Source organism: Canis lupus, chromosome 19, assembly GCF_011100685.1.
Source record: "Canis lupus familiaris isolate Mischka breed German Shepherd chromosome 19, alternate assembly UU_Cfam_GSD_1.0, whole genome shotgun sequence".
Classification (NCBI taxonomy): Eukaryota; Metazoa; Chordata; class Mammalia; order Carnivora; family Canidae; genus Canis; species Canis lupus.
In genome coordinates, this window is record NC_049240.1 from 33,442,715 (window position 1) to 33,586,893 (window position 144,179).

The 144,179-nt window shown below is 42.2% G+C and overlaps 1 protein-coding gene and 1 pseudogene across 1 annotated transcript; one reads left to right on the forward strand and one right to left on the reverse strand.

The window, feature by feature from the left end:
- Positions 1-384: 384 nt before the first annotated feature.
- Positions 385-16,426, reverse strand: DDX18 (DEAD-box helicase 18). Its single transcript, XM_038564991.1, has 14 exons — positions 16,269-16,426; positions 14,100-14,384; positions 12,143-12,283; positions 10,594-10,729; positions 10,142-10,242; positions 9,826-10,025; positions 9,620-9,734; positions 8,031-8,170; positions 6,604-6,765; positions 6,142-6,294; positions 5,342-5,455; positions 3,837-3,893; positions 3,298-3,475; positions 385-2,201 (listed from the first exon to the last, which is right to left on the reverse strand). Exons 1-14 carry the CDS (start codon positions 16,351-16,353, stop codon positions 2,059-2,061), a joined length of 2,010 nt encoding a protein of 669 aa, XP_038420919.1. The 5' UTR covers positions 16,354-16,426; the 3' UTR covers positions 385-2,058.
- A 756-nt stretch (positions 16,427-17,182) lies between these two features.
- Positions 17,183-72,820, forward strand: LOC100685568 (annotated as a pseudogene).
- Positions 72,821-144,179: the final 71,359 nt, after the last annotated feature.

Below are 144,179 nucleotides of genomic sequence, written 5' to 3' on the forward strand. Positions count from 1 at the left end.
CAAATGAGCATTGCATTACACATGGTGCTGCCCTGACTGTATCTGATTCTAGTCAGTGGATTCCTCACATGTAAATCCTGGCCAGACTGGTCAAGGCTGGCTTTCTGGAGGTCCCTAGTCTGGACCATCCTGCCAGCAGAACCTCCTGACTCAGTAAGTACCTGAAATAAAAACCATTATTATAGAAAAAACAATCTTTCAACCTTTTTTTAATGTACTTATCTCATAAAATCTTCGTAGACTGCCTTACACTGGATGTCACCCATGGCAGGACAAACAGGAGCATGAAACATGCTAAGACAGGAAACTCCCTCTGTGATGAGCAGGTACCTAGAACCTTGGTCTAGGCAGACCAAGTAAGGGTTAACAAGACACCGTAATAAATGAAATATAAAATCGATGTAATTAATTTAATGACAGGAAAATTGACACATTATGAAATAAGCGGTTTACAAGTAGGGGCTAGAGGATGACTTCAGTTCTGATAGAAAATTTAAAAGTATATATACAAAACACCAGATGGCTATGTACGAAAATATTCAGTTTTTACTCCTGCTCTTTGATTAAAAGCAAGATTTCCCTTTGTTTTTGTGTATTTTTTGAGAAATAATTTCTTCTGAAACAAAAAAAGAGAACAAGTTCCTGGATATCTTAGATGAAGAATTGTTAAATGCCAGGAGTCCAGCAGTCAAATCCTGAACCCCAGGACAGATCCAGCCAGGGGAACAGTGGTCAAGCCCAGACACAGAGTATCACTTTTTTTTTTTAATACTGGGATGCTATTTTTGTCAGGCTGTTTCCGTCCTCCATATTCAATGTTCTCAGTGTACTAACATTTAACAGGAAACTATGAATATTAATTGGCACAACAAAATGATGCTAGCAACTTTGGTTTCAAATTGATCAAAATGTAATAACCATTTTATAATTATAAAATGCACTGGAAATAACACAAGACACATCAAACACTCCAGAAATCAAGAGTTCCTACAGGAAAAACTCCACGTGATGAAACCCCCAACTTTGCTGCTCTTTCTGAACTCTGTTCCTTTCCAATTTTCATCATAAACCTATTTTTGTTTCATAGACATAAGAGGGGCCCTTTTTCTCAAAACGATGCTTTGCCTGAGTACTCTGCAGAATTGGAAGGGTTCACCAAAATTCAAACCACTTGAAACAAAGTTGACTGAACTGTGTTATCACTCTGTGCCTTTATCAAAAAGGTTTGCTAAGTTATTAAATGGAGAAGAGCAGAGTATTACACCTATATTGGTATAAATGAGGCTCGAAAATCGGATTCCCACTGTTCCCAATAAATGTTAGAATGCCAAAGGTGCTTTTATTCAAGTAACAATGACAGCCCACATTTCTTGCTCTTAAAAAAGGGGAGAGAGGCCCATTGCTTTAAAATCTGGCATATATAAAAACGAATGCCAACTTTAATATAAGGTGCTTCCTAGCCACAGTAGCATTATCAGGGGAGGTCAAGAACTATGGTTAAGGTCCAAGAATCAACCAAATCCAAAAAAACCTGAGTCAATCTTCTTAATCACCACCCCTAGCATCTGTTCAGTGCACCAGGTTACTGCCTTCTAAGGTTGAACTGGGCGATGGACGTTAAGGAGGGCACATGATGCAACAAGCACTGTGTTACACAAGACTGATGAATCACTGACTCTACCTCCGAATAATAGGCTATATGTTAACTGATTTTGAATAAAAAATAAAAATAAAAAAATAAAACCCCCTAAAAAAACAAACAAACCAAACAATCATGACTAATTTGGAGATGAAAGATTTAAAATACTCTCTCATCACAACAAAAGCCAAAAGGCCTCTTGCTTTGCCCTTGAGCAACCTAGAGAAACTGAACTCTGTTTTACACCCCCCAAATAAGAGAAGTATTTCCTGGAAGTATCCATGTCCAGTGCTGCAACATTAATTCATACTGCTGTTTCACCAGTCCCAATCCTGAAGCCACAACAATTCCTTAGTTAGAAAAAGGGAAAAAAATCCATCTCGGGACAAAGCTATTCAAGATGCAAGGAAGGTGTGTCTTTAGTGGGAGAACTGCCGGCTGTCAGAGGACTTCCTGCTAATGTGTTTGAAGATTTTGGACTTCTCAACTTTCTTGGCTTTCTGGTATCCGAAGCCGCCACCACCTCCTCTCTTTTTAAGTTTGCCGTCGTTGCTGTTCACATCTGAAGGGAAGGTTAAGGAAATCAAGCAACATGAAGACAATGAACTCCCATCTTCTAATATCCACACATAGAACAAACCAGCACATTCACTGCTGTTCCTCTACCACAACCCCTCCCCGCACCACGAAAACATAACCATAAACCTACGTGACACATCTCCAGGAAGTCTACAGTGGTCATGTGACCATGGACAAAAACGAGCAGGTATGACTTTTAAGCCCAATGGAACAGTCATACTGTTTTCTCTGCACAAAGAAACTGAAGACACTTATTATAAGAAGTTGAGACCTAAACCATCAAGTCTATAGAAACACATTTAAAACCACCCTCAGTGTCAAAACAAGTGACTTTCAGCTCTGTTCTGAACGGATTCAGGAATGCTTAGCTACTGGAGGAGTTGCTCTTCCTTCCTCATGATTCAAGAAGTATTCATCACAACAGGCATTTACCCACTGCCTATGATGAGGATGGTGACCCCCTAGTCTCGTCCATTTGGGAGTCAATGTCATGGTGCTAACTTAAGGCCAAACTTTCACTGTTTGTTTTCTTGGTGGAAAACGTGAAGATAAAGTATAGATTAGCAATTGCAACAGCAGCAACTGGAACTGTTTCCTTTGCCTTTTACCCTGAGTAGCATGTAAGTGTTATTTTCTTTTGCTAGTCTTGCAACTTCCTTGTATGAAATCCTTCAATGGCTCTGACAGGATAAAAATTAAGGTCCCACCATTTCTTTTCAGCTCCAGGGCATGCTTCTCTCCACGACTTCATACAGGGAAGCGGCACGACCACTTGAGCCCTGCATGCAACTATACCCCTCTGTGCTTCTCTCTGGAAAGCACAACTCTCTGGCTCTCACCATCTGCCTTTGTTTTCAAAGGCTTTAACCACAGGCTGTCTTGTTTCTGTAATCTCCATTGTGACAGTTCATCCCCACTCGCCATGTGCTAGCACTGACAAGCACATAATGATCAGAATGAATTTCAGGGCTTCCAGACCTCAGCCAGAGTGGACACCAAACCAAACGCTAAGCCCAAATGCCCCTCTGTCAACTGTCTCTCAGTTCCTGGGTGAGTTCCTAACAACAAAAAAAGGATACTCAGATCAACAAAAGGAGGCACCTTGAAACCAAACGACAGAGCAACTTGAGGCAAATTTAAGTTATTAACATTGAAGATCTGTTTCAGAGAATGGGAATCATATGCTCGAATGTAGGACTTATATGCCTCCTGCGCTGACTTATGAAGGAAGTAGTTCTTTTCAATCAATTTTTCAAGCTGAAATGAAGAAGACACTGGTTTCAATAAAATACAAAACAAACTTCATATATATTAGAATAAAACCAACCTGTAAAAAAAATTTGTCCCAATACACTTGATCCAAGTTTTCTAATACTTATAAAATCAGGGCACAGTAAGAATAATGACAAAGTTCTTGTAAGGTATAAACAGAAATAAGGTAGGGAACACAGGAACCCGGTAAACAGCATAGCAAGAACCCTAAAAGATCACACAGTCCAAACCTGGTTTATGAAAGGGGAAAGTCAGAGGACAATGATTACCAACTGAGGCTACTTCTTCCTCACAAACTTTTTTTTTTTTTTAAACAAAAACACACAAACAAAAATACCAAACATACCTGAGACTGAATGTCAGAAATCTTGGACCAGGAAAATTCAAATTCACTTAATGGAACCTAGAAAACAAAAGCATGGAGATTAGTAAGCCAGGATGGATCAATATCAGGCATGTAGATGATCGAGCAATAACAAGCATCCCGTGCCATGAAGAACCAGGACAGCCAGGCATGTACAACTCCCTCAGGACAGACAGCTGCTCCTCTGGTCTCCCGAAGCCAAAGGAAAGCTTTCCTACCTCTGCTACCTTCACATGCATTGTGCTGAGGAACCTTCCTGAAAGGAAAGGTGAGGAACTGGACAGGGAAAGTGAATAAACAAAGCCCTTTTCTCTACAGAAGGACCTCTATGGATCTAACATGAGGCAGCACGATGCTTCCAGTCAGAAGGACCACTAGCCCCTCCCTCTGTGTCGAGAGCTGTTTTAGGACCATGTAGCCCCGTGACTGGGGTCTGTGATACCAGAGCTCATGAAGACCACATACTCCTACAAGAAGGATCTCTCACCAGTCATCACCTATAACTGTAAAAATGCCAGACCTTGGAGAGGTGCTGGAAAAATAGCCACCAAGTTCTGGACACCACCCTCAGGGCCTGTCTTGCAGAGAAGACAGGTAGGGGGTAAGACGACAGCTGGATGAGCACTTGCGGTGTGGGAACACAAACCACAGGAGATCAGTGATGGCATCCCACAAGACAGCACAGCTCACTCAAACAGAAGCATCCTAAAGATCCAGAAAAAGGCATTCTAGGGACAAGATGAAAAGGCCATTTCAGGGAATTGCACATACCTACAAGGTGGAAGAAAATCCACCTGGTAATACAGTGGCAAGGGAGGCCAAAGCAGGGGAGAGTGTCAAGAGAAGGCTTGATGGGTGTGCACAAGATCGGAGGTCAGAGCCAGATGAGGGTGGGCTGGGGATCAGGGTGAGTGGAGATGAAATAGAGGAAAAAAAACCAAAACCTTTCCAAAACAGAAGGAAGAAAGGCAATCATCAGCAGCAATGACAAAGGGAGAAGAAGGAAAGTGGGTTTTAGGGTTGAAGGTTTTTTTTTTTTTTTTACTGGGAGACTTGAGATGGTAATGGGAGAGACAGAGGTAAAACAGAGTCAGTGAGAAGGGTATAGGAGGAGGAGGAGAAAGAGGCAGGAGTGAATGGAGTCATCATGAAAACAAGGCTGTAGCAAGGGAGGGCAGGTGGAAGTGACCAGGTGTGAAGATGCTTAGGAGAGGCAGAGGTGTTTTCAAACAGGGCCGGGGAAAGGGACAGCGCCTGGGGACGCTGGGACACAGTGCCTGACAAGAGGTCAAGGGCTGTTCATGTGAGGCCAGACCCGCACTGAATCTCCCTTGCCCAACCTAACTGCTTTGTTCCCATAGCACCGCAGTGACTCCCAATACCTCAGACCCATCCTGAAATGGTGCTTAAAGCCATTGGCCTTGGCACACAATTCCTATCAAGAGGCATTGGTTCCCACTTAAAATTTTCCAAACCAAGATCTTTACCTTGGATTGCTTCAGGTAACGAAGGAAACCCAACTCTTCAGGGCGTAAGATGAGCAAGGCGTGACCTCTTCCGTTTAGGCCTCTGGCTGTTCTTCCCACACGATGAATATATTCCTTTGATGGAGAGAGAAAACCTGAATTAATACATTAAGTTCCATGGGAACCTGCCTTTCTAGGACCTGCATGGTGGCGAACAGAAGCGTGTCAGCACATCTGGATTAGATGGTGCTCCTCCCACAGGGCGGTGCCACACACACCATGGCCACGTCCCCGGCGTCTGCATGTGCCATGACCAAAGAGGTAACAGCGCAATGACGGAGGCCCAATAGTCACTGGACCTGATCTTCACATTAACTCTGTGATCTAATGACTACTAAGTGTGCTTCATCTTCAAAATAACATTTTCAACGTGTTTTCCTGCTAGCTGACAATTTATGTAACCTATTGCTTGTTGAAAATATTTAGTAAAATTTATTTTACTACATAGGCACAGAATCTTACCTATTTCTGGAAGCAGATTTTATTTTCTTCTAACACCTACTGCTCTTAATAGACCATTCCAAGCAAGCACATGACATTCCTAACTCCAACCTCACTGAGGCCTCTCAAATCTTACATGTTCCTTTTGGGTCCTGCAAAAGCCCTAAATATCATCAGCACCAGAGAAATACCACGGTCAGTGCAGAGTAAAACATGACCTGAATGACTATGGGATACACCTTGGAGTATGAAATACGGGAGGTCTCAGGGAAACCAGAAAGCTCATTCCTTAATGTAGAGCCACTGCGGATGCCAGTTACCTTGGGGTCATCTGGAGGGTCATACTGAACAATCCAGTCAACTTCAGGAATATCCAGCCCTCTAGCTGCCACGTCTGTACACAACAATATCCCCGAATCAGCATTGCAGAACTGGAAGAATGTGGTTGTACGCTTATTTTGCTTCTGCCTTCCCTAGAATCAAATCAAAGCATCCATTAGAGCTGGAAACTTGAGGTCCTTTCTAGGAGGTCTAATTGTACAAGAACCCCCAGCTACGGAGTTGTTAACCTGCTTCATTTCAATTTCACTCTCTGGCCTGTATCTTATTTCCTTAAGTCGGTGGTATGTCTTACCCCTTTGTGGTCCCTACCCTTTCATACCCGGCAAAGCTCCCTCCACATGGGATCATTCCACATTTAGAGGGCGATACCACAAACCCCACAATCTATACGACTGGGTAAGTGTTAACTGTGTTTTACTAAACTCATGATGATCACTTACATGAATGGCCAAGACAGGCAAATCGATGTAGTTCAGCAACTCATAGTGGTATTTCACGGACTTACAGGATGAAAAGAAGACCATCAGCTTCTTCTTCCGGTTCTTCTTAAGGAATGTAAAGAGCAGAAGGAACCTCTTTTCTGAGGGACAAACAACATATCCCTAGAAGTGGTTCAAGTAAATAGATAAAAAAATAATCAGACATTTTCAGGTTCATAAACCAATGTAATTTGGAGAGCACAAATAAACATTCCATATACACCATCGTGCCTTACCTCTACCAAAATTACTGTCTTTATTAAAACAAAGCATAAACTGACACTCATTTTAGCTCTTCTGGTTCCTTTTATTGGGTGCAAACACTGGATATCAATAATTTTTGTATTTCTGAGATTATAGACTTCTGGTTACCAGTTTGTGCAGCCATAATAAAGTAACACCTACTCGTTGGAACCATCAAAGCATAAGCAATGCTTCATTTTTATAAAGGTCCTTAATAGCAAGATCTCAAATAACTACAGCAAAAGTGCACTGTCCTAAACAAGATAACAAAGCTGAGTGAATACATCTTTTAAAATATACAACCAACAAAAAGTTTTTAAATGAGATAGTTATTTGAAATAGTTTTTCTTTTTTCTTTTTCTTTTTAATTTCTATTTATTTATGATAGTCACACAGAGAGAGAGAGAGGCAGAGACACAGGCAGAGGGAGAAGCAGGCTCCATGCACCGGGAGCCCGACGTGGGATTCGATCCCGGGTCTCCAGGATCGCGCCCTGGGCCAAAGGCAGGCGCCAAACCGCTGCGCCACCCAGGGATCCCTGAAATAGTTTTTCATCAGAAGACTCAAAGTTCTGTTTTTAGTCTACCTAATTTGGATCTCAATGCCACCTCATTTCCAACTTTTCACAGTAGTGTGCCTGAAACCAGCCTCTCCATCTGCTAACTCACCTTGTATCTTAGAGTAGAAGATCACTAAATAACACACTTTTTTTTTAAAAAAGAAAAGGATTTTATTTATTCATGAGACACACACAGAGAGAGGCAGACATAGGCAGAGGGAGAAGCAGGCTCCTCCTGGAGTGCCTGATGTGGTATTTGATTCCACTACCCTGGGATCACAACCTGAGCCAAAGGCAGATGCTGAACCACTGAGCCATCCAGGCATCCCAATACGCTTCTTTTCTTAACTGCATTTACAATCTGTAGTGATTAATGTCTTCTTGCGGCAAACAGTATTAAGAGGCAGAATAAAGAGAGCTGACCAAACTATTCAAAGTTCAAGATTCATGATGCCAGTGAGACAATAACCCAATTCACTGTATCTGAATTAAAAGTTCATTAATTCATCTGCTTTTTGGATGATCAAAACAACTGCAAATACACACCAAAAATGATCCTTAAATGTAAGATCTTGATGAAAAGTACCTGCTCAAGACCATCCACTGTCGCATTAGCTTTATCGTCATCAACACCAACATACAATGGCTCCTTTTTCAAAGAAATCCTTGCTAAGTCTTCAACTTTTCGAGTTTGTGTGGCAGAAAAGAGCATGGTTTGCCTGCGTGCTGAAACAGATACATATAAAAATAACTCAACTATTTCAGGGAATCTTTAGCATCACCTTACAACTAGAAATACGGAGTAGAACTATCAGGAATGGGACAGGTGATATCACTACATATTAAGAAGGGAGTATCACGAACAATTTTATGACTATAAATGTAACAACTTAGATAAAATGGAAAATTTCCTTGAAAGACAAATGGCTAAAGCCCACTTGAGATTAAATAGAAATCCTGAATAGCTTTGTATCTATTACGGAACTCGTAGTTAAAAATGTTACATAAAGAAAAATCCAGCTCCAAAGACTTCAATTGGTGAATTCCATCAAAGATTTAAGTAGAAAATATTACCAATTCTGCACAATCTCTCCAGGATTTGAAGAGTTACTTCCCAACTCATTCTTTGACACCAGCCATTACCCTGATACCAAACCCAATAATGATTTGTGACACAATCTTTTAAACAAAACTTTTAAACAAAATTTTAGCAAAGCTGAATATAGCACATAGAATAATGAATCACGATCAAGTGGGGTTTACTTCAAGTGTTTAATATTTAAAAGTTAACCGATATAAGTTACTATATTAACAGATTTAAAATTTAAAGGAAAAAACATCTAATTTAGTAGGGTAAAAGCATTTGATAGATTTAACATCTGATTGTGATGTTACTGTCCTGTTTTATGCTGTTATTGCAATTTCATTTCTAATGGTTTGGAAGCCATTTTGTAATGAATAAATGTACACATCGTACGGTACCTGTAGCATGCCATTCAGGATTAATAAAAGCAATGTAATATATGCAAATAAAAACAAAAAAACTCAGAACATCAGGAACAGAAGGGATCATTCTCATTCTCCATCTGGTAAAGGGTAGCTACAAAAAAAAAATCTATAGCTAACACGATAATACTTAATGGTGAAAGAATGTTTTCTCTACTGATAGGGGTGACCGGTTTCACAGGTGTAAACATGTCAAAACTTAAATTGTATATTTAAAACATGTACAGACATTTGCAATATCAATTATACTTCAATAAAGCATGAAAAAACCATATAATAAATGGAATCATGACCTTATTATAAACAGTTCATAATGCTGCAAGTACGGTAACGAAGGTATGGACAACTCAAACACAATACAGAAGGCAACACCTTTATGGCTACCTAGGAGATGTCAGATTGGGTGAAAAAAGGGAAAAGGGGTAGTGGGGGCAGACGGGAGTCGACCTATGTTAGAACTGTCTGACTTGCATTATAACCTCTAAAGTAGCAAAACCACTGCAAGAAGTTACTGATAAGTTGTATTGCAAACTCTCTCCAGGGATGACTGGCACAACCACTTCACTTGGCTCTATTAAAATTACAGTATTAACAGTTTTCATAGACGAACAACCCTCATCCATTTCCAACAACTACTCTGCAAACCACATGCAGATATTACCTACTTACTTGGCAGAAGTTTAATAATTTGTTTTAATTCCTCTTCAAACCCAACATCCAAGATACGATCAGCCTCATCAATAACCAGACACTGTAGATTTTTATACATAAACCCTGGGGTATTCTAACAAGACAAAAGCAAAAACTGATTAGCTGTCAGGTTTAGGTTTCACACAGACAATGAGACAGGGTACCCCATACTAGTGTTGGCTTGCCTGCATGTGGTCCAGGAGACGGCCTGGGGTGGCCACAATGATGTTGATCCCGTTACCAAGTTTCTGTGCTTCAGCAGATCTGTTGCTGCCACCCATTATTAACCCGTATGTGTGAACATGGTACATCATTAGCTCTTTAAGAACACCAAAAGTCTGCATGGCCAGTTCCCTAGTAGGTGAGAGAATAAGAACTCCTGTTCCTAAAAGGCAAAAAATGACAGATGGTATAAGTTCCGCTGTTATCACCAGGAGTCCTCAATAGCTACAATAAACTTCTAGTGAGATACTGGCAAAAACAATCAGATCAGAGACTCACCATTCCTAGGCATGAACTTTAACTTGACAATGAGTTCGACTGCAGGGATGAGAAATGCCAGCGTTTTGCCACTGCCTGTTTTTGCAGCCGCTAGGAGATCCCTAAATATTAAAAATGGAAAGGAATAGACCGTCTCCTTACTCAACAAGCATTTACTCAATATCTACTATGTACTATCACATTTTAGACATCAAGACTAGAAAACGAGTAAGAAAAAGTCCCTAGCTTCTTTATCACTGAAATCAATCACAGAGATTAAATACCTAAATACAGAAATAAGAATTGTGTTATGAAACAGAAACACTTTTCTTCAAACATCAGTAACTTAATGCCTTTAATGAAGCATAAATACTTTTGTTGTTGCAAAACAGAATATGTTCCCAATTTCTTCTAAACGACTAGTGCTAAAAATAGGCACTAATGACCAAACATCAATGATAATCTAATCATACCTGCCTTCCAGAAGTGGTCTGATACTTTTATGCTGAATTTCAGTCATGTTTGTAAAACCCATTTCTTTTATTGCCTTCAGAGTGTTCTCATTAACAAGACTAGAAAGAGAAGCAAATGAAGTATCCTCAAAAGCTCCTAAATAAAAGAAGGTTTATCGTTAGCAAATTTATCTTCTAAGTTAATGCTGCTATAGTTATGTAAAATAGTTCTGCTGTTTGCAAACATCACTGGGTGGGAATCAAACTTAGTAAAACTTTTTCCAGTAAGGAGGACTAAACCCCAACCATTTCTATACAATACTAAGATAAAGATCCTTTTTTGAAGTTTCTCCACTGCTGACGGCCGTGTAAAGTCTAGAACCTATCTTGTAACAAAATAGTAAAGGATGGAGAGGAGGTATAATAAAGGGGCTTGTATGAAATGAAAATACCAAGCATGGGGGTGGTTCAGAGAGATATTAAATATTTAGGAAATCTGAAATACAAATGGAAAGCATCCAGTATAGTAGAAACTGAGTATGAAGTCAACCACAAGTTAATCTCACTCCAAAAAAAAAAACAACTAAGAAGGTCAGATATAGCCACACACCATTAGACTGAACCCACATGTCAAATGTGCACGATTCTTGAGCAGGGGAAGATACCAAAATCATCTGGGGTAGCCCCCACCCCACACATGCTCTGCTGATTGTCCACCTTGGCCTGAATAATTCTTTGTTGTGAGAGGCTGTCCATGCATTATCAGGTGTTCTGCAGCCTCCCTGACCTCTACCCACTAAATGATAGTGGCCTGCCCTCAGTTCTAAGAACCAAACATGTTGAAAGTCACCCTTCAAGACTTGTCTGGGACAGAGGAGGTTTATGGGATGCAGGACATCAGATGCAAAAACCAGTCAAGTTCTGGGTAAACTGGGATGACATGGTCACCCCTCCTGGAAGTAAAATTGCCCTGGTTGAGAACTGCTGCCATAACCTTTGAATTTTGATTAAATAAGCCTGGGGTTATCAGGCCTCAGTATTTTAACAACAACAACAACAACAACAACAACAAAAAACCCAAACTGAAAAACCCAAGGAATTCTTACACATTTCTGGTTTGGATCAAATGATTTTGCCCAAACTTTTGACCTTATAAAGAAACAGAGGCCAAAGGAAGTTACCCTGGCCAAAATCCCTTAATAATGTGATTTTCATCCTTCCTTACTAGTAACTGGGCCAGCATTACTTAAACCTCAGATCTCTAGACTTGTGCCAACGATCTTCCTACTACAAAATGGAATGATCTTTAGAAAACAATAAACCAAAGGACTAGAGGACCCGAGAAGCTGTTGGTGTGCTTATCAAAATATTTAGTGCTAAGAATGCATAAAAGGAAAAAAGAAATAACAAGAACTAAGGCACACTAAGTAGATAAAGCAGCAGCTAGATAAAAAAAAAAAAATTGCATATAATTGTTCTAGGTAAATTAAAAATCACAACTGAAACTTCAAACTAGAATCCAGAAGGCATGACATATTTAAGGTTTCTGTGGAAAACTTTCTCAAGTTACCTGTCAGTCCCAGGGGTAGGCTGGGCACTTCACTGTCCTCTTCCTCATCATCTGGCTTCTCCCCATTGTTTTCTGTCTCTTCAGGAGCCTGGGTCCCTTCTTCAGAGTCCCCTTTGTCTTCAGTTTTTGATTTTTTGGTATCTTTGGTTTTAAAGGACACCCCCCCCCCATTTTTTTGTTAAAATATAATATCAAATGGATCACAAAATAAAAAGATCTGTAATGCAAAGAGGCATGTTTTCAAAAGCTTAACACATTCTGGTTTCAAGATGTGAAGAATGTCTTTTTCATGACTAAAAATTTAATTACATGTAATTAATGTACATGTAATCTATAGGGGGGACATGGAGATTCACCAACAAACTCTATTTTTTAGGCCTATTGTAGCATCTTAAGTGACCAAGACATTTTTGGAAAGTTGAAACAATTTAAATATACTAACTACATCAAATTCTATGTATTTCACAGAGGGGAAAAAAGGGCTATGATTAATGGTTTTTCAAACTCTTAAAAGGCACTAATTTGTCCTACTATTCCATTAAATATAAATCTTTCATGAAAGCTAGCTGTGGTATAAAGATGAGCAGAAATCCCAAAGGCTCTTCACGTTACTAGAGAGACCTCAGTGCAAGTGCAACAATTCCCTTAGCTGGGTGACTGGCAGCTCCCGGAAACTAAGTGGGGAGAGGAGGCAGGGGGAAGGCCTCCTGACGTTTCACTTCTACACACAGCTTTCCTAACAGGGCCCTAAACTACTCTTCCAGCCTTACCTCCCATCAACTCTTCAATGTTCCACTCGGGATCAAATGCGTTAACTATCATGCAGGGCTTTTATAAATTCATGGTAGCTAGTTATACTAGTTAGAACAGAACTGACCTGGACCAGAACTCAGGACTCTGTGGCTCAGGACTGGCCTCTTCCTTGCATCTGACTACTCTCCTTCTGGGAAATGGTCAATCTACAGGCAGCATGAGGATGGCTAGGCATGTTTGGAAAAATCCAAAGCTCCTCCTTTCTAAATGGAATCTTAATTTCAGTTAAGTTAGATGAATACGAAGTTCTAACCCAGACATTGACAAACTTTTTCTATAGAAGTCCAGAGTAAACATTATAGGTTTTGCAGGCCATATGGCTTGCCCTAATAAAGACCAAGTAAACAAATAGGCACTGTAGTGTTCTAATAAAGCTTTATTTCCAAAAGTAGGCAGCGGGCTGATAGTTTGACACCTGTTATAGTCCCCCTTGAAATCTCTGCTTGTTCACATCTCAATTAAAAGGCCTATCCTTCATATAAGCTTATCCAAATCTAACTATCTTCCAAAAGAAGCTGGCCTCCTCCTATCCTGGCTATCCTACTCACTTAGAAACTAGCATTCCATTTATACAGAAGTACTCGCTCTTTTTATATACACGTTGCAGTTGCATATCCAAATTATTACTAAGTCTCCTTTCAAGAGGAGAATTTATGGTAGGAAAAAAAAAAAACTGGGAGTAAAAAAAAAGGGGGGTGGTAAGTAAAAATAATCATTAATGCAAAGTCCTCTGAAATAAAGGCCCGAGAAGGAAAGAAATGTACCAGCCCAGATGTCTTCAGTGTAATGCCACATTTGATTGAAAATAGGTAATAAACCTAAAATACTGTGCCATAATATGGTCTGTTTAAAAACCTAGCCAATTGTCAAAAAGAGCAAATTTCTAGAATTCAAAGGAGGCTTTTATTGAAGCATGAGGTTTCCTTCAGTCATTAGGAAATACAAAAGGACACATTTCTCAGTGTCTTATATAAATGTTACATCCCAGCCCTCACCCTACTTCTTTTTGCTACTAGGTTATTTTCTGGTATCCCAGTGAGTATAAGGATTCTTGCATGTTGTTATGAATAAATTATAACAGAAAGATGGTGACACTGTGAAAACTGTTTCAATGCCTGAAGTTCAAAGAAACTGAAGTACTTACCAGGCCCAGCATCATCCACCATTTTTCTCTTTCTCTTCTTCTTTTTTTTTGATTCTGAATTGGGAGGCTGTGTTTCTGCTTCTCCATTGACTATTATGGTAGATTTCTTTTTTTTCTTTCTAATTTGTACAGTTTCCACTGTTTTTTTAGCTACCTCTCCATTCTGGGCTTCTGACGAGCCCATGTTCACAGACTGTTTTAGAGATTTTTTAACCTTCCCACCTCCCACTGTTTCTTCAGACACATCTCCATTTTGTGTTTCTGATAAGCTCACATCCGAGGCCCCTGTTTAAAAACAGAAAACACATTGTGACAAAGGGAAGGTTTGCTTAAAACGCTGGAATCTCAGGTTAGAAACTTCATGGTGTCTGTGACTGAAATGATTTAGCTTTTAATTCCCTTTCATGTACATTATTAAAACCACTTAAGTTTATGGCATTCTTCTACCAAATTAAGTAAGTTTCCTTTAACGAAAAATGCTGGAAAAGGAAATGCTACATCGATTCAACTTCAAAAAACTGTGTCTCTGTCCTTATGGAGTTAAGAATCTGAGACAGCTGGGCAGCCCCGGTGGCGCAGTGGTTTAGTGCCACCTGCAGCCCAGGGCGTGATCCTGGAGACCCTGGATCGAGTCCCACATCGGGCTCCCTGCACGGAGCCTGCTTCTCCCTCTGCCTGTGTCTCTGCCTCTCTCTCTCTCTCTCTATGAATAAATAAATAAATAATCTTTAAAAAAAAAATCTGAGACAGCAAAATTTCAGTGAAGTTAAACATCTGAATGGATGGGGCCAGGGATCCCTGGGTGGCGCAGCGGTTTGGCGCCTGCCTTTGGCCCAGGGCGCGATCCTGGAGACCCGGGATCAAATCCCACATCAGGCTCCCGGTGCATGGAGCCTGCTTCTCCCTCTGCCTATGTCTCTGCCTCTCTCTCTCTCTCTCTCTGTGACTATCATAAATAAATAAAAATTAAAAAAAAAAATGAATGGATGGGGCCAGACAACGGCAGCTACAAATACACATGTTAATATCAGGTATTTGATAAATACATGGCTCACGGATAGATTAGAAAAGACTGTCATCTATTCACACAACTGCTGCTTCTCCTATAATTTCGAAACACTCAACCTTAACTTTCCTCTGCAGCAGTGAATTGAAAATTCACTTATCGGTCCCCGTATTTACCTTATATATATATGCCTAAGGATGTCTTTTAAAAAGTTTCCGTTTATATAGGATAAAAAGTAACAACACTTCTTAAAATTTCAATTGTTACCTTTAAGTATCAAGAAATAGCAGTGCTGCACTACTGATAGGCATCAGAAACACACACGCGCACGCGCGCACACACACACACACACACCATTTCTAAAACCCACAACCTGTCCTCTTCAGGTTTCCTTTCAAGCAACTCATCTGTGCTGAAATCCAAGTAGGGTAAGGAATTATGCCTCCCAACACTGCCCTCGGGGGCTGAGGTTACACGGGATCCAAAAGCGGTAACTTCAAGATCTCTGGCTCCCTGTTAGGAACGGAGGGCTGCAAGTGAGGCAGCTAAGCAAGGGGACCGACAGGTAAGTAAGTCTTTATGAAGGATGCAAACACCTGGAGGCGGCTGAGGCATTCATAACCTAAAGTTGGGTGCAATGGAATCGAGGGCACGCGCTGGACACGTGCAGGGGGCACTGCAGAGCTGCAAACAGGATACACTCCAGGCCTCGAGAGAGGATGGACGAGGGGAGGGGAAGCCAATCCCACCAAGCAGCCAAGGAGTTTCCTTTGAAGCAACGCAGACATTAACCAGATGATCTGAAAGAAGGTGCGCGCAGATGAGCAAGTTCCACGTGTCTGATTGGAAATGGGCCTAGGGGGTGGGGCGGGCGAGGCGACGCGAGGAAGCCAGAAGGAGGCAGGCGCAGGAAAAGCTGCTGGGGCTGGAAGCCCGGCTGGAGGCCCGCTTAGAGACCCCAGGCGTCGCGCTCCTGCTCCGACTCTGTGCGGAGCAACGGAGGCTCGGGAGCGCGGGCCGACCCGGGGCGCCCCCCGCGGCGAGCGGCCCCGCGCGGGACCCCAGGAGGCGCGCCAGGCCCACGCGGCCCGAGGAGAGCGGCCCAGGGGCGGGCTCCGCGCAGCCGCCGGCCCCAGGCCCCCGGGTCCTCGCAGCGCACTCACCCCGGAGCTTCAGGTTTCGCTGGCGCAACTTGAGATTCCGTTTCTCTATCTTCTTGCGCAGGAGTTTCATGGGTAGATGGGACATGGTGCCGGCCGGGCGCCCTCACTGCGGCGCCACCCCTCGGCTACCGGGTTGACGTCACTTCCGCCCGACTCGCACGTGCGGCGGCAACCGGAAGTACGTCACGGCCCCCCCCCTAGGAGGTTGCCGCGAGAAAAGGATGCGTCTGGGCGGAAATGCGTCCGGGGCCCCTGGCGCCCGCAGTCTTGAGCGCCCTCTGGAGGAGCGGAGGCCCGACCGCGGTTGACGCTGTGTCCCGGGGCTGCACCTGTAGGGCCCCTGCAGGTCCCGGGGCTGGGAGCTTCCCCGGAGGAGGCTGAAGAAACGAGGACGAGCAGGAGGCCTCCGGGAGTCTCCGGGCATGTGTGCTTCCCCCTTTGTATCCTGCACTGCTGGAAACTAGGAAACAATCTAATGTCGGGGCAGCCCGGGTGCTCCGCGGTGGGCGCCGCCTGCAGCCCGGGCCGTGACCCCGGAGACCCGGATCGAGTCCCACGTCGGGCTCCCCGCAGGGAGCCTGCTTCTCCCCCTGCCTGCGGCTCTGCCTCTCTCTGTGTGTCTCTCATGAAGAAATAAATAAAAATCTTAAAAAACCCCCTAAATTTCGTGTATTTGTTGGGAAAGCAGATTCTGAAGCTAAGTGATGCTAAGAGTCCTTTGAAGCAGGGTTGGGAGGACATTGGGAAGCGGGGTCTCCGCACGCCCTGCTCCAATTCCTGGAGCACCAGCAGCTCTTGACTTTCGGCAGTGGCAGCTGGTCAGTTGCACCCCCCCCCCCCCTCCGCGCCCCCAGCACAGTCTTCCACTTTGGGCTGAAATCGAGCTAATGTAAGCTCTGCTAGCTACACCGATAATGGGGCTGTTAGATGGCCAGTTTCGCTCTGCCAGGTAATGGCAATTCTTTGGAAACAAGTCGTGTGACCTTGTGGCTTTTGGGTTTATAAACCCGTGCTCCCTCCTGGCAGCTCAAGAGTCCAGCACTTTTAACAGTGAGTTTCTAAGACCAGGCCTCACAGACAAGTTGATATCATTAGATCAGATCTCAGAAAGCCTCTGCCAGGGTTTGGGGAGGTGGAAATTGATCACGTGCCTCTGACATGCCTCTTGTCTGGGACTCTAGGGCCTGTCTTAGCATCTACGCAGTGTATGCTGAGCTCTTTGAAATCTCTTGCCCGGGATTCCCCATCCCAGACGTCTCCTTTCCCAGAACATAGTCATTCATCAGTTGTTCACTCATTTAGCAATTCTTAAGCGAGGAGAATGTGACAGGTGTGTGCTCGTTTCTGGGAATGGAACGGTGGGTAAGATGCACGTGGAATTTACAGAGTTGGCATGTGGAGAGGAGAGAAAATTAAGCTGTGGCAAACCATGCAGCGATGAGGGAAGCCCATGGCAGCTCAGCACTCTCATGTGGGGATGGGGATAGGGACTCAGTCTTTCATTCCATACCCTCTGTGCATATGCACTGTGCTAGCAGCGGGCAGAGCGGGGAATTGAAGATGCTGCCTTTATTTAAATATTATTCGAACACTTAAATTTAATATGGATCATGCCTCAGCCATCCCGTTCTTTCAGTTTTGTTTTGTCACTTGTGAGACCCCTTGGCCCTCTGATTTCAGGGCTGACCTCCTGAACCCAAGACCCTCCTAGAAGCTTGTGCTTGACTTTTTAGAAACTCACTAATGAACTGCTGACACGGAAAAAGGAACATCCGAGGATGAGGCCAGCACAGTTGAATCAGAAGTTAATCTGAAGTGATTAACTCAGTTAATCCACAGTTAATCTCAGCTTCAGTATGATGTGAAATTCCCCTCCGAACATCATCCCAAGCCCTAAAGAAAGGAGCCTCCTTTCCCTTGCTCAGGGAGTCATGCTTTGGAAATTATGGGAGAAATAAAGTGACCTTGTGAGGCAATCACCTGGTGATTTCTGTCTATAGCTCACCAAGGAGCGGACCCGCTTTGGTTCAGTAACGATTTCAGGTTTTAAGCCTTAGACAAGAGTTTATATAATAAACAGCAGATTCGTGTATGATTTTTTTTCATTTAAATAATTTAAAAAAGCCTCACTCCAGGGAACCTGGACGGCTCAGCCAGACTCTTGATTTCAGCTTAGGTCATGATCTGGGGGTTGTGGGATCAAGCCCCAGCTCAGGCTTTGCTATGGGTGTGGAGCCTGCTTGAGATTCTCTCTCCCTCTCCCTTTGCTCCCACTCCCTCTTTCTCTCTCTTCCTCCTTCTCTAAAACAACAACAAAAGACTTCACTGGGAAAAGAAAACAGTCTATTTCACAAACTCCTTAGAATTTGAAAAAGAAGTAACTGACTCACTCTCTCTAACCACTGCATGAAGACTTTTGAAGCGATTTTTCTGGGAACTTTCAAACACTAGTTGCTACAAGCCAACCACTCTAGTGTATAGGAACTTAAAAAGTGCTATATTATATAAATAAGTGGGGTGTTGCTCCCCTCATGTGGCTTGACTCTGGTTCTCTGGATTTTACTAAGCAATGGCAGGTGCTTAAGAAATGTCTTAATGAATGGTTGTGAAAGGGAGGGATGATTTCAGGGAGCACTGCCACAATTCTCTAAGGCATTAATGGTGCAGAGCTTCTAGAAGGTGGAGAGGGTACAGAAGTACATTATAGAAACCTTTCTCACAAGAAATATATTCATTTATGACTTTAAAAAAAACCCAATGCTGTGCCAGGTGCTACTTTGGGCTCCCAAGGTCAGGCAGTGAAAAAGACGGGCAAGCTTTTTGTTTTCAGGGAGCTTACTGCCTAGAGAGGGAGATTAATATGAATCAGATAAACAAGTGAGTCAACAAGGTAACTTACATGGGGCTAAAAGCTGGGAAGACATTAAAACAAGATGATGTAGTATAATAGAGAGAGATGGATAGGGGTCGGGCAGCATGCTGCTCAGTGTTAGAGGTATTTCTGTGGAAACAGCTTAGCAAAGACCTGGGGTCAGAGAAAAGACTGGAGAAGACAGCTTTACATGTTATTAAGTAACAATACAGGACCACAGAAAAAGTGTGGTGGGGTGGGAGTGGGGAGTCCTCTCTCTGCAGGGTCCTCCAGTCTGACCACTAGTGATTGAATCATAGACTGACCCTGGCTTCTCCGTATGTTGTGGAGATAAGGCTTCAGAATTGGGATTTTAAAAAAGATTTTATTTTATTTATTCATGAGAGACACACAGAGAGAGGCAGAGACATAGGTAGAGGGAGAAGCAGGCTTTCCACAGGGAGCCTGATGTGGAACTCGATCCCAGAACCCCAGGATCCCAAGGCAGATGCTCAACCACTGAGCCACCAGGTGCCCTGAGATTAGTTTTTAATACATTTTTATTTTATTTATTGTAGATTTACAAAAACATTGCAAAAAATACTACCCTCCACCCAGTTTGTCCTAATTTCAACAACTCAGATAGTGATGAGACAGTGGTCAAAATTAAGACATTGACTCTGATAAATTGCTATTAACACTAAACTAGTTTCTATGAGCTAAACTTTATTCAGATAATACCAGTTTCTCCACTAATGTCCTTTTTATGTTCTAGGATCCTAATTAAGATACTATATTGCACGCAGAGAATTTTCTGAAATAAAATTTTGACTGTTTCGTGAACAATCCATATGGAGGTTCTTCAAATGAAGAACAATCCATATGAAGAAGCTGGAAAGTCCACATCGTAGTTCTCAACATGTTATTTTTTACTGCTTCATGATTATAAAATAATACATGTACTGTTTAAGATATCCCCTCTCTCCATGTTAATTCACTCCATTTCCCAGAGTAGTGTTGGGATTCACATAACAGTCCCTTTGTAGTAATGTTAACAACCACCAAGTTAACTTATTTCTATAAACATTTTTGGAAAGTGATTACTTTTGGAGAGTAAATTTAGGAAAGCAGCTGCCATGCCCCACCCTTCTACCTACCTATTTTACTACAGTGAAAACTGCAAAATATCTGACTCTTCATTGACTGATTTTTTTCACCGACTGATTTTATACAATTTATCAAATTATCTGCCCATATTCCACCTTTTGTCTTTTCTCAGCTAATCTTGCCTTCTTGAAAACAGGACTGTTATTTCATTCACCTGGAATGAATTCATCTGGGACCACCCAGACAGAGAACTTTCCTTTCATTCACTCATTCTTTTAAACAAATATCTGTTAATCAGTGATGATCGGCCAGTAATTGGCTAGGAGCTAGCAATATAAAATCAAATTAGCCAAAGCTCCCACCCTTAAAATAGTCACACTTTTGGTGGAAGTTGAAAATTTCCAAGTTAGACTTCCAATGTCCAGCAGAGTACTTGGAGTTAGATAGGTCCCCATTAAATGTTTGACACCTGTTTGGAGAAGACCTGTGACAGAAATGGAGAGAATAGTGGTGAGATGATGAATCAGGTGGCCATTGTAATGGTTCGGTAGGGACATTATGAAGATCATGGGGTGAGAACAGAATACGTTTAGGTCTGTTTTCTGAGGGACGTCTGGGTGGCTCAGTGGTTGAGCGACTGCCTTCAGCTCAGTGCATGATCCTGGAGTTCTGGGATCGAGTCCTACATCAGGCTCCCTGCATGAAGCCTGCTTCTCCCTTTGCCTAAGTCTTGGCCTCTCTCCTTCTGTGTCTCTCATGAATAAATAAATAAAATCTTTAAAAAAAGAGATATGTTTTCTGAGAGAACTGACATAACTGGGTGGCCAAATTGGATGTGGGTGTGAAGAGAGAGGAAGGAACGGGGGATGCTTCTGAAATCTCCAGCTTGGGATGTGTCGTATAAAATACAAGAAGAAGAAAACCATTTTGGAGGATGGCGGTGGGGAGGATCAAGGTGAAAGAGAAAATGAAGTTAGTACGGAATATTTCCTTTGAGAAGAATTACATAAAATAGAAGATCCACAAGTACCCCTTGAATGAGTGAAGAACGTGGGAATGTATCACTACGTGAGTAATTGTGGGCAGATGGAAAGATGGACCAAAGGGCGGATAATGCATACCATTCTGAGTCTGTGATGCCAGTTGCCTGGCAGTTTTGGCACCTGGAGTAGGTAAGGGCAGACCAAGACTCAGTGGCATAGGAAATGGGTCCTGAGCATGCATCTAATTTGGTGGGGATGGTAAAACAGGTGTAGGGTACGGTTGATCCTATAGTCAGCAAGGGAATAGATTCATTTGAGGTTTTGGAGGAGATTGGGTAAGGAGTAGTGAAGATAAGGAAATGTGGCCCTAAAACATAAGGAACATAAGGCCCTAAAATAAGAGGCAGCAGTTAGGGAGTAATTTGATAATTTATGACAATATAGCTTCTTGAGAAGGGTGCAGTGGTGGCGGGTGATTCAAGTTATGCTTTTGGAGAACTTATTTGTCTGGGGTGTTCAGGCAGACTTGGGTAAACAGCTGGTGGCTGTTCGTTCACAGTATACTGGGGACAAAGTGATGGGACCTCACCATGCTTGCTTCCTGCCTCCACGTGGTCTCTGGCTTGAGTCACCCTCCCCCCCCTTCCCTGCCTTCGCTCAGTCTTGTCCAGCTGCCAGTCCCCTTCTCATCATCCCTCCCCCCAAGACTCAGCTTCAGTGCAGCCCCCTCTGGGGAGCTCCTCCAAACTCCTGGGCCAAGGCTGCTCACTTCCCCTCCGGGGCTGCCTGTGTGTTGTGGGCAATGTCTACTGATGCTCCTTTTTCACTAAATGGTGATGTGTTCTCTTAAATATCTTTCTTTTTTTCATACACTATGAGATACTTACAGACAGACATGTCTTTGGTTTCCAGAATTCTGTCCAGCACATAGTAGGTAGTCAGTACATTAATTTCAATTCTGTTCAATAGATTCATGACAGAAAGATCAAGGGAATATTTGGAGGATAAAACTGGTAAGCCTTGGGCAGCCCGGGTGGCTTAGCGGTTTAGTGCTGCCTTCAGCCCAGGGCCTGATCCTGGAGACCCAGGATCGAGCTCCATGTCAGGCTCCTGCATGGAGCCTGCTTCTCCCTCTGCCTGTGTCTCTGCCTCTCTCTGTGTCTCTCATGAATAAATAAATACAATCCTAAAAAAAAAAACAAAACAAAACTGGTAAGACTTACTGATTAATTAAAGGAAGATGAGCTGTAATCATAGAATTCCTGTATTTGTTGAGGGTACAGTGGGGATGGTGGGGTGTTTGGGAATGGCAGATTTGGTCTGGAACACCGATATATATATATATATATATATATATGAATATATAACTGTAACTATATATAATGTGTAAATATACTTAACATATACTATATGTAATTTAGTATACATAAACATAATATGCAATAATACATCATGTGTAAATCATATATACCTTTCCCCACACACATTTACTTTGGAAACCATAGAATGCTAAATGTTTTGATTCCAAGGGAAAAATTAAATTTAGCGGTTAAGGGTTCAGTTTTGGAATAAGACAGATATAAGCTTGAATCTCAGCTCTTCCATTTACTGCTTATCCTAATTTGGGCAAATATTTATCCTTTTAGAGCTTTAGTTTCTTTATCTGTAGAAGACATGTAGTAATAACAATTATCCTATGGAGTTGTGTGAGGGGTCAATGAGGTTTTTATATGCTAAGCACATTTAGCTTGATATTTAGCTTTTAGTAAGTGACAACTGTCATTACTATTCATCCACTTGTGGCAGAATTAACGCACAGTTAGCTAGGAATAGGGAGAGCCAGTTAAAACCTCGGACTGTGGGGAAGCCCTTGAGCTGAGCACTAGAATTTCTACCAAGGCAAGAAAATGAGGTACACGAGAAATGCATCTCTCATACATTCATGCAATCACTTCTGAGTAAGCTTAATTAAACTTGCACCTATATCATGGAAGCATCTCATGACAGAATTTCTATATTTCATACAAGAAATTTGAGTTGAAATACTAACCACATTCCTGTAACTAATTGGAAGGAATATATATAAGCCAGGATCAACCTTCTGCATCAAAGGAAAGAGAATGTGTTAGCCTTGGGTCTAGGGTTGTGATTCTTGAGATGAGATTTCTTGAAGCCCTATGCTGTCTATCCGTTTTTAGAAGACAGAAAGGAAATGGTTATCAAAGCCAAAAGGAGTATCTTCATATGCCTTAATTGACTATTATTCTGAAAATATGAAAGTTATGAGCAGCTGGTTTGGATTTCCAGCCTGTGACAGACAGCAGCCTGCCTGCTGCAAACTTCCAGGGGTTTCTTTGGGGCTTATGTAAAGATGTGCAAGGACTAACTCATCCTATTTGCCAGGATGTCTGATTTGTATTCTCAAGTAAGGGATGTGGAGGCCTGATCTGGAACAGGAAAGGCAGAGATACTGTGTCTGGAAGGATCCATGGAGTGTTAGGGCTGGAAAGAATCTTGGGGTATCAGTCTCGCAGGGAAGAGGCTCAGGAGGGAATCACAAAGGTCTTTCTTGTGGGGATGGGGCATGGAGAAGATGCAGGTGGGGACCCTCTGACACAAGTATCAGAGTTATGATTGCAGGGAACTCTGGTATGTTTGTGTGTGTTCTACACACAGTAAAACAGGTATCACTTACCTAGTTTTAGACAAGGAAATATTTCCACTAAAACAAAGAGGCCCAGTGCCTTCAGTTTTATGAAGGGAGAACGAAGTCCAGGAATGGTGGGATCCCTTGTGTTGTTCTGTGACGCCTGAGCCTGATATGAGCCTGCACCTTCAGGGTAAAATATTTTTAAGACAGAAAGAAACAACAAGGTACATTTCCTTTAGATAATTTAAAGCAACAATCCCTTTAACCTTTACAAGTTATTTTTTAATCACTAGCCATGAAAAATATGAACTAGGATACACCAACAGAAATACTGATGATGGCTCAGTGGCAAGTCTGGCCCAGGATTCAGGCACAAATCCAAATAGATACAACTTTTTCCTTTGAAATTATAATTTTTATTGCTGATCTCATCTGTCGTAGAGGCATTAATTGCTCCTCTCTGTCCAGTACAGATGAGATATATTTTACATCAGGAATTTATTAATGGTGTTAATAGATTGTATGTTTTATATCAAGTATTCATTAATGAGATGAGGATATTCATAATTAGCCATTAAGTTAGCTTCAAACTTGAGTGATCCAGCCTAGGATTTTAAAAATGTGTTTCACATTGTGGAGTTGGGGTAGTTTTAAGATACATCTTGAAATTATTTCTATATTAATTGATTATTTCTTTTTTCCTCAGACACCAAATCAGCCTGTAACTGGCTTGACTGAGGGATCTCGGGTTCTTTGGGTATAAACATTGTAGAGTTTGACTTTTTTAACTCTTATCATGTGGTGTCAGATTTCTCTACCAGCTGTGTGGTGGAGTCCCTAAACAATATTTCAGTTTGATTTTATAGCTTTTCTGTCATCTTTACTCATTAAAAAAATCTAGCCTATTGAACATGTCAATCTCTCACTGAATTAAAATCTCTGCCCTCTGCTCTACATACAGCAAGCTAGGCATTCCTCTCCAAAGACTTCAAGGAGACACTTGAGACATTTGTCTGCCCACGTCCATCTTCTGTCCTCTTCCGTGGGTTCTGCAGTGAGGGTAAGGGAGAGGAAAAAAATGTAGAGACTGACTTATTTTCTTGATTTTCCAAGGTGAGTTGGTTCTCTTTTTCTTTGTTGGTTGGATAAGATTTCTTCTTAGGCAGAGAGCCACCTATGGATGGTGGGAGGTTACTCTCCCTATTTTTCTAGTCACCACTGCCCCCCATCTAGCTCCTTATCTGAAGATTTGTACAGGTGGAAGCCCCAGCAGATTCCACAGAAAAGGAACTCAATTTTAAGAAGTTCCCATAGGCATTGGTGGTCCTCTGATTAACCAGTACCTTCTAATTGACCTCTGGATGGCAGCCTTGGTGTATCTTCATGTCATACCTGTGCCTTATTGTTCCATCAACATCTCCAGCAAGTCTACAGCATCTATGTCATCTATGTTTGTGGGCCTTTTAGCACCTGCAATGGTTCATTTTCCTCCAAGTTTCTCAGAGAAAGCATTGCAATGGAGCTAAAGTTACAAATAAAATCAATGGTTAATTTCTTTAGCCTCTTTAAAACTCTTCTCAACTTAATATTACCAAGTGTTATACTAAGTGCTTCATTATCATGGGTTTAGTTTTGCAAATAGCTATCTATTAATTTGGAAGTGTAAGACATCCTGGAGCAAGAGTACAGGTGTAGACAAAGGAAGGCCTAAACTATGAACATGGTAGGCTAGCTCAGGGTATATCTAGGTAGCTGTATTGGTAATGTTTCTCCCCTTTATCTTGAGGAATTCACTTCTACAGCTATGAAACAAGAATGTCTGTTTAATCTCCTCTGCCTTTTCGTTCGGTTTGCCTTGTGTCTGTGTAAGAGGAATGATCGACTGGTATCCCCAATACCTACAAGTCTTGGAGTCAGACTATATCAACTTGGGGCGGGTCACATAAATTTTTATGCTTGTTTCCTTATGTATAAAGTGAGGATGATGTTAGTCACTATCAAATTGCATTGTTGAGAGAATAAAATGAATAAATACATGTCAAGTGCTTAGAATAGTCTTGTCATGTAGAAAAAACCCTGCATATCATGTCAGTAGGTGTCCTCTAGTTTGCTATTTTGTGTCTGAAAAGAAAGCCTTGTGCAAAATGAAAGCAGCCAGAGAGCTCATAAAAATGTGCTTATTGGGTGCTGGGTTCTCAGTGCCAAAAGAACAGATCTTATTATATTTGTCTTCCAACATGCAGCATGGTGCCTAGCATATGTGCCTGGCACATAGTTAGTACTCAGTAGGAAATGACTGAATGAGTGAATCTGTTCTCAGTCCTTAGTTCCTCTCACATCCTCTTTGGTACATACTTGTAAGTCCCTTGGCTTGAAATTGTCCAAGGTGGGGAAAGAAGGAGCACTCTCAGAGGTGCAGATTTAAGCCATTAAGTACCAAGGACCTGTTCTTCCAAGATCACCTCTCCAGACTTTGCCCGGTACTTTGAAACCTTCGAAGAGTCTTGTTAAGAACCTCCTTCCATGTTTTTCTACTTGAAGTAATATTAGCAGTGCAGATTTTTCTCTTTGCTGTCAAGGCTAGCAAGTAGGGTCAACTGCATAATGAGTAGATTAATCAAAACTTCAGATGCTGCCTCTAGCTCATAACTTACAGACTGACAGGTTCATATTCCTTAAAAATCATAATTTTCCCAAGGGAGCAGTGCTCTTCTATAATAAGCTATTCTTTTTTTTTGTTTTCTAAAAAACATGAAATTTCTCAATGAAAGGAATACGATCTCTTTCCCATCAACAGAATGCACTTCAATGCTAACAATTCAGCTAAAAAATGTTTAAAGAAGTCTTGATGAAAGACTGATTCATACACATACACACGCACAAAGAAAAGAATGGGTTAAGCCTATAGACCTAGCTCACTGTCTTCAGTTCAGGAAATAACTTATGACCAAGGAGTCATGCAAAAGTGCAACTTGCTATTAAGTCATTATGGTTGTGGGTTTAAAGTTTGTAGTTCACAGTCTGGACCTTCACCAATGTTTGCACTAATATAGCATGGTTGTTCAGGTTCCGCATTGAGGTCCTGAGATTTTGTATTTTTGTAACTGAAACAATATATTAAGCAATAGTATTTTTAACATGGAATGGGATAAATACATCCTTTAAAAGTTCATGTGGCTCACAGCCTGGTTATGGACCTTCTCAGAAGCTAAGTACTAAAAAGTTATGGAGATAATAGTTATTCAGGTCTTCCTTGACTTTCGATGGAGTTAGAGCCTAATAAACTTGTCTTGAGTTGAAAACATCTAAGTTGAATGTGAATTTACAACCTCACCTACGACACATTGTGGCTCAGCCTCATCTACTCTACACACGCTCATAACATTGGCAGGAGCCTACAACTGGGCAATATCATCTAACACAAAGCCTATTGTATAAAATAGGGTTTAACATCTCATGCAACTTACCTACTGTATTGAAAGTGAGAAACAAGATGGTTGTCAGTGGTTGTCAATGTATTGGTTATTTGCTTTTGTGATTGCCTGGCTGCCCTGCCCAGCATCACAAGAGAGCATTGTCCCCAGCATGTACCTAGCCTGGGAAAACATCCAAATTCAAAACTCAAAATACGGTTTCTGTTGAATGCATATCACTTTCACACCGTCATAAAGTAAAAAAGCCAATAAGTTAAACCATTGTAAGTTGGGGACCATGTGTATATAATAAAAATAAAAAAAGTATTGTGACATTTATGATGAAAAACGTCTCTGATTTCAGTTTTAATCCCAGTGGTAACCTCTTTTAACTTTCTAAGCTCTTTCTTCATGTAGATATCATTATTCTAAGTAATTGGGAGATTGCTATATCTTAACTTTAGGATTTTAGGCTTTTTGACTTTACATAAGTATAGGAGTCTCTTGGGGAGCCTGGGTGGCTCAGTCTATTAGGTATCAGACTCGATCTCAGCTCAGGTCTTGATCTCAGTGCTATGAGTTCAAACGCCGGGTTGGGCTCCACACCGAGTATGGAGCCTACTTAAAAAAAAGGAATAGGAGACCTTTTCTGTTGAAGAGGGTCTCCCCTTATTCCTTCTTGATACTGATTGCTATTCTTAATTATTAACTCATGTTTACTTCATTATACACATGCAAATATTATAATGACAGAAGCATGTGGCTTTTAAAAAAATCTTTCTCAGTGATTTAATTGTCTTGTTTTTCACTAAATTATTTATTTATTTATTTATTTTTCACCTATATTAAGTTTTAAAAAGATGTCATAATATGAACATTTCCTCACCATAGAATTGTCTTTTTTTTTTCCCCCACAGAGCCATGTTTTTGAGAAGTCTCTATTCTACTGCTTCGATCTTGTTTGTTTGTTTTTTGGACCTGTTACCTGGTGTCAAAATTTTCAATAAATTGGGGCAGATTTACACAGCTTGATGAATATTTGCTTCTAAATTGTAAGATATATTGGGAGGAAAGACACATATATCACTTATAATGAGAACACTCTTAGGATATGATACTAAAAAGTAGTTATCTTTTTTTCTCATGTGCAACTTGTGCTACAGCAAGCCCTCACTTTGCTCCTCTTGAATCCAGCAGAGTTTTTAGCTATAAAATGGATTTTGTAACTTGAAACAGCCTAGTCATCATTTCTGGTCCTGATAGCCACATGTAAAACAAAGCAACAGTGATCTGAAACATTTCCAGGAGTCTAATTGTCCTGGCCACTCACCTTATTTTGTGAATAACCTGAAGGCAGTAAATTGACTCTTTTGTTGCCTCTTTCCGATTATTTTTTTATGACAAACTTGTATTCTGTTCCTTTCACCATTACTGGAGGGCTTATTACAAACTGTGTGATTTGGATCTTACTCTGTAAATGTGAGTATACGCTGAACTTGGTAGTTCTTTTTTCTAAAGAAATATTTTATTTATGAGAGAGAGAGAGAGAGAGAGAGAGAGAGAATAAGCTGGAGGTGGGGGCAGAGGGAGAAGGAGAAGCAGACTGCCCACTGAGCAAGGAGCTGGACACTGGGTCATCCCAGGACGCTGAGATCATGACCTGAGCCAAGTCAGATGCTTAACCAACTGAGCCACCCAGGTGCCCCTAAACTTGGTAGTTCTTAAAGAAAAAGGAAATGTATTAAATTCAACAGATGTTATGGACTGAATATTTGTGCCCCTTCCACCCCCCCAAATTCATATGTTGAAACTCTCCCCCACAATGTGATGGTATTAGGAAGTAGCCTTTGGGAGGTAGGAGGGATTAGATGAGGTCAATAGGGTGGAGCCCCTATGAATAGAGTCAGTGCCCTTATAACTATCTGAACTTGCATGTCCTCTTTCTCCTCATCATGTGAGGATACAACCAGATGTCTGCCATCTACAATAGGAATAGGGTCTTCATCATGCTAGTACCTGATATTGGACTTCCAGCCTGCAGAACTGTGAGAAATTTCTGGTATTTATAGCTACCCAGTCTCTGGTAATTTTGTTATAGTGGCTGGAACTGACTAAGACAACAGGAGAGATCCATATGACCTCTCTAATCAAGCTAATGTTCTGTGTTACGTCCAGACTCCTGTTCTGCTTCTTTTGTCACTAGTGTGGAGCCATGCATGAAGCTGTCTGCTTTTCTAGCACACAGCACCAGAGGAATCGTGTTAATTCATTCACTCAGCAGAACTGATTGAGTGCCCAGTGCCAGCATGCAGTGCTGGCACTAGGGACACAATGATGGAAAAAAATGCAGATTCTGTCACTGTTCTCCTGGTGCCCCTAGTCTATGAAGGGGCCAGACATTAACTGAGTGTTTACATGTGGATGTGTCATTACAAAGGAAAAGCAGGGCTCTGCCAGGGCATATGGTATGTGTCAGAGCTAAAGGTAGAGGCTGCTATAATCTGCCTCCCCTGGGGGCAGTACTGCCACCCAGGAGGAACTTTGGAAATCCATAGGAGCACTTTTGTTTGCCCCTATAAATGATTGGAGGCATTTAATGAGAGAGGAACAGGGTGTTGGACATACTACAGCTCACAGGACACTTCTCTCTACCAACTATTGTCTTAGTTTAACATGACCTTCAAATGTCTTTCTGGATACTTATATATTTAATCATCTGAGTTTGGAATTGAAGTCCACTTTACATAGAAATACTAAGTATTTTTGCATGACTTTAATGTTCATAGAATTTTCTAAGAATGTAACTTTGGTGTAAGTGGAGGGAAGATTGCACTTTATTTTGTTTGCAACTTTAATAAGAGTTGCTTATTATTTTGGAAAATCACTTTGCTGGTGGCAGAGCTGCAGATGGTATTTGAGTCATCAACACAACAAATCTGTGTTGGTCTGCATTTGGAGTTCTTTCATTCTATATATGGAATCATAGGCAAACATGTGATTACTTTATTGGATCTTTTTATGTGGCCATGACTAATCATTTATACGTTGAAATAGAGATTACTTTTTATTTTAAATTACTTTCCTTTAATTTCTGCTTTACATTATGCTTTGGATACTACACTGTTCTAGAAATTATATTTATATGGTGGTCATATGATTTGTAAATTTAATTTTAAGATACTAAAGGAGACATTACAAAATATTTGTTGTAAAAAGTGTTGGGTCTCATGAGGTCGAGAAGTACAAGTATATGACAACTTTTCAGGACAGGTAACACCTCACCTGAAGGCTGAATGATGAGTCCAGTTTAACTAGGCAAAAGGTGAGGGGAGGCATTGTGTCGGGCATCATGGTAAGGTATCCTTGGAGAATGGAGGCAGGACAATTCAACATTCGAAAGAAATTCATGTGGCTGGTGCTCAGAGTGAGACCGGGTAGCATGAGGTGAGGATGGTAAGGTGAGTGGAAGTTGGTGCTTTCTAAGCCTTATAAACCAAGTTAAGTTAGATTTTTGGTTTTAATTCTAAAGTCAATCAAAAGCCATTGAAGGGCAGAGAATAATATCATATTTTCACTAAAAAAAAAAAAAAAAAGCTAAAAAACTGTGGTGTGGAGAAAAAAAATTAGAGGGGGTGGGATGCAGGATGAATGTGAGGGAGTGATGGTCCAGGTGAAGGATGACTATATTCTGGGTTGGGGTGTAGGTGGCAGCTATGAGATATTTAGGAGATAAAGTGGATAAACTTTGGAATGAACTGTTTGTTTGTTAAAGGCACCACATTAGAGGATGGTATCCATGATGAATCACAGGATCTTGGCCTGGGCAAGTGGGAGGTGACACCATTCACTGAGCCATGGAACCTTGGAAGAGGAAGAGGACCTGGTTTGAGTAGGGTCAAGATCACAAGCCTGGACTTGGAATGTGGAAATGGTGATGCCATTGAGACCACGAGGTGGAGATGTTGAGTAGCCAATTGGAGGTTAGAAGAAGCTGACAGAAAAGTCTGGCCAGAGCTAGAAACTTGGGGTCATTTGTGTAGTCTAGTGGGGAGTTTTGGCTGTAATTGTATACAATGGGAATGTAATGTAAAATGAGAAAGTGTCCGGGATAGAGCCTTGAGGAGCTTTCAACATGTAGTATAGGAGGGTAATTCTTACAGTATGGTCCCCAGATCAATAGTCACAGCATTGCTTGGGAACTTGTTATTTAAAATAAATGAATGAGGTGTGCCTGGGTGGCTCAGTTGGTTAAACTACTGCCTTGGGCTCAGGTCGTGATCCCAGCAAGCTCCCAGCTCAGCAGGAAACTTTACTTCTTCCTCTCTCTGCTGCTGCTCCTGCTTGTGCTTTCGCCGTCAAATAAATAAATGAAACCTTTAAAAAGATGAATGAATGAATGAATGAATGAATGAATAATCTCACTAATTTTAGAACTCCAAAGTTACTCTGTGCAGTTTAGCTTATATAATTTCTGTGAGCATGAGATTTAAAAATTTATAATTGGCTGTAACCCAACATATTAAGTAGTGGGTAAGTTTATTGGCTATGTTACAATCTTGCAATCTTGCATGTAATTACAAGAGGGAGAAATAACAGAAGAGGGAAACGTGGGTGTAGAAAGTCACCCTTTAGAGTCTGGCCTCAGCCACAAGCAGGCACAGGAGCAGTCTGACTGCAGTGGCCAGAGTCCCTGGAAATAGTGTGATGTTTCTCAGCCTTGGCTATCCTTAAACATTTCATGGGGAGTTTTTTTGTTTGTTTGTTTGTTTTTACAGAATATTGATGTCTGGGTCTAACTCCAGGCCAAGTAAATCAGAATCCCTGGAAGAGTGGGTTCCTCATTTTAAAAACACTCCCTAGTTGATTATAATGTTCAGTCAAGTTAAGCATCTTTGAGCATGTTCTTCGGTGAATTCAGGTTCTACTAATTGGGCTGTCCACCTTTCAGGTAGATTTAGAAGAATGGTTTATTAGATCAATCTCATGTGTCTAGGCAGAATATTCCAAGTTTAATAGGCCACCAAGAAGCTCCTGTTTTGGGTTGTAGTTCCTAGTAAAACTCAGTTATGTATGCTTTTCTATTTTGTTAAATCCACCACTTTTAGCAACATATTGGCAATTAAAATATTTAAGCCAACTGTAATGCATTTGCCAGCACTGAGAATAAGTAAATAAATAGATTTCATGCAGACTTAGGAATTTGTACTGTTTGGCACTAACCACAGTGTTGTACAATATGCTTTTGAATGAAATTATCTGAAGCGGGAGACAGGGAGGTTTATTTGTGTCAAGGCATTAGATGTTCATTTTTTTAAGTTGCAGGGAATTGAGAGGTAAGAAAACTTAAAAAAAAAAAGATTTTATTTATTTATTCATGAGAGACAGAGAGAGAGAGAGAGAAAGAGGCAGAGATCCAGGCAGAGAGAGAAGCAGACTCCATGTAGGGAGCTCAACACAGGACTTGATCCTGGGACTCCAGGATCACACCCTGAGTCAAAGGCAGAATGCTCAACTGCTGAGCCACCCAGGCGTCCCAAGAAAACTTTTTTTTTTAGAAGAATATGTAGAGAGAAATTGAATAGACAAATGTACACACTGAAAATGCTAAGAATCATGCAGAGGAGTTATCGGTTTATAGAACCTGGTCTTGAGTCCTGGCTGCTCCTTTGATTCACGGTCATTTTTATCTGATGGTCAAGATCTAAAAATCACCACCAGGGGGCCCCTAAAGCATTTTTATCTGATTTCAAGGACGGAAGTGTCTTTCTGTGAGCACAGCTGATAAAATACCCCCAGTGCAAATTGGAGGGGTGCCTTGGTCCTTATTTAAAGTTTGGCTTTCTCCCATGGACATTTTCATCCAGAATGGAGCAGCAGCTGCAGAATGGCTTTGATATAGTCTGAATTTTATAAAAATTTTATTGTAATGTTGAATAATCTTTTATGCCTTGACTTCTTTTTGATGAGCTAAGGTTTTGTGTAAATTTGATATTCGTTGTGGTAAGGAAAAAAAAAAGGTACATTTCTTTTTAAATTAAAGGCAAGAAAGTTAACTTTATTTTCTCTACCTTTTTACTGAGCTAGAATAACTAGGTATTTGCAAGGTCCATGCTGAGTGTGTGGTGGGTTTTCTTAACATCCCATTCTTTGTACCAGATCTGTCCTGAATTTTCCTTTAGATCTTCTATTTCAAACCCGGAATTATTTTCAAATGAATAGTTAATTGTGGCACCTACAAGGCAACTATTGCTCAAGGGAATATTTGTAGCCGTAAGATATTTTTATTAATCCGGGCAATTCATTTAAATTTTTGAAGAAGTATTTCTCATATTCAGATGGATACTAACAGATTATGAATCAATTTCAAATTGTTATTGTTTTTATTTAAATTATCTCTTTTAAGGATTCATACTACTTAAAATGAGATACAGGTAGTAAGACTGTTATTTTGAAGAAGTGGAAGATCATCAGCTTATTCTGCTTACATTTTAAATTGCTTTCTCTGGGTTTAACATTATTTATCTGAAGTATGATTATCCTAGGTATTAGACTTTTATAGTTTTATTGAAAGCTACACTGAATTCAAAATTGAAGTTGTACCAAATACGAATTTTTAATAATACGTGAATATATCCTAGAAAGATTGAATACATATAGGACTGACTCAGAAAGTTCTCTGACCCTGTATTCAGTGATAAGCAGAGGAGCACTTGGCTGGAATTAGCAGGAGAGATTTAAGCATCATAACCCTGGTGAGTAGATATACCTTTTAGGATACTGCCCACAATCCAGATTTTATATATATGTGAAATCACATACTACATTCAGTTCTGTAAAACTTTTGGTTTCCCCAGACTCCATGGTTTCTTTATAGACAGAATGTTTTTGTGATGTGAAATAAACTTGAAGTTTAATTTGAAGGATGCTTAAGGCCCCTGGAGGATTTAAGTCAGAATTAAATTATTTAACTGGCTTTGTTTCTGTAACTGGTCCTTGGGTGTAAATGAGTCTGGGCACCTCCATGGTTTATCTGTGCTTTGTCTATGCATATGCCTTAGCTTTATATTTTCTTCACCAGCACTTATGGATACATATTTTATATAAGTTTAAGTTGAAACACATAGGAGTCAATCCAAATGTTTGCATTTGAAAGTTACTAGTAGATATGGTTTTTAGACTCAGAGACTTTCTTTACCTATCTAGGGGTTGCTTAGCTTCTAATATACATTTGGCAACCAGGAAATTAGAAAAATGTGTTTGGTTTTCAAAATAGATGCACTTGAGATGCAGAACGTAAAGCCTATGTCCTTTATTCAAGAAAGTGCTATTCATGTCCTGCTTGTTTCTGGACTCTTGATTTAGCCACATTCCTGTGAAGGCTGGTAAATTTGATTTTTCAATCTTCAGAAACCAGAGATGTTGGGGGTGGATGGGTGGAGGAGAGAGAAGATTCTGGGGGCCACAGTGATCAGCCACAAGAGGTGACTGCTGATGTTGAGAAGGACACATAGAACTCATTCAAATTAAAAAAAGCAGTAATTTTGGAACATAATTCAGGATTATTGAGATGGAGCTATCTTTTATCTCTTACTAGCCTTTGAAAGTGTTTCTGTATGGCACTGATATTTTCTAATGATGACTCTGTTGTTAGGGTTTTTTGTGTCCCAGGGATGCTGAGTGGGTGGGACTCGGCTGTATCCCCATCTCTCATTTCAACTCTTCTTTTTATCTATGTTATATGTTAGCATTTTATAAAAGGGCTTATCAGCTAAAATGTATATTTGAAAACCAACATTTTTGAGTACAGTTGGGTTCCATAATAAGCCTGAATCATAAAGAAAAGTTTAAATTATTCTTGCATTCTTTGTGTAAAAGACAGGGAAAGATACAAAATATGTCAGAAATATTAGTATTAAAATGGTGAAAATAAACGTTTTGTCATGATAGGCTCTAAATAACTATATGCTGAATGGATGAATTACAGAATGCAAAGAGAAACTCAGTGCATCAGAAAACTTGCCTTCCCTCACATCACTGAGTAAATAAAGCATTACTAAATGTGACTCCTTTGTTGAATTTTGTTGTGTTTATAGATACGCGGGTTCAGTCTTGTAAGAACAACTCAAATAGAGAAGTGACAACATTTGGCAAGGCACTTGTCGAAAGTGCCTTCAAGTATCATCATGCAATCTTTGAAACATCTTTAAGAAATATATCATCAAAGTAGTTGGAGCAAAAGTTGATGATCTATTCTTTTACAAATGTAGAAATTGAGACTAAAATCAGCTCTGGAGGCAAGTATTTTGTCTATATAATTAATTTTTTTCAATTTTGTTAGTTAACACACAGAGAAATATTGGTTTTCGGAATAGAATTTAGTGATTCATCTCTTACATACCACATCCAGCACTTATAGCAGTTAAAGTGCCCTCTTTAATACTCATCATCTGTAATTAATATATTTAATTAAAGAAAAGTGTGCTTATTTTTTAAAGGTATTTAATTTAATTGCTATTTTGTGCATTGAAGGTCTTTGCCAAAAATGAGGCAGAGCTAAACATAGAATCTTATATATATATATGACATATATAGTTGAGATTATAAAATATAGTATGTTTGTATATACATAAATATAACATATTTATATATGCATATAATATTATATATTATATATATATAAAATGGAAATGTGCAGCTCAGTGATTTATTACAGGGGTTGGCAAACTTTTTGTGTAAGAGGCCAGATGGTAAATGTATTAGGCTTTGTGGGCCATGTGGTCTCTGTCACAATTACCATTGTTACTGTAAAAACAGACACAGACAATATGTAAACTTATGTGTCCTGTGTTTCAATAAAGCTTTATTTACAAAAAACAGGTGGTAGAATTGGGATCTGAGTGTCCCTGGGGCAGAGAGGGAAACTGACCATGATGGCCACCTCCCACCTCCCTGCCCACCAGGCTCCTTGGGCCTATCTCCAGCCAACCACAACTGGGAGCAAAACCTGCCTACCACCAAGGATGGCCCACTCCAATAAAATGTGGCAGGGGTGGGGGGCATGGCATGGAAGGGAACAAGAATTTTTTCTCATTAGAGAAGTTCTTGTCTAGATAATATGCTCAGTTTTGTCTCTTGACCAAAAAGCCTAAAAAACTTACTATCTAGTCATCTACAGGAGAAGTTTGCCAATTTCTGTTCTACTTTCTCACCAATACTTGGGTGTTGCCAGTCTTTTTAATTTATTCTGATGGGTCTGTACTTATATTGCATTGTGATTTAGATGTGTATTTCTCTAGTTTCTAAAGACATTGGGCTCTTCATCATGCTGTCTGGCCATTTGAATATCATCTAAGGAGTGTCTTCAGGTCTCTTGCCCATTTTTCTTTTGGGCTTTTTCTTATTGATATGTAAGAGTTCTTTATATATTCTGGGGATGAGCCTTTGTCAGTTATGTGTTACAGGTTTCTTTTTCTGCTGAGTGATCTGTTCTTTTACCTCACGGTATTGTTTGATGAACATAAGCTCTACGTTTTTATTTCCCCATCTTTTCCTTTATAGTTATGCTGTGTTCAGGAAGTCTTCCCTTCCCTTGATCACACAAATATTCCCCTAAATTGGCTCTCTCTCAGATTTCAGTGAGAATCATTTGGAGGGCTTCTCAGGGCACAGGTGACCAGGCTCCACTGCCAAATTTTCTGACCCAGGAGGTCTGGGGGTGTTAGTTGGGGGAAGCTGGAGAATTTGCATTTCTAACAGTTCCTAGGTCCTGCTGGTCTGGGGACTACACTTTAAGGGCCAGTGGTCCAGAAGTTTTGTCGCTTTGCCTTTCATATTTATATTTTTATCCACTAGTAATAATGACATGAGGGTCAATTTTCATTGCTTTGCTATGGAAATCCAAGTACCATTTGTTGAAAAGACTCTTCTCTCCACTGCTCTGTAAACCAAATGTCTATATGTGTGTGAATCTTTCCAGTCTATTCCACTGGTCTCTTTGCCTACTTTGGGCTAGTAGTGCACTGTCTTCATTACTGTAGCACTACCATAATCCTACTATCTAGTGGAGCAACCTCATACCTTTCTTCCTTCAATATGCGTTTATGACCAGCTTGTCAATTCATATGCACACATCCTATCAGAGTTTGGATTAGAAGTGCATTGGATCTGTAAATCATTTTGGAAGAATTGACATATTAACAATGTTGAATCTTCTAAACCCAGTGCTTCTCAGTCTACGCCCCCCATACGCCCCCTAAAGAATCTTTCTTAGACTTTTCCCCCTAAATAGCCCCCACTCTCCCGAAATTTTAATGCCACAGATATACTGTATATCTGTGCCTTACACATAAAAACAGATTTTTGTATCCCCCCCCAAAACCACTTTTTATCCCTTTTGAGGGAGATTTCATCCCCACTGTAACTGTGAATCCCAACCATAGTGTAGCCTTCCATTTATTTAGATATTCTTTTATTTATCTTAATGATGTTTTATTTTTTTCTGCACAGTAGTCATAAACATCTATTTGTGGGTTAATACCTAGGTCATTAGTATTTTGGAACTTAGGGTTCATATCCTTTTGGATTGGCTGTGAAGCTCCCATGCAGGCTCAGGGAAACAGGTATAGTCACTGCTGTGCAGGGCACCCTGGCCTCTTGACTCTACACCCAAGGGCTTGCCACGTGGCTGCCCTATCTCATCAAGTCCTGATTTGTAGGATCCATTTTTCTAGACATCCTTGAGGGGCGCCTGGGTTGCTCAGTTGGTTGTGTCCAACTCTTGATTTCGGGCAGGTCATGATCTCAGGGTCTTGAGCTCAAGCTCCGAGTTGGCCCCATGCTGGGCATGGAGCCTGCTTAAGGTTCTTTCTCTCAAAAAAAAAAAAAAAAAAAAGATTCTTTCTCTCCCTCTTTTTCTGTCCTCCTCCCTCCTCAATCTCTCTCTTAAAAAAAAAAAAAAGACATATGCTTGAAAGTTCTCGTGTAATTCCAAACCCATTTGTCATTTGTGGCTATAAAATAAGATAATTTATTTGGCTTTAAGTGTAGAACAGACATTTGGAAAGAAGGGCCACGTCTTGGAACACGTTCATAATTAAAGGCATAAACAACAGTAATTATTTTTCTCCTGGTTTACGAGAACAATGAGAAGATGCATCAGTAGATGGCGCTGTTTCTCAATAATAGAGAAAGCCCTAACCTGGTGGAGTAGGTTTGAGAAAAACATTTTTCTGCTAAACTGGAATTAAGAATAATATAAATAACACTAGCAAAAGTTCTTTGGAGTCCTTTGTGATCTACTTCTCTGGTGAGTTTAATTGAAGTCAATGAAAAAGCTTACGCTGTCCAACACCCCACCCTCTTACCTTTGGTGGGCCCAGGCTCTAACTGTGTCTTTCCTCAGACCAGGCTGAAGGAAATGACAGCACAGCGTACAGTTGGTGTGGCCAGGATAGTGTCACCCAGACGGAAGCCCCAGGTGCCCTCCTGTGTGTGGTCCTGTGCTCTGCACAGAGGGCAGCTCTGATTTTCATTGTGAGACCATCTGTGTGGGAACTTCTCCCACATTCTTGTTATTTGATCTTGGCAAACCATTTGATCTCTCTGACCTCAGTTTTGTTGCCTGAAAACCGGAGAGATTATCTACATGACACAGGGTGTTGTGAGATTAAATGAGGCAATGCCTGTATAGCATTTAGCCTGGCGCGGAGCAGTGACAATGTGCCATTGTGATTAGTCTGTGCTCCCTGGAGCTTTGAAAGTGGCATAGAAAGTAGAGCTCATGGGCTGTAAGTAGTGACTGTCGTGTGCCTGGGGGATGAACATCATCAAACTGGGCTACTTGCAATGCTCTTGGGTTTGAACTCTGCAGCTCGGCATATGGCCTTTTGTAGCAGAACCCAGATCACTTTGCTTCCTGGCTTCCCTGGGGAGCTTGCAAAAAATAGCAATGCCCAGCCCTAGAGATTCTGTTTTAATTGGTCTGGGGGGAGTCAAGTCCAAGGAGACCCTAGGGGGCAGTTGTGTTGAGACCTCCTGTCTACAGCATGCCATCCTTACACGGTGTCACCTGCAGAGGTGAGACTAGGTCTCAGGCTTCTGGTGTGGTTGCAGGTTAGTATCTGAGCATCTGTGGAATATGAGAGCCGATCCTTTCCTCCTGGGTGTGGTGCAGGTCACTGACAGCTATCTATAATAGCCAATCCTGACTGGGCCCAGGTGTGATTAAAATATAAGGGACATGTTTCCCCCTCAGAGTATTTCCTGAAATAGAGAAATAAAGACAGATTCAAGAACAAATTATGGACAGCATCATGAGATACTGTATTTTTTCACCTTCTTCCTGTTTGTCTGCATTTGTGCCTGTTTGTATGTCTGTGTGTAGGCCTGTCTGTTCTCTTTCATCTTGTCTGCTTCTGTTCATTCTGCTTCTGTGTTTCTCTATCTGTATGTCTCTCTACTCTATGCCTGTCTAAATCTTTTTCTATTAGTCTCTGTCTTGCTTTGTTTGTGTCTGTCTCTCTTGACTCCTTTGTTTTTGTGGGGCCTGATTTATATACCCCAAGGTCACCAAGTGTATTAGTTGGGTATCCAGAGAAAAAGAAATAATAGATCATATCTATCTATCTATCTATCTATCTATCTATCTATCTATCTATCTACCTACCTATTTATCCAATCAATCATACATAAAAGGGAATTATTACAAGGAGTTGGCTCACATGATTGTGGAAGCTGACAAGTCCCAACATCTATAATTGGCAAACTGGAGACCCAGGAGAACTTATGGTATAAGTTCTAGTTTTGTCCAAGTCCAAGGCGAGGAGGAAACTGATGCCTTGGTTCAAACCAGTCAGGCAGAGACCAATTCTTCAACTTTTTGTTCTATTCAGACCTTCAATGCATTGTATGGCCCACCCAAACTGGGGTGGGCGATCTGCCTTACTCAGTCTACTGATTCAAATGTTAATCTCTTCCAGAAAAACTCCCATAGACACACCCAGAATGATGTTTGACCAGATACCTGGGCATCCTGTGGTCCAGTCAAGCTGACATGTAAAGTTAACCATCACACCTTAGAAGTTCCTATGTCTATCATCCTTGAACTTCTGGATCACAGAAATCTTAAACTGGCTAATGAAGGCTTTCAGGGAGGTCCTTGTGTTCTCCCACCCTTATGTCTATAGTACATCCAGTGATATTACATGCAGGGCTATTACATGCAGTAGTATTACGTGCAGCGACTTCGCATGCAGTAGTCAGGTAGATATTTCCTTCCTAGGCCTTTTCTAGGTTATGACCATGTATAAGACCATTGAATTTGTGATCTCTTTTCTCTCTATTCTAATATATCATTACACAACTAGGTTAAACATGGCTTCTTTCTGTCACTATTTATTAATATCATTTGGATTTTGAGAAAATCAAAACAGAGTTCCAACTTCCAGCTAAAAGAACTCAGCAGTCTAACTATGCAACTACTTGATTGCCCCCCGGTCCTCTGTCTTGAGGAAAAAGCTCACTCACCTCAAGCTCCTTCCTTACTGGAATTTTGTCCGACATCCCCTGACGGTTCAATTCTTTATCAGCCAGGACACACACCACTGGGCTGCTCTGGGTGTAAATGGTCTTCTGGAAATAGCTTAGAGTTTGAAAATATTGGTTTGTCAGGACATAAATTTTATGATTTTTAAACAAAACTTAAAAGGTTTTAAAACAAATTGCTCTACCCGACAGGAAGACAAGAAAAGGCAGGTTTATAACTATATAATAGGAATATAATATCCTGAGCTAAAGACTATGTAATTATGCTGGTATTTTGCATCCTTTTTTGAAAATCTCTGTGGCAAATTATTTCAATTTCCCTGTTTTTATATGGGACACTTAAATGTTTCCAATAGTTTTATATCTTGGAGAGAGTAGGGCAAGAAGCAGTCTCAAATATTTAACACTTTAAAAAATATGTAGTAGTCTCTGTGCTCTTGCTGCCTGGCAGACTGGAGGTGGAGTTGAGGGTTCTGGGAAGAGAGATGAGGGGCAGAGCTGGCTGGGGAGAAAGTTAGAGAAGGTGAAGCATAGACAAGGATGTCCCTGGGGTTTTCTCCCTCAGGATATCAGCAGCCACCTCTTGGCAGCGCTGGTCAATACTTAAACTTATCTCAGAAAATCCTCCACTCTCTGGGAGCAAGTTCAGAATCAATCGGGGCCATTCCCAATCAATCCAGTGGTATATACAGGTCAGCAATGGGGCCTGGGATACACTGTGGCTGTCAACTGTGCTGGATTTCTTGAAGCCTCCCAGGCTAATTTAGAGGCAGATTGTTTTTCATACTTCAAAGGAATTCAGCTTTTAAAGTAAAAGTTGAAGGAGGAGGCAAGGAAGGTCCCCTAACATTCAATGTGTTCAGGTTGGCTGAGCACAGATCAGGAATTTGGTTAGTGGCACTAAAGAAATATGGATGAGAGGACCAACAAAGGGTGTGTCGTGAAGAAATGACTGCTTGATTTGCTTTGAGGAAACCTGTGTAGGAGGCCCCTAGGGATAAACTGCTTGACTAGCCGTGGGCCAGGATGTATTTGCTTTTTCAGAGTTGCTGTGGGCCAAAAGTTATCAGAACCTGATCTATGGTCGGATCATTTCTATAGGCCCCCAGCACTCTCTGAAGCCTTGTCTTATCACCATGCCATTCCTGGCTCCTCTTCAGTGATGGCACCTACAGTTCCTCCTGTACATTCTTCTGCCCTCTTCAAAACCAGAGTCTGTAGGCAGAGAGACTTGTAGGGGAAATCCACCATCTTAGCCTTCTGGGCTGCATTTGCTGGCTGCCATCTCTCTCTCAATCCAACTATAAGCTCCTCATCAGCAGGGTGACAAAGAGGCTCTCCTTGACCAAACCGGTCAGCCTCGTCTGAGCTGTCTTCTTGACTAGGCCCTGACCTTGAGCCCTGCCTTTACCCCATTTAGTCCAGTTTGGGAAGAATCATGCCAGACCAGTTGGGTGGAAACCTCCTACCCTCCATGTCAAATTAGATTCCTCATCCTCACAGCGTCAGGGTCTTGTCATCCTGTCCTGATTTCAGCAAGAATCCTGTTGAATCGGTCTAGCAAGAATTCTCTTTTCTGCCTGATGGTTTTTGATTTTTCTCTTAGAGCAAAAGTTTGAAAACTTTGTTTTTTTTTTTTTCTTAAATTTGTTTTTGTGTTTATTCAACTATAGTTAGCCTACGGTGTTCTATTAGTTTCAGGTGTACAATAGAGTGATTCAACAAATCTCTACATTACTCAGTGTTCATCAGGATAAGTGTACTCTTAATCCCCTTCATCTGTTTTACCCATCCCTCCCACTGGAGACCAGCAGTTTGTTTTCATAATTAACAGTTTTTTGTTTGTCTTTTTTTCTTTGCTTGTTTGTTTTGTTTCTTAAATTCCACATGTGAATGAAATTATATGGTATATAGTATCTGATTTATTTCACTTAGCATCATACCCTTTGGGTCTGTCCATGTTGTTGCAAATGGCAAGGTCTCATTCTTTTTAATGGCTGTACAATATTCCATCATGTGTATATATATATATATATATATATATATATATATACACACACACACACACACACACACACACACATATATATATATATGTTGGAATATATATACATATATATTTTTAAAATATTTTATTTTTATTTATTTATTCATGAAATACACATAGAGAGAGGCAGAAACATAGGCAGAAGGAGAAGCAGACTCCTAGCAGGGAGCCTTATGTGGGACTAGATTCCAGGACCCTGGGATCATGCCCTGAGCTGAAGGCAGATGCTCAACTGCTAAGCCACCCAGGCACCCTGAGGATAATATTCCTTTTTTTTTTTTTTGATAGAGTAGTTCTGAGAAGCTAACATGACAATATGAGATGTCAGGCACTTCATATTTGTCCAATAAATGATTACCATTGTTATTATTATTAGTAACAAAAATGGCAAGATGACTACCTAGTCTGGGGCATGTTAAGAAGGGTATAATTCCTTGTAGAATTTGTCCACTTGTTCTAAGCCTTTTCCATTCTGTTATGGACTGAATTGTGTCCCCCAACCATTGAAGCCTTAACCCTCAATGTGATTACTTTTGGAGATAAAGCCTTTATGGCGGTAATTAAGGTTAAATGAATTCATTAGGTTGGGGCCTAATCTGACAGGAATGGTGCCCTTATAAGAAGAGGAAGAGACATGGGAGATCTCTCTCTCCCCACACTCCCACAGAGGAAAGGCCATGTGAGGACATAGCTTCTATCAACAAACCAAGAAGAAAGGTCTTACCAGAAACCAACTTTGGCACCTTGATCTTGGTTCCAGAACTATGAGAAAATAAATACCACTGAGTGGGTAGTATTTGCTAAGTCAGCAGAACTGACTGAGACACATTTCAAGGCCCACAGCTTGTCATTGAGCTCGGTATTGTATAAAGCCCTCCTCCTCTCTCACACTGTAATTCCCTTCCCCCCAATCCTTGTGTTCTTACTCATTCCGTCTGAGTTGTTATCAATTCAAGCCGTTATTTCCAAATTTTGGCTCTTTAAAGACTATGATTATCTTCTCATCAAACTGTCTTCCACATAAAAATTGGTATTCAATATTTTGAGTTTACAATTTTATGTGACTAAGGCACTAATTCATTTTGTAAACAGGCTTAGGGTGGTTGGGAGAATAACAGAGAAATGATACAGACTTGGAAGACTTCCTGGAGGAGCTCTACCATGTGTTAAGAAGGGAGGAGAGTTTCACTATTTTGACCAAAGAAAAGGTGGAAGGCTGCATTTTTTTGAGGCTCTAAGCCCATTAATGTTTGTAATTCAACTCTTAAAGGAGTAAATCCCCTTCTATGACACCATTTGGATAAGCAGATATTCCAGTTACGTGTTGCCTAATAAACCACCACATGATTTAATGGCTTAAAATAACAATGAGGATTTATTTTGTCCATGAATCTGAAGTCTGGCCAAGGCTTGGCAGGGACAGCATGTCTCTGTTTTATATGATGAAAGCTAGGGCAGATCTACCGGGAGCTGGAGGAATGACGTTCAAGATGGCTCATTCACATGGTTGGTGAGTCTAGTTACTCAAGCAGACTCTGGGTCAGGACCTCAATTTCCTTCCATATGGACCTCCCACAGGCTGCTTGGGCTTCCTCCCAGCATGGTAGCTGGGTTCTAAGAATGAGGTCTTAGGAGACAGAAGAAAGTGGAAGCTTCCAGTTGTTAAGGACTGAACCTAGAAATTAGCACGGCATCACTTTTGCCTTATAATCCATCAGTCAAGTTGTCATGAAGCCCAGATTATAGGGAAGTGTCTCTAGGCTCCACCTCTTAATGAGAGGCATGTCAAAGAATTTTGAGTCCATGTTTTAAATCTGGCACAGCGGATGGTATACATCAAAAGTTCTCAAACCCTAGCTATATTTTACAGATATTTTGAAGTTAAAAATAAAACACCAATGCTTGTGACCACCTCAAGAGATCCTGGTTTGACTAAATAGTGAGAGGCCTACATAGGTCTTTAAAAAATTTCTGGGTGATTCTGACAGGCAAACTGGTCTCTGGGCCAAAGTTCCTATTTCCTAGGATTGGCAAAGATGGGCCATGAGTCTCAACATGAGAATGAGTCTCCTCCTGTCATCCAGAGCCCAGGAAGAAGGATATACAGCTCAAGAAGTTGACTCAAGAGTTGTCCCAACACCACTGCCTACCAGGTAAATTACTTCCAAATGAGTGTAAAGGAAAAACTTTTGAGTAAATGGACCTGCCATTGTCATACACGCTTTTTTTTTTCACATTATGTTTTACCTGCAGTTTGTAAATATTACAAACAAAAATCAATAATGCTGCCATATTGCCATAATCTAATTTGTCTTTTCTGATTGTGTGAAGCATGAGTAGGCATTTGACATCACATTGCCAGACCTCAGAGAGTGATGTTAAACATTTATAGTGCATTTAATCATCTGTCAGAAATGTTTAAAGGCATAATGTCTCATTAATAATTATTAAACCATTGAGTCGCACAGAAGGAGATGTTTCCCTCCTTACTTACATAATGACCGGTAACCACTAAAATGTAGGTCATTTGTGATGCACAGCCAGCACCTCTGATAGTGGAAATCTGCTTGAGGAAATTAATAAAAAATCTTATTAAGAGATAGGCTTTTAGAATGGAAGAAAACATGCATACGGATTGCTCACAATATATTCAGCCAGGGCAAAGTAGATGCTCCCTCCCGATTCAGAGTCAGGTTGAAATTCAGCCAGGTAATTGCTAGGAATGAAGAGATGTGAAAGGAAATGATCTTATTTGCTTTCAGAGGTTAGATAACTCATTTCAAAATGCCCAGCTTTGGGCTTTTATTCATAAGTATATGTATCATTTTATGAATAAAAGAGATACATAGTTTAGATTTGGAATGAGGCTGGGATGGAAGGTACAATCTGAAATTTTTAGGGCTTGCATTTTATTTCCAATGCTGTTTTTGAGGATTTTTTTATTTTATAAGAACTTTTAATATCAAGCAATGCCATTTTAGCTTCATATAACATAAGAATTGAATTACAGCTGTTGTAGATCCCACCCCATCACTCCATACATAGCCTAGAGAATTTAAAGTGTTAGCCCTCAGAAAATTTGCAAGTTGTATTTGTCTTTACAGCAGCTGTTGTGATATCGACTCTTCTTGTTTTTCATTTTTAACCTTAAAGTTTCTTCATTCTGAGTGAAAGGGAAGCTTCACAATCTGTACAGGTGAAATGTACATGCAATCGCATGTACATGATTGCATGATACAATCAACCAAGGTGGTGGGTCAAGGTTGTATGGAATAGTTATGGATGTCCCAGGCACTCAGTTTTGCTCTGGTGTGACATTCTGTGCTGCCAGCATTCTTTCAGTCAAGCTTTGGAGTCTTTCACACCTGGCTCCTTCCTATGCTTGGGCTAGTCTTTGGCACAGGTATTACATACACAACATTTGTCTTTGTTGCTCATCCTTCCAGTCCTGAGTCAATAATTAGTAACCACATCCTTTCCTGCCAGTTGTCCTTCTGTGCAGTTATTAAACATAGCATTGCCCATTGATCTTAGAACCGCTGTGGGTTGAAGCCCTTTTAGTTGCAACTCATGGGGAAAATAATCAGAACACTTGTTTGTGTCATCACATCTCACTAAGGTTTTGGGAAGGAGGACTACATTTCAAATGCCTGTCAAAATTTGATAAGATGGGATTTCATGTTAATGTGCCTGAACCAATTAACAAATTTATGCCCTTCCCTTGTCCATAAATGATTTAAAGCACTTACAAGAATACATTCAATTTTTCAAAACTCCATAAAGACATGTAGGTGAGAAATGAGAAGAGAAATTACTGGTGGAGATAGAAAAAGGAGCCAGGAAAGAAGCCAAAGCAAAAATGCAGACCATACAATCTGTTACTCTTGTAGCAGATGGGCCTCAAATTGCTCTGTAAGTATTCTAGAAACTAAATGAAAAGGGATATTTGATTGGTTATACTACTGAGTTCATGAGATTAAAAACAAACCCATCCGTAAGGAGTGCATCATTCATTTCGATGCCATGGTAAGAATAACATTCCTTCTGGGATTCTTCCCGATGAGAACACTGTGTAATGCAACAGTACTCTCAGCTTCCTCTGTGTAGATATTTGGGGCTCCCTTGGAGTGCCTCTCATTATGTTTCTCAATGTAGACTGATGGTGTCACACCATAGCCCAAGTCAGTGGAAGCTTTTCAATGGGAGGCAGTAGAGAGGGAAAGGGGTCAGAGACTTTGTTAGCTAACAGATTTCTGCTGGTCTTACTTAAATCAGGAGTGGACTTTAGAATATCTGGATGGAAGGATAAAAAGGATAGATTTCATATATCCTCCAAAACAATTTTTTTCCTCTAAGTTGAGCTTTGGATAAGTACCCAAAGGCAGCAGCATGTTTAATGTTATACTTCCAGGTGAATGCTTAGGGTGTATGCCTTTAGTGTCGCCAGTTAAGTGTGGAACCCAGATGCCCTAACTGCCTGGCTGGAGTAAGGCTGATATGCCCTGTGAAATTGAGGGGCTGGGACGGCATTTCCCTGAATCAACCTCCATTTGGATCTGTTAGGAGGTGAGCTGTGTACGAGGGCAGAGGGCTGAGTTGTATTTTACTGTCTCTGAGCAGTTTTGCAATTACTGTCTCAGGAACATGAGAATCAAAGATGAGCTGACAAATAATAGTCAGGGTGAGTCAATGCCAAAGGCAGAAGGAGTGAAGAGGTAAGGTGGCTGATCTGTGCAGATTGCCAGTTACACCTAAATGGAGCTTTCTGAGAAAGCAATGGGTTCACTTGTCCTTTAATTCATGCAGTGCATACTGCGTGAGTACTGGTAAGCACCGTGCTGGGTGCTGGGCATTCTGATAAAAAAAAAAAAAAAAAAAAAAAAAAGCAATGGCTTAATTGTTTCTTTCCATTTTTTCTGTTCTCATCTTCCACAGAGAGATCGATGTTCCTATGCCTCCCACCAGAGGTTCTGGAGCTCACAATTTGTCTTCCAGCTTCTCAACACCAATGACCTTCAGAAAACAGAGGGTCAAGCCTACTCCTCTGTGTTCTGATAATGACAGAGGTTCTGGTGTCAAGAAGAGCATTGCTTTCATTTTTTCATTCTTACATCAAGTAATAAGATGATGGTTAGGAATTACTGTCAGCAACACAGATATGAGAGGGTCATTCTAGCTTCCTTGCTAGAATAATTGTTGGGAAGCCATAGTTTTATGCTGAGTGATTTTGAGACCTAATTACTGAATCTGAATGGCTATGTTTTAAATGTCAGTAATAGTAGAAAAAGATCCTTTATTCTTAAGGGCCAGCAGGGAATGAGCAGTACAAAATGTTCTCATTAAAATTTCCCTTCTCTTTTTAAAATAGAGGATCAAAGACTTCCCAGAGTTCCCATCATTTAAAAGAGATGTATACATATATGAGGAATGACACATAAGAAGACTCAGATCTTTACCACGGCACACAGAGTCCGCAGAATAAGAGAAAATTCAAGCTGGAAGGCAACGTCTAGCTCAACCTCCTCATTTTGCAGATGAGGAAACTGTCCTAGAATGGGGCATCACTTATAAATGTCATAAGGTTAATGGCAGAGCAAGTATTGAGTTCAGTGCTCCTCTTTCTGAGTTTAGTGGCCTGTCAATAGTGTTTAGTACATACCAATTGTCTCATTCTTCCTTGCTCCCAGAATATTTACTTGATGGTTGTCATAAAGTCCCTAGCCCCAGGGGCATAGAATGGTGATTGTCATGGTAAGCATGTTCCCCTTTGCCAGCCCATATGCTCTGGAATATGATATGTAAGAAGAGGAGCTTTTCTAGTGCGCTTTGGAACAGTTCTGCCTCCTGGGGAGGAGGGAGGCACTTGAGAACAGAGACCTTGGGCTAATCCTCCCTTTACTTTGTCCTATGGACACTGTCATGGAGGACACAAGGCTTCTAGCCATGACAACTCACCTTTTGATTGTAAGAAGAGTTGGTTGCCATTTCCTTGAAGTTGACAGAGTGGAAAGATGAGATCAGTCTCATCCCTGTAGATATTATCGATCTTCTGAGCAAGCCTGTGGCTGATTACACCTTCCCATTAGATTAGCAGAACTCTTCTTTGATTTAAATCAGGCAGGAGGGACGCCTGGGTGGCTCAGCAGTTTGGCTCCTGACTTCGGCCCAGGGTGTGATCCTGGAGACCCCGGATCAACTCCCATGTCAGGCTCCCTGCATGGAGCCTGCTTCTCTCTCTGCCTGTGTCTTTGCCTCTCTCTCTGTATCTCTCATGAATAAATAAATACAATCTTAAAAAACAAAACAAAACAAAAACAACAGCCAGGAGTAATGCCTGGTATGTTCTTTTTTTTAATTTTATTTTTTTATTCATGAGAGAGAGAGAGAGAGAGAGAGAGAGAGACAGGCAGAGGGAGAAGCAGGCTCCATGCAGGGAGCCTGCTCCCGCTCCCAGGTCTCCAGGATCACGCCCTGGGCTGAAGGCGGTGCTAAACAGCTGAGCCACTTGGGCTGCCCTCATGCCTGGTATGCTCAAGAATAAATGAGGGGCCAGTGTGCTTGGAGACTAGTGAAAATAGAAGATGAGGTTAGGAGGTAAGGGGAGACCAAATCAGGCAGGATTTTGTAACATGGTAAGAGCTTAGCTTTTACTCTGTGAATGAGAAGCCATTGGAGAGTGAGCAGAAGCATGATGTGTTCTGACTCGTGTAACTAACTGAACCACTGTGGCTGATATGTTGAGAATAGACTGTAGAAGGTCAAAAATAGAATCAGGTAGATCTGTTGAGACCCTATTGACATAATCCAGGGGAGAGATGGTTGGTAGCTTAGACTAGGAGAGTGGTGCTAAAAGAGGAGAGAAGGCATCAGGTTCTGGAGATATTCTAGAAGTAAAGAAATTTTCTTTCCTTCCTTTCTTTTCCTTTCTTTTCCTTTCCTTTCCTTTCCTTTCCTTTCCTTTCCTTTCCTTTCCTTTCCTTTCCTTTCCTTTCCTTTCCTTTCCTTTCCTTTCCTTTCCTTTCCTTTCCTTTCCTTTCCTTTCCTTTCCTTCCCTTCCCTTTCCTTTCCTTTCCTTTCCAAGAAAGGCAGACTGCTACATGCAGCATCTCATTTGGATGAGTATGGAGTCTTGGAAACTCCACTACCCTGTGTTTTCCTATGAATGGATTTTGAGAGCTTGTTTGCAGGCTCCAGAGGGGAGCATAACTTCCCCTTGACTGAGGAAGGGTCCTCCTTTATCAAGGAAGGTTGTCCTCTTTTATCAACAGTGCAGCTTTAAAAGGGATGCACATGGAATGGTGAGGAAGGAAAGGGGCACCTGCTTAGACATACAGATCAGCCCAGTCAACCCTGGAGATCAATGGGGTGACAGATATTGCTGCCAGCTTACCTTCACATCCAGAACATTTCTTGACATAAGAGGATATATCTCTATCAATTGCTTAATTCCTCATTTTATCTGTCTATATATCTATGAGAGAAAGGGGAGTATCTAGAATGACTACTAGATTTTTGGCCTAAGCAATGGGAGGATGAAGATGCCACATATGAGGTGGGGAAGAATAGTTTCAGGAGGAGCAGTTTCACGAAGCAATTAGGAGTTCTGGACACATTAAGTTTGAGGTACCTATTCTACTTATCAGTAGAGATGTTAAGTTGGCTGTCAAATCTTAAAGTGGAGTTCAGGGGAGAAGTCATGATAGAGATTTAAGTTTGGGAATTTTTATTACACTGGTTGTGTTTAAAGTCATAGCACTGGACATGATCTGCAGGGGGATGAAGATAGATAGGAAAGAGGAGAGACCCAGAAACTGAACTCTGTAGTAATCTAACATTTGAAGGTAAAGTGAACCTGGAGACTGAGAATGAGCACCCAGGAAGGTAAGAGGAAACACAAGAGAGAGGGTGATCCTGGAGGCCAAATGAAAACTATTCAAGGAGGAATGAGTAACTAACTGTGCCAATAAATTCAGATCAAGTTGGCTCAAATCCATTCCATAATATAAAGACAAGCCCAGGGTTTCCTCCTCCTCCTCATTCTTCATTTCTCCTCACCCTTCTTATTTTTCTTCTTCTTTAGAATGATAGAGAGACATGGTGATGGTGGGGGGAGGGAGTGGCAGAGGAAGAGTGAGAGAGAATCCTAAGCAGGCTCCACGAGTGCAGCCTGATGTGGGGCTTGATCTCATGACCCTGAGATCATGACCTGAGCTGAATTCAAGAGTTAGATGCCCAAACAACTGAGCCAGTTTCCATTAGAAGGAAACCCAAGCACCTCTGGATTTCCTTCTAATATTCTCCAATTGTCTTGGATGGGGGGAGATGCTTGCATTTCTCCAAGATGGATGCCTCTGACTTCAAGGTCTGTTTGTGTAGAGTTCTTAATCTCTACTTGGCATTTTGACTCCTCTGTGCACTGCCCGATTTGCTACCACACCACTATACTGGAGATCAATCTACCCTCCCCTTCTCACTATCTTTAGGCTATGTTCAGTAGACTGGTAGATTTAGGGATACCTAGGATTGGTAACATCACAGGGCAGCACAACATACAATGGAATTCATAACTGGGATAGGCTAGGTTATGCTGTGGTAACAACTCTAAACAGCAATGGCTTAAACCAACAAGTGTAACTCATCAAATGGGCATATAGGATTTGTTTAAGCCACTTCATATGTTTTATATTTTTCAAAATATATATGTACATTTTGCCAGAAAGATAAGTACAGACAAATATGGGTTCTACATAGCAATATGAATTCAGAAGTGTTTAGGAATGACATTTAAAAAAATTTTTTTAATTAATTTATGATAGTCACAGAGGGGGGGGGTAGAGACATAGGCAGAAGGAGAAGCAGGCTCCATGCACCGGGAGCCCGATGTGGGATTCGATCCCGGGTCTCCAGGATCGCGCCCTGGGCCAAAGGCAGGCGCCAAACCGCTGTGCCACCCAGGGATCCCCTAGGAATGACATTATATTGACACCTGCAACTTTGAAATGTATCCAAAAATAAAATGGACTGATGAATGGATAGAGGGATGAAAGAATGGATGGAAATGAGACAAAGCAAATATTGCAAAATGTTAATTGTAGGATCTAGGTGGTGGCTACAAAGATGTTCACCATAAAATTCTTTCGATTTCTGAATGTTTGAGAATTTCCATAAAGGAATGTTGGGAAAGCAACTATAGCTCATTATACTCCATCAAGGGTCAGCAGGGGGTTCTGCTCATCATGGAAACTCAGGGTCCTAGGCTGGAGTAGTCCCTGTCTCAAATGTTTTGGATCACAATGGGAGAGGGGAAGAGAACTCTAGAGGCAATGAAATGTACTGAATAGGAAGGGATTCATGTCTTTTTAGAGAGAACTAGTCATATGGCTCCACTCAATTGCAGAGTCTGGGAAGTACACCTCAACTGTGTGCCCAGAAATGGAAATACTGGAAACAGTGGATGATTATCACTAATGACTTCTGCATGAATGGCTAGATGTCCTTGTTCTTTAAAGCAACTTGGTCATTTCCACCTTTGGAGAGTTGTCACTGACAGCATTTTCTATCCAAATTCTGCCTCTTGCTGTGTTTGTAGGGGCCTCATTTTCCACTTCTACCTAGCATACTTCTTATACTCTTGTTAATTTCTTTTTTTAAGTAGTTTTCCTATGAAAAAATATATTAATTTATTTCAATTCAATTCAATTAACATACAATGTATTATTAGTTTCAGAGGTAGAGTTCAGTGATTCATCAGTCTTATATAACACCCAGTGCTCATTACATCACAGGGCCTCCTTAGTGCCCATCACCCAGTTACCCCATCCCCCATCCACCTCCCCTCCAGCAACCCTCAGTTTGTTTCTTATGATTAAGAGTCTCTTATGGTTTCTCATTAATTTCTTGTATAAAACAATGAATTCTCAGGGTGCCTCAGTGGCTTAGTCAGGTAAGCATCTGCCTTTGGTTCAGGTCATGGTTTCAGGGTCCTCGGATCAACTTTAGGTTAGGCTCCCCGCTCAGCGGGGGGTCTGCTTCTCCCTCTCCCTCTGCCCCTCCCCTTGCTTGTACTCTCTCTCTTTCATAAATAATAAAAATAAATATATATATTTTTAAAATTCACAAGGTCACAAACAGTGAACTCTGTAGTTTCAGTTCTTCCGGGCTATGCCTACTGGCCTTCAAGTCCCTATCAAAAAGGTCCATGAAACCTGATTTGCTTATTTAATTTTCCCTGAGAGGAATTTTATGGTTATTTTCAAAGTAATCACCACCTCCCCTGCTTCCCTGCTGCATCATGTTGCCCATAGCTGGGAAAAACTGGCTGTGGATCCTACTTCTGTAATGTGTGACCACAGTCTGTGGCAAGTTGACATAACACTCAAGAGCCTGAAGTCTTCAGACACATTTTCTGGGTTAGGTTCTGTCTTCCCCAGTTCCTGGCCTCTGACTTGCGCACATTGCTTCTCTATTCATCGAAATCCTCATCTTTAAAATGGGGGTGCTAATAATATTCCCCTGGGGTTGTTATGAGAATGAAATGAGTTAATCCACTAAAGTGTTTATCTTGCTAAGTAGCAGCTATTATGCTTACTAGCAGTAAGTAACCTTAGGCAGACTATCGAACTTTTCAGAACTGTTTTGTTCTTTCTACATATAATAAAACTCCTGATGACCCTAGCCACTTCATCAAACTCCTTCTTTGTTAATTTTTTTTTTCTGTTCATGCACTGCTGGGAGAGTTACACGTGCAATACATACCAGGATTCTGTTCAGATTGCAATTGCCCCAGAAGGCAATTGCCCAGCATTTGCATAGCTCATTGTTGAGGCAGACTGCTGCTTGATAAAGACTTGATAATGAGGAAGATTATAAGCATTGGGCTTAGGATCTCCCTTTCTCCAAATGCCTTCTGGATTCAATCTGAAATCAGGAACAACTAAAATGTTTGAAAGTTTTAAAAAGGTGACAATTACACAGTCAAGGAGACCATTAAAGAGACTTATATTGAATTCTGATACACTTTTCCTTCTGCCTTTCCTTCCTCTACCTCTAACACATCAGTCTATGCAGGCACTATGCTAGGCTCTAAGGGTAAAGTGGTAAACAAAATAAAATTATTGTGGCTCCCATGGGGCTTATAACTAATGGAAATGCAGACAAGCAGTCAAGTAACTGTAGCCCAGCTTAGCTGGATCAGAGTAGAATGAGTGGAAGTTATCGAGTTTATCACCCCGAAAATGTTGTTTATTATAAACTTCCCTAACCATATCATACCCATCTTAAGTAACAGACATATTTTTTTTCCTGTTCTTTTTTTTTTTTTTTTTCAGTTTCAGAGGAAGAATTTAGTGATTCAGTTGCATAGAGCACTTGGTGCCCATTCCATCAAGTACCCTCCTGAATGGCCATCACTCAATTATCCCTTGTTTTCACCCACCTCCCCTCCAGCAACCCTCAGTTTCCTAGAGTTCAGCATCCCTTATGGCTATTTTAGAACAGGTAACCTTGTACAATATGCAGGATATTGTTACAGATACTTTATATCCATCCATTTATATTTTTCTATAGCCTCTTTGGGAGGTGTTTACTTAATTATTTCTCCATCTCTCCATCCGTGCATCTATCCATCCTTCCAAACTTATTGAATACCTCATACATTTTATCGAGGCACTGCACTAAAAATTGAGTATAATGATATATGGTTCTAGACCAAGAAAACCTTGCTATCAAATAGGAAATTATAATAGATAAACGCATAGTTATTTTATAGGTGTATAAATGTAGGTGTGGTATGATGTAGGTGTGGGCTTCTCAGGGGAGAGAGTGTTTCTGGTTATTTATTTATTTATTTTTAAGATTTTATTTAATTATTTATGAGACAGAGAGAGAGAGAGGCAGAGACATAGGCAGAGGGAGAAGCAGGCTCTCTGCGAGGAGCCTGATATGGGACTCGATCCCAGGCCCCGGGATCACAACCTGTGACAAAGGCAGACACTCAACCATGGAACCACCCAGGTGTTCCCTGGTTATTTGTTGTTATGTAACAATTCATTCTAAACTTAGCAGCTTAAAATAAGAAGAGTCATATGTTATCAGTAATGGTTTCTGAGCGTCAGAAATTCAGGAGCAATTTGGTGGGGCAGTTCTGGGTCAGAGTCTCTATGAGGTTGCGATCAGGTGGTGGCTGGGGCCAGCGACATTGCAAAGGCTTATTCACTCATGTGTCTGTCACCTGTGCTGAGAAGACACAGCAGTTGGGGGCTGGAGCAGCTGGGGTGGTTGGTGACCTTTGGACGTCTTTCTCCGTCGGTTTGGTTTCTCCACATAGTCTCCCCTGCTTGGTGGCTTCTTGGTAAGTGGACTTCTTATGTGATGGCTCAGGGCTCTGAAGGTGTATCTCCAAAGAGGGCACAAAACATAATTTTTCACTGTTGTCATCTTTTATAAGGTAAGACTTGACTCTAGGCTTTCATGCATTCTATTTGTGGAAACTGTCACAAAGCCTTGCTCAAGGTCAAGGGAAGGGGAAGTAGATTCCACCTCTTGATGGAGGAGGAGGAACAGGGGAGCAGGCTACTGGAAGAGCATGCGAGACTACAGATACTGCTGTAGTCAATTTAGAATCTGTCCACTGCTGCAAATACTTTTCTTAATGGGAAGGTGTGCAGGAGCAGTGCCAAGGTGTGGTGATGCTTGGACATGGTTTAAGGATGAGTAGGAGTCGGCAATCTGGATTAGGTAGGCAGGGCATGTTTATTATTTCCATTTTGTAAATGGGGAAACTGACATATAGGAGTTGATAATACACCTAAGATCATGAACATTCCTAATGGAAATGCTGGACGTGGTTTCTAGTCTCCTGAACCTCAGTGTGGTTCTCAAGATAGCCAAGAGAGTGTCACCCATGCATGGGACATTTCCTCACCCCAGCTCCAGGAGGTAGATTCTCCAGGAGTCAGAAGTGAGGGCTTTTGTTTACCAGAAGGCTATTATATATGAGCCTTATATATTATATATATATATTATATATGAGCTCTTTGCTTCTTAAATCTATTATTTAATTAACAAAGACTACTTAACACAAATTCCCAGATACTGGAGATTCTAGGAAGTATGCTTGAATTTAAGGAGGAAAGAAAAAAACCTTTACTCCACAGAGTTAATTCCTTAAGGAGTTACTGAGTGAATTGATGAATTGAGCTGGTAACTTATTGCTTCTCCTCCCCCCCCCCCCACCCCGCCCCACCTGTTTCCTGTAAACTTTTGGAGATGATTGGATGAGGAGAGTACTCTCCTTAGGGATCTTCAGGTCAAAAAGTGTTTACTGAGAATGCAGCGCCAGAAACTGCATTATAGGTTGAGAGAAAAAGTGCACATGCCAGAGAATTTCCTTCCCCAAAGCTTACACATAGTTAGTCTGAGGGTCAAGCAGGAACCTCTGTGTATATAATGTGCATGCACTGCTCTGCTGGTATTGAACGGGGGCCGGGGGGAAGGGCTGTCCTGTAGGATGGGAAGGCAAGCAGGGTGAGGAGGGATGTGCAGACATTCCCCAGGCATAGGCTGGTGGGAAACAGGCAGAATAAAACATAATCTTTTGGGATTTCATGCAATCCAGGATTAACTGGACTGGTAAGAATAGTGAATAAAATTAATTTGCTCTCCTTCTGGCCTAGTAGATTCCACTTGCCCACATTAGTAGGTTTCCTTAGCCAGTGTCTCCCTGCACCTTTATGGATCCGATATAGGACTAATCTATTTTCTCATTTGCTTCAAAAGAGGAAAAATATTATAAATCTATAAAAAGAGCATTAAAGCATGGGCTGCATTTCAATACTTGTTTAGTTTGAAGAGCTGAAGTTGTACTTTATCAATATTAACCTCTCAAGTTGGTTTGGGTTTGGGATGCATGGAGTCCTCAGTTTTGTAGGGCTTGCTTTAATTATTCCAGGGAAAATGTAACTACACTTGTAAAAATTTTATTTTGTCTTTTGTTTTTGCTGTGTTAAAATAATGACATAAAATTTGCCATCTTAACCATTTTTTAGGTGTACAGTTCAGTAGCATCGAATGCATTCACATTGTTGTGCACCTGTCACCACCATCTATGCCCAGAACTTTTTTTTGTCTTGGAAAACTGAAACTCGATACCTATTAAGCAAGGACTCCTCATGCCCCCACCTCTCCAGCCTCTGGCAAACACTATTATACTTTCTGACTTTATGATTTTTAGAAAAGATTTTATTGATTTGTTCATGAGAGACACAGAGAGACAGGCAGAGACATAGGCAGAGGGAGAAGCAGGCTCCCTGTGGGGAGCCCAATGCAGGACTTGATCCCAGGACCCTGGGATCACACCCTGAACCAAAGGCAGAACTCAACCACTGAGCCACCCAGGTGCCCCTGACTTTATGATTTTTAACTACCCCAAATACCTTGAAGTAAGTGGAATCACACAGTATTTGTCTTTCTGTGGCTGGCTTGTTTTCCTCAGTATAATATCTTCAAGATTCATTCATGTTGTGGCACATGCAGAATTCCTTTCCTTTATTTTTTTTTAACAGATTTTATTTATTTATTCATGAGAGAGACAGAGAGAGAGAGGCAGAGGCACAGGCAGAGGGAGAAGCAGAGGGAGAAGCAGGCTCCATGCAGGGAGCCTGATGTGGGACTTGATCCTGGGTCTCCAGGATCATGCCCTGGGCTGAAGGCGGCGCTAAACCGCTGAACCACCCGGGCTGCCCAATTCCCTTCCTTTTTAGGGCTGGATAATATTCCACCGTATGTATATATGACATTTTCCTTATTCATTCATCTGTCTGCTCTTGGGCTAGCATCCATGTTTTAGCTCCCGTGAATAATGCTGCTATGAATATGGGTGTACAAATCTCTCTTTGAGAGACTGCTTTTAGTTCTTTGGAGTATATTTGGAACAACGGAACTGCTGGATCATGTGACAATTCCATTTTTAATTTTTTGAGGGAACCTCCATACTGTTTTCCATAGTGACTATTTCATTTTACATCAACTATACTTTTTAAGTGTGTTTTTTATTTGCAGTCTCCTCTTTAAACTGGAAGGCTGCGTCTGGCTTTCACAGGAACTTCTCAGTTTCCAACAAACGTGATCTGTGGCCACTGGGGACAGCAGGCTCCCCTGAGCATCCCCTGCAGCCATCACCACTGGAGCCTCCTCGCTGGGTTAAAGGTTCCACATCTCTCTATCTCCTGGGATGCTTTCTCAGATAATTCTCAGAGGTCTGCCTGTGTTGGGTCCTTAAATGTGCCTGGGTCATCACCACATGTCATGGCAAGACTGTTACATCAGAAAAAAAAGCTAGTCACAACTTAAATGCCCGACAATGGGGGAATGTCTACATAAGTCACACTGCACTGCCAGGCTACTGAATGCATTGCTATGGTTAGGATGAATGAGGTAGCTCTGGGTGCTCTATCAGAGAAAGATCTCCAAGATGCACTGTTGAGTAAAAAAAGAGCAAGGTTCAGAGCAATACATGACATCATTTCTGTGAGAGTTGCTCCCACGAAACAGTGCTATGTATTTTCATGGGTACACATATGTGAATGTAAATGCAAGAAGCTCTAGAAAGAGACATGCCAAAGGGTAGCAGCAGTTATCTGTTTAGAAGACAGGATGGGGCATGGTGGTCTAGTAGGACTTTGACTTTATCTATAATAGTTGAGAGTTCTTGTTGCTTATGTTTTTTATTGTTTATAAGGAAGAGACCATACTCAGGTGTTACCTATGGGATTTAAAAACTAAAGAGAAGCCAGGTAGAGGTGACTCTTCTAGGTGCTGATTCTGGGCTACAGGGAGATGGATGCTATAGGGATATTACATTAATTCAACAAGGAGGCCTTTTGTCTGAGGTGGCTCTGAAGCCATGGCAACATGCGTAAGCAAACCCAAATCTAAGCCCATAAGTGCCTCAAGGTTATGAAATCAAAACACTAAGGACAACCAATCACAAACAGCCAAGGAGGCTCTCAGCTATAGTCAACCACATAGTTTGCTTGCTTGCTTTCTGCCTCTTCTCTCTAGAAGTCTTTCCCCTGGCTCCTGTCCATTGAACACTCCTAACTGTCTGCTTTGGCACTGCCTGATTCAAATTGATTTTTGCTCAAATGAACTCTTAACATTTTCAACATGCCTTGGTTTATCTTTAACAGGAGAAAGGCCAGGGCTGGCTTACATACTAGTTCTGCTGCTCAGAACTGTGTTGATTTAGCGGGTCACTTACCTTCCCAGCCCCATAACAACACCTTGGAAGGTTATTAGGAGAATTATGTGTAATAATTGATAAAAATCACCGGACTCTTCTTAGTGTTCTTGAATTTTGGTCCCTGACTTCAGGGCCTCAGCCTAACTACTGGCTTTGAACTTTTCAGGGTTAGACACCCACTTAGAGTCTGCTGTTGTACTTTTGTTTCCAATTCCTGTCCAGGTACCCAACATTCCACTTGGAGGGTTAGTGACTTCCCTGGGGTGGAGGGTGCTCACTGTTTGCACTCCTTGTCATTTGCATTCTCATCCAATTAACACAAAAAGGACCGTTTTCAATTCCTAGCACATTCTGGGCCTTTATTCTCCTCTGGCAGTTCTCCTCCAGAAATTCTTCTTTGTGTGGGAAGTGGGCATTTGTAAATCAGTGGGAGTTTTGCCTGAAAGCAAACAGCAAAAGGAGAGCCCGCAGTGCCTGTGGATTTATTGGGATCTGGTACAAAGAAGGTAGGCTCTTGGTGGTGAGTTGGCCACTTTGGCTTCCTGCAAGAGCAGGGCTGCTGCCTCCCTCTGTGAGAGAGGAAACACTCCCAAGTTATTACATTTACAGGTCAGTGGAGGACTTGCAAGCTTTAGTTTCTTCCTTTATACATATTTTTGTTGTTTTACAAAATTATGTGCCTTTTGAGCTCTCCAGGGTGACGAAAAACATGGCTTTTAATTCCTTTTGTTCTCCCCCCAAGAACACACTGCCAAGCAAGAGATTTGCTGCATGCTTATTGGTTTACAGAGTATGTGTGAGACCCAAATTTCTTGTAGTCCTTCTTTCTTGTTGCTAACATGAAGAATGTGGATTTCTCATTGTTGATTCAGATGAGACTTTGTTGTAGATGTCCTTGGTGAAATGAACACTCAAGCCCAAGGAGGTGTCCGTATTTCTGGAAGGATTGGCTCCACCTATAAATGGTCCAACAGCTACAGAATGATGGAGGTTTAGAGAATTTGGTCTCTTTGCCCACTTTTTCTTCCTGGTCCTCTCACTTTTTTGCTAGAAACTTCTGTAGTAAGAGTCTTCCCTGGGAGTGGTTGCAGCAAAATGCAAAATTGTCTAGAAAGGGGAGCTGATCAAGTCAGGGATCCTCAAATGGTTTTTGTGTCCTACTAACCCCCAAAATATTCTTAAAAAAAAAGCACGCCTAAGAGATATGACATTAACTACATCCTATCAGATATTGACAATATAAATCAGCACAGTAAAAGTTTGAGATGTTCTCAAGTAAATAAAGTCATTGACATTTTTCAAGCAGTGTAAACTCTTTCATCATCTCGAGGAACCAGTGTTCTCAGAACATACCGTTAGGGTATTTTGAGTTGTCTGTGACACTTAGCAACAACCTCATGGAATTTGGTTGTTGCTTTTCCCAGCTACCCAAGCTGGGTGAGATCCTGGGACCAGAGGAAGGAAAGTATGAAGAAAGTAGCAAAACCTGGAGTCTGCTCCAGGGGCGTGGGTATTCAGTGACATCTAAAGGGCATAGAGAGCCCTGGTTAATTGATTAGCAAGAAGAAGACTTCATACAATTACGTTTTTTATGTATTGGCTCCAATTGTATTAATTTTAAGAAAACTTATGTTCAGCCATTGTCAACTATTAAGCTGTTTCAGTGGTTTTTGTTGTTTTTCTTTTCCTTTGTTTTCTTTTTCTTTTTCTTTTTTTAAGCAAGCTGTGGATCCTTATATGACTTATATGGAGTAAATCCTAAATGGGATTATGTAGTAAACTAAATGTTTTCTTCCTCCCATCTCTCCCTCCTTCCCTCCTCTATTTTCTTTTTTCTCTCTTTCTAATTTTTTTTCTTCTCTCCTTTCCCTCCACTGTCCCACCTTCTTTCTTTTCTGCTTCCTTAAAAGGCTCAGTCCCTTTGCCATTTTAGATTCCCATTTGACTCCTTTGGAAGATTTCTCAACTAACCGGTTTTAATAGTCTATACATTTCTGAACTTCACTCTTGGAACTTATGCTTAGCTCCTTTAAAGCTTCATTGGTTGGCACTTAACAAAATAAAGCAGAGTCTGTAGCAGTAACAACTAGGAGAGTAAGTCCCAGCATCAAATAGACCTCAAGTCCAAACTCTGGCTCTGCTGTGGGGGATACTGCAGCCTGGCTTATCCAATCTCTATTCCAGCCTCCTGTTGTTCATCTAACTCTGTTAGGAAAGCTGTAGATGCTAAGAGCCCGAGCATCTGGGATTGCTCACATGATATTATTCTGGTAAATAAGTTATTACTTAAATATATGGTGGGAGTAATGGGGGAGAGAACATGGAATGCCAGGTGCCTTACTGTTTTTCATTAGAGCTCTTTCTTCTATCTCTATGGGTGCCCCAGTACAGAATTTGTGATCTTTTTTAATTGAAATGTTGCTGAAACCTTACTCCCCAAATAGAATTTAGTCTAAGTTGAGGTCTGCCTATGTCTCTCAACAAGTCCTTGGGACTGAGGGTTCGGAGGCTCTTTGGAAGATCATGTTCTCAGCCGTCTGTCTAGAGATATGCACTGTCTGCTTCCATGTTGGGGTGGGCCAGGACTGAGCATGGCATGGAGAACAGAGTTCCAGAGCAGGTTAGCTGAGCTGGGGAGGCAGTAACAGCTGGAGTTGTGTATTATCAGGATCAGTGTTAGGATAATGAAGGTTATACCTGGAGAAACAGGTGAGGTTTCAACTCTGAAGACTATGATGATGATGATGATGATGATGGAGAATTGTGAGTTCAGCACACCTGAGAATAAAGACAGAGTGGGCCAGGAAGCAATTGTCTAAGTGGTGACTGCGCATGGCACTCTGGTTGTGACATGGCCCTTGTGAGCTGTGTGGAGTGTGAACAATGCACTACCTCACAGGTAGACAATTGCCTGATTCTGATAACCTTGTTTCATTGAGGTGGATTGTTACCATGGGGGCATCCACCAAAAGATTTTCCCTGTAGGTCTCAGTTCGCTGATAGCAAAAAGATGTATTGTCCGTTCTCCTTGACTATTTCCTGGGATTCTTTTCTCCAGCTCTGTGGAAGTTGGCATGATGGAATGTACCTTGGCTTCACCATACACCCCCCCTCCAGGCATTTGAATGATCTTTTTATCATCCCAGTTCTCAGAGCGTGGCTCCTTAGCCCTCTGCCAAAGATCACTCAGTGAATGAAGCCAAGTGTGATGGTTTTAGAGCTTTGTTGACTCCTAGTTTTGGAACAATTGCCTGAGCACAATGTATAGAGTGTTTTTCTTGTCACTGGGCCATGGAGACAGCTTGTCCCTGGCTTCAGTGAAAAGCCGGCATTGGAGGGTTGATGACTGGCTTCTGTGGTCTTTTCTCCCAGTATGGGAAGGTCCTACATACTATTAAAGATTAAGAGAAAAGGTGCTCCATTTCCCCTGCCCACCTATTCTGGAGGCCTATCGTCTGCATTCTACATAAACGTACCTCAAAGAAGACTGTTTGATGCATAATTCAAATTTAGAAACAGGCACTGTGTGAAAGCCATATAGAATGCATACATTCTCTAAACAGGTTAGAATATTTAGCATCCGGGGATCCCTGGGTGGCTCTGGTTTAGCGCCTGCCTTCAGCCCAGAGCTTGATCCTGGAGTCCCGGGATCGAGTCCCACATTGGGCTCCCTGCATGGAGCCTGCTTCTCCCTCTGCCTGTGTCTCTGCCTCTCTCTCTGTGCATCTGTCATGAATAAATAAATAAAATCTTAAAAAAAAAGAATATTTAGCATCCTTATCCTTTTATGCTGGGTTTTCTTTTGGATCCTACTTTTTTCAAGTTTGCTCTCTGCTTTCAGAGCCTCCAATGAAAGTTGTAAATAAGGCTTGTAGGTTGTGTGGGTTGTGCACTGCAGAAAGACATCTCCTCTAAGGGCTCTAATATACTGTATACATCATGACTTCTTGTACTTACTATAAGAAAATCTGGCAGATGGCAATATGAGTTTTGTTCTAACAAATATGGAAAATTTTCTGACGACACATGATGTGTTTTGAGGAAGGGGTACATTTTCTTTATTTGTATGAGGGTCCCAGAGAAGCTGGCTTCAGGAAACTTGAAAGAGGTTTCTTCCCCTTGCTTCATTATATGAAGGTGGCCAATTGTCTGTGTGGCTCCACCTAGATATTATCTGGGAGCTAGAAGCTCATCCAACAGATGGGGAGAGGAATTAATAGGAATTGAGGCAGGCACTGGCTTGTGGCCCTCTTGTTCCTTAGAAATTCCAGTGGCTACCCTGGAGTGGGCAGTGGTCTCCACGAGACGTGGAAGCCCAAGGCCTGCCTTTCTATAGCACTCTGGATGGAACGGTGGCTGTACGAAGCCAAGGGAGAATGGATCTGCTTAGAAGTCTTGGCAATAGATTCCAAGGCCCACTTGGTACAGGTCAGGGACATCCCACCTCCTAAACAGGTCTTGCTAACTTGGACACTGAGTATCTTAGCAGCAACTGCTAGGGATGTGATGACATAGATCGTCAAATTTTCTGGTCTATGTAAGCCATTCCTCTCTTCCTAGGACTTCTGAATTTGCATGATGGTAAGGGTCTCACCAAATTAAATTGAACATAAAAATAAAGCAAGGTGACTTTCCTTGTACTCAAGTCGAATGGAGCATGTTTATATACTCTACACCTGACCATGGATGACATAGTTAACTGATAATCACACTATTTCTAAAGCAGGCCTCTAGTGCCATCGTTGGAAATAAGTATGACTTAGGTAAAGATGTCTTTAGCATTTTGTCTCTTTCTTTAAAGAGCTTCATCCACTTCACCTCAGAAACCCAGCATATATCTAGTGCACGTTTGCCAGGCACCCCATTCTCCATGCCTCAGTTCTGTCCCTATCTAAGCATATGTGACACATCTACCCCTTCCAAATTTACCCTTTGGTAACAAATCAGGGGTGACACATTAACGACTTACAGTGAATTAGTAAGTTACCCTGCTGTCAAAGACGAAAATAAGCCAGAGACCCAATTAGCTGAGGCCATTTATTCATAAGCTTGCAGCTACAAGGAGATGGTCCGCTGTCACTTCCCTTTCAGCAGGGGTTTGAAGGAGCTGGGAAGGTTTCATAGAATAAAAATTGTCCTGAAGATCATCTCTGCTGAGCATTCCATACGGGTAGGTTTCTGATTGGTCTTTAAGTATATTTGGTAGTCTTTAATTAATTCCCAATGTGTTTTTCCATGACTGCTAAATTTTCAGGTTGGGCAGAATTGGAAAGGCTTCTCTGCCTTTTCAGGGCTAGCTTAAGATATTTCTTAACTCCAGAGGGCAGAGTGGGATATCTGGACCTGGCAGAGACCAGGAAGGATTTCTTTCCTTTGTGAAAGAATGTGCTAGTCTTACTTCCAAGAATGCAAGTCCTCAAGAAATAGTTTCTTGTGGGGGTGCCTGGGTGGTTCAGTTGATTAAGCAAATGACTCTTGATTTTGGCTCAGGTCATGATTTCAGGGTTGTGTGATTGAACCCTGCAACGGGCTCCATGCTGGGCGTGGAGCCTGCTTAAGATCCTCCCCCTCCTCTGCCACTAAGACAGTGGCTTAATCTCCAAGGAAAAAGAGATAGTTTCTCATTTGTGGGACTCCATTCCTCCTCCTTTCTTATTTCAACAGCACAGAAACAGCAACAATCACAAAAGAAAAGAAGACTTGTGTTACTGAGTACTTACTAAGTACAGACTCTACAAGGTAAGTGGAATTCCCATTAAAAAAAAAAAAAGAAACTGATGCTCAGAGAGGTTGGGTGAGCTAACCAAGGCCCTTTAGCTATTCAGCTTATAAGAATCAGATTTGAGACCAGGGCCTGTTTGGTTCTGATACTGTGATCTCTCAACCATATCATCTCCTTATTGGGTAAGACTGAGGAGGGTAGTGACAGCAGCCATTCAGACTTTCAGGCAGGACTGGAGGGGGACCAGTCTTGGGTAAGGAACACTACTGGCATCATCTAGCTCAAACCTCCTGTTTGGGCCAAGCTTTAACAAGCTCACGTGTAGCTCCAGCTTTGCACGGGAAACTGTCTACTCTGAAGTCCAGCACCTTTCAGTTTCAGGGGTAGTCGCATTAGGGAAAATGGCCAAGGAGGAGGTGGAGGTAGCAAGAGGACTGTAGGTAGGGTCTGGAAGGGACAAGCAGACAGTGGCAACCCAACTGTTACTAAGCGCATTTGCTACTAACATCTGCCACCAAAACCTTACATCTTTAGACAGAGGGTAGAAAAGAAATATGTTATTAAACTCTCAAAAGGCAAAAGAAAATGCAGCAGAGATGAGTATTTAAGTTCTAGATATTTTCTCCCTTAATATACAATTGTGTGCTCTTCTTCCGAAATTTTCAGCTCAGTCACATGACTCCACACACTCCTTTTATGGACTTACTGCCTCAGTAATTTGACATTAAGGCATGATGATAGGGCACGGTGTCGAAACAGCCTCCACGGAGTGAGGAGAAGTGATAGCAACCATCCAAGAGGAGATAATGTTCTCTTTAAGTGACTGTCTGATGGGACTTTATTGTATTTTGTGGTGCATCATAAAAACCTCTCCTTCTGTCACTTTCACATCTTTAGGGACCTGATACCCTTGGATCCCAGGTGTGAAGGCCTTACCTAAAGCTCCCTTCCCCATGCCCTTGGGCATGCATACTTGGCAGGGAGGAAGATGTAGACCTTGGGGGATATTTCCAGGACCTCGCTGGCTTCCCATTCACCACCAGGATGATTCCATCTGCAAATGGGGTATATTATTAGTACTTGAAAGCCATCCAAGGAAACTGGTTTTAGTTACAGCTTTGGAAGGGGCCCCTCTGGGTGTAACAAGGGAACTGGAATCAGATGTTGTCAGGGGAGGCATTGATGAGTTAGAAGTTTCTGACACCCCCACCCAGATGCCTAATGAATGCAGATGGGAGACAGGAGACCCATAAACAGATGTTTCTGTTGTTTGTGAATTTTATTGTGGAGGAGAAAAAAGGTTACCATGTAAATCAGAGCAGAAAGCCACTATGAATTACTCATTACTTTTTAACTGCCAACAATTAATGTCCCTTTCCCAAATAGTGTTTTGCTCTGTCTTTATTACTTAGAAACTTGTACTTTCATTCCCCAGAGCTGCTAAGTCACACTGGAAAGATGTAGATGGTATTTCTTCTAGAAGCATGAGGACTGCCAAACTTCTGCATGTGAGCCATATTTTAAAGAGTGTTAACAGTGTACTGAGCCAGGAACCTCCATGTTTCTTGGGCCACCTGTGAAAGGTGATGCAGAAAGGAGGAGCCATCAAGAACTATCTAATGGTTCCCAACCTAGAAACCCAAACTCTTCTTGTGCTGCAAACTACTTAGAGCAGTTTGGTATTTACCAGATGTCCCTTGAGGTCCCCTGACCACTGAGATATAAATGAAGCTGCTTCTGATCCCATGCCAAATTCAGTAGGAAGTCTGAGTCATTCCCAATCTCTCCAGGGTTTCTGGGAAGGGGTGGCTTATATTTCTGCTGAGGGAGTGGCTTGTATTTCTGCTGGTCACACCTCTCGCTGTGAGCCTCTGTTCTAAGTCACTCAGTTCAGAGAGCGCTGCTGTCCCGACATGCTGTCGTGTTTCAAAATGCATCATCTGAGCTACAGTATCAGTCTCTGCGCTTGCTTTATCACCTCTTTCCTGCATCCCCACCACAAGGCCTCTGCATGGTGCTGACTTTCATGAAGACTTGGCAGATAGAAAGGACTGATAAAATATATAAAATACATAAAAATGCAAACAACCTAAAATTGAACAATATTCTTTGTAAGCCCTTCACCATCTTTACCAACCCAAGTTCCAGCTTCCTACATGTTGCTCAGTGGTACTTCTCACTCCTTCTTCTGGTTTCACTCTGTTTATTTTCCTTCCCTCTTCTACTTCTATCCCCTTCCCATTAAGGAACAGCAATAAAAAGCTCAAAGCACTCAGATCACCTCCAGGTCTCCTTGCACATCCAAGGTCTCACAAAAGTGTTTTGTGGCTTAGTGGACCATGACAATGGCCTCTGCCTTTCCCCCTCCCTAGCAGTGTCTGCTGAAAGGGAAAAGAAGCAGTGGAGAGATTTTAGCTCTCACTGAAGTGGTTTATGACACTCCTCCCAGCCCCCTCCTTTGAAGGCAGAAGCCTGTGGAGCCAATTTTGGGTTTAGTCATTCTCCCTTTTCATTACTAGTGTTTCACTGCATTACAGGTCTTATATAGTCCAGCTAAGCGGACTTATGTTCAAAAATGTGTCCATTACTGTGAATCTCAAGTATTCTTCCTCGGCCAACAATTTGGGAACTTGTTGGAGATGCAAATTTCCAGGCCCCACTCTAGACCTACTGAGTCAGAGACTCTGGGGGTGGGATGCAGCAGTCTGATTTAACATGCCCTCCAGCTGATTCAATATACCCTCAAATTTGAGAACTGCTGAGCTAACAGATGGGCCTAAAAGACATCTGGGCAGAGAACACCGACCACAAATGCCAACAAATCAGTAACTAATTAAAGTACATCAAGATACTACATTCTTCCAACAGGGTTGGTGGTTGTGGAGGGGCTGAGAGCCTTGTGGGTTGTACCAAGTGAGGCCAAAGAGGAGAGTTAATGGAAGTTAACATTTACTGGGAACTGACTACGTGTGGGCACTGCTCTAAATTGTTACATGGTGGTTCACTATTCCCCCTCAATAATCTTGTGATGTAAGTATTATTATCATCCTCATCTTATAGATGGGGAAGGTGAACCACAGGAGACAGCTAGCTTGATTAAAGACATACAGCCAGGAAGGGAGAGTGCCCACACTAGAGCTTTGGTGTCTCCAGTCCCTTCCCTCTTCTGTTGCCACTTCACAATACCATTTTCTTTGCACCTATCTTTTTTGAAAGGACAATTTTAACCTCCTGCTTAGCCTCTTCCCATTGGTAGTGGAAGAAATGCATTAAAAAGGCTGTTGGCTACTCTGCTTAAAAAGAAAGGGAACCAAGACAACAGAGTCATTTCAATGGCTCTCTTTTCTTATTTGTAGGGAAAAGAACTTTGAGAGGCAGTATACTACTATAGGGAAATATAAACTTTGAAATCAGATGGATATGGGCTTAAAGCACTACTCACTGCTGGCTGAGTCTGCGGGCAAGTTACTTACCTCATCTGTAAGATGAATATGATAATACACATCTCAGGGTGGTTGTGTGAACCCCCAAAGCCTACATATGCAAAGCTCCAATGAAAAACCTAAGAATGTGAGCCCCTTGCTTGCCTTTTCCTTTCTCCTGCATAGAATGATTTCCATGGAAAAGTAGAGTTTAGGAATAGATTATAATTTTATGGAGTATCCCTAGATATAAACAAATAAAAATGGAATGTTTCTAAATTTTTTCTTCTTCTGCAAGGGGATTTCAAAGCTTCTGATTGTTGATACAGTGGTAAAATCCACTGGTGTTTTTTAAAGATTTTATTTATTTGAGAGAGAGAAAGAGAGCACAAGAACAAGCACAAAAGGTGGTAGGGGGCAGAGGGAGAGGGACACATAGGCTCCCCACTGAGCAGAGAGCCCAAGATGGAGGCTTCATCCTAAGATTCCAAAATCACAACCCAAGCCGGAGGCTGATGCTCAACTGCCTGAGTCACCCAGGCACTCCTAAAAGCCACTGGTCTTGAGCATAGGTTATTAGGAAGCAGGGGGAGCTACTTACCTATATCCTGGGTATGTGGGCTGCTGTTTATCTCCATGACTGATATATGGAATTGCTCTCGGGATCATCTGGATTCTGGGTAAAATCTTCCCCAGAAGACCAAAAATTTCCTGTTCCTCTGGGGCTTCCTTACCGTCTTACTTAGAATCTGTGCCTTCTAAACATGGCAAGACCTCTTAGCAGCAATGAGCAGGGACAAGTATTCTTGAGATGAAAGTGTGAAGGAGATAAATGCACCATGGAATGTTTAATTTTCTTCAATAACCTCACTTCCAAATCCCTCCTGACCTTAAAATGATTAAGATAATAAAAAAGCTTTGTCATTTCGTTGACCTACCATTGGCCCTCATAAAAAAGTCATCATGAACTTCAAATGTTAGTGTGTAGTACTAATATCATTTTAACTTTCCATATTCCTTACTTTCTCTAGTAATTATGTTCCTTCAAGTAATTTTTTTCTCAGTGACTATCCATGGTACATTTTATGCAATTCCAAAGTTTCAAAGAAACTTTTCGCTGGCCTGAAAGATGATTATATGGTTATGGAAAAGGTGTGTGACTTTTATGCCCAACATAAATGTTCTTTTTGTGTGTGTGTGTGTGTGTGTGTGTGTGGCAAGTGTGCCCTGATCCTCCATTGTCAGCCCATGTGCTTTGAGGAAATGCGACCACTCTGGATGACAGCATGTATCACATGATGTAAGCTAGTCAGTCAGTGCATTCTTTCTGGCTGTCATGACTAGTTCAGGAATAGGTCCAAGATCCAAGTCAGGTCTATTGGGTTCAGTAAGGCCCTCCTCAAAGATTGCATGTACAGTATTATGGGAAACAAAATCTCTCTCTTTCTTTGTACTTCATATCATATCAATGGGAATATAGGATGCTGGGCCTGATCCTGAGGATCTTGAGGATAAAGCCATCAAAGAGAACACTGAGTTGAAAGCTGATTTCTGATGGTATTATCAGCTATCTTAGTCTGCTTGGGCTGCTATAACAAATTACCCTAGACTAGGTGGCTTAAACAACACACATTTATTTCTCATAGCTCTGGAGGCTGAGAAGTCAAAGATCAAAGTGCTGGCAGATCCAGTGTCTGATGAGAAATTGCTTCATGGCTTGTAGACGATCATATTATTGTATCTGTACCTGTTAGAGAGCAGAGAGGGAGCAAACTCTCTCCTGACTTTCACAAGAGCACTGATCCTCCTTAGGTTTCCACTCTCATGTCCTCAGTAAATCCTAATTACCCCCCAACGGTCCTGCCTCTTTTACCAACATATTAGAGCACAGGGTTTTGTTTTATTTTATTTTATTTTATTTTATTTTATTTTATTTTATTAAAGATTTTATTTATTTAGTCATGAGAGACACCGAGAGAGGGGCAGAGACACAGGCAGAGGAGAAGCAGGCTCCCTGCAGGAAGCCCAATGTAGGACTTGATCCCAGGACCTCGGGATCATCACAACCTGAGCCAAAAGCAGACGCTCAACCCCTGAGCCACCCAGGTGTCCTGAGCATAGGGTTTCAACACATTTAACATTTATGGGGGTAACAGAATTTGTGGCGGAGTGGGCAAATAACTGAGGCTCTCCAGGCGCCCGATGCTCGCACCCCGTCGAGGCGCAAGCAGTGCAAACCCCAGCACATCAACTCGGAGGAGGACCCGGGCGAGCAGCCCCCGCAGCCCCCGCCCCGGAGTTTGCAGATGCGGCCGCAGCGGCGCGGGCAGCGGGGGAGCCGGGGGCTCCAATGAACCACCCCGGGACCGGCAGTGAAGCCAACAGGGATGGAGTGACTGCAGAGAGGACTCGTCGGGTGGAGGCTCGCATCTGTGAGCAATGCTGGGCAGAGTTCTTCAGCTTCTCGGAGTTCTTAGAACATAAGAAAAATTGCACTAAACCCCAGCGGTGCTCACCAGGAGCGACAGCGAGGGGCCGGCGGCCGCGCTCAGCACCCCCCGCCCCCCCCCCCCCCCCCCCCCCCCCCCCCCCCGCCCGCCCCCAGCACAGCCCAGGCGCTGCGGAGGGTCCCGGAGAGGGCGGCGGCGGCTCGGGAGCTGAAGGAGAAGCCGGGCGCCCAGTCTGTCGTGTACCTGAAGGCGGAGACCGCTCTGCCGACCGAGTCCCAGGCCATAAGCTACTTACCCAAAGGCAAAGTGGCCAACACCAAGGTCACCCTGGTGCACCAAGGTGCGGGTGAGCCGCGCAGCGCCCAGCGCCAGCAGCCCCGGTGGGGCCTGGAGCAGATCCTGCGCCGCAGCAGCAGCTGCAGCAGACCCAGCTCGCCCAGCACATCGGCGCGCAGGGGAGCACGTGGGCCTCGCACGCCCTCCACTCGGGGGCGCGGCTGCCGACACCCTCAAGACCCTGGGCAGCCGCAGGTCCCAGCGGTTTCCGCGGCCGTGGCCCTGCTCAGCCAGAAAGCCGGCAGCCAGGGCCTGTCTCTGGACGCCCTGAAACCAGCCCAGCTGCCTCACCAAACACCCCTTCCACCGCCAGCTCCCGGGGCGGGCGCCCTTCGCCCTGGAGCCCGAGGGGACCAGGGTGCTTGCTGCCCAATGTCATGTCGCGCCTTCCCGGTGCTTTGCTACCTCAGGCCCCAGGCTCTGTGCTCTTCCAGAGCCCTTTCTCCACCTGAGAAAGGGTGGCGTTAGACCCGTCCAGGAAAGGGAAGGGGAAGCCACCCAACATGTCCCCGGTGGAGGCCAAACCCAAAGACGAGGCCGTCCTCTGCAAGCACAAGTGTAAGTACTGTAGCAAGGGTTTTGGGACCCATAGCTCCCTGTAGATCCACCTCCGCTCCCATACCGGAGAGAGACCCTTCTGTGCTCTGTCTGTGGCCACCGGTTCACCACCAAGGGCAACCTCAAGGTGCACTTTCATGACATCCCCAGGTGAAGGCCAACCCCCAGCTCTTTGCCGAGTTGCACGGCAAAATGACGGCAGGCAATGGCTTTCCCTGCACTCTCTGTACCCGTCCCCATACATGAATCGAGTCTCTCTTTAGACAGCAGACAGCAAACCTGTCCTTTTTTTTTTTTTTTTTTTTGGTTTTATTTTTAAATATTTTATTTATTTATTCATGGGACACAAAGAGAAAGAGAGAGAGGCAGAGACACAGGCAGAGGGAGAAGCAGGCTCCATGCAGGGAGCCCGACCTGGGACTCGATCCTGGGTCTCCAGGATCACGCCCTGGGCTGAAGGCGGTGCTAAACCGCTGCGCCACCGGGGCTGCCCGCAAACCTGTCCTTGTAAGAGGGACCCCCGTCTAGGGCTACCTCAGAATCTCTCTTCAGGGACTAACCTCAAGGACCTCCTGGGCACCCGCTGCCCAACCACCTGCAGCCTGGGCCTTCCCCTGAAAGTGAGGACGGATCCCTACTGTCTGCGGGGGGGGGGGGGGGGGGGGGCGGCAAACCACACTTCCCCAAGGGTTGGTGGCTTCCAAGAGAGGGGGACCCCCGAGCCAGGGTCACAGACCCTAAAATTAAAGCGGCTGGTGGAGAACATGGACAAGGCCACCACCGACCCCAACAAATGTCTCACTTGTCACCGGGTCTTGAGCTGCCAGAGCTCCCTCAAGATGCATTACCGCCCCCGTGGGGGGAAGCTGGCCAGCGAGGACAGCAGGGCTCTGCTAGGAGCTGATGGCAGGAGAGTCCCTGAGATGTTTCCAGAGGAAATCCTGGCCCCTGCGGTGACCATGGACCCTGTGGTGTGGACCCAGTACACCACCGTGCTCAACGGAGGTCTGGCCATGAAGACCATGAGCTCTCTGTGATCCAGAGTGGGGGGAGTCCTACCCTCCCAGTCAGCCTGGGGGCCAGCTCCACTGTGAACACCGCCACTATGTCCGAGATGAATGGCCCCCAGCCTGCCATCAGTGCTGAAGTGGAAAAACCAGGTGCTGCCCACAGCGTCCCCAAACACCAATTCCCTCACTTCCTCAAAGAAAATAAGATTGCAGTCAGCTAAGCTCTTTGTCCAGGGAGAAATGCAGGCAGAATGACCTCTAGAACTCTACTTTTCTTTTCTTTTCTTTTTTTCCTTGTTAAAAGAACCCATCTCCTGTTTTGCTTACTGATGTGCAAATGATGTTTACAGTTGTGATCACAACCTCAGGCGAGTCCTACAATCAGATGTTGATGTTGTTAATACTGCTTTGCAAAAAAAAAAAAAAAAAAATTGAAAAAATTGAAAAAATAAAAAAAATTAAAAAAGAGAAAAGAAATTGAAAAAAGAAAATTGAAAAAGAAAAAAAAACCCTAAAATATATACAGACTAGAATTTTTTTTCTTTAATTTTGGAAAGAAGCGGGTCTTGCAAAGTAGCTTTGTTACTTGCAACAAACTGTATACATAAAACCTTTGTACAACCGAGAGTAACTATTTCCAAAGACCATCCTCCTATTTCAAGTTGGAACTTACTGAACTACAATGGACAAGACAACTGTTAGCCTAATTGAGGAATTGGGGGAGGGGATACTGTATACTTCCCTGGTGACTGTATGCAGGTAGGTGGACGAGATCTGGCATCTGTTTAGGGACCTGTTTTGTATGACCCCCCCCCCCCCCCCAATCCCTGTACCCATCCTTCCTTTTTCTTTTTTTTTCCCCCTCAATGTACTTTTTTTTTTTAATTTAAACTAAGGTTGTAGAATTACAAAATTCTTCATTCAGCCTTGGGACCTTAGGTAGCATACCCTCAAATGGACTGGTTTAGTCCTTAGGGAGTCAATGTGTGTTGCTGCTTATTAGAGTTCATTAGGAGCCCCAAGTGTGCCAATGTACTCCCTACGCTTTCCAGATGCCTCCTTCCTGAGCCACCAGGAGGGCTAGGCACCTAAGCAGGGACCCTCAGGTGACTTAATTAGGTTCGCCAGTGCCTACTTGAAAAAGACCTGGGTTTTCCTTCTTGAAGAAACTCACGGAAAGGGCATATTTCTTATAGGTTCACATACTACTTTGTACAAAAAAATGTCCTTTGGTGCAGCTTATGCCAAGTTAGTATGAAGATTGTTCTTGAGTATTGCATGAAGGCTACGATGTTCGAACCGGCAAGTCATGGGTGTGAAAGCTTTAATTTATCTACCTCATTTATTTTTTTATTTTTGTAGCCATAATGTCTGTTTTCCTATGTTATGACCGCCGAAGTGTTCTGACGCCCTGTCTTAAACCTGAGTTGATGTGTGGTGGGAGCAGCTGGACGTTGGAGATAATTTTCATGATTCTTTTTTTTTTTTTTTACCCCCCCGCCCCCTTTTTGTATATGTAATGATGAAACACGCTCTGATGGTTGAATAAGGAAGGAGAAAGAAAGACCTTAATTTCCGAGTGGAGAATCTCCTTCTTTGTGGAAAAGTAGATCAAGACTGTTAACAAAAGTTGGTCTGTGTTATTTCAACTGACTTTAGGATCCAAAATTTTTTTTTGCCACATTGTGCCTTTCCTTCTGGAATTGTAAGTTGAGAACACAATGCTAGTACCTGTTTACACTGTAAAGTGGATATTGTTACAGAGAACACACCAGAGCCCTTCTCCCTGTTAAGCAAATCATGCCCATGTGAATGTTTGATCTGTGGAGAGAAACCCCTGTAAGTTTTTACCTGCTGATGCTGTCTGTCTTGTTGGAGAATAAATTTTGGATGTTTCTTTCTCCCCCCGCCAAAAAAAAGAAAACATTTATGGGGGTAACAGTTATTCAGTCCATGATACTGGAGCTCTGTGCTACACCCCCAAATTAACTTAATTTTACCTATAGACTTTTCAGCATAAATAAACAATAACTTTTTTTCTTTTGCTTTTTCTTTTCTTAAACTGGCTGGGTTAAATCATCTACAATTTGCAGCTGCTCATAGTACCGACTCACACTATTATTTATTAACATTAGAAAGCAACCATATACAATATGTAAATGAATGGGCATGGCTTGTTCCAGTAAAACTTTACTTACACAAATGTGTGGTTGGCACACAGGCTGTAGTTTATCAACCACTGATCTAATTGAATCCTTCTCATCCAACCAATGAGGAACCAAGGCCTTCTATAGAAGTCAAGTGGCCTGCCAACAGTGGACCATTCAGTTCCCGGTCAACTGAGAAAAGACACTTACCTTCTGACTTTCCTAGTATACCATGTTGTTAGCCCTTAATAGAGTCTGGCTTGACATAAGTTTGAGGTTAAATGAGCTTCAGAATAATGCAACAGCCTGACTTGAATTCTTGAAATGTCTGCCCATGAGACTGGATGAGATAAAACCTGAACTATGTTTAGTTAGTGTGAAACAGTCAGACCAGACCAGAGCTGGATCATCTCTGCTCACCAGAGAGGTTTTTATTCTTGTTCTTTACAGTTTGTTTTTGAAATTTTTATTGTTTTTTCAGTTTTCTGAGGTATAATTACAAATGAAGTTGTCGTATATTTGAAATATACAATGTGATGGCTTGGTATACATGTACATTGTAAAAAAATTCCCACCATCAAGTTAATTCATGCAATACCTCTGGTATTCGCTATGTGTGTGCGTGTGTGTGTATGTGTATGAACATTTAAGCTCTACTCTCTTAGTAAATTTCAGTGTACAATACAGTATTACCAACCGTAGTCATCATGTTATACATTAGATCTTTAGAACTTATTCATTTTATAACTGAATATTTGTACCCTATAGCCAGCCTCTCTCTACTTCCCCCACTCTCCAGCCCCTGGCAACTACCATTCTATTCTGTTTCTATGCATTCAACTTTGTTAATTTGTCTTCATGTTTAAGTGATACCATGCAGAAATCTCTTTCTCTGTATATCTCTGTCATATTTTACATACCATAATGCTCTCTAGGTTCATGCATGTTGTTGCAAATAGCAGGATTTTCTTCTTTTTAAAAATGAATTAGTATTCAGTATATATACACACATATACATATGTATTATATATATATATATACACACACACACTTTCTTTTTTTCACATTTTCTTTATCCATTCATCTACTGATGGACATTTAGGTTGTTTCTATACTTTGGCTATTGTGAATAATACTGCAATAAACATGGGAGTACAGATGTCTCTTCTAGACACTGATTTCAGGGGCAGCTGGGTGGTTCAGTAGGTTAAGCATCTGACTCTTCCTTTTAGCTCCGGTCATGATCTCAGTGTTGTGAGATCAATCCCTGCATTGGGCTGGGCTCTATGCTAGGTGTGGAGCCTGCTTGAGATTCTCTCTCTCCCTCCCCCTCTGACCTTCCTCATATGTGTGCACTCCCTCTTTCTCTCTCTTATTAAAAAAAAAGAAAAAGGATAGTGATTTCATTTTCTTTTAAAGAACCCAGAAGTGGGATCACTGGATCATATGGTACTTCCACTTTTAATTTCCTGAGGAACATCCATACTGTTTTCCGTAGAAGCGTACCAGTTTACATTCCCACCAACAGTGCTCAAAAGGTCTCTTTTCTTCACATCCTTGCCAGCTTTGTTATCTGTTGTCTTTTTGACAATAGACATCCTAACAGATGTTAAGTGATATTTCATTGTGGCTTTGATTTGTCCTTCCCTGATGATTAATGGTGGTGAGCACTTTTTCCATGTGCTTGTTGGAAATTCATGTATCTTCTTTGGAAAAATGTCTATTCAGTTCCTTCGCCCATTTTTAAATTGGGTTATTTGGATTTTTGCTATTGAGTTATGTGAGCTCCTTGTATATTTCAGATACTAAACCCTGATTGGATAGGTGGTTTGCAAATATCTTCTGTTCAGTAGGTTGCTTTTTCATTTTGTAAATGGTTTCCTTTGCTGAGCAGAAGCTTTTTAGTGTGATGTAGTCCCACTTGTTTATTTATACTTTTGTTGCCTTTGCTTTTGGTGTCAAATCCAAAAAACAATTGCCAAGACCTATGTTAAGGAGTTTACCCCTCATGTTTTCTTCTAGGAGTTTTATGGTTTCAGGTCCAATGTTCAAGTGTTTAATCCATTTTGAATTGATTTTTGTGTACAGTAAAAGATAGAGGTCCAGTTTCATCCATTTGCATGTGGATATCTGATTTTCTCAACACTATTTATTGAACACTTGCACATGTTTAAGAACTGCTTCTTTGTTTGCTATAGTCCTTTGGAACTCATGAATGCAAATCCCACTGGCTATTAGGTTAGGTGATTTGGGGGACTATCCCTTGAATAGCAGCCATACAAGTTGGGGCACTAGATGCATGAGCAGTCTCCTTCCAGGGTGATACTGGTGACTTGATTTTATTGTTGGAGTGAACTAGGAGATACTGGTGACTTGATTTTATTATTGGAGTGCACTAGAGGCAGAAGGTAGGAGAAATGTCCATCAGCTCCAGAGGATTGAAGATAGCACCTAGCCACATGCTAATTAAAAGCTGAGCCCTCAAGCAGCAGTTTATATACATTCAAACGTTTATATACATTCAAACCTCTTCTAGGAAAGACTGCTAGATGGGTGTTTTTGCCTTTTTCCTCTGCGCTAGGCTCTGGGGATAGGTACGGTGAGTGCTCACGTGTTTGCCTGTTAACAACCACTTCTCCTCTATTACATTCTTGGGGGACTTATGTATGCAAGCTCTGTTGGCTCTCTGAGTAGAATCCAGTAGATCTGGGGTTCTGTCCCTTGTGTGGCAGATGCAAAAGCTGGGACACTAGATATGAGCTCAAACACTTTAGTTATCAGGAAGAAGCTAGTTGGACAGTGGGTGTTTCCTTCCTACTGTGTAGTGCTGTGCTGAGGGTGTGGCTTATGGAGGGGGTGTGTCTCAGCCTTTCCTACTTGGTTTTAGGTGGGTATTTTCTCATTTGTTCAATGTGTAGGAGCAACTCAGCTAGTTTCTGGAATTCTCTGAGAGGGCACTGCTGTGTAGCTGCACATTTGGTGCATCTGTAAGAAGAAGGAAATTCAAGAGCCTCTGTGGCTTAGGGTTCCCGGAGAAGTTTATAGGAAAAGGTAGAGTTTTTTAAAGGTCAGATTAGACTTCAAGCATTTTCTGAGGTAAAGTTATTTTCATATGGTTAGAGTAATTTGAATCTCTTTGTCAACTTTGTATTGCTGAATGATAGAGGGAGGGCCACCATCTAGCTCATTGTTTCCATGCATTTACACGTTTTAATGTCTATTTTTCTCCCAAATCTTCTCTTCTAATTCCCATTTTTTGTTCTCTTTGATTTTGGACTCAGAGTTCACATTTTCCATGAAATCTTTCATTGGTGATCTAGTTGATTTTTTGGTCAATTGTCTCTGATTAGGTGTCGGCCTGGGGTTAACATAAGAATTTGCACCTATTGACATGTTCTTTTGTATTATTTCCTTCATGGGTGGGTAAGTGCTTACTTGCAGGAAGGATCTCTTTATCCCAAACCAAAATCATGTTGGCTTCTATTTCTCCCCTAGATCCAGGTTCTAGTTATGGTTAGTGGGTCTGTAAAGTGTGTATGATAACCCATGGGTTCTTGGTGTGCATATGAAAGTGACACAATACTGAATGTGAAGTGATGACTGGGGAACCTGCCATTACACTATGTCCGGTAGGAGTGGGAGGATATCAGATGGTGCCACACTGGAATTACTGTGGTCTTCAGCATCAGAACATCAGCTTTATGATGGATTCCAAATAGAAAGTACCTGTCTCATCACCACAGCCTGTGGAGAAGCTCACAATTCAGACAAAATGCAGCTTCCAAGAAAAGTAAAGATCATATAGTTTAGAAAGCCAGAGAACTGCAATATTGTACAGCTATTTCTGTGATGAGCAAACAAGCAAGGGAGGCTGCCAAATGTTTGCAGATGTATAAGATGAAAGTAATTTTGAACATTACGGAGCAAATGCTGAGAGTGCTTCATGATTCCTCAAAAGGAACTAGAGCAAGAAGTCAATCCCTATACAGAGGGTATAGGTGGGTCGATGTGGGTGGGATTCACAAAAGGATCCGTAGGACCTGAAAGAATATAATCCAGATCAGAATTGTCCCTTTAGTCACATTGGTGCTTTTTAAATATTTGGCAAATAATTATTATTGATTGAGTACTCTCTCCCTAACTCATTACGAGTTTCTTGGGAAGAATGAAATGGAGATGAGTATCAGAACCCATTCTTCTTTGTGATCTATTAGATATTTGAGTGTATAGTAAATTGTATTTGTTTTCACCATAGAGTGTTGGGTCAGTTACTCAACAAATTCTTTTATAGTCTTTGTAATATTATTTATCAATGAGATCTCTAGGCATTATATATGCAGCTATATCGAGGTGCCTTGATTAGGTGGCCTGTACCTGATTTTTTATACTCATGATTTTGGTGTCCAGTCTGCAGATAAGCAAGCTTCCTACAGGAATCTGTCTTAACAAGGCTTATTCCTGCCTAGGCTTGGTGCACATTATACTAGCACATGAACAAACCACTATCTTGACAAATATTTTCATGACTTTCTATGGAGAAAGTCCTGTTGACAATCTTTACTGCTAAAGAGTTGTATCCTGTGTCTATGGAAGGCTTGAGGAAAATTCTGGCCCCATCATTCCCTAAATAACACCATCCAGTTCTTTACTTTTCAAAAAAGCTTCCTTTTTTTCCAGCTGGTTTTGAGAAAGTGAGATCCGCTTCTGCTATGAATTTAGTTCTTGCTGTGCATTAATGCAGATTATGAATTTCCCCAGTAGGCTGAGCCTGAGTAAGGCATAGTTTTTATATCCTTCACTCCTTTCCAAGCTGTTAGGATCCTCACGGTGGAGGTACACACTCCACGTCTTCCAGATGCCGCCAATCACCATTGTGGCACCACCTCCAAGGTCACCTTCTTTGGAAAGGACACCTTTTGAAGGACCAACATTAACTGAGTAGCTATGATGTGCCATACACTGTAGAGTCTCTGCATTTGGTATTCAAGCAAGCCCATGAGGTAGGCATCATTGAATCTAATTTTTTAGAAAAAGGAAACTGAGGCTCAGAAATTTTGAATAACTAGTTCAACTCAGTCTGATTCCCAACTCTTTATTTCTTCTGGTATACCTAGGAGCTCTCTTCTTTACCCTGTTCCCTTTATACATAGTAAAATTTGCCCCAAGCTCTGACCAGTTATGTTCCATCCTCCAAGGCCCTAGTGCTGGGTGTTAGTGCTAAGGTTTTTGCTAAGATGTTGACACCTGACTTTATCTTTCTCAGGCATATTTGCTTTTTAAGAGTTCACCCAAGCAAAAAATATTTGCTAATACTTAATGTTTAAATATTTATAAAGAGAGTCCATGTAACGTAGCTGTTAAGTGTGGGCTCTGTGGTGCCAAACTGGATTTAAGTCCTCACTAGTTGTGTAACTTGGCCAAGTTGCTTAAACCCTATGCTTCATTTTAACAATATGATGATTGTGAGAATTAAACAATTAAAGTTACATCAAGATTTTAGAGGAGTGCCTGGCACATAGTAAGTGCTCAAATTCTTCTTTTTAAAAAAGATTTATTTATTTATTCTAAGAGGGGGTGGAGGTAGAGTAAGAGAGTCTTTAAGCAGACTCCCCACTGAGTGGGAAGCCCAAGGCGGGGCTCACCCCAGGACCCTGAGGTGACGACCTACCCCAAAATCAAGAGTTGGAAGCTTAACTGACTGAACCACCCAGGCGCCCCACTCAAAATATTCTTAAGAAACAGGGAGTGGCCCAGCAGGCACATACTCTGTGCCAGGTATAGAGGATCCCCAGAGTCACATGGGCTCAACTCAGCTGTCTAACAATATTACTTAGGCTATTTCAGAAATGAATTTTTGGGTAATAACAGAACTGTAATGAAATAGCTGAAGTGGACTGAGCATTTATTATATGCCAGACTCTAAGCTCAGGGCTTTACTCGGATCATCTCAAATAATCTGCAACAGCTCCAGGAGGAGCCATGATCTCCGTTTTATGAGGAGAACGTCTGAAGGGCAGAGCTGGGATCTGACCCCACTAACCAGTCTGACTGCAGAATCTGCCTGTTGTGAATGTCCACTCCTTACTGGGATGCTTACCTTGATGTTAGTTTGATGTGGTCTCTCACGTCTCTCTGTTAGAATCCCTCAGCCTCCCCTGTGTGCCATAGCTTTATTTCCCACATGAGTTCACACAGTGATGTATTGCTAACTAGAAATAGACCTTTTCTTTTTTTTTTTTTTTAAACCAGTGGGGTCTATATTTAAGAGCTTTGTGCAGATAAGCTGTGAGACACCGGCTGAGGCTGCTGTTTGCAGAAGAGATACAGAGGGAGGAGGGAGGAGGAATTTGGCCAAATGTGAATATTTATATTTTTCCAGATAATTAACTATGGCAGCTTGTAAGTGAAATATTTGCCAGTGCTCATGAACATTACCCAGTGTAATGTTATCTTTTGATTAAACAACATATGTTCCCTAATAATGCATATGTAAGAAGGATAAAGAGAAAGGTGCCAAGATACTTGGAATTCTGGATTTCTTAGATTTGATGGATGTCAGCCAGATTTGTACACAGTTCAGGACTTTCCAGGGAGAAAGGGAGACTATGGTTCTGTTGATTACGTATTGTTCTTTTTCTCATCCACCTACAAACAATATTGTCAGTGTGATAATGTGAGTAATACTACATGCAAAGGGCACTGGATTAAGTCTGGTAGAGGGAAAGAAAATGAGCTATTTCATGAATTAGGCTTCAGTTTAATTTCTCACTGAAACTCATTTTCTAGGTCAATGGGTCTCAAACTTTAGCTGCATCAGCATTACCAGGTGGTCTTAAAATAGATTTCTGGGCTCCAGCAGAGTCTCTGCTTCAGTAGACCTTGGGTAGGGACTGAGGATCTTCATTTCTAGCAAGCTCCCAGTTGTTGCTGGTGCTACTGGTCTGGGGATCACACTTTGAGAACCACCGACCAAGGTTGAGTTTCAGATTACATGGAGCATGCTGATTGACAAGAGGTCCCACTGTGATATTCAAGGTGCATTTATTCTAACATACTCTGTGAGATTCAAGTCACACACATTTCCATTTACTGAGGTACCAGGGGTTTGGTGAAATGGTACCTGGCATAAAATCAAATTGTGGCTAGCCCAAATTGTAAACTAGACTCTAATTATAAACTTTTTTTGTATATTTTTTTTATTGAAGTTCAATTTGCCAACATATGGTATAACACCCAGTGCTCATCGCATCAAATGCCCCTCTCAGTACCCGTCACCCAGTCACCCCATCCCCCTGCCCACCTTCCCTTCTACCACCCCTTGTTCGTTTCCCAGAGTTAGGAGTCTCTCATGTTCTGTCTCCCTCTGATATTTCCCACTCATTTTCTGTCCTTTCCCCTATAATCCCCTTCACTATTTTTTATATTCCCCATATGAATGAAACCATATAATGTTTGACTTACTTCATATTACTCTCCAGTTCCATCCATATTGAAGCAAAAGGTGGGTATCTGTCATTTCTAATGGCTGGGTAATATTGCATTGTATATACAGACCACATCTTCTTAAAAATCTTCTGCACAGCAAAAGAAACAGTCAACAAAACTAAAGACAACCTACAGAATGGGAGAAGATATTTTTGCAAATGACATATCAGAAAGAAGGCTAGTAGCCAAGATCTATAAAGAACTTATTAAACTCAATAGCAAAGAAACAAACAATCTAATCATGAAATGGGCAAAAGATTTGAAGAGAAATTTCACCAAAGTAGACATACACATGGCCAACAAGCACATGAGAAAATGCTCTGCATCACTTGCCATCAGGGAAATACAAATCAAAACCACAATGAGATACCACCTCACACCAGTGAGAATGGGGAAAATTAACAAGACAGGAAACAACAAATGTTGGAGAGGATGCGGAGAAAAGGGAACCCTCTTGCACTGTTGGTGGGAATGTGAACTGGTGCAGCCACTCTGGAAAACTGTGTGGAGGTTCCTCAAAGAGTTAAACATAGAGCGGCAGCTCTATGCCCCTGCCATTGCACTGATAGGGATTTACCCCAAAGATACAGATGCAATGAAGCACCAGGACACCTGCACCCCAATGTTCATAGCAGCAATGTCCACAATAGCCAAACTGTGGAAGGAGTCTCGGTGTCCATCTAATTCTAAACTTCTAAGCTGTTTTTCTTGCTATCTGTCAACAGATCTTTTTTTTTTTTTTTTATTGGTGTTCAATTTACTAACATACAGAATAACCCCCAGTGCCCGTCACCCATTCACTCCCACCCCCCGCCCTCCTCCCCTTCCAACACCCCTAGTTCGTTTCCCAGAGTTAGCAGTCTTTACGTTCTGTCTCCCTTTCTGATATTTCCCACACATTTCTTCCCCCTTCCCTTATATTCCCTTTCACTATTATTTATATTCCCCAAATGAATGAGAACATATAATGTTTGTCCTTCTCCGACTGGCTTACTTCACTCAGCATGATACCCTCCAGTTCCATCCACGTTGAAGCAAATGGTGGGTATTTGTCATTTCTAATAGCTGAGTAATATTCCATTGTATACATAAACCACATCTTCTTTATCCATTCATCTTTCGTTGGACACCGAGGCTCCTTCCACAGTTTGGCTATCGTGGCCATTGCTGCTATAAACATCGGGGTGCAGGTGTCCCGGCGTTTCACTGCATCTGTATCTTTGGGGTAAATCCCCAGCAGTGCAATTGCTGGGTCGTAGGGCAGGTCTATTTTTAACTCTTTGAGGAACCTCCACACAGTTTTCCAGAGTGGCTGCACCAGTTCACATTCCCACCAACAGTGTATGAGGGTTCCCTTTTCTCCACATCCTCTCCAACATTTGTTGTTTCCTGCCTTGTTAATTTTCCCCATTCTCACTGGTGTGAGGTGGTATCTCATTGTGGTTTTGATTTGTATTTCCCTGATGGCAAGTGATGCAGAGCATTTTCTCATGTGCATGTTGGCCATGTCTATGTCTTCCTCTGTGAGATTTCTGTTCATGTCTTTTGCCCATTTCATGATTGGATTGTTTGTTTCTTTGGTGTTGAGTTTAATAAGTTCTTTATAGATCTTGGAAACTAGCCCTTTATCTGATATGTCATTTGCAAATATATTCTCCCATTCTGTAGGTTGTCTTTGAGTTTTGTTGACTGTATCCTTTGCTGTGCAAAAGCTTCTTATCTTGATTAAGTCCCAATAGTTCATTTTTGCTTTTGTTTCTTTTGCCTTCGTGGATGTATCTTGCAAGAAGTTACTATGGCCGAGTTCAAAAAGGGTGTTGCCTGTGTTCTTCTCTAGGATTTTGATGGAATCTTGTCTCACATTTAGATCTTTCATCCATTTTGAGTTTATCTTTGTGTATGGTGCAAGAGAGTGGTCTAGTTTCATTCTTCTGCATGTGGATGTCCAATTTTCCCAGCACCATTTATTGAAGAGACTGTCTTTCTTCCAATGGATAGTCTTTCCTCCTTTATCGAATATTAGTTGCCCATAAAGTTCAGGGTCCACTTCTGGATTCTCTATTCTGTTCCACTGATCTATGTGTCTGTTTTTGTGCCAGTACCACACTGTCTTGATGACCACAGCTTTGTAGTACAACCTGAAATCTGGCATTGTGATGCCCCCAGATATGGTTTTCTTTTTTAAAATTCCCCTGGCTATTCAGGGTCTTTTCTGATTCCACACAAATCTTAAAATAATTTGTTCTAACTCTCTGAAGAAAGTCCATGGTATTTTGATAGGGATTGCATTAAACGTGTATATTGCCCTGGGTAACATTGACATTTTCACAATATTAATTCTGCCAATCCATGAGCATGGAATATTTTTCCATCTCTTTGTGTCTTCCTCAATTTCTTTCAGAAGTGTTCTATAGTTTTGAGGGTATAGATCCTTTACATCTTTGGTTAGGTTTATTCCTAGGTATCTTATGCTTTTGGGTGCAATTGTAAATGGGATTGACTCCTTAATTTCTCTTTCTTCAGTCTCATTGTTAGTGTATAGAAATGCCACTGACTTCTGGGCATTGATTTTGTATCCTGCCACGCTACCGAATTGCTGTATGAGTTCTAGCAATCTTGGGGTGGAGACTTTTGGGTTTTCTATGTAGAGTATCATGTCATCGGCGAAGAGGGAGAGTTTGACTTCTTCTTTGCCAATTTGAATGCCTTTAATGTCTTTTTGTTGTCTGATTGCTGAGGCTAGGACTTCCAGTACTATGTTGAATAGCAGTGGTGAGAGTGGACATCCCTGTCTTGTTCCTGATCTTAGGGGAAAGGCTCCCAGTGCTTCCCCATTGAGAATGATATTTGCTGTGGGCTTTTCATAGATGGCTTTTAAGATGTCGAGGAATGTTCCCTCTATCCCTACACTCTGAAGAGTTTTGATCAGGAATGGATGCTGTATTTTGTCAAATGCTTTCTCTGCATCCAATGAGAGGATCATATGGTTCTTGGTTTTTCTCTTGCTGATATGATGAATCACATTGATTGTTTTACGGGTGTTGAACCAGCCTTGTGTCCCAGGGATAAATCCTACTTGGTCATGGTGAATAATTTTTTTAATGTACTGTTGGATCCTATTGGCCAGTATCTTGTTGAGAATTTTTGCATCCATGTTCATCAGGGATATTGGTCTGTAATTCTCCTTTTTGGTGGGGTCTTTGTCTGGTTTTGGAATTAAGGTGATGCTGGCCTCATAGAACGAATTTGGAAGTACTCCATCACTTTCTATCTTTCCAAACAGCTTTAGGAGAATAGGTATGATTTCTTCTTTAAACGTTTGATAGAATTCCCCTGGGAAGCCATCTGGCCCTGGACTCTTGTGTCTTGGGAGGTTTTTGATGACTGCTTCAATTTCCTCCCTGGTTATTGGCCTGTTCAGGTTTTCTATTTCTTCCTGTTCCAGTTTTGGTAGTTTGTGGCTTTCCAGGAATGCGTCCATTTCTTCTAGATTGCCTAATTTATTGGCGTATAGCTGTTCATAATATGTTTTTAAAATCGTTTGTATTTCCTTGGTGTTGGTAGTGATCTCTCCTTTCTCATTCATGATTTTATTAATTTGGGTCTTCTCTCTCTTCTTTTTAATAAGGCTGGCTAATGGTTTATCTATCTTGTTAATTCTTTCAAAGAACCAACTCCTGGTTCTGTTGATCTGTTCCACAGTTCTTCTGGTCTCGATTTCGTTGAGTTCTGCTCGAATCTTTATTAACTCCCTTCTTCTCTTGGGTGTAGGATCTATTTGCTGTTTTTTCTCTAGCTCCTTTATGTGTAAGGTTAGCTTTTGTATTTGAGTTCTTTCCAGTTTTTGAATGGATGCTTGTATTGCGATGTATTTCCCCCTTAGGACTGCTTTTGCTGCATCCCAAAGATTTTGAACGGTTTATCTTCATTCTCATTAGTTTCCATGAATCTTTTTAATTCTTCCTTAATTTCCTGGTTGACCCTTTTATCTTTTAGCAGGATGGTCCTTAACCTCCACGTGTTTGAGGTCCTTCCAAACTTCTTGTTGTGATTTAGTTCTAATTTCAAGGCATTATGGTCTGAGAATATGCAGGGGACAGTCCCAATCTTTTGGTATCGGTTCAGACCCGATTTGTGACCCAATATGTGGTCTATTCTGGAGAAAGTTCCATGTGCGCTTGAGAAGAATGTGTATTCAGTTGAGTTTGGATGTAAAGTTCTATAGATATCTGTGAAATCCATCTGGTCCAGTGTATCATTTAAAGCTCTCGTTTCTTTGGAGATGTTGTGCTTAGAAGACCTATCGAGTATAGAAAGAGCTAGATTGAAGTCACCAAGTATAAGTGTATTATTATCTAAGTATTTCTTCACTTTGGTTAATAATTGATTTATATATTTGGCAGCTCCCACATTCGGGGCATATATATTGAGGATTGTTAAGTCCTCTTGTTGAATAGATCCTTTAAGTATGAGATAGTGTCCCTCTTCATCTCTCACTACAGTCTTTGGGGTAAATTTTAGTTTATCTGATATAAGGATGGCTACCCCTGCTTTCTTTTGAGGACCATTCGAATGGTAAATGGTTCTCCAACCTTTTATTTTCAGGCTGTAGGTGTCCTTCTGTCTAAAATGAGTCTCTTGTAGACAGCAAATAGATGGGTCCTGCTTTTTTATCCAGTCTGACACCCTGCACCTTTTGATGGGGTCATTAAGCCCCTTCATGTTCAGAGTTACTATTGACAGATATGAGTTTAGTGTCATCATGATATCTATTCAGTCCTTGTTTTTGTGGATTGTTCCACTGAACTTCTTCTTAAAGGGGAATTTTAAGAGTCCCCCTTAAAATTTCTTGCAGAGCTGGTTTGGAGGTCACATATTCTTTCAGTTGCTGCCTGTCTTGGAAGCTCTTTATCTCTCCTTCCATTTTGAATGAGAGCCTTGCTGGATAAAGTATTCTTGGTTGCATGTTCTTCTCATTTAGGACCCTGAATATATCCTGCCAGCCCTTTCTGGCCTGCCAGGTCTCTGTGGAGACGTCTGCTGTTACCCTAATATTCCTCCCCATAAAAGTCAGGGATTTCTTGTCTCTTGCTGCTTTAAGGTTCTTCTCTTTATCTTTGGAATTTGCAAGCTTCACTATTAAATGTCGAGGTGTTGAACGGTTTTTATTGATTTTAGGGGGGGATCTCTCTATTTCCTGGATCTGAATGCCTGTTTCCCTTCCCAGATTAGGAAAGTTTTCAGCTAGAATTTGTTCAAATACATATTCTGGCCCTCTGTCCCTTTCGGCGCCCTCGGGAACACCAATTAAACGTAGGTTTTTCTTTCTCAGGCTGTCGTTTATTTCCCTTAATCTATCCTCATGGTCTTTTAATTGTTTGTCTCTTTTTTCCTCAGTTTCCCTCTTTGCTATCAACTTGTCTTCTAGGTCACTCACTCGTTCTTCCACCTCGTTAACCCTCGTCGTTAGGACTTCTAGTTTGGATTGCATCTCATTCAATTGATTTTTAATTTCTGCCTGATTAGCTCTAAATTCTGCAGTCATGAAGTCTCTTGAGTCCTTTATACTTTTTTCTAGAGCCACCAGTAGCTGTATAATAGTGCTTCTGAATTGGCTTTCTGACATTGAATTGTAATCCAGATTTTGTAACTCTGTGGGAGAGAGGACTGTTTCTGATTCTTTCTTTTGAGGTGAGGTTTTCCTTCTAGTCATTTTGCTCAGTGCAGAGTGGCCAAAAGCAAGTTGTATTGGGAAAAAGAGAAAAAGAGAGGAGAGAAAGAAGGAAAGAAAAGAGAAAGAGAAAAAAAAGGGAAGAAAAAAAACGAAAAAAAAGAAAGAAAAAAAAAAGAAGAAAAAGAGAAAGAAAAAGAAAGGAGAAAAAAGGGGGTGGAGGAAGGAAACAAATCAAAAAGCAAAACAAACAAACAAAAAAACAAAACAAAACAAAACAAAAAGAACCACGGGGCAGTATCTTTTGATTCTGTGTACTTTTAAGCCCCTTGGCTTCTCCTGGAAGTTGTCCGTCTAGCTGGTGTTCTGGGGGAGGGGCCTGTTGTGCTGATTTTCAGGTGTTAGCAGTTGGGGGAGCTGCTGTGCCCCTGCCTGGTGCAGGGCTCGGTGGGGGTTGTTTACCCCGTGAGGCCGCAGGAGGAACAGCCCCAGTGGCGGGGCAGCTCTGGAAACCTGGATTCAGCTCCGGCAGGAACTCCGTCTGCAGGGCCTGGAGGCTCCCGGGCGGGGCCGCTGATCTGCTCAGCTCGGGGCAGGAGCGTCCTCGCTGTCCTGGGCCCTCCCGGCCTCTGCCTGTCCCGGGGGAGGCGGGATCCTGGGCTGTGTCCCGGCGCCCTGTGCTCCGGCGCCTGCGCTGTTGGATTCGCGCTCCCGGGCCGCGCAGCCCCCTCCGCGGAGCCGCCGCCCGAGCCCCTCCGAGCTGCTCCTGGAACCGCGCAGCCCCCTCCGCACGGAGCCTCTTCCTCTGCCCGAGCCCCTCCGAGCTGCTCCCGGGGCCGCGCAGCCCCCTCCGCGGAGCCGCCGCCCGAGCCCCCCGAGCTGCTCCGGGTTCCGCCGTGCGCGCTGCAGCCCTTAGGGAGCTCGGCGCACTCTCCTGGGCGCGGAGTTGCTGTTACTGTCCCCGGGAGCCCGAGGGCATCCCCGCCCTCCTGGGTCCTGCTCCACCTCCCTGGAGCCCCTTTCCCCCGGGAAGGTCGGTGCAGCTCCTGCTCCTCCGGGACGGGGCTCTCCTGTCCTGGGGACACTCGCCCCGGCCTCAGCCCGGCTCCTCGCGGGCCCCTCCCCCTTGGAGGCCTTTGTTTCTTTACTTCTTTTTCCCCGTCTTCCTACCTTGATAGAAGCGCGAACTCTTCTCACTGTTGCATTCCAGCTGGTCTCTCTTTAATTCTCAGGCCGAATTCATAGATTTTCAGGATGATTGGAAGGTTTTCTAGGTAATTTGGTGGAGACAGGTGATTTGGGGACCCTGCTCTTCCGTCATCTTGCTCCTCCCCCCTCAACAGATCTTTAGAAATGCAATTACAAGAAAACAGTATAAATGGCAAAGTGCCCATCTGCAGGCATCACTGTGCTCAATGGGCACTAGTCTCTGGTTGGTCCACTGGTTGGTGCCACTATTTTTCTTGGCACTTTCTCCCTTCCGGTAGGCTTAAGTTCTTAGGACATGCACTTCAGAAGGATGAGAACTTTGTATGATATTTTGGGTTACTTTGAGTGGTATTAATATCCCAGTGCAGATACAAATATTGGATGATATCTAACTGAAACCAAACCAAATATGAAACTCTGGCAACCAGATTGTCTATATCATGGCTATTGCATGGTGTCCCATGATAAATATTATCTGTAGACTAGGAAGACTCAGACCCCAAGTTTAAATAAGTGTTAGAAGTAGAGCATGTCAGATCCAGCACAGTCAGAAAAAGAACCCCCTAAAAAAAGAACCCCCTAGAATTCAGGGACTCCTCTTTTTTTTAATAAAATAATTTTTTATTGGTGTTCAATTTACCAACATACAGAATAACACCCAGTGCTCATCCCCTCAAGTGTCCCCCTCAGTGCCCGTCACCCACTCACCCCCACCCCCCGCCCTCCTCCCCTTCCACCACCCCTAGTTCGTTTCCCAGAGTTAGGAGTCTTTATGTTCTGTCTCTTAGGGACTCCTCTTATTTCAATCTCAGATGAGTGATTCAGCCATTCTCTTGGGTTCTTGCATTCTGTCATGACCTTGGTACACATTTTCTCGTTACCATAAAGAATATGTTAACTTTAATCAGCAGGTGAATTGTCCAGGTTGTTGGATTCTGAAGTGAGGATTTTGAACAGCCATGGGACAACATGAGGACACTGAGGTAGATAATTAATAAATCTGTCCAGGCCAGATGTTATCCACCAGGGACATTTGGCAGGGTCTGGAGATATTTTTGGTTATTACAACTGGGGAATTGCTACTGGTATCTGGTATACCAGATAGAGGCCAGAGAGGCTGTGAAATATCCCACAATGCCCAGGACAGCCCCTCACAATGAATTATCCAGCTCCAAATGGCCATTGGGCCAAGGTTGAGGAAATCCTGGCCTGGGGGGTGAGGAGAGAGCTGAGACATCCTCAGTTCATGTGATTCCTTGAAGAGGGTAAGTGGTTCTAACCTGTGATATCTCAGGTACCAGCCAAAGGATCTGAGAGGGCCATACAGTGACTCAGGAGTAGCTGGGACTGTCAGGCCAGCCAGGATGAGGGCATGGACAGATAGGAGGGTCCGCTTGAGGCCTCTTGGGAAGCAAGGCTATACAGGTCACATCCATCAGCGTGAAATCCAGTGCCTGTGAGAACATGGCATTCACTCCAAGTCTGAGAAACAAATAGGCCCATTCCTGTTATCCTCATGTGGGACTGTGGAAGTCATTAGATGGCATTTTGAAGGGAGAATGATGATTTCTTTCCCTTCAAACACAACACTCAGTTAATTTATTCCGACTGGATGTGGAGCGAGCCAGTGCTGGACAGTGTGTGGAAATACATGCCTATACCTCATTATCTCTGATGGGAGTTTCAAAGGAGCTCTCAGATTTAGTGTCCTGTTTGGTCTGACTTGTATAACACCTGTCAGTAGGCTGCTTTCCTGCTATGTCATTAATATTTAAATAATACGATTTAAAGGTCAAGCTGTGCCTGCGGCAATATTAAAATACATCATTTAGTTTTTCTAGATGGTAATGCAAAGGACTAGGAGCAAAAGCTTGCAGGAGGCAGTGAAAAGGTAATAGCCCTACTACCTAGCAGACAGAATCAGCCACATATATTTTCATTATATTAATATAATTAATAAATTAAGGAGGCTGCTTTTTCAAAAACAAAATCTGGACCAGAAATTTACATTGTTGGGTTGAATTGTTACAAAGCCCAACTAAAGGGTGTGGGTTCTACCTAGACTAACCCTGAGTGAATAGGAGAGGACGGGGGACTTGCCTTCCCTTTGCTGTCTCTCTTCTGAGGCTTCCATTTCCCTCATCTCAATGGTCTATCAGGTCTCCTCGGAAATGCCTTAGTGGGATCTCTCCACCCATATCTGCCTGCTGTGCACTCATTCTCAGCAGAGGGAGCTAGTCTCCACCATTGCTACTTTGGGAAGGAGCTCATTAACAAATTTACAATGTTCATCGAGAAGTAGTGGTAAACATCTGCCAGTTCTGGGCCACTCAGCATCCACCTGCCAGCCCCTCCTTCTATCTGATGTTGGCTTGACAATAAATCCAGGTGCCTGGCTCCCACCATGGGGAACAGGAACCTGAATTTGTTCCTCTCCATTTGAGATTTAGTAGGTACGATAAATTGACCTCAGTGGCCTCACATTGAGTAAAATGTTCCTGCTTTTTGGAGCTCTGCAGCTTTCTTGGTCCTCTCTGTGACCAGCCCAGGTTCCTTGGACCCTGAGCTTCCTGATGCTATCCTCCCAAGAACTTCCTTTTGCACAATGAAAAAGAACTTTGGTGAGACTTTACCCATTATATGAGAGTTTTGTCTGAAGGCCAACACTGAGAATCGATACTTGACAAACACTCCACAAAGCCACACTAGTTTTGTGAGCTTGAGCCCTTGCACAACTTCTTGCCTTGATAAGAATGGCTGTATTGGCTTCCTGTTGCTGCTGTACCACGTTAGCACAAACCTGGTAGCTTAAGACAATACAAATGTGTTATTTTAAGTCAAAAGTCCAAAATAAGTCTTTCTGGGCCAAAGTCAAGGTGTAGGCCAGCAGTGTTCTTTCCTAAGGTTCTAAAAGAGAATCTGTTTATGCTTCTGCATTCTGCCCGGCTTCCTTGGGTTACGCCCCTTTCCATCTTCAAAGCCAGCAACCACATTACTACAACCTCTGCTTTTGTCATCACGTCACATGTGACTCTGGCTTTCCCCTTTCACTCATAAGGACCTGTGATTGCATTAGATCCACCTGAATAATCAAGGAAAGTCTCCCTCTGACAATATCTATAATTCATTTCTTTTGCTATGTAAAGTACCCTATTCATAGGTTCTAGCTGTTATGATGTGAACATCTTTGGGGCCATTATTCTGTCTACCACAAAGAGAGAGGAACATATTTTTCTCCCAGATTTGTTTCCTATACAATATTTCTTTTCTCTTTTTTTGGGCATACTTTTCATTATAAAATAAAGCACATAGGAGTTTTATTTTATTTTATTTTATTTTATTTTATTTTATTTTTTAAGATTTTATTTATTTATTCATGAGAAAGAGAGAGAGAGAGAGAGAGAGAGAGAGAGAGAAAGGCAGAGACACCAACAGAGGGAGAAGCAGGCTCCACACAGGAAGCCCGATGTGGGACTCGATCCCAGGACTCTAGGATCACTCCCTGAGCTGAAGGCAGATGCCCAACTGCTGAGCCACCCAGGCGTCCCAAGGTGTTTTATTTTAGATGAAAGGGATTAAGAGTATACTTACGTGATGAACACTGTAATGTAAAAACAAAAACAAAAACACAGATCCAGAAACCCCAAACTTTAAGCTTAGTAAATTATTATAAGGGACATACCATCCAGATTGAGAAATGGGAGTTTACCAGCTGCCCCAGAAGTCCTCCATATGTCCCACCTCAAATGCTGTCCCCCTGCTTCTGCAGAGTCTAACTTCATAGTAATCAGGGCTTTGCACTTTATATGATTTTATCACTAAGTATATATCTCCAGACACTGTGGTTTAGCCTTGCACATTAAAATTTAATATGTCTTTTAAATCTCTTACAGTTTTCCTCTCCATTCCTTTCTTTTTCTTACAATTTATCTGTTGAGCTATTTGACCAGTAGGAGCTTATCATAGCCTGGATTTTGTTGATTGCACCTTAAAGGCACAGTTCAACATGCTCCTTTGTCCTCTGTATCTCCTACAGTATGTGGCTAGATCCAGAGGCTTGATCAGATTTAGCTTTGATCCCTTTGGAAAGAATGTAGGTGATGGTGTATTCTTTTACCAAGAGCCTCACGATACCTGCTTTTTGCTCTTTTTCTGATGTCAGTGCTGTTATTGCTCCATGCCCAGGCTCATTCATTCATTGAGGGCTGGCTGCAGGATGTCTTAATGACATCATTTAAAATATATATATATAGTTGTGGGGAGAGAAGGATTTGTGGGTTATGGGCATTTGTGGGTGTGGAACTTCCCAACCACTATGCCCTTGACTGCCAAGTCATAGGAGGAGGGCTTCAAGAAAACCCCTGTAGAATAATCCAGAATATAAGATGTCATAAGCTGTCCCCTTGCTATGACAGGGTGAGGACATGGAAGCATCCTCAGGAGAACCTGAGGCATCTCTTAGGATTCATGTGAGTGTAACTGATAAAGATAGAGGCTGGTGGAGATGTACTATCAGCAGGATGAGGAGAAAGGGCTCCATGGGGCAGCGAGTCATGGTTCCAGGAAGCCATTTGGACCTTGTGATGAGTAGCTAGGTTAGAGCCATCCCAGACTTCATCTACCTCACAGGGCTGCCTGCTTGGACCAGGAGACCCAACAAAATCATACCTTGTGGGGAGGCTGGCTGGAATAGCTGAGGAGGGGCAGCTGAGGGTGCAGATAAGGCTAGGATAGGTCACCTGGGTCACCGGATTATGCTTCTTAGAGGTTCCTGTGAGGGGGTCACCCTTAAGAGTCTCTCACAAAAAAGATCCAGATTTGGATATCTACTACACAGCCCTTTGCTGCTTTACCTTTTGTCCTTCCTTGCTGTGTTGGCCTGGAGAAAGCCAAGAAGCGGTGGAGAAGAGGAGTGTAAAAGAAGGTGGCAGGAAGGTGGAAGAGCAGTGCACCCACCTTTGCACTCCCACTGCTATTTGTAGATTTGTGGGGTCTGTCCCAAGCTGAGGGTGAGGCCAGGAACTCAAGTAGGGACGAGACATTACAGTCTTGATGCCAGCAAATTCGACCGGAATGTTTATGCCTGAAAATGACACTGTTCATTAATATGAAAAAAAGAAAAGCTGTAGAATCTGACCTGCCTCAGTCGTTGCCAGGGACCAGGAAGGAAGTTGCCCTGTTAGAGGGTGTTTGTAGGTAGCAGAAGAGAGAAAGAGGGAAAAACCTACCCCCTCCCCTAGATTGTATCTTGGCGATTACTGGTTTCACTTAAGTGGCCCAGAGTCCTACCAGAGTTAGCTTCCCACACTTAAAACCGTAGCTCTGTACACAATACGTGTTCTCACCTCTCAGAGGCATTTGCATTGCGAGGCAGGATTCCTTTTTAAATTCAAGGTTAGATTTTTCTGACATCCTTCACGGGGTAGGAGTGTGGGAGGAGGAGACTCTCCCATTCCCTCATTAAATGAAACCCAGGGAGCTTCCCCTGTGCTCCGGCTGCCAAGTCCTTGGTCCTTGTCACATGCTTTTGGCAGAGTAACTCACTGTGGCCTTGTCTCTATGGCTTTTGCTAGTGACCCCCTCCCAGGTCACTTAAAGATTTTAAGCCTAGTTTCCTTATCTGTAAATCGGGAATAGTAACAATTTGCAGGATTATGAGAATTCAGTGAGGTGACACGTGTGAAACAGGGTTCTAAACTGTAAGGGACATACAGACAGGAGGGATTTTTCTTTTTAACTTAGTTTTCGAATATGTAACACATTTGCATGGCTTACAGTCCTTTAAAAGGTGAAAAGAGAAATTTCCTGCTTACCCCTATTCCTCAAACACCGTGTTCTTCTTCAGGAGGAATTATTTTATGAATAGGTGTAATTTCATGTGTTCTGTGGGGGAGATGAGTTGGGGGGAATCTTCCTATGGTGCCATCTTGGACTGGAACTGAACTGGAGCACCCAATTCTCATCCCAGCCTCCTACAGGCATCTAACTGCAATTGGTTTCTTTATGTGTATGCAATAACAACATGCATTCTCATTCTTTCCCCACTTTTTACTCAAATGTGTTATACTAATATACTATTCTTCTGCAACTTGCCTTTTTCCCCTTCTACTTGAATATGCTTCTATATCAATATATAGCTCATCCTTAAAAAAATAGCTAGTTTAATAAGTTCTCTACTGATATACAGCTAGATTATTTCCAATATTTTTCTATTCAGACAAGTCTGCAGGGAAGCATTGTTTGTATGTGCACGCGTATGTTTGCATACTGAAATTTCTGTGTCAAAAGGAGAAGAGTTTTTCTTTCTTTCTTTGCTAGTACCAGTGTCCTGCTTGGAATGGCAGATTTTAGGAACCTCTCCCTTTCTGAAGTGTTCAGCAAGTTATGGTTATTTTCCCTTGGACAGGACTGACCCATGTCAGGGGCCAATTCTTTGTGACTTTTAAATTTGAGGGACAAAAAGGCAAATGGAAAGGCTTGGTCTAGAATTGAATTTCTTTCCTTGGGGCACAATGAGTCTGCCTCTAGGAAAAAGGGACCACTATTGCTTTCTTTCTGTATTTTATTTTATTTTTAAAAAGATTTTATTTATTTATTTGAGAGAGAGAGAGAGAGAGAGAGTGCATGAGTGGGTGGAGGGGCAGAGGGACAAGCAGATTCCCTGCTGACCATGGACCCCAACTTGGGGCTCAATCCCAGGACCCTGAGATCATGACCTAAGCCGAAGGCAGATGCACACAAAACTCAAGCTTTGAAACGATTCCAAAGGCTATGGGTTCCACTTAATCTTTTCAGTAAGTGTGTAACTTGCAATGTGTCCGTATTTGTATGTAGAAAAAGCACTCAGGCAATATGTGGAAAAGGATGGAAAGGGAGGATGCTGGGCAGGAAGCAGGGTGGGGGCTGTGGGGATGTAGGCTATGTCCCATTAAGAGAGTGCAGAGTGGGGGACCGAGTAATGGGTAAGGAGAGGGCCCAGGTCAGAGTCCAGAGTGACGTCTGGGTTTCTGGCTCCATTGGCCGCGTGGAAGGCGCGGTGCCATTTCTTGAGCTGAATGCACAGAAGAAGCTGGTGTTGCAGGATGCCTGGGGAATTCTGTTTGGCAGTAAGCTTAAGTGGTGGGGGACATATAGATGGAGGCATCCAGCAGGCAGTTGGCATGTGAGAGAGATCAGGCCACGCAATGACACAGACAGGCCTCTACATCCTTGTGCCATTATTATTTATTGGGCATGTTCTTTTCTTTCCTTGGAAATGTTCTTGGGAATGTTCTTTTCTTTCCTTCATGTTCATATCCTCTCCCACCCCCTCAAAGCTGTCTTCCTCCTCTAGCAGAGACCATGCCACCCAAGGTCCAACACAGCATCCTAGGATGCTCTTCCTCAGGTCATGGACCCGTGAAGACCATTGCCACCTGCTTGCTGAAGCAGAGCTGGGTGCGCACATCTGAAAGTAAGTACTCAAGGATTTCTAACCTCTGATGGACACTGTGTCCACTAACTACACTCACATGTAATGAAATCACAGATTAAATGTTTTCTTCTGTGATGACAGAAATAATGAGCAACTATTTAGCTGTTTGTTTTATCAATGTATCAGCAGGTCTCCTGACTGAAATTCTTTATTTATTTATTTATTTATTTATTTATTTATTTATTTATTTATTTATTTATGATAGGCACACAGTGAGAGAGAGAGAGGCAGAGACACAGGCAGAGGGAGAAGCAGGCTCCATGCACCGAGAGCCCGACGCGGGACTCGATCCCGGGTCTCCAGGATCGCACCCTGGGCCAAAGGCAGGCGCCAAACCGCTGCGCCACCCAGGGATCCCCTCCTGACTGAAATTCTTAAACTCCATCCTTTCCCAACATCAATGGTAGCTTGCTGCCCACCCCCCCACACTACCTGTTTCTTCACCTAATGAAGTTAATTAACCATTGTTCTTCCCGTCCCTAAGGATGTCTGCAAGCCTACAGGCAGACGGCCTAGGAAGAAACCCGGCTGTTGAGAAGAAAGTGAAAGCTCCTTCCACATATCTTTTTGAACATTGTGAACAAGCATTACATGAATCACCCCAAATTTATCAGCTCTGGCCTATCATCAAAGAAGAAGAAAGATGTTTAATGGGGTGGTGAATCTTTGTAAGTCCAGTAGCTCCTTTGAGAAAAAAAACAAAACAAAAACCAAAAAACCTCACATTTCCTGCTACCATAGAAACCATCTCCTTCAAGTGAATTGTAAATATAAAAAGGGCCCTCTGGCTTCATGTTTATATTAATATGAGTATTCCTTTTTTTTTAATATGGAGAAGTATGCCTTATTTCTCTTTAAGGTGTCTGGTCTGTTGATCTTATTCTCGTCGAGTCTGATGATAGTCACTAGGGAGACTTAAGTCCATCTTTCTGGGGTAAGAGATAAGAAATGCATGCAACTAGAAGGTGCCAATATTCATTTCAGTGCAGTCAGAGGTTTCGTGTTCCTGAGAGCAGATGAATCACGGAAGAGGATTTTGCAAAATCTCTCCCTCGGCATGGCTAAAAGTGTCATGGATCTGTGTGGAATTGCTTGTGGACCATCTGTGACATGGAGGCTTCCTGCACTTATCACAGTTCACTCTCTGAGAAGAATTCCAGTATTTCATCAGGGCCATGGAGGGTTGCCTTCATTGGAGGTTTGCCCTTTGCACACTCTTCTCGGGTTTTGATTGGCAGTCCTGTTGAATAGCACCTGGGAGAGCCTGCATCTGGATGGGAGCACGGTGGCTGGGAGTTGCTCCTGCCTTCAGCTCCACCTGCCAAATGCCGATAGTGGCAGTGAAGCATTCTGGGAGCCCTAGGGCTTGAAAGCTTTCTCTGCTAACCTTGAATTAAAGCATCACTGATTTTGCACATTTAAAATACACACCAGCAGAAGTCTCCTAAAAAAAGCTGCCTGTTTACCTTGATTTAGCTACGTATTTCTAATTTGCATTTCCATAGACTACATCTTGTCGCTCAAAGAATGTTGAAATTATGTGTTTATGTTTCTGTGTTCCCCACCAAATTGTTCACTTTTAAAGGTAGGGGCATGGCCCTATTCATTCATTTTCTTTAAAGATTTATGTATTCATTTGAGAGGTAGAGAGAGAGAGAGCGAGAGAGCCTGTGTGTGTGCACAGAAAGAGGGGGGACAGAGGGAGAGGGTGAATCCCAAGCAGACTCCCTGCTGAGTGTGAATCCCAACACTGGGATGGGGCTGGATCCTAGGAATCTGAGATCATGATCTGAGCCAAAATCAAGATTCAGATGTTTAATCGATTGAGCCACGTAGGGGCCCTGGCCTTATTCATTCTTATATTACTGTGTTCAGTCCAGCTCCCTGCATATAGTAGGTTCTCAATAAGTATCATTCAAACAGAGCTGAAGTGGGTTAAAGGCCCCATCTCACAGCTTGGAGTGAGCTTCTCCAGGGGAGTACGATATCTCATTTATCTTTGAAATAATAAGGAAGAGAATAGGTTACATTATCATCTCCAATCATCTAATCAATTCTGTAAGATACATTCTATTATTGTCTCCATTTTTCAGATAATGAAACTGAGTCAGAAAGGTACTTTGAGCCTATGCTGCTAGTAAGTGGAAGATCTGGGATTTTTCACATAGCCTCCCTAATTCCAGAGCATGTGGCCAGTGCCATGATGTTATACTGCCTCAGAGGCTGAAGTACAATTTCTTGTTCAGAGAAGATATTGATAGATGTTTGTCGAATGAATAACTCTCACAGAAACTCTGGGAGCTCAGAATCATTAAATATGTCCAGCTTGCTTTGTAGAAGTAGCCAACACCTAATTTCTCAGGGACGTACTGGAGACTATTGTAGTGATCAGTCATGAGATTTGTTCATAAATATTTTGGTTCCTATTCTTCCAGACACAGAGTACAGTTCACTTCCATGTTACTTTCTGTTAGTCATGGACATGTGACTTGCCATAGACCATTAAATATGAGCAGAGGTGATATGTATCATATATGGGCAGAAGGTTTGAGGGCCAGTGTGCACTTCGGCATTTACTCTTTCTCCTGCTGGAGAGTGTGGACATAAGTGCCAGGATGATACATTCCTCAGCCTGATTTCTTTTTTTTTTTTTAATCTTTTTTTAAAATTTTATTTATTTATTTATGATAGTCACAGAGAGAGAGAGAGAGAGAGAAGCAGAGATATAGGCAGAGGGAGAAGCAGGCTCCATGCACCAGGAGCCCGACGTGGGATTCGATCCCGGGTCTCCAGGATCGCGCCCTGGGCCAAAGGCAGGCGCCAAACCACTGCGCCACCCAGGGATCACCTCAGCCTGATTTCTTGAGTGACCTCAATAACAGAGTCCCTTGACAATCTGTGATGGCCATGCGTAGTGTGAGGGAGAAAGAAACCATTTTTTTGTTGTTAGCCATTAGGGTTTGGTTGTAATTGCAGCATAACCTTATGCATCTTGACTGGTACAAGTATCAAATGCTTATTTTCCTCTCCTTTCAACCATATGGACATCCCTGGCAGTGGTGAGGGGTCAAAGTATAAGAGGTCCTCAGAAGATCCCTGGTCATTCAACAAATATTAAATTATTTCTCCTACCATCCCCTTTAGACCTCAAGAGCAAACAGTCTTGTCTTAACTTGAAAACTCTAGATATTACTCCTTTTGAGGCTATTGTTTCTGTGATTTCATTGCTGGGTTTGGCTTGTCTTAGGTTCGGCTCCCCAGAAACAGACTCAAGAGATGAAAATGTATGTGCAAATGTTTTATTCAAGAAGTGCTCTCAGAGGGGATGAGGGAGGGAATTGGGGAGCAGGCAGGGAAGGGGACAAAGCCAAGCCAGCATGTGGTCTCAGGTGAGGTCTTCAGCAAAATCCCTGGGGGACTCTGGAAGGTAATTTACACTGGCATGTTCTCACTTGAAGCAAAGGAGTTAGGCCTCCTTGCTCTCTTGTTTAATAGCTATTGGCTAATGGTTGCTGGGGGGTGAGATATACATGGGGGGTGGGATATACACTCTCAGGAACTGACCTTCTAGTAGATCGAGGGCATCCCCAAAGAAGATATGCAGGTGCTGCTCATGGAAAGCACAGTGAAGGAGGGAGGAACAGTTGCATAGAAAGACTTAATTCTGGGAGTTTTAAAATTTTGGATAATTTTTAAATTATCCTTGTCTAGGCATCCATCAAGGAAAAATCAGGGACTGGCCTCCCTGTTTCCATGTGACAGTGAAAGACAGTGACATAGAGGCGCAGAATGACCGTTCCATCATCAGAGAAGGCATTGTGATGAAAGATGAAGTTGGTAGGACTTCTGAGCCTGGCATTGGAGAATCATCTGCCAGCCTTTGGGCACTCTGCGTGTGAGTGCTGCATGTATCAAACTCTAAGTGGGTTCTTCTTTAATAAAATCCAACATGCAGAAATCTAAATGGACCACAAAGACAGATTAGAGTATGTCCATTCACCTTACAAAAGCATTTACTGCAGCTGAATTGGCAAGTGGCAACATTCCCATAAACACTTTCCAAAACATCAAAAATAAGAATCTTACTGTGTAGACTGTTTAAAAAAAAAAAAAAAGGAAAAAAAAAAGATTTACTAAAAGAGGTTGGAAGCTTTCTTGTTTTCTTTTTTTTTAGGTTTTTAACAATGACTTACGTGGGGGCCTTGGATGACTATTCAGATAGGATGTGAAAGAAAGACCTTTCAAGGTCACTCAGATATTGTGATCACATGGCAACAAAATTAGGATTCCATGTAAGTGTGATCAGAGTTGTTGATGCGTGACACCAGGCAATGCATGAACATATGGAGGGAACGCAGACACTGACAAATGTATAGATTGCATCATTATGTTTGTGTGACTTCTGTTTTATGCATCTGTCACAAGGAAAGAACGAAGCCTGTGATTATCTCTATCTTAGACCGGCAAATGAATGTGTAAAAGTTGGAGACAAGACAGACATTGTATTTACCAGAAACTCATAAACTACCAGCAGCTGTAAGTAAATGTGTGAGAATCAATTTCTTAGTGCTTGAGAATGTTATCAACATTGCAGTAGTAACTGCAAATAATGTGAGATTTAAAAACAAATACCAAATACGTTTCTGTTTTGCAATGTTTTAAACTTTGGTCTTTATCAATAAATCTGAATCTCTTCATTCCACAAAAGCCTCTGACATTTTATTTTCAAAATGTTGTTTTTCTTTTCTGGCTACACAATTCTTCAACTCCTTTACCCCTTCTACAATGAGGTATCATACAAACAAATAAACAAAAGTTATCCCAAACTTTGAGAGTTCACTGTGTTGGGCTCTAACTTAGAAGTTGTCTGAACTCCTTAGAATCATTTTTTTTTCATTTTTATTTATTTATTTATTTATTTATTTATTTATTTATTTTTTTTTTTTTTTAAAGTTTTTTTGTTTTTTATTTATTTATTTATGATAGCCACACAGAGAGAGAGAGAGAGAGGCAGAGACATAGGCAGAGGGAGAAGCAGGCTCCATGCACCGGGAGCCCGACGTGGGATTCGATCCCGGGTCTCCAGGATCGCGCCCCAGGCCAAAGGCAGGCGCTAAACCGCTGCGCCACCCAGGGATCCCTTTTTTTTCCATTTTTAATATGGTTTATTTTACTGTATAGCTAGTATACTTACCTTTTTTTGTAGAAAGAATAGCAGAAATAAAATACACTTTTTATTATAATTTTTTTCTAATCAGAAGAAAACAGGGCTGTGCAACTGCCGTCTTCTTCTTCTTCTTCTTCTTCTTCTTCTTCTTCTTCTTCTTCTTCTTCTTCTCCTCCTCCTCCTCCTCCTCCTCCTCCTCTTTCTTCTTCTTTTTCTTTTTGGAGTTCTTGGATTCTCTCCATCTTTGTAAAGTCTTACCGGGTAAACTCTAAGGCACCTGTTATAGTGGAATTGTGCCTCTTGCCTCTCAGTGCAAAAGGGGCATGTTCAATATGATCCCTGGCAGGCAGATTTAACAAGAAGTAGAACATTAAAGCTAATGGGTACAGGTAGAGCGGGTGTGGTGGTTTAAAGTGTACAAATTTTTAAGCTCTCCTCCCTTCAAGAGATGGAGCCTAATATTCATCTCCTCCTCTTCCCCTGAGTGTGGGCTACCCTTGGTGACTTGCTTATAAAGAACAGAGTAAGGCAAGAGAGGAAGTGACAATTTGGTTCCAGAAACTAGGTCATTAAATGTATTTTGGCCTGGTCTTTACTCTCTCTGTCTGTATCTCTCGGATTGCTCTCTGGGAGATGCCAGCTGACACACCACGCGAGCATACTCAAGCAGCCCTGTGGAGAAAGGTCCACTGCCAACAGTCATGTGAACAAGGCATTTTGGAAGTAGATTCTCTAGCCTCGTCAAGTCCACAGATGACGATAACCCTGGCTAACATCTTGACACCAACCTCATGACACTCTGAGCCAGAACTACCCCTCTAAGCTGTTCCCAAATTCCTGACCCCTAGAAACTATGAGATAATGAATGTATGCTGTTTATAGCTGCTAAGTTTTGGGGTAGTTTGTTATGCAGCAATAGATATTTAATTCAGTGAATAGGGAATCCGAAGAAGGACTGTGGATCCTTATTTCTGCCCACCTGCCAGCCACTATGCATGGAGACTTAGACTTCTTCATGGGGGATGTTGGCATAGTAGAGATGCATTGAAGATGAAGGAAAGCAGATGCCCAGCAGAGGGGAGGTGAATTTAACGTGCAGGAGCTTCTCCATTAGCCGAGATTGCACTTTCTGCCATTTCCACCTTACTCTGTCCTCCTGGAAGCCTGGCCTCTGTGGACTGCCCTATTTGAGCTCCCATGTTCTCTGGTTTCTGTTGGATTTGGCCCCAGGCAAAGCCAGCAGGTGATAGTATGGTGAGAAGAGAGAGAAGCCAGGGAACTGATTGCCCATGCTCCCTCCTTGCTGGCCAACAGACTGGAAATCACTGGATTCTTTCACTGAAGGACCAGACCTTCATCGACAGCCTTCTACAGCCTGACTCACCTGTTTTCTCTCATGGCCGAAACCTGTTCAGTAGCCTTGTAGAACCTAACTCCACTGCTTCCTCTAATGGCCTTTTCAGGTGTAGGAGTTTTGAAGGTTTCCCACTACAATTAGCCTTAGAATGCTTCACCACCAGTTTGTGGCTTCTCGAAACTCTGGACACCTCTGAAAATAGTTCTCAATCACCCCTTTTGAGTATGCCATCTGTTTCTGGCTGGGACTCTACCGGACACATTCTTTGGTATTCTCTGGTACTCATATAGCACTGATGGGAAGAACTGCTTTGGCCTTGAAGATTGCAAATTATCACTATTCTACTGCTACTGCTACTCCTTTTGCCTCTTTTCTTTCTTCTTCTTCCATTTTTTCCTCTTTCCCTTACTTTTAACATTAAAAATTTCTTTCTGAATGGAATTTTATGCTGAACTCCAAAGATATATGGATATACTGTATAAGATTATAAAGTGAGGTCTGCTGGGTTGAAATGGGTGAGGAGGGCAGGCCTCCCATCCAGAGGCCCTTCTCTCCCTCTTCTCTAATATTAGTTCCTCGAGGCACTGACTGACTGTGAAAGCTCAGAACTCTAACAGCCATCTCCTGGCACCCCCATCTTCCTCCTTCCTTCCTCTGAATCTGATTTTACTATTTACTATTTATTATCCTGTTCTCGTTCCTTCTTTGTTTGGATGCTCTTATTCAGAGAAATCCATACTTGTCTATACTTTTCCCGGCATCCACAGCTTTCTTATTCCCCCAGCGCTTCAGCTGTGCCTGCTTTGACAATCCCTCACCACACACGACTCCCCAGTGTCTGCTTTCCCAGTGTTTACTTCCGTATCTATTTACACGTGTGCATTGTTGTGGAAAACCTAGATGAGATTGTCTGAGTGTAATAAGTATCCACGCCCTCCTTTCTCAACTGGGGCAGTTCTATTCTGTTGATTCTCTGTTATGTCAACTTGGGGTCCACACTGCCCTCATGTCATCTATTCCTCATTTTTTTCCTCCCAGCTAACAACAGTACCTTCTGCTTTGCTGAGAAGATGGGTCTTTCAAGGAGAGCCTTCTTAAATAATTAACTTCTTAGCCTGGTGTTTGTTAGGAAACATCCCCTCATATGGCAGTGGCTCAAATAACATAAAGTCTATTCTTCTCTCTTATGTATAGTTAGGAAGTGGGAGGTTCCAGGCTTTCGGTTGGCTTCACGATCCTCAGGAACCCAGGCACCTTCCAGTAAAATGATCTCCTGTACCTTGGGTGTGGCCTCTAGCATCGTGATTCAAAATGGCTGCTTGACATCTAGCTGTCATTTCACATTCCAGAAAGGAGGATGAGGGAAAGGAAGAAAACAAACCTGTCCCTCTGTTTTAAGGACACATCCTGGAAATCCCACACAAGACATCACCTCACAGTTCACTCAAGAGTCAGTCCCATGGTTTTACTGAGCCTGCAGAATGCAGTCTTCTCTGGATGGCCATTTGACTGCCTACAATGTCAGAGCCTCCTTTCTAAGGAAGAGGAGCAGAACAATTGGTGATCTGCTTTGTCACTTCATGGTAGCTCTGTATGATCACCCATTCTCTGCTTTTGTTCTTCTGCCCAGGAATCTGAGACCTTCCTCCTTTCTGAGGAGACACTTTCCACATGTGCCTGGGATGACACTCACTTTATAATCATTAAAAACTACACATTTGTCAGAATTATGCTAAGTGTGTTCATTTCTCTTTGTAGTTCCGACAACGGACATTTTCTCTGCATCTACTATTTATTTCATTGGATTTTTGTGAAGTTGAGGTTACTCCACAAGAGCTAATCCACTGTGTTTAATGAATAACATAAAAGTACTCTTCTGCCTGCTACCCTTTTGGATCTTTTGAACTTGCTTTAATTTAAAAAAATGTAACTCATTTTTAAAATAACCTATTAATGTTGCTATTTAAAAATCAATATATTGATGAGGAATACATTATTAGTCTCGTGAAATAGTAAATTTGTTCTGCTTCATTTTGGCGGAGCTCTTCAGATCTAAGGGATTATCTGTAGTCTTGTACCAGGGAGGATGCTTTGGAGGTGAATTTTCATTTCAAGATAAAATGTTATCTGGGCCCATGATCTGAATCCTACCCTGGTCTTAATTTATAAAGGAGACTGAATGATGACACAGAGGCCAATGTCATTGAATGAAGAACTTTTCTTACTTCCATTCCCTGATAACAGGAGTCATGCATGCCCTCCAGGGCCACGTGGGTCTTACCAGGTTTGGTCAGGAGGCAGAAGCAGGAGCAAGAGGAAAGCTTAGGCCACAGCCTCATTTTTAAGTTTCCAAAGGGCAGGGCAAGGTAAATATCTTATGAGGAGGAGCTAGTTTGCATAATTTTGGTGGGCTTTGGAACATTAGGGTTCTCCCCAGCTATCTGGTTTGTATCTGGCCTGGGTGATCAGGCCAGTTAAATTGCCTTCTGGAGTCTACAAACTAGATGGAGGAAGTGGTTTGGAGTAAGGGCTCTGGCTTAGTTTATATATCTAAGGTGTGTTCTGGACTGGGCCCGTTTTTATCTGTAGTAGTTGGCTAGTCCAGAGACAGGCAGTTTCTCCCTGGCCAACAAGGTTTTTAAGATGTCAGCACATCAGGGGCCCCTGGGTGCTCAGTCAGTTAAGCATCTGCCTTCAGCTCAGGGGTCATGATCTCAGGGTCCAGGGATTGGGCCCCGCATTGAGCTCCCTGCTCAGCAGGGAGCCTGCTTCTCCCACTCCCCCTGCCCCATTCCTGTCAAATAAATAAATAAAATTTAAAAAAAAGATGTCAATATCAGAAAATAATTTAAAAATGATTAATAGAGCTCCTCATCATTCTCTTCTCTTCCTAATACCCTAGGTCTTTTTTCTCTTGATGCCAGCTCACGTTCTCTCCTACGGGTCAGACCACATCCCTCGTCTCCTCTCTCTCTACCTGCTTTCAACCTGCTGCTGACCACATGCCTTTGCAGGTCCTCATTCAGTGCTCCAGTATCTATCAAGGTTAGACACTGGTTAGGTGCATGGTCTCGGCTTAAGTAAGTTAGTGCCTCTTTCTGGACCTCTGCATTCTCGTCTATAAAATGGGAAGAGGTGGGGATGGAGGCCTTCATTTCCTTGGATCTATGCCTTTCATTTCTGAGTCTGTGGCAGTGCCTATGAAGGGACTTCTTTCTGAGATAAGGGAGGGAGGACATTCTCTATTACCAAAGCACTGACCTTGGAGAACAGAGGTGGGAAGGTGGGCTATTCTGGGTCAGACAGGGAAGGAAGGGGAAGGAACAGTTTTCAAAACTCTGCCATCCAGCTGAGCATATTCTCATTCTACTTGAGTACGACTCCTGTGGTTATAGATTTCAGGCCCCATAATATTAATGTCTGCTAGCTCCCAACACAAGCCTAGCAGGTGCTTGTTCATTGTCTGGCTTATTTCCACCAATGCGCTCTTCCTCATCTGTCCCCTCTGCCTTGCATACTCTCCCTCCTTTTTCCCTTCTATGATTAATCTCCATGGCCTAGCATTTTGACTCTGGATTTTCTTCTCTGATTTTTTTTTTTTTTTGGCTTACACTGAGCTCTACTTTTGGGCTCAGAATCAGCACCATGCAGTGATTCCTTAACTAATCCTAATTGTTACATCTGCTTTTTAAATTGGATTCCAAGCTTTGGGATGTCAGGGGTCACTTTTTGCATGCCCTGCCAACTTCAGATGTCTGTGGTCAAAGTTTGTATGATATGTTTTCTCCATAGATCTTTCAATGACATGCTTTCTTCCTCCTGTACCAGCTGAGAAAGGGTTTCTGAATGCCTTGTTGCTTTAAAATCCAATGCTTCTATTCATCCAGTGCTTTATATTTGTACATACCCTCCATCCCCACTACTGTTTTATTGGCCTCATTATTTCACCTATAAAACTCAATCAGTTCTATAAGCCTTGGTTTACTTATCTGACTCTCCCTCATCTGTGAGCCCCTTGAGGAACACAATTTCAATGCTTGGCACAGAGTAGGTGCTCAAGAACTGCCTTAGTAGAATAAAAAGCCCAGCTGGCTTTTCACATTTTATACTCTCCTCCATCCAGAACTCACCACCTCTAAATTATCTGGAAGGCTAAGTTTTCACCAGCACAGAGAGGGACTGAGTGTGCCATGAATTATAGCTTCCATTTGACCCTTGTAGAGAAAATCTGAATATTTTCCCTGCGGGTGCTTGAGTGAACCAAATTAGCCCCATGCTTGTCAGATTCCTCCCTCTCTTTGTGCTGCAGATGAAAGCATAAGAAATGAAAACTGGAACTCTCTTAACCTTTTCAAGTCTTCAAATAATGATTTTTTGGACAGATAATACTAAATTGGTATTGGATCTCTGCTCAGGAGCAGGAAGGGTGGCTGTTTACTGGCTGCCTGCGGATCGCTCATGGCTTCATCATCTTCTTTGTTGCTCTGTGGAGGAAATTAAAACTCTGATGGGCAGATTAGGTGGTTCCGAGCCTCTGCCCCTTGCCTGCTGCTGCAGATGTGAGAATTAAGCTTATCTACCGGTTCAGATGAGGTGGTCAATAATTTGAACACTTGAAGAAATAACTGAGGTAATAAGATCCTTAAACTAAAGGACTTGTAAATTGTCAAAAAAAAAAAAAAAAAATCCACAACCGAAAGGAAACAAACAGCCATCACCCGGAACTTCCTATCACAGAGCAGAGGGTCATCTACCTAGGGTAAAGTAGAGGGCACTGTCAAAATCATCCACCTCTTAGGACTGCCTCCCTGTCTGGACTGTCTGAGTCCTTCCTTTGGGTTAGGAATCTGTCTACAGTGAAGCTGTGCATGAACCAGGAGTTAACCTGCTATAGGAGTATCAGTCAATAACGAGTGTTCAGTTGGGCTTGGGGAAGCTGGACCATGGGCTAGGGAAATCATCAAAAAGAGAGTTGGTTGGCAATATTTCAGAGGTCAGGGGCTATTCCTGAAGGCCCATTATTTAGGGGAAGGGGCAGAGGAAGAGAGAGTGAGAGAATCTCAGGCAAGCTCCACATCCATTGTGGATGGAGCCCAGTGAAGGCAAGGTTTGATCTCAAGACCCTGAGATCACGACCTGAGCTGTAATCAGGAGTCACATGCTTAATCAACTGAGAGGCCAAGACACCCCCAAAGGCCTGTTTTGATTGCATTATACAGGGAAAGTAACCAGAGAGTACTGGCTGATTTCCTGAAAAAGAAAGATCAGTGGTTGGGAGGAGAGATCCTCAAAAACACATGTGACTTACTTCCCTGTGTTGCCAACACCAGCTACGAGCTCTTCCAAGCATCTTTATCCAGGGCTATTAGTTAAGCCACATTTACTGGGTGTTTAACTTACAGTGAGTGAAAATTATAAGACCAGATAGAAAATTTAAGTCATCAGACTTCATTCAGTTTAGTGGTAGGCATCATTATGAGATATACTTCTATACCTGCTCCTCTGTTACTAATCATGTTAGGGAGCAGCTTTTAATTTCAAACCATATAATTCAGCACTCTCTAGGTTAGTCTTAGCAGAAATAAGCCCTGGATATTCAGTCTATAGCACAAATTAAGCTTCACTTTTTTTTCATGCTCTGCCGTTAAATGATGCAGACTATCATTGTTTTTGATCTTTAGAACATTGTGACTTTTCTTCAAAACCCAGTGGAGCAGGATTGGGTTTACACTGCCACATAAGTAAAGAATCTGAGATTCATAGTGGACTACCGGGTAAAGCTTAAGTAACACTGTACCCAAATTTTTTTGGGTACTATTAAGATGCTGGCCTTTTTTTCTCCATCTCTTGATCTCTTGTTCCTTCTCCATCTCTGTCTCTCTTTTTCTGTTTCTCTTTGTCTCTGTCTCTCTCTCCCTCTGTGTCTGTGTAGAATGAAGGGGTCTCTCTAGACAGCACATGGTCACTTTCTCCTGTGACCCTTCCATCTCATGAAAGCCTCTCTCTTTGTTGGGCAAAATTAGGTTCAGAAAAGCGCGTGCTATTGTTCTTGAGGGTACTTAATGAAAGAGGAAGTCATTATTATGGGAAGTTTAGTGAATATTTACAGCCCCCAAACTGAAGGTTGTAAATTGTGTGACCCCCCCCCCTTTTTAAAAAATAAAAATAATAAAAAAAGCTGACTAGTTCTAGCCTGCAACGTGTCCAGAATGTAGATGGTGAAAGCTCCAATCTCTGTTCTGAGCAGACTCTGCCATGTTAATCCTGAGCCACACCTTCTTTTTTTTCTTTTTTAAAATTTATTTGAGAGAGAGATGGAGGGGCAGAGGGAGAGAGAGAATCTCAAGCAGACTCCCTCCTGAGCACGGAGCCTGATGAGGGACTCAATCTCATGACCCTGAGAGATCATGACCTGAGTTGAAGCCAAGAATTAGGTGTTTAACTGACTGAGCCACACTTTTTAAGAGGCCATTGATGAGACCTAAAAATGAGTCTTACTGAAAAAAGGTGTCTTAAGAGCAGTGGCAGATGGAGCTAGGGTATCTAGGAAACAAGGAAAGTGAGAATGCATTTGTTGTCTTGAGATGAAGTGTTGCCCTGTTGCCAAGAGGAAGATTTTGTCCAAAGGTGGCCTGACATCTTGAAGTTCTGGGCAGGGACATATGAGCTAATTATAAAAAGGAATGGGGACACCCGGGTGGCTCTGCAGTTAAGTGTCTGCCTTCAGCTAGGGTCGTGATCCTGAAGACTCGGGATCAAGTCCCACGTCTGGCTCCCGCATGGAGCCTGCTTCTCCTTCTGCCTGTGTCTCTGTCTCTCTCTCTCTTTCTCTCTCTCTGTCTCTCATGAATAAATAAATAAAATATTAAAAAAAAAGGAATGATTCCATCAGAATTACCAGGTGAAGTAGTGAGCCCTCTGTCACTTGAGATATTCAAGCAAAGGCTGGATGCTCTCTCATGAGAATGTTGTAGTTGAGATTAGGCTGGGTTATTCTGTGTGCCTCCATCTCAAGTGAAGTTTCCCCAGAATTAACTCTCAAAAGAGCAAGAATTCCTTTTCTTTCTTTCTTTCTTTCTTTTTTTTTTTTTGAGCAAGAATTCTTTTATGTTTGAGTTCTTGCACAGGAAATACAATCAATCTCTACTTGGAGAAGACACATAGCTGGTAGTACTTTAAATTCTTTAGCTGGTGCTACTTTGAAAGTAGTATAGATTTGAAGAATTATAATCAATGAAAGATGAAGCAAAGGAGTTTCTAAAAATCTTGGTAACTATTTCTGGGTATTTGATCTTGCAATTCAAAATATTGAGATTGTTGTGAATAAATAATTTTAAAATCATGTAATATAATGGTAAGAAGACACTCCAGACACTTCTGTTCTCTGGGGGTGATGTCCCCCTGGGGATCATTTGGAAATTTCTGGAGACATTTTGATTGCCATGACTGATAGGGGTGGAATGTGGTACCACAACTCATGGACAGAGGCCAGGGATGCTGCTAAACATCCTGCAGCCCACAAGACCAGTCCTCATCACAAACAATCTTCCAGTCCAAATATCAATAATTTCAGCTGAGAAGTCTTGCTTTGTGGAAATCATGGATCTAACTACAAGACTAATAAAAATTGTCTAGTGACAACATCATGTGGATTCAAAAAATGCCATATCTTAAACAACAATTATAGGAGGAGATGATGTGTTTGGGGAATTTTATGTTATGTGCCTCAAAAAATGGCTTTGGTGGGCAGCCCCGGTGGCTCAGTGGTTTAGCGCCGCCTTCAGCCCAGGGTGTGACCCTGGAGATCTGGGATCGAGTCCCATGTTGGGCTCCCTACATGGAGCCTGCTTCTCCCTCTGCCTGTGTCTCTGCCTCTCTCTCTCTGTGTCTCTCATGAATAAATAAATAAAATCTTAAAAAAAAAAAAAAACAGACAACTCTCCTGTTTTTAAAAAAAAAAATGGCTTTGGTGATAGCGGACCCTCTGTTGTCAGCAATGTGTATGAAGAGTTCCAGGAAAAAAGCTGTTTCATAAAATATGGGAGTGAAGAAAGCGGTATTTCTAAATCAGTATGTTATTGTATATGATATGTAGTTTTAAGTATTTGTAACCAATTTATTTTTATTTTTTTTAAATTTTTATTTATTTATGATAGTCACACACAGAGAGAGAGAGAGAGAGAGAGAGAGAGAGAGAGAGGCAGAGACATAGGCAGAGGGAGAAGCAGGCTCCATGCACCAGGAGCCCGACGTGGGATTCGATCCCGGGTCTCCAGGATGGCGCCCTGGGCCAAAGGCAGGTGCCAAACTGCTGCGCCACCCAGGGATCTCCTGTAACCAATTTAATAAAGCAAATCTACTCTAACAGTTGACATATTTAAGTGGGCCAGAAATCAGGGTGACTGGGTGGCACGTCGGTTGGGTATGCATTCAGCTCAGGTCATGATCCCAGGGTGCTGGGATTGAGTCCCGAGTTGGGCTCTTCACTCAGCGGGAAGTCTCCTTCTTCTCCCTCTTCCCTGCTTGCCTCTTTCTCTTTCTCTCTCTCTTTCTCTTAGATAAAGAAATAAAATCTTTTAAAAAAGTGGGTCAGAAATCATTTTTTTGATTTTGTCATTGGGAAAAATGGCTGCATGCCTCCCAGCCAGGCTAATCTTGTATTTGGATGTGTGCAGAAAATTGAATTCCAGGGTCCTAGGCTCTGTGTATGTGTGTCTACGCATTTGGTCATGAAATACATTTTTTTTGTTCATGCTATGAAATTCCTTCAATCTTCTGAATCTGGAAATAACTTACAAAAGTAATCAAGTCTTTCCTCCTTTTATTTGCTTTAAAAAATTACACTCTGTAAAATTCAGCACGTTCTATGAGTTTTAACAAGTGCATACAATCGTGTAACTACTGCCACATTCAAGATGCAAATCCGTTCTATCATCCTCCAAATTCTCTCACACTGCCCCTTTGTTATCAACCCCTTTCCTCCACATTCCTGCTTTTTAGGTTGCACATTTTACCAGTAGAATGCTCATTAACTTTTATGTGGAGACCCAGCATCTAAATCCGACCCACGCAAATCTTCTTTGGCAAATTAGGTCATGGAGTCCTGAGCTTACCTACTGTGTCTGGTCTGTCTCTTTCTGGCCCCTGCTGGGGGCTGGGGACTTTTCTGGGAAACTGATGCTCTGCAAAAACAGTCAACACCACTGATTAAATCCTTTCACTGATCAAATGTTAGGTGAGCCCTTAGAGTGTGCTTCTGGGCAGAGGAAGCTTCATGAAAGCCCAGAGGTGGAAGCTGTATCAGGAGAAAGCTGATGTGACCAGATAGGCAGGGAGTCTCTAGAGAAGTGTGCAAGAGCTAGACTGAGCAGGGCTTTGTGTACCATTAAAAAAAAAAAGATAGAAAAAGAGAAAAATTGATTCTCAAGATTTGGAGCCACAGAAGGCTATTAAAGAGGAGAGTGTATTATATAGGAGAGATGGTCAGATCTCTCTCACTATCTCAATCACACTGGCTGCTGTTCGCAGAGTGGATTAGTGTGGGGTGGCCAAATATGGATTTGGATGGAGTAGCACAAAACTGTTTCAGTGGTTCAGGCAAAGAGGATGGTGGCCTCACCAGGGAGGTGACAGTGAGAATACAGACAAGCTAATGTATTGCAGGTGCTTGCTAGAGGTGAATGAGGAGAGGCTGACAGGGAGATCTACCAGGTTCCTGGCTCAGGGATGACATAACAGAGGTGAAGCCTCCTGGATGTGGATCAGGTTCTGGAGGAGAATCAAGAGTCCACTTCTGAATAGGTAAGACTGTGGGCTATGGGAGGCAGCTTAGAAGGAGATGCTGAGGGGGCAGACACATATTAAGGTCTGGAGCTTCTAGTTTACTCTCCAACCAGCATTTACTTCTTCTTTGGAACGGCTCACCATACCTTGGTCCCTAAGGTAGGTGTTGGGGACAAAATAGAGCTGTGACATGATCCCTGCCCTGAAAGCACTGGAGAAGGTAGTAGGGTACATATGGGTTAATATTGTAAAGAAATATGTTCATGCAGTTGTGAGGGCTCAGCAGAGGATATGATTTCTTTTGCCTAAGGGAGTCAGGAAAGTTGTTTTCCAGCCTTGCTAGATGGAGGAAAAATGGGAAAAAAAACCCACTCCAGGGAAAGAAAGAAATATGTTGGGTTTGAAAATTTGCAGGGCATGAAAATTGATGTTATCCGTGGGGACGTTCATGTAGGTGATGTAGAGTCTGTGTACTGTGGGTAGCGGTTGCAAATGGGGACTTTGAGGTGCAAATGTTGAACTTGTAAAATGCCTTATAAGGGAAAAGCCAGGATGGGCAGGAGGGAGGGAGGGGACATGATCGGATTGGTGGTGCAGAATGCAGTGCTGGCTGGGCAGGGAGGGAGTGGGCTCAGGGAGGCTGCCCTGGAGGACATGCAGCTGTGCAGATGGGAGGCTGTGGCAATAGGGGTGAGAGAAAGGGGTGGTTTGGGTATTTGGAGGCCGAATCTACTGGTCTTGTTGATAGAAGAGCTGAAAGGGGCAGGAGATGCTATTACTTCCATTATGAACAAACAGGTGGAGTAATGGTGTTAGCTACAGCTGCAGGCTGGGGATGAGAAGCAGTTTTGTGGGGACTATGGTGTATTTGTGTTGCACACATCTTGTGTGAGTTCCTGAGGGGCCTCTGTGGACCTCCAGGGGGCAATCAGGGCCATGTGAGCCTGGCGTGTCTACTGGGATTCTTTGGCAGATCGTAGCTGACCCAGCCCTGTCCACATGGCATTCCAGTGGCTTGTTAGGAATCTTTCTTTAGATTATGGATATTCCCAAAGACAGGAGCTGGGCCATATTTTCTCTTGCTCTCCAGTGGGTGTGTTGTAGAGCATGTGTCTTTCAAAATATTTTTACTCTGACTGCAGTAATAAATTTTACATCATGTGCGGACACATATCTAGAACATACCTATAGCATCTGCAGTGCAGTTTATGACTCCCCTCTCTTCCTCCCCAATTCTCTCTCTCCATCTCTCTTATGCTCTTTTCATTTTCTACTCTCATTTAATCTTTAGAAGCTCTTCCTTCCTATATTCACTTCGGGACTATTGGGCAGCAGGCTGCAGTGAAGATGCCACTGATGTAGAGCACAGGACACAGCAAAGATCCTGGGATCTGTAGTCTGAGACTCCGGCTTGAATTTTGCTCTGTCACTGTGGCCTTGGGCAAGTCATTTAACCCCTGTGAGCCTCAGTTGTTTATCCATAAAGTGGAGATAAAAAGTCTGGGTCTGTGAGGATCAAATAAGGAAGTGAATGGTATAGACAAAACGAATCATACTAGTTTGTCTTGTTACAAGCTACCACAAAATTGATGGTTGAAGATTTTTTTCCTCTTATGGTTCTGGAGGTTAGAAGTTCAAAATAGGTCTCACTGGGTTAAAATCAAGGTATGGGGAAGGCTTTGTCTTTGTTCCTTCTGGAGGCTCTGTGTAGAATCTATTTCCTTAGCTTGTCTAGTTCCTAGATGCTGCCTGTAATTCTTGGTTCATGGCCATTAACTCAGTTTTCTTTTCATTCTTTCTTTCTTTCTTTCTTTCTTTCTTCCTTCCTTCCTTCCTTCCTTCCTTCCTTCCTTCCTTCCTTCCTTCCTTCCTTCCTTTTTCTTTCTTTCTTTCTTCTTTTTCTTCCTTCCTTTTTTTTTTTTTTTTAGAATTTGTTTATTTATTTTAGAAAGAGATAGAGAACTTAGTAGGGGAGGAGCAGAGGGAGAGGGAGAAAGAGAATTCCAAGCTGACTACGAGCTGAGCACAGAGCTTGATGTGGGACTCGATCTCACAATGCTGAGATTGTGACCTGACCAAAACCAAGAGTCAGATGCTTAATGGAATGGGCCACCCAGATGCCCCTACTTCCTCAAATTTTAATGCCAGCAGTCTAACATTTCGAATTTCTTTCAGACACTGACTTTCTGCCTTTTTCCACATTTCCTTGCGTACACTTGACTCACTCGAATAATCCAGGACAATCTCTTTACTTTAAGGTTAGCTGATAAGCAACCTTAATCCTCCCCTGCCATTTAACAGAGTATGCTCACAGGCTCCGTGGGTTAGGATGTGGACATCTTTAGGGGCCACTATTCTGCTTACTGTGAGTAGAACCCCATAGATGTTCTAGGAAAGTTGATGACACTGAAGTTCCCTTTTAATTGTGACATTCTGTGAAATTAAAAAAATACATAATTTAAGCCAATGCAACAAAACAAGAAATCTAACTTCTAAATGCATACTCAACTTTAAGCCAAATTCCCATTTTACCTGTAGAAAACTGATGATTGAACCTAAGTACAGGACTTTGCATTTGAACACAGTCAACACCATCAAAACTGCTTCTTAAAATGTTTTGTTTCAATTGAGAATTTGGTGAGCATGATCTCAGTGCCACAGTTCAAGTCCACTATAAAAATGTTGCTCAAGTCCAGTCGGTTAAGTGTCTGCCTTTGGCTCAGGTCATGATCTCAGGGTCCTGGGATAAAGCCCCACATGGGGATCCCTGCTCAGTGGGGGAGTCTGCTTCTCCTTCTGTCCCTCTCCCTACTTGTGCTCTCCTCACTCTCGCTCTCAAATAAATAAATAAAATATTTTTTAGAGAGAGAGAGAGAGAGAGAGAGTACAAGCAGGGGGAGTGACAGGCAGAGGTAGAGGGAGAAGCAGGCTGCCCACTGAGCCCCTCATGTGGGGCTCGTTCCAGGACCCTGGGATTGTGACTCTAGCTGCGGGCAGATGCTTAACCGACTGAATCACCCAGGCACCTCAATAAAAAAAATCTTAAAAAAAAAATGTTGAGCAAGCCAAGCCTCAGGCCAGAGTCTTGCTTGGGAAGTTCTCTCTCCCAGAGGCTTCTCTTTACTCTGAAACTGACCAGTAATACATCCCTGTGACCCAAGAGAGGAACACGAGTGACAGCAGAAGAGAGAATGAATCAGAGCAAGCTATGCTTCTGGGAATATGACATAAACAGATGCTTTTTCTGGGAATTGGTGCCTTGGGGGGGAAAAGGTGAAGTTGTAATAAGGCCAACTTTCAATAAATATTAGCTATCATTATTATTCTACGTATTTCCGGCATTGCTCCTAGATTACACCTGGAGCCATGTACAAAGCTCTTGCTGTTTCATGCTGGAAAATTTGCTTCCCCTGCTGATGAGATTAAAGAGCTAAATCCCTGGATGGTTAGTTAGCCTCTGCAAGCCTCAAGTCAAGGCAATGCTTAATTCCCTGGCACCTGGACTGCAAGAGATTTGAAGCAAGGTCAACAACAGCACAAAAGGATCCCCGGGAGCCCCTGAAGCATCTTAAGCAGCACGGAATAGTGTGACCCTAGGCTGGGAGTTAGGATTCACAAGGATGTTTCTGGCAGCTCTGCCTTCTCTGAGGAGGAGTGATAAACAGACTCGGAGCACGGCAGCAGTCAGGTAAAAGCAGGCAAAGGACATCAGCGCTCATTCTAATGTTGGGCCCACATAGCAGAAAACATGAGGCCTTCTGCAACCATCTGAGTGACGGATTAACTTTTTTGGGCTCCATTTGTCCTTCAATGCTCACCAGGAATCACAGTTTTCTTTATTCCAGGTTATTTTGCCTCTAGATGCATGATTGAATCATGCAGTCAGCTGAGGTCTGCCATATTGATTTAGGTCAAGGTTGTTCTAGAATATGAGATTGGTTGTTCTTCTGAAACCACTAGCAGGGGGCTTGTTGAACTCATTTCTGTAACTCAGTGCCCAAAGCAGAGCAGACCCTCAGTACATTTTTGTTGAGTTTAAGAGATAATGGATTCAAATGGCTTCCCAACAGACTTTCATACCCATTTTCTTGACTCTTGGTCATTAAGCAAATAATTTTCTAGGAATGAACTCTGCCTTTCTAGGGTAATAAGAGTTCACAGTGGTAAGAGCAAACTTTGGAATTAGGCTCATGGTCAGATCTTCACTTGGGCATTCACTTAGATGCTATGTGACTTTGAGACAATTAATTAAATTGCCTGAGTCTCAGTTTACTCACCTGTAAAATGAGAATAATAATATTACCTACTTTCTATTCCACTGGAGTTAGGATACTTTTGCCTGCAGGTAACAATAACCTTCAATGAATATTGGCTTGATTTATGAAGATGTTCATTGTTAATTTACAATTTATAGGTAGGCATTTCCAAGGTCTTTCAATGGCTCAAAAATTTCAGCAAGGACCCAGATTCTTTTTTTTTTTTTTTAAGATTTTAAAATTTATTTTAGCAAGAGAGAGAGGGAGAATGAGAGAGAGTGCACAAGTGGGAGGGGCAGATGGAGAGGGAATGGCAGAGACAATTTAAAGTAGACTCCACGCTGAATGCTGAGCCTGATGCGGGGCTCGATTTCTCGACCCTGAGATCATGCCCTTAATTGAAACCAAGAGACAGATGCTTAACTGATTATGCCACCCAGGTGCCCCTAGGACCCAGATTCTTTATGTATTTGTGCTCCAACACTGTGCTGGTTCTTTGCTTTAAACCTATGGCCACAAGATGGCTGCTCCAGCTCCAGGATGCCGTGTGTTCAGGGCATCGTCACAGGAAGAGTGGTACCAGAAAGCTTTCCTGGTAGAGTCTGTCCTTTTTTTCTACAAATGAGAGTCTCTCATGGATGCCTTCCTATGAATCATTGGCAAAATTATGCCCACCGCAAGATCAATCTCTGGTAAAGATAAAGAGAGTCCACATCAACTTAGAATGATCATGATTTATTTTCTGGAAGGAGGCGTGGAGGTATTTACTTCCTTCTCAGTGTCAAGGAGTCTCTGCAGGAAGATGGAGAGGATTGTCTGTTGGTTTGACTATGAGCAATGTCTGCCCTGCCTCTCCCATGCTCTCCTCTCCCACATTCTTCACCCTGCCTGCCTTTTTTGGTACCTAATGTGTAACCCACACTTTGACCTTTGCTTTTTTCAGAGGTCAAAATCCCCAGGAGATTGGTCATTTTAAAGAATTCAGAAGTAATCCTTTGCCACATATTTTCTTTGTTTAGTTTGTACAGTCTGTCACTCCAATACAGCATAAAGTCTTTAAGGATAAAGATCATATCACACCCATTTTTGACTCTATACCTAGCACATTTCTTGGCAGATGAGTTGTGTTCAAAGTGGAAGTGCTGAGTGAAACAAAGTGGCCAAAACTTGAAATTTAATGAAAAAGTCATATATATTGGGGTAGGGATAAGGTTCTGGCTCAGTAAAGAACTCATAAGCACTAGAATGGAAGAATAATTTACCTAAACGCCTGATGGATGGAAAATCAGGTATTTAGTACCTAACTTGCTGTTGATTTGCAAAGTAATGTTTGCAACTTCTGCCTGGGAAGCGGGGGAGGGGCTGATGAATGGTATGAAGCAGCTGGGTCTAGCACAAATGTTGCTGTATGTGTGTGCTGAGTCAGGTGGAATCTCTAATGGTCTATGATCTTTAACTTCTGCCTCATGCCCAGAAGTTTTTGGTCCAGCCCTACTCTTAAGCCTCTGCCTTTTGTGTGTATGATGCCCCACTCCAACATACACACACAAGGCAAGGGTAATATCACACTCATGACTGCATTCCCTGAATGAGAATGTTGTGCCATTGCACAGGACAGCTCAGTAAGTATTTGCGGCATCGAGTAGGATTTTTTCAGAAGAGGAAGAAAACACCACCCTGACACTAGGGCTTGCTTGCCTACATGGGGATTCTTTAGTCAGCCTTTGGAGAGGCCATTCAGCATTGCTTGAAACTTCACTTCATATTATGTGGTTCTTCTTTTTGTTTTGTTTTGTATTTTCTACTCTCTACATTGCTAATTTTTTAAGCACCCCAGAATCTCTGGAGCCATAAACAATGATTATTGCATAGGATTGGGGAATCCTTTAAAAATACCCTTTTAATGAACATTTTATAAATTGCACGAACCTTTGGTGTTTGTGGATGGAAAATCTCAAGGTTTACATTACTCTAGGTGTATAGAAAGTGAGTATTTAACTAACAGATGGAGGTCAAGATGGAAGTGAGAACAGTAGGCAAGTGGAGGTGAGAACAGTAGGCAAATGGGAAGGAGTGAAGCATGGCTTGGCAAATTTATTCATCCATTGCCCTCACCATCCCCTTTAGGTTTTTTCCACTTAACTACGGGTGTGAAGCTGAGGGCATAATTAGGGCAAGACCACATACAAGGCATAACTCATATGAGAACACAGCGAAATTGAAAACAATTATACGGATGAAAATGCAATAAATGATTATTAGACCTTTCATTACTTGGAGCCAAATGATAGCTTTATATTTCTAAAATCCAGTGAAAATCATTCATTACGATCATGATCCTAACATTAACCCCAAATTCATATGATAGCTTTCTGAATATGTCAGATGCTGAGAGAATGGATTTGTGCAATGAGTTTGTTTGAGATAGAAAAAATGAGAACCACATGGAAGAGAATGCTATTGAAAATATACATGTAGATTCTAAAATGACTCCTTCAATAGGATGAACTGAACTTGGCCCATGTATTTAGTCTCTGAGACTCAGGTTCCATCATATGATAGATTGGGGCATTACCACCTACATCTTAGCATTCTTGACCTGGAGGGTCAAATGAGCTCATACATGTAAACAACATGAAACAATGCCTGGTGCTTAGGAGGTGCTCCACACATGTTAACTTTCTTCATTGTATGCTGTAAGTTTTTAAAGTGTTAACTTAAGTGTAATAGGACTCTTTTTGTTTCTATTTTGACTGATACCCAAGGCATAAGGTGCCAACGATCACCATATAACAAAGTGAGATCCCCTAGTGTTAAAGGACTTGCAAAGTAAATTAACAGCTTATTTTGGTTCATAAACCCCCTTGTCCATGTAAGGGGTTGCGGGCGGGGTATGAATGCTCACTGTTACTTCCTATATTTTCCCACATTTCCTAGCCTGCTTGTAGTTAGGTGGAGCCACATGACCAGTTCTGATCAATGGGCTGTAAATAGATGGGATACCTGTCACTTCTAGGTCAAAGGGCAGAAGTGTGGGTGTGTTTTCTACATGTACTCTTTTTGCTAGCCTGGGTGGTTGTGGCTGAGCTAAAAAGCTAAAGTTGCCTGGAACACTGGGTCACCTGATGGAGCAGCAGCCCTTGCAAGACATCCAGGTTCTCAGCAGGCTTTGCTTGAGAGCAGAATAAAGTTCTGCTAAGCTGCTGACACATCAGGGTTAATTTGTTATTGCAACCTAGTATTTTTATATAAAGGAGAATCTTGCAGGTCAGGAGAGGATTTTTTTCAAGGGAGTTGTCCAAATATTGTAGCAAGTTCCTCCCCTTGCCCTGAAGGGAATGCGCAGGTGGGTGCTTCTTTTTCACTTCTACTCATTGAGAGGGTCTTCAAGGAGACCAGGTGGAGGGCTTGACCTATTCATCTGAGGATCCCACGAGGCACAGAGATGATAGGATTGAGAGCAGTAAGTCTGAAGGTGGGATACTGTGTCCAGCTGGACAGCTGGCTGCTTTGAGGATAGGGTACACTTCCAGAGCTCACCTGGGGGTACCTTAAATGGACTGTATCCAAGACAGCTGTTTGGAGGATGCAACTGGGCCATGCTGTGTCTGGAGGGGTACAGGGGCAGAGGCTGAGGAGGGACCCTGAAACAGTCAGTTGGAGGAGATAGTGCCTCCCATTGGCCTCTGAAATACCCCTGCCAAAAGGGCCCTGAGAGAAAGATTTGACCTCAGCCTTTTGCCATAGCTGGAGGTAATCCTTTCCTGCCCAGAATTCTCCTCTCCCCATCTTTGGAGAAATAAGAGTTAACTTCTTGAGTTGAGGAGATCTCGAAGGGAAAATGGAGAATGTGGCCTTGACCTTTTTCCTGGATGAAGAATAAAGTCTCCAATGAAATGCATTGAGATTTTTGACTCTTGCTTGGGACAGAATAGTTTTATTATGGAAAAAAGATTGGAGATCTAAAAGTAGGGGATGTTTTAAAACATATTAACAGGAAAAGTAGAAAAACAAATTTTAATATAAGGAAGAATTAGTCCCACAAAATAGATTTGAAAGAGCAGAGGGGAGAAAAATATTTCTTTTACTGTTGTTATTGTTTGCTGAATTCCCTCCCTCAGAGATAGGGTTTCACAAGCATCATATAATCCATACTATTGATTACATTAACACCAAAGAACTCCAAACAGAACAATAACCTGAAATATATAATAGAGAGATGTTTTCTCTTGAATTATATCAGAGAATATGAAATTGTTATATGTCATTCTCCTAATATAATCTCCTGGTATGGAATAGGATACTGAGAGCCAGGGGCTCATGAGCTTTCTATACAGTGTCTTAAGCCTCTTAAAACAGAGTCTTAAAAAAAATCAATTAATTGGAATGCAAAACTGCTTGATGGAGCTCAGAGAAAAATTTAACAATAATTTTCCTAAATGCCTTTTATTGTTTGTAGCAATGGAAACAGCAAAACTAGAGATTATATTCTGCAAACATGTTCTATGAAGAAACAAGTAATTACATTTTTATCAACTGCACTTCCTGCCTTTTTTAAATGGTTGTGTTTTATCCTACTCTAAAATGCTTTACCTTATCTGCTGGTGCCCTGCAAGAGCAGCAAATGGTGTGGTGATAAGCACAATAATTATGGACACTGTAGGTTCTGGAAGATTTTCATGGCTGGAGTCAATGGGCAGCATTATTATCTGAGGCCATCACACTGGGTTAAGTATCTTTCAGGATGACTTTTCAGAGGATCTCAGTGTGTGTTCCATCTCATCAGTAGAGCCCAGTGGGTGGTGGTGTGGGGTAATGAGGAAATGAAGAGGTTTGAAGAATGACAACCCCAAAACAAGCCCCTACCTGACCACACTGAAATCTCAGGCAAGTCACTTAACCTACACAAGCCCCTAGTTTCTTCTGTATAATAATATTATTACCTACTGAGTGTTGCTGTGAGGGTTAAGTGTCATGTCAGTGTAAGATTGTTAGGGCCCAGTAATTTAAGCCGAAGTACTTATTTGGGATCGAAGAGTTGCAGTTTGGGGTACACAGATTTGGGAAGCAACCAAATAGTTTCCCACTGGGGAGTCAAAGTCAGGGGTTTCTAAATACAAAAAGGGGAAGCTTGTATATACTGCTTACAAAGAACTTTGATTGGTGTTGGTGGCAGAAAACTAATCTTGCCTAAACGGAATTGGTTGCTAAGGCTATCGCTAGGCGAGAATGCATTACTGCAGCAAGTTGCAGGTGTTTGTTTGTGTAGAGAATATTTGGAGTATTTGTGGTTTGGCCCAGCTCAGAAGCTCATGGTTCCACCCAGTGAAGACCTGGGTAAGGCCACCTCCTAAATGGCTTCCAGGCTCCATTTAAAGCACCTGGACATAAATGATTCCATTTTATTTCATCTTCGGCAGTAATAATATGTGTCAAGCACAAATACCATGTCAGATAAATGGCATGAAAAAAATTAATAAAATAAAGAGCATTATTTCGGAATGATGAGACAATGTTATTGACCAGAGTTATAAAAGAACAGATGTTACGAAAAGGATAAAACAATAATGAGAAATGATAATTAGGTAACTGTCAAAGGATACGATGTTAAGACATGTAAAATTTATAGAATTATAATGATAACAAAATGGGCTTATGTTCGTGTTCCTCTTTCGAATTTGTTTTATAAAAATGATAGGGCTGATATTCCCTTTTAAAGTTCAGGAAAGAAAAATATTTAAACCATATCAGGCTATTCCTTCTACAATAATGTACGTAAAGCACTGTACACATTAGAAGAGAGTCTACGAAATGTGTGTCCATCTCATTCATTGTTGTGATCGGCTTGGCCCAAGGGAGAGGATTCTCACCAAGGGCTTTGCTGATGGTCCCCTTCCAACTGTGCTCTTGGCACTTGCACAGAATTTGAATTTCCCTAAAAAGGTGTGGGCATGCTTGTCTGAATGGGGAACTGATTGCTCCATAGGGACTTCTTTATCTAGAAATACAGGTACATTTATTAATCTCTCTCTTGCTTGCATACATACAAAGATGACAGATGATTGCTCCTTGCTGAGGAGTAGGGTGTTTGAAGTTAGTTTTTTTTTTTTTTTTTTTTTTTTTTTGAGAGAGAGAGAGAGTGAATGCGAGAGCATGTAAGTGCCTGTGTGGAAGCTTAAGCAAGCTCCATGTGGGGCTCAATCTCTGGACCCTGAGATCCTGACCTAGGCTGAAATCGAGTCAGACACTTAACCAACTGAGTCATAGGGTGTTTGAACCTAATGCAAAGACTGCAAAATCTTAGGAATATCCAACTTAGAGTTTATTCCCTACTGAGCATGAGTGTCCTGGATTTGCATTTGTGACAGTTTCTTGCAGAATAAGACACTGTCTGCAGTTTTCAATCTGCTGAGATTTGGTCCAAGGCTCAGAGCTCTGAGCATCTCCTGGAGCAGTGCTGTGTTTGGGGAGGGGCTGGGGATGCCAAAGGGAAGGGGCTGGCTGGCTTCTTTCCTTCCTTCCTTCCTTCCTTCCTTCCTTCCTTCCTTCCTTCCTTCCTTCCTTCTTCCCTCTTTCCCTCCCTTTCTTTCTTCCTTCCCTCCTCTCCTCTTTCCTTCCCCTCTCCTTCCCTTTCTTTTTTTCTTTTCTTTCCCCCCCCTCCTATTGGTTATTCTGTTGAGGCTGTCCTGACATTTGTTGGAGGAGGGTCAAGGTGGAAGAAAAGAGAAAAAAACAAAACAAAAACACAAAGGCCCAGTGACCCAGCGTGCTGAGCTCCATTTGTGCTCAGGTGTGGCCCATCCAGGTGTTCTCTGGCTTACAGGTTATTTAGACCTTTCTCTTTGTTTCTGTCTTCCCCTAGTGGAGGTGCCATCTGGTCTCCCCCTATGGGTATCATTTTTAAGACTGTAACGGTGACAAATAATAAACAGAAACCACTCATTTTCTTCCTGCCAGACCCTTTCTAAAGCCCATAAAGGCACAGATATGGTCGGATAGACGTGGTACCCTTCTCTGCTTTAGCTTTTATTCTACTGCTCTGTGTTTACGGCACGAGTAACTTGCCAGAGATCACAGGACTCCTCGATTTTTCTTTTGTTTTCCTCCCATTATAAAAGTAATATGCCAATTTCAGACTCTTTGAAACATTTGAAAACAAGTAAGATAAAACACTCTTTTGAAATCTCACCACTGAGAAATACTAGCTATTTATGTTTTGTTGGGTTTCCATTTTGGCTTGACCTTGTTTATACATAAAGTTGAAATCATGCTACATATTGAGTTTTACGTCTTGTTTTATTTCACTTAACATTATCTTATGAGCGTTTCCTCATGTCAATAACCATTTTTCAGAACTTTAATGGCCAACAATATGCCATTGTATGGATATTCCTGATTTATTTAACCTTTCCCTTTGGTTGTATCTAATTTTTCAATGTCATAGATAATGCTGCAGTGAACATCTTCCCCCATAAATCTTTGTTGGCTCTGCAGAGGTTGGGATGCACAGGGCTAAATGCTTTCCAGAGGGCTTGTATGCATTTACAGTCCCTTTGGGTGTGTGCCAGAGTTCCAGTTCCACCCAATTCCCTCTATCGTCGTGAAGCATATCTTACAGAACAAAATTTTAGAAAGAAGAAATGGCTTTTCACTGTTATTTTATTTTATTTTTTAAAAAGATTTTATTTATTTATTCATGAGAGACATAGAGAGAGAGGCAGAGACACAGGCAGAAGGAGAAGCAGGCTCCCTATAGGGACCCCAATGCAGGACTCCATCCCTGGAACCCAGGATCACACCCTGAGCCAAAGGCAGACACTCAACCACTGAACCACCCAGGTGTCCCTTCACTGTTATTTTAATATACATTTCATTGGTAATTGTAGGTTTCCCCTGCTTTTCAAAAGCTTGCATGATGCAATGTCACATTTATGAAAGACCTACATTAGTAGCTGTTTTTACTAACTGAGAGAAATCCAAATGTGTTTTCACTTTCATGTAAGAAGCTGAACATAGAAATAGTGTTTTGCAGTGAGCAGGGCTGTAACAGAGATAGCGTGCACCCCAAGTAGCAAGGGTGTCCCCAAACTCATCCCAGGGGATACACCTGGCATCTCAGCATCAAGCTGCCAGAGCTTTGAGCATAGTCTGTGAGCATCTGTACTTTATCTGGATTTTTTGTGTGTGCCCATTATCAAGATGTGTCCTAAGGTATCAGAAAAGTTTTTTTGGGACTGGGAACACTCAAAGACTTTTTCGTATAAATTAGTGGTAATTGCTTCTTCCCTTAACACTGTTTTGACTTGTGGAAGGTTTCATGGGAACAATCTAGTTTTAGGTAGCAAGGGAAACCTGTAGTACAATCTGTATGACCTGCTTTACCTCCTCAGGATATAAATATAATGACATCACTCTAAGTACTTCAAAGGATTATTTAAGCACTTATAGCCAATATATTTTTAAAAGATTTTATTTATTTATTCATGAGAGACACAGAGAGAGGCAGAAACACAGGCAGAGGGAAAGCAGGCTCTCTGTAGGGAGCCCGATGCGGGACTCCATCCCAGCACCCTAGGATCACACTCTGAGCTGAAGACAGACGCTCAACCACTGAGCCACCCAGGCACCCCTGTTTCCTTTTTATTTTTAATTAAACATTTAATCTTGAGATAAATGTGTTGAGATGCAATAATAAGAAATAGTAGAGAGAGATTCTGTTAACTGTTACCCCGGTTTCCTGTGTACGCGTATATGGGTGCATGTGTTCCTGGTTTCTTTCTCTCTGTTCTTCAGATTGTACCCTTTCCACTGGTCATGAATTCTTATGTTGTGTATTTCCTGCTATGGAGTCCATAGCTTACTGTAGTTCTCAGTTCTAATGTTTCTGTTGTTTCTTCTTTATACCCTCTTTCTTTGCTGAGATTTTGCATTTCTTTGTTAAGAATTTCTATTTTTTCATTTGTTTCAACCATGTTCTCAATTGCTCACTGAAGTGTTACTTGATGGCCAATTTAACACCTTTGTCAGGTAATTCTAACATCACCCTGTTGGTGTCTATTTTTTTTTCTTCCATTCAAGTTGAGGTTTGCTTAGTTCTTTGTATGATGAATGATCTTTGGTTAAAGCCTGGAAATTTGGATATTTGGCTGTGAGACTCTGGGTGTTAATCAACCCTTCTGTTTCTGTTTTAGCTGGTGTTTGCAACACAGCTCCATCGGAGGGAGAGGGGCTATTTTTCATTCCTGCTTGCCAGGGGTGGGAATCCTGGCTCTTCACTCTCTGTTGTCATCTGAGGGTGGTGGGGCTGCTCCTGGCCACTGGGCAGGGGTGAGAGAGCTGGCTTCTCACATAGTCTTCATCCCTCCCTTGTCTGAGAGGGCAGCGGTATCTTGTCACTGTTCCTACTTGGCTTCCCTGGGGTGGAGGAGCAGGGTGACCTCATTAGCACTGGGTGGTGATGAAAGCCCTGACTCTCCCTGAGGCCTTCTCTGATCCCCCAGCATGGAGGAAGGGCTGGTAAGGTTACATGGTGCTGTTGTACTGTGGCGTGCCCACATATTCTCCACAAGGTAGGAGTAGGTCGGAGTAGGGAATCTCCTTACTGCCCACTGCATACCTGTCACTGCTTAGTTGAAAATCCAGCTCCCTGCTCTGCTTTATCTGACATCACTCTAATGGAGATGTGTAGGGCACCTTGTTATAGTCCAAAAAAAGAGTGGAAATCTAATCTCCCCACCTGGCCTTTGCTGGCATGAATGTGCTCAAGCCATAGTTTTAGCTGTGATGCTATTATTATGTAATAGTTATTGGTGTTCCTAGGCTGCTCTTGGGTTGGTCTTTTTATTAGAGAAAATAAGGTTTCTGGATTTTTTTTCCCTTGGGTCTACCTTCATGGGCATTTTCAGGTTGCTGTCTGGGAAAAGCCAGAGAGCTGACTACCATTGTTGTTCATGTTCCCAGGCCCCTAGCTGGTTTGCATTCTTCTCTCTACCTTTCATAGTTTTCTTGTTTGCTTTATGTATAACATGCAGGCATTTTAGTTGTACTTAGTAGAAGAAGGAGGGAAAAGTGCATCTATTCCATCTTCTGAGAGATAGAAGTTTCTCTTTGCTGCCTTAAAAAAAATAAGATCTTATTTGTTTTTCTTATAAACTTTTTATAAGTATATATTAAGGATAACAGCCTCCTGAATGTCAGAAGTATAACATTTTTTTCCCTATTTGTGGTTTGTGGATGCCTTCTCAAGACCCGTGCCACATTCTGTTGGACACCTAAAAAATTCAGGTTGATGATGGTGGTGATGGAGATGAGGATGAAGCGGAAAGTATTGGCTAAAACGAAGTGCTTAGACCTTCGGCCAAATTGAGTTATCCAGGCTGTGTCTTGCTGCCATGGATAACTGAGCATTGGTTTCAGAGGAATGAAGCCTCAGTAGCAGATTTAAGGCTTGCCTGTCCTGGCCTTGACTAAGAAAGTGGGGCTTTCAGAGGATTGAGCAGGCGGCTGCTGGCAGCTGGTGTGCCTTGCCTCTGGCTGGGCCAGGGAAGTTTCTGTCAATGATCCATGTGGACTCTGCTGAAGGATCTTCGTGAGGCCTTAATACTTTGGACATTTAGAGTGCAGCGAACACCTTGTCCCCTTGACAACATGCTGGGGACCTGCCCTTTATGGCTCAAATGTTGCAAAGTTGAGACCCTCCTGGAACTCAGAGACTGGGATTATGATATGCATGGTACTTCCAGGTAACTGCTGGACTTTCTGGTGCTCATACTCAGAGGAGGCCCTTGGGAAAAGTACTTGGATGATGGTTTTGGGTGACTCTACTCCATTTTTGCCCTTCATTCATTTACTTTTTCATTGAATCATCTACTTCATTGTTCATGCACTTGTTAAATTACTACATTATTTTTGAGAGGCACGGGGAAAACATGAATGACAATTGTTCTTTTTCCTGATAGAATGATAGTCAGTGGGAAAGACAATTAGCTTTACATTTAGTGTCATGGTGGAGAGAGGCACACGATCATCCTGAAGCTGAGTTTTGTTGGGGGGAAAGGACTTTGCCAAGTAAAGACAGGGCAGGGTGGGTAGAGAGGCTGATCCTGCAGCAGAGGGGTGTGGTTGCAGGATGGTGGGACTGTAGCATGGGAAATGGAGTGTGTGTGAGACATGGGACTGGAGAGGCTGAGAGGTCTGGCAATAGGCTCTCAAGTCAGATCTCAGGCCTAAAGGCAATGGGCAAGCATGAGGGGTTTCTATGCAGAATAGAAGTACAATCTTCCAGAAAACTCATTCTGAACATCATGTGGAAGAGGAGTGGACTGGTAGGGATGCATCATTGTCTTGAGGGTGCGCACTGACTATTTCAGTCTTGGAGGAGCTTGTTCACTTGTACTAAGATATTAGTGACTTTCTATGATCCTAAGAGCAGTATTTTGGTGGTGTTGTGGTTGTTGTAAATGAGAACTGGGAGAATGGAAGATGCTCCAGTTTTGTGGTAAGCCCTCAAACCATCCCAAGTAAGTAAACATACACTTGCAGAGATCTAGAACCTGCTGGCCTTTCTTATAAGCCACAGGTAACTGAGAACTCTTATCACATAAATTCTTTTCCATCTATCTATTTATGTAAATAACAGGAAGGAAGGGCCTTTCCTGTGAATTGTGAAGATTGCTCTGAATGTGAAAATAGCTGCTTTTCAAAGTTCTGAAAAAATGATAGGAGCTGATGGTAGAAGAGGGGAAACGAAGGCCACTTCCTATTCATTTCCTCCCTTTGGATCAGAAACTATTAAAATGTAAATCAAACCTTGAAACACTCAGACAAGCAGACTCAGGAAAACAAAGGACAAAGGGTGTTTGAGACTTAACTGGTGAATTTGGGGAGGAGTGTGAGGTGGGGGGAATATTTGCTGTCCCCAGGAAATGATATTGCTTTCATCAAAAGGAAGAAAAAATAAGTTCTCTGGTTTCCTATGTCCTGAGGCTGAGTTTAATTAAGGCAAGGAAGGGCAGAGTGAAGTGATAAATAAAACAAAACCTAGATCTGTAGGAAACTGCCCTAGAGAAGTTAGAGGAGTGTGGGGCTGGTAATCATCATTACATGAGGGATGAGATATGTCAAGGAGAGGGGATGTCATGTGGACAGTATAATGAAGCGCCATATGGGAGGAGATAGTAAAATCCAAACACCTTTTATAATAGCAAAACTAAGATGCAGAGTGCATGCATGAGCACGGGTTCTTTGTAGTTTGACAAATGGGGATCCTGGATGTCTTCCTTTTTATCAACCTGGGGGAATGAGCTAGTGGTACCTGCAAGGTGACGTCCTTGGCTGAGCGCCACTTAAAAGTTTTATTGGAGATACGAAATGGGAGAACTGAATGATGGATGATTTGTATAATAATGATCGCATTTCAAATGACCTTGGGGAAAAGAAAAATGTGGGTGGAAACATAACTGAAGGCAACAAGCACACTTGGTGCAAATAAAAAGTCATGTTGTCAAGTGCAGGATGGCAAACCCAGGTTTACCACTTTGGGGCTGGGTGACTGTGGCAAGTCGCAGCTTTGTTACTCATCAGCAGTCAACAAATGAGCCTTAAGTGCACGTCTCTCATTTTAGGTATTGTTAAAAGGATTAAATGAATTACTACATCTAAGGCATTTAATAGCACCTGACACACAGAAAATGCAATATTATTTTTTTAAAAAAGCTTAAAAACTATCATGATGAGAGTTGTCTGCCCAAGTGTTGGAGTGTCTGGGGACTTAATTGGATAGTATAAAAAATAAGGAAATGTCATTGGGTAGTTATGAGCCAACTTGTAGCAGTCTAGAGCCAAGAAAGGGGGTGAGAAACCAATATTAGCATCTACTGGAGGGTGGAAAGGATCAGGGTCAGAGATGGGAGTCTGAGCCGTGAGTCAGAGTGGGCTGGAATCAGAGTCAAGCTGGGGCCAGCCAAGGGCAGTATGGAAGCTCTGAGTGGGCACGGATTTGTGTCACTTTTGTAAAATACTATGAACCCAGTGCCTAGAACACTGCCTGGCACATAGCTTGTCCTCTCTAAGTATTGGTTGAATAAATGATTAGAGTGTTGAGTGGACAAAGGACCTGTGGGCCTGGTAAAATCAAGATGGACAATTGTTGCAGGGAAGTCACCTCAAAGGCCAAGACAACTCCTATAGTAAGCAGTATGGGTTCTCTAGGGTGTTCAGAATTAATAAATCCTGAAATGAAGATGGTAGAAGCAACTGAAGGTAGGATTAAAGCAATGGAAAATGACATTGCTGTAGAAATGAAGAATAATTCGAGCACCTGGAGTTATTGAGCTAAAATAAGGGAAGCCAAGGAGTATCAATTGCCATCTTTCCCTTTCTCTTCTTCTCTCTTTTCTTCTTCCTTCCATTTGGGTCTCTGTCTTTCATCTACCCTGATGGAAAGGAAGTAGTGGCCACCCAAGTTTTCTTTCTTCTATGGACAGAGCACGGACACAGTTGAGTAAGTTTGAGGAGGAGCTGACAGATTTCAGTTTTTTTCAGATTTCAGCAGCTTTAAAGAAACATTTGTGATTAGTAAAGAATGCTCAGTCTTGGGGTGCCTGGGTGGGTCAGTCAGTTAAGCATCTGACTTTTGGTTTCAGCTCAGGTCTGATCTCAGGGTTCTGGAATTGAGCCCTGCGTGGGGCTCTGAGCTGAGCAAGGAGTCTGCTTGAGTTTCTCTTTCCTTCTCTCTCTGCTCCTCCCAACATCCCCCTCCCACTCTTTTTCTCTCTCTCTCAAAAAAAAAAAAAAGAAAAATCTTATAAAAAAAAAAAAAGAGTGCTTAGTCCTGAAATCTCTTAGTTACTGAGGCAGGTGGGGAAAACCTTCTCGGTTAAGAGATCTTTGCCAGAAGCAAAAATTCTCCACTCTCTAGAATGTGATTTCACATAAAGGAGAAAAACTCACGAGGACCCTCTACGAGGGAGGATGTGAGACTAGAAACACCTCAAATACTCAGGCTTACAAAATGGAAACAGATGATGAGAGGAAGAGGAAGTTCAAAGACCAAGTCAAGGCAAATGGCAGCTTTCTCTTTTCAGCAGATCAAAGAACAGAGACATGAATCCTTGGTCTATTTATCATTAGGTACTTGTTTAGAGTTTTGAGTTTGGGATATGGTGATAAAGCTGCATATGATGGTGGTAATGGTGGTTGTTTGTGTGTAGATATGAGTGTGTGTGTGTGTGTGTGTATGTGTGGACAAGAATAAAAAGAGGAGTCTATATTTTCAAGTGCTGCTAAAGTGCTTGGAGATCCTCCGGTTCTGGGTTTCCACGGAAACATGGGAGGCTGTCTCAGAAACAAATGGCAGGATGCTGGAAGAGAGGGCACAAATAGTCATAGTTAATATCTTTTTGTAATCTACCTATTTTTGTGCATTCATGAGGATATGCAAGCTAAAAGAGTGATCAAAGTACTCAGAAATATTTTAATGATTATTAAAAAAAGATAGGCATTGGTCACTCGGCTTTTGTTTTTTCAGAGCTTTCACATAATACAAAGGTTATTTCCAAGATTCCTTCTTTGATTTCTTACTTTCTTCAGCTTGTGTACCAACCAATTCTTATTAAATATTTATGGACAAGATTAAAGACTTTATAAAACTTAGCAGCTGGCAGCTGTCCTCGCCTAAAGGATAAAGCAGAGAGTGTTCATTTTAATTGGATAACTATGTGACCGAAATATCTAACCCTCGAGGGAAATACAAGAATTAAAATATGTAAAGCAATTTTTAAAAGAGAAAACCGCCTTTTACATTCCGTAGTTTGTATTTCCTTGGGTAGTTTTGTGTGAAGGTGAAGTTACAGCATTGCCTTTTACAGTTTCCTAAGGTTCAAGACACATCTCAATGGTTCAGGATGTTTTCTAATAAAATTCAGGTGGTAAACACACAATTTTGGTCTTTGTTGTGACACTGAAATCACTCATCCTATCTCACTTCTAAGGATCTTTAACACAGCTCTCTCAAGACCGAGTGAGAAAATGACAGAGTAAAGGGGAAAAATCCAGGGGGTGGAGGAGTCTGCTGAACTGACTCTCTGACACTGAAAGTAGTAAACAACAGTTAAAAAAAAAGGGATTTTTTTCCATCTTCAAGCCAGAAAATACCTCGTGTTTTTTTAAAAAATTATTCATTTGTGAAAAGACAGAGAGAGAGAGAGAGAGGCAGAGACATAGGCAGAGGGAGAAGCAGGCTCCATGCCAGGAGCCTGATGTGGGACTCGATCCTGGGACTCCAAGATCACACCCTGGGCCAAAGGCAGGCGCTAAACCACTGAACCACCCAGGATCCCCAATACCTCGTGTTTATTTAACTTTTATTTTTATTTTTTAAGGATTTAATTTATTTATTCATGAGATACACAGAGAGGCAGAGACACAGGCAGAGGGAGAAGCAGGCTCCCTTCAGGGAGCCTGATGCGGGACTCCATCCCAGGACCCTGGGATCATGACTTGAGCTGAAGACAGATGCTCAACCATTGAGCCACTCAGGGATCACGTTTAACAACCATACACTTTCTGTTGAGCTTCTTGTATGGATCTGAGAGACCCAGCTGGTCCTGGAAAAGTCACTTTCCCTCTGTGGCTCTGATGCTGGACTGCAAATACAGAGATTGGACAAGAGGTTTCCTGAGATTTTTTGAAGGCCCAAGTGTCTCAGTCAGGGTTGGCAAGCAAAGGAGCATGAACCAAATCCTGTCGCCTGCCTGATTCTGTGTAGCCCTGCAAGCTAAGAATGACTTCTTACATTTTAAAAGGTTGTTGTTTTTTGAACTAAATTTTAACTCCAGGGTAGTTAACCTACAGTGTTATGTTAGTTTCAGGTGTACAATACAGTGATTCAACAATTCTCTACATTGCTCAGTGCCCATCACTCTAAGTGTGGTCTTCATCCTCATCACCTATTTCACACATCTAGATCCCACCCTCCTCCCCTCTGGTAACCAGCAGTTTGTTCTCTAGAGTAAGAGTCTGTTTCTTAGTTTGTCTCTTTCTCTTTTTTCCTTTGTTTGTTTGTTTTGTGTCTTAAATTCTACATGGAAGTGAAATCATGGCATTTGGCAGAAAAATCAAAAGAAGATTAACATTTCGTGGTACATGAAAACTATCACATTATCAAATTCTGGTGTCTGTAAATAAAGTTTTATTGCAACACAGCCAAGCTCACTCATTCATGTATTGTCTGTGGCTGCTTTCATATCACCATGGTACTGCGGTACTGCGTTGGACTTGTGGCAGGGTCTCTATGGCCCAGAAGTCCTAAATATTTACTGTCTGGTCTTTGTAGACAAAGGTTCCCAGCATCCACCTAAAGGATTCTGAATCAGTTTGAAAGAATTTTTCAGATCATCTTTTTGTTTGTGTAAATGGTAATGTTCTTCACAGAACTGATAGTGTTTGGACAAGGCCTTTGTTAAACTTTTTCATTGTTATTACTAGGGGAACAGGCAGTTTTCTTCAAACCAACCGGAGAGCTGATGCCTCTGGGTAATCCTTCCTCATTAGCTGCATTTCTCAAGGAGTGAGGTAGATGGGTGAATGTAACAGATGGACCAAAGTTTTCAAGATTCCATGCCCTTGAGTCTCTCTGTTGACAAGTTCTCATATCTTGAGTCGTGGGAAAAACTCTTGTCTGGCTGAAGTGCAAATGAAACCAGTTATTAGCAGAACCGGGGGGTGCACATTTATGGATTCCCTGTTCTGCACCAGCCTCATTGTTAGGCACCTGTGTGCACTGTTTTATCTATTCCTTATAACAATCTCATCTCCCAGGAGGGAGGGCTGGGGACACAGAGAGGGTAAGACAGCTAGTAAGTAGAGAAGGGCAGTAAGTAGAGAAGGGCAGATCTGAGTCTAGGTCTGTCTGACTTCAGGGCTCATGTTCTTACGAAGTCAGTTGTTCAAGATTTACTAGGCGGATTCTCTCTTCTCAGAAGAAAGTCACCCAAAGAAACCAAAAGTAAGTCTAGACGATCTATTTTCGATCACAGAAATCTCCAAGAACCTCCATCCATGGCTTTGAATATGTCTCCTAAAGCAGATACTGGTAAAATTCTCCCCAAACTTCTTCCAGTCTCTGTTTTCAATCATCAGGGTTCTCCTTTATGATATTTTGTTTGTTTGTTTTTCCATGCTATCACGCTGGTTGCTGATGTCCCACCTATCTTTAGGGGCTAACTCCCAGGATTCAGAATGGAGTCCGCCATCACCAAGGGCCACCTCCTCCATCTGATCTTAGGAACCTGCTTATTCCTGCAGATTACATCTTCCTTGGAGCCCTGAGTCTGTAAATTCCTCAGACTTGACGTTCTGCTAAGGGACCTCACTAGATTGCAAGCTTTTTGAGGGATGGTGTCTCACACCTTCTTGTTCTTGTAGCACTGAGCATGGTGAGCTATAAAGGCAATGAACATTAAAGACTTTTTGAAAAGATTTATTTATTTGAGAGAGAGAGAGAGTGAGAGTGAGCAAGCAGGGGGAAGAGTAGAGGGAGATACAGAGGGAGAGAATCTTTTTTTTTAAGATTTTTTTAAAAAGATTTTATTTATTTATTTACTTATTTACTTATTTATTTATTTATGATAGACACAGAGAGAGAGAGAGGCAGAGAGAGAAGCAGACTCCATGCAGGGAGCCTGACGCGGGACTCGATCCTGGGACTCCAGGATCACACCCTGGGCCAAAGGCAGGCGCCAAACCACTGAGCCACCCAAGGATCCTCAAGGGAGAGAATCTCAAGCAGACTCTCTGCTGAGCACAGAGCCCAACGTGGGGCTGGACCCCATGACCATGAGATCGTGACCTGAGCTGAAACCAAGAGTAGGACGCTTCACCAACTGAGCTACCCAGGTACACCAAGGCAACGAACATTTGTTAAGAAGGATTACACGGAAAAGAATTCTGGTCTAGCAGCTTACTACATCACCTGTTTTCCAGTACTTGGACAACAGTTTCCTGTTTTCCACTATATACTGAGGCCAACAAGCACATGCTTAATAAATGCGAAAGCATTTTATGCTTATTTCAGCAGAGAAGGGGCAAGTTTGAGCAGAGAAGTGACACGTGGGCACAGCATTTTTGAAGGAGATCCTCATGTTTACTGAGAGGAAAGCCTCTCTGTGTTACTTGAGAAGGTCTTCTTACTATGCTTCATCCCAAGACACGCTGGCTCTTCCTGCTAGAACTGATAGAAGTACTACCCCTTGCTTGGTCACTCCTGACTTTCCAAATCCTGGTCTTTTTTTTTTTTTTTAAGATTATTTATTTATTCATTAGAGACACACAGAGAAAGACATAAGCAGAGGGAGAAGGAGGCTCCCCACAGGGAGCTTAAAGCAGGACTCGATCCCAGGACCCTGGGATCATGCCTTGAGCCAAAGGAAGATGCTCAGTCACTGAGCCACCCAGGTGCCCCAAATCCTGGTCTTGATGCCCATCTAACCTCTAGGAAACTGCAAGGAAACAGGCCTCATGGAGAAGAGTATGTGCTCTGAAGTCAATAGCTTTGGGTTTGCAGCAGTCATTCTGCCAGTAAGAAGTGGTGCGACTTCAGGCATTTACTTAAGTCTCTGGACCTCAGTTTCCTCATTTGTAAAATATGAGTAATACTAAGCATTTACTTAGAGAGGTGTCTGAGCATTAGATGGGAGAAAGTACCTCATGGACTTATATGGCAGCAATCATACTTATGCTGCTAAGGTAACTTGAGAGCTACCCAACAGTGCTTGTCGGCTCAAGAACTGGCATTTTGATTTACTTTTCCAGGGGCTGGTGTAGTCATTTGAGAGGGAAGAGATACAGGAGAAAATGCGAAGTCCTGTTTCCCCTCCTTGCTCTTTCCCCTTCCCTGCCCCTACTTCTGTCCTACACTGTGGACCATGGCATAGTATCTTCCATTTGTTTCACCAGCAGAGCCTTTTCCATACCGCAGAGAGCCATTTTAGATATCCATCTGTGACAATCTGTACCAGTGCTGAGTGGATGGAACCCAGGTTCGTGAGCCTTCCAAAGCGCACCGGGTGGGACTTGTTGCTCTGTCATAGTGCTGCTCCCTGCTCTCCACCCCATGTGTGAGGCAGCCTGAGACACGGGGCGGGGGATGCCTGTTGTCTCCAGCTGGGCTCTAGGCATAGAATGATAATGTAACCCATTTGGAAGACTTGCTCAGTCCCAAACATTGTTCCAAGGACTTGATAGATATTATCCTATTGAACATTTGCAACCATGCCCATTTTAGAGATAAGAAAATGAGTTATACAGCTGGCAGAGCCAAGAACTAAACCCAAGCCTTCGATAGCATAAGCCAAGCCAAGCCAAACCTGAGTGGCTTGGTGTTTTTCAGCTACCATTTGTTCAAAAATCTCTGGCAAAAAGATTTGTAGCCTTTAAGATAAATTTTTGACTCAGGTGTCATAGTTCAGATGCCCAGCTTTGTTTTCTTAGGGGAAAAAAAAAACACCCAGTTGGGAAAAGATCATACTTGGGAGTCATTTAAAACTGAATTTGGTAGCTGTAATTGTGCTTTAGAAATAAAGCCCTTTCTCACTTCATGCTTCTGGAGCCGTTATTTCTGAGAGCCGAATGGTGGGGGAGGAGGGGAGCTGGAGGTGGGAAGTTGGATGAGCTATCAAAATAAGTGGATTTTGTCTGATGTCTAATCCACTAATTATGCAGAGCAAAATTGGATCATACTTGTAATTCAGTCTTTACTGTTTGCATTAAGAAATGCTGTTGGCAGAGTTGTGAGCCGGAGAAGGGGAGAAGGACATTGCAAATCATTACTTAATGTGGACAGAGTGTATGGTAGTTTTATTTGGGGGGTGCACAAAGTGTTGCATTCAGACTGCCCAATTTAGCTAATGTAGCTGCTGCACTAATGACTACAGTGGCAGCAGAGAATATTAAGGAAAGTAGTGTGGTAAGGGATTTGAATATGTCATCGTGACTGCTCTGTGTTTGTATACAGGGTGATGAGGGAAATGCAATGTGTGAGTTCTTTTTCATTGAGTTTAAGGGAACTTTAGCATCCAAATTGACTCTAATGGTAGAAATTTCAAGAAGGGGATAAACTATTGGCTGGACAACAGGCTGGCCAGCACTTGGACCTTTCTTCAAGTTTGCTCAGAGACCCAGGCTACCATCTCTCCTCTGTGTTTAACAGTGCTTGGCTCTGTCATGGGATTACTTTTATGTTTCCAGACATCTTGAAGCCACTTGGGGGTGCACCACCCTCTAGTCCCTGTGGCATAGCAAATGCCCGCAAATGCTAACGCTCTGAGGAAGACATCAAGGGAGTGATTTTCTTCTGACTTTGAAAAGAGAGAGGCCGAAAAAAGAAAAGAAGAGAAGAGAAGAGAAGAGAAAAGAAAAAGAAAAAGAAGAAGAGGAAGAAAAAGACCAGGAGTAAAGGCAGCCCTGGGTGGAATGTATGTGGGAGAAGTAAGGTTTTCCAGAAAACTTTCATGGTGTTGGGCTAGGATTGTCTCTGTTCACTACTTTCCCTCACACTTTCTCTCTCCTTGTGTCTCTCTCTCTCTCTTTCTAGAATTTCTTACCAGCTTTATGAAGTGGTCCTTTAGTAAGAGGCTTTGCTTAAAGCCTGTAGTTCAGTGTGGGGCCCAGTTGACATCACTCTTCATTTGGGACAGTGTGTTTCGTTGTCTACCCACTGAGCAGGGAGCAAACTAGACCTCTAACCTGACCCTGCCATGAAAGATTCGGAAATCACAGGGTTCTTTTATCCAGCCCGAGGCCTGAGCTCACCTCCACCTCTTCAACTGGGTAATTCTCTGTCAGTCCCAGATGGAGTTGAAGCCACTCATCAATTCAACAACTTAAAGTATACAATTCATGGTATACTCACAGACTTGCACACCATCACCAAAATAAATTTAGAACATTATCATCTTTCCCCCCAAATCCCACACTCCTGGCAGTCAGTCCTCATTTCTCCCCTCCCTCAACCCTGGCTACCACTAATCTATTGTTCTTTTCTTTTCTTTAATTCAATTAATTAAGGGGCACCTGGCTGGCTCAGTGGTTGAGCAGACATCTGCCTTTGGCTCAGGTCATGATCCTGGGGTCTTGGGATGGAGTTCCATACCAGGTTGGGAGACTGCTTCTCCCTCTGCCTATGTCTCTAACTCTCTCTTTGTGTTTTTCATGAATAAATAAAATCTTAAAAAAAGTGAATTCAATTTAATATATAATGTATTATCAGTTTCATAGGTAGAGTTTAGTGATTCATCAGTTGCATAGCACACTCATTCCATCAAGTGCCCCCCTTAATGCCCATCCCCCAGGGACCCCATCCCCCTGCCCCCTGGGGAGGTGGACTCAGAGGGTCCAGCGACCCTCAGTTTGTTTCCTAGAGTTAAGAGTCTCTGGATTTGTCCAATCTGGACAATTCATACATGTAGAAACATAGAATATGTGCTCCTGTTTATTGCTGAACAGTTATTTCCTCCGTATGGCTAGAGTTCGTTTTGTTTATCCAATAATCAGTTGATGGACATTTGCATTGTTCCCATTTTTTGACTCTTCTAAGTGATGCTGTGTCAACATTTGTGCACAAGCTTTAGAGTGAACTTACGTTTTCTTTTCTCCTGGGTGCATTCCGAGGAGTGGAATTGCTGGGTCCTGTGGTAACTGTTTGTTTTTTCTTTTGAGGAACTTCCAGACTCTCTTCCAAAGCAGTTGCATGGGTCAGCTTGAGGTTTGCTGAGCTGGTTTCCTGTGTTCCCTTCTTCCAGTGCCTCCTCCCTCAGAACGGGTTTCAGATACCACTTCTTCCGGGGTGCCTTAGCTGATCTCAAGTCTTCAGAGTTCTTCATTGTATGCTCTTATCACAATAAATTATTTTGGTGTGTAAATATTTAGTTGACTTTCATGCAAATATTTTATTAACTTGAGACTTTTTGTGCTTCATCTTATTGATCTGTTCATGTATTTGTAAAACAGGGGTCATTATATTTAAATTACACATGAGACTATTCAACTGCCCAGGGTCCTGAGAGTACACTAAACATAGCAGTTAGTATTTCAGTATTCTCTGTGTGAAATACAAAACCAGGACCATGATTACACACCCAGTAAGCATGAATTGAACAAAACTGGCTTTTCCTAAAGTTTTCTATTAATAGCCAGTTGATACTTGCTTTATGTGTTTTGTTCCTTAGGAGAGTTTACCAGCAAACAAGCAGGTAACCAAAGTGTAAGAAAACATAATGGAAAAGAGGTATAAATAGAGAAATCTCTCTCTGTTAATCTAGTTTATTTGAATCTGGCAGTTTATTTGAATTGAGAAAATGGCTAATATTTTATTTGAGAAAGAAAGACCTTGGTCTAGCTCTGAGAACCCCAGGACAGGTGGGACATACTTTATGAGCCATGATTCCTAATAATATATATAAAGATTTTTTTTTTTGGTGGCAGATGTTCATTTGCACATCTCACAGTCCTTGAGAATTCTGAAGAGCCAACATCCACATTTGCCTTGGCTTCTTTTCTCCCTGATGCCTGACTGAGGCCAAGACCAATTTCTTAGCATGGTAGTTTCAGGCTGAGAACTGGGCTGTCTGATTCATTTCTCAGCAGCAACTTAAGGCTGGCTCAAGCTGAGAAGAAACCAGGACCATCTGGAGGTGAGGGTTGTCAACATCTCACCCCTGACCGTATTTGCAGCTTCGTGTAAATGTCATGTTCCTAGTACTAACATTTCTAGAGAGTCAAGGGGAAATGGCTGTCAGGGGCTAGCAGTGGATACAGAGACCCTTGACAGCCTTTGTGACCTGGAGACCGAGGAGTTGGGGTCTTGCAGTAACAGCTGAGAGAAGGCAGATCAGGGCTTTGAGAGGGCTCTCACTGCTAGATTCTAAAGCCTTTCAAGGCTGAGCGTTGGGCAAATGCTGAACAAAGTGGGAGAAATACTCCCCTCAGGGAGATGTCAGAGGGGAAATACAGAGTTCCTTAGGAACTGTTAGGATTCTCACAGGTTGATGGGAGTGTCATCACATCTGTGTACGTGCACTCATACACACACACTAAAACCTTTGCGAAGTGTTCCCTTTCCTTTTTTGGCCTCATTCTCATTTTTGTCTTCCAAGCCTTCCATCAAGTGCCCTGGGAATGCCAGGGCACCTTGAGCTCCCTGCTGGATCCTGGCCTATTGGGGATACTGTTGATGCCTACCCACATTTGCTTGAGGGGCATGCATTCCCTGCTCTGAGGGATGGCTGATAACCACTCCCTGCCAGCAGGAGCCTCCTCAATCAGTGGTGGCTCTGCACTATTCCTTTCCTCTGCTCCTTCTTGCCTCATGGTGGGACCAATCCGGAATCAGATCAAAGCTTATGTCTGGCTGAGATCACCTCCTTGCTTAGTTTGTTCCCCTGACCTATCCTGCTTCTCTCGCTCTCCTCCTGAGAGCACTCCTTCATAAAAAAGAAAGCATTTGAATAAGAATCCTTGACTCAGGCCCTCCTTCCAGGGAAGCTAAGATTGTGCTGGTATGCAAGCCATCCTTCTGTTTTCCCTTCAATTAAGAGCTGGCCATCCTTCAAACTCCTAGTCTCTAATACGTAAAGATGGGTCATATCAATAATTAATCATAAATAAATACTCCTAGTATATTTGTAGGCTAATGTGTTACTCGTTTCTAATAACATAATACCTTAACACCTTAAGAGTTTATTTCTAAGGCTTGCCTAAGTAGCAATCTCAGTGGGAAAATGGCATTGAAATTTTATGAGCTTTAATGGTGCCTGTGGGAAGGAGAAGGAGAGGTACTTTTGGTTAGGTGGGCCTCTTAGCATCCATTCTGGAAAGACTTTCTGAATCACTCTTACCATCTGCAATGGACTGAGTTTTCCCATGTCTCCACAACTCATATGTTGAAATCCTAACCCCTAGTGGTGTGGTATTTGGAGGTGGGGCCTTTGGGAGATAATTAGATCATAAGGGTGGAGTCCTTCTGAATGGGATTAGTGATCTTTTTATATGGGACTGCAGAGAGTTTTGCCTGTTCCTCACCAAATGAGGATACAAGGAGAACCTGGAGGACAGCCTTCACCAGGACCTGTCCATGCTGACACTCTGATCTTGGACTTACAGACTTCGGAACTGTGAGAAATAAATTTCTGTTGTTTATAAGCAACCCAGTCTATGCGGTGCTTGTTATAGCAGCCAAACTGACCAAGATACCATCCCTTCTCATCAGTGAATTGAACTCTCTCTTCTTGGTCTGATGAGTACATCTTCATTACACTTGCATATCACATTGCAAATATTTGTTTTTCTGGTTGTCTCTTCCACTAGATTGGGAGTGCCTTAGAGGCCTTGTCTTCTTCATCTCTATATCTCCATTGCCTACCAGGGTGCCTGAGACCCAGTTGGAACTCAGGGCATGTGTGTGATAAAAGGAATTAGCAATGTTGATGGAAGTGCACCTCCTTTTCTTCCACTTTCACCTATATTGGGACCTGGGCACACATATGACATTTATAGTGGGATAAAATGTTTAGCATAGTGATCACCTTTTTGCCTCTCTGGTATTTTCTAAAATTTGAGACTAGAAAATGATACCCAAACTGAGGAAAGAGAAGAGGGAAGGAAGTGATGAGAAGTGGGAATATGGTGAGTCTCTAAAATAGTTTTGAGGAGTGATGATCAGGGCAGAACCCAAGATAGACTCTACAAGAGGAGAGAGGACCCTGCTGCCTCTCTCTCACGGATCCTCTGTTAGGAGGTAAGACCCACAGAAGAGGCAAAGGTGTCACGAGTCTGAGCAAAAGGGCCTCATATGGAACTTCAGGGTTTCCTGGGAACTAGTCTAGTCTGAAAGCAACAGACAATTTCCCATACACTTGAGGAGCTTGGAGTGGCTGGAATGAGAGCCAAGTAGGTTGGATAAGGTATGACTCAGCATCTACTTGATCCTACAGATTGAGAGCTAACCAGATGAAATAACCCCCTACAAGAAGTTAATCCCAACTCAGGGAAATTGTTTGCTATTGTGGTAAAATAGTCAAATTTAGGAATAAAGTTGAGCTATAGAAAAATTTTAAAGATGTCACTTAACGTACAGCTGAACTTCAGACCATGACTTTTATCTACTTAAGGCTAAGGAGTAAAAGTGAAAACTTTGGGTAAATGAATGAATATTGTTGAGTCAACAATGGACACGATGGTTAGAGAGACGGAGGCTGAAGGATGACCCTGGTTCTTGGGTGTGGCTCACAGGATCCCAAGGACCAGTGAATTCAGAGGTAGGCCCCCAAAGATATGAAAAAAGGAAAGTGAGAGGGTATCTCGTCTTCTGTTTTTTTTTTCAGTTCTGAGCACACCACCCAAAAGCATCTTATAATCCTAACAGAAGGGGCATTTAAAAAGGACAATCAGAAGAACTCTGACAAAAAAGTAGTCCCAGGCACTGTCACAGTGGGGGTATTGAAACTGCTGGGCTATGAAAATTGAAAACCATGCCCTAGTACTTACTCTGCCCGAGTCAGAGAGGCAGCCTGGGAAACTTTGCTTGATCAATATTATTATTTTCTTTCCCTGGATACTTGCAGGCAGATTCAAGACTGCTTGGAGAAATGGATATCAACACATAGAGATAAATACCCATCAGCAGACATAAATGCGTATGGATAAACACTCATATGCAGACATAAATATATAGACGCTCTCATTTATTGAATACTTGCTATATTAGAAGTTGTATATATGATCTCACATTTGTTATCTCATTTTTTTCTCCTTTCAACAATAAAAGGTAGGCGATATTCTTCTGTTTTTAGTCAAGAGGTAATTGAGGCAGAGAGAGGTTAAACAAGTTGCCCAGGGAGTAAGACGGAATAGGGTCCACTGACCTTTCTCCGGGTAATTATGATGGATGAAAGCTTTTGGATGACTCTTGCCCGCAACTCCTCAACCCCTATTATTTAGCTTATTTTAATTCCATTATTAACATTACTGGCAAGAGCTATATGGGGATGATCCTAATATAATTGAATGAAACAGAGAGAGCAGTTCTAGAGAAAAGTTGTGTGTATACACACATACGCATATGCAGGCACACATGCATGTGTTTCACATGTGGAAATAGAAGCTCAGAGAAGAAAAGGACTTTTCCGAGAGTCCATGAACCAAATGGCAAAGTTGCCCAGTGTGCTTCTGCCTGAGAGACAGAGCTGACAGTCTACAGCTCAACCTAGAACAGGGGAGGCCATGCAGTGGGAGGGCAGGGAGCTACCTGGCTTGCAAACTCTCCCGGAACCAGTGCTCAACTTCAGAATTTGACTGCAATGTGACTTCTCAGAACATCAGATATCCCTGCTTTAGCACGAATGCTTGGATATATTTTCTTAAGCTAAATTGAAATGGATTTTGGATTATCTCCCATTATTCAGAAAGATCTTGGCATTGGTTGCTGTAAAGTTTCCTGGCCTCCCAGAGCCAAGTCTCTTTTGGGAGTTGTGTTTGAGAATGTTCTAAAAGCCTTCTTTCTGTCTCTGACCAGGCAGGTCCACATGGCTCTCATCCAGCAAGTGCTGACCTGTCTTTCTGCCAGACCCTGTGCCAGGCCCTGTGGTATGGGCATGACCCGCTGGCCACCCTCTGAGGATCAATCCAGCCCTGCCTTCTCTCAAAAGAGTGAAACCTGGAGGCATTGATATATATGTTTGTTACATAAAAATTTCAAAATTAAAGAAAATGTGGAAATAGAAATATAACACTCATATATCCCCTACTCAGATTTAGTCTTTAAGAAATAAAAATTATAAATGTAATTAAAGTTTCTTCTTTATCTCTCCCAGATCCAATCTTCTCCCAAAGCGAGTACTACAGTGATATTTATAACTGTTCTACATGTATTTCACATTCTTATTACATATTCATATGCACGTAAAATGTTATAAACTTAAAAGACATAACCTCATACTGGATGTGAATTAAATTTTATATTTAATATAAATATAATCTA

What these genes read in the sequence shown, in the direction of transcription:
- DDX18 (XM_038564991.1), bottom strand. Translation starts at nt 16,353, where the DNA reads ATGTCCCATCTACCCATGAAACTCCTGCGCAAGAAGATAGAGAAACGG. An exon ending in CCTACCCCTGGGACTGACAG is followed by an intron (nt 10,730 to 12,142) that starts GTAACTTGAGAA and finishes TCTTTTATTTAG; the next exon opens with GAGCTTTTGAGGATACTTCA. An exon ending in GTTACCTGAAGCAATCCAAG is followed by an intron (nt 3,894 to 5,341) that starts GTAAAGATCTTG and finishes TTTGTTTTCTAG; the next exon opens with GTTCCATTAAGTGAATTTGA.